Here is a 121,896-nt window from a genome sequence, read left to right on the forward strand (position 1 = left end):
AAATTCACTTCGGGAACCCCAAAATTCACTTCGGGAACCCCGGAAATCCACCGGGAGCCCCGAAATTCCCACCGGGAACCCCGAAATTCCCACCGGGAACCCCGAAATTTCCACCGGGAGCCCCGAAATTCCCACAGAGAATCCCCAAATTCCCACCGGGAGCTCCGAAATTCCCACCGGGAACCCCGGAAATCCACCGGGAACGCCGAAATTCACTTCGGGAACCCCGGAAATCCACCGGGAACCCCAAAATTCCCACCCGGGAACGCCAAAAATCCTTCCTGGGAATCCCAAAATTCCACCGAGAACCCCAAAAATCAAGCAGGGAACCCCAAAAATCCCGTCCGGGAGACCAGAAATTCCCACCAGGAACCCCAAAATTGCACCCGGAACTCCAAAATTCCCACAGGGAACCCCAAAATTCACCCCGGGAACCCCCGAATTCCAACCAGGATCCCAAATTTCCAACCGGGAATCCCAAAATTCCCCCCGGGAGCCCCAAAATTCCCACCAGGAACCCCAAAATTCCACCCAAGAATCCCAAAATTCCATCTGGGAACCCCAAAATTCCACCCAAGAATCCCAAAATTCCATCTGGGAACCCCAAAATTCCACCCAAGAACCCCAAAATTCCATCCAAGAGTCCCAAAATTCCATCCGGGAACCCCAAAATCCCCCCTGGAACCCCAAAATACCATCAGAGAACCCCAAAATTCAGCCTGGGAGCCTCAGAATTCCCTTCCAGAACCCCAAAATCCTCCCCGAGAACCCCAAAATCCTCCCCGAGAACCCCAAAATTCCACCCAAAACCCCCAAAATTCCACCCAAGAATCCCAAAATTCCATCCGGGAACCCCAAAGTTCTTAAATTTTCATGTCCCTTTGGGGTTTCCCTCAATTTTGGAGGTTTTCTTGCTTAAAATTCAGGAGGTTTTCCTCAAATTTAAGGGATTTTCCCCAAATCCAGAAGGATTTTCCCCAAATTCCCAGGATTTCTTCCCCAAATTTGGGAAGATTTTCCCCCACAAATTCGGGGATATTTTTTTCCCAAATTAATCGGGATTTTCCTCAAATTCAGGGAAGTTTCCCCCTAAATTCACATTTTTTTCCCCCTAAAATCCAAGAATTTTTGTACCCACAACTCTGGGAGTTTTATTCCCCCAAAATCCGAGCAGATTGGGACTCAAAAATCCAAATTTTATTCCTCAAAATCCAATTTTTGTCCCCCGAACTTAAGGAAATTTCTCCCCCACAAAATCCAGGATTTTTTCCCCAAAGTGAAGGAAAATTTTACTTCACAAGTTCTTTTTGTTTTCCCCCAAAATCTAAGGGATTTTCCCAATTTTCCCCCAGGTGATCGTGGAGAAGGCGCCCAAGGCCCGGATCGGGGACCTGGACAAGAAGAAATACCTGGTGCCCTCCGACCTCACAGGTGGGGCAGGAATTTTGGGGAATTTGGGGAATTTGGGGGAATTTGGGAATTTTTGGGGCTTTTTTTGGAAATTTTGGGGCTTTATTTTGGAATTTTTTTGGGGTTTTTTTCCCATTTTTTTCGATTTTTTGGGGCAATTTGGAGGTTTTTACGGGGAATTTTGGTGTTTTTTATGGGAATTTTGGGGTTTGGTTTGGGGAATTTTGGGGAATTTTTTGGGGTTTTTGTGTTTTCTTTTTTTTTGGTGGATTTTGGTGGTTTTTTTTTGGGAATTTGTTTTGAGTTTTTTGGGAATTTTTGGGAATTTTGGGGTCTTTTGAGGAATTTTTGGTGTTTCTTCTCAATTTTCTGGGTTTTTTGGGGTGATTTGGAGTGTTTTAGGTGGATTTTTGGGGGTTTTGGACAATTTTGGGAATTTTTGGAGGGATTTTTTTTTTTTAATTTTGGGGTTTTGGGGGATTTTGGGGTTTTTTGAGGAATTTTTTGGCTTTTTGGTTTTTTTGGAGCATTTTTGGGGTTTTTCCCAAATTTTCTCAGTTTTTTTGGGGTGATTTAGAGTTTTTCTGGTAGATTTTTGGGGGTTTTGGGGTGGAATTTGGTGGTTTTTTGGAGAATTTTTTTTTGCAGTTTTTCAATTGATTTTTGGGGCTTTGGGGTTGATTTTGGGGTTTTTAGGACTGAGTTTGGGGGCTTTTGGTAGATTTTGGGATTCTTGGGCAGATTTTGGGGTGTTTATGGTTGATTTTGGGGGTTTTTGGGTTGATTTGGAGGTTTTTAAGGCTGATTTTGGGCTTTTTATGGTTGATTTTGGGGTGTTTTTCGGCCGTTTTTGGGGTTTTCTCTGTTTTTTTTTATTAGTGAGCTGATTTTTCTATTTTATTTTTAATTTTCTCCCGGATTTTGGGGCGATTTTGGGTGTTTTTGGTGCTTTCAGTGTTTTTAATTCTATTTCCTGATCCGGAAGCGGATCCACCTGCGGGCCGAGGACGCTCGGCTCAGATTTTGGGTCGATTTTGGGTAGTTTTGGGTCGATTTTTCTGGTTTTTTTTTGTTTTTCTCCCTGATTTTGGGGCGATTTGGGGTGTTTTTGGTGCTTTCAGTGTTTTTAATTCTATTTCCTGATCTGGAAGCGGATCCACCTGCGGGCCGAGGACGCTCGGCTCAGATTTTGGGTCGATTTTGGGTGTTTTTGGGTCGATTTTTCTGGGGTTTTTTTTGTTTTTCTCCCTGATTTTGGGGTGATTTGGGTGTTTTTGGTGCTTTCAGTGGGGCAGTTCTATTTCCTGATCCGGAAGCGGATCCACCTGCGGGCCGAGGACGCGCTCTTCTTCTTCGTCAACAACGTCATCCCCCCCACCAGCGCCACCATGGGCCAGCTCTACCAGGTCCCAGAGCCCCGAAACCTCCCCGAACAACCCCAAAAACACCCCAAAACCTGCCCAAAACACCCCAAAAAATCCCCAAAACAGCCCCAAAAATATCTCCAAAACCTGCCCAAAACAGCCCCAAAACGGCCCCAAAAATATCCCCGAAACCTGCCCAAAACAGCCCCGAAACCTCCCCGAACAACCCCAAAAACACCCCAAAAAATCCCCAAAACGGCCCCAAAACCTGCCCAAAACAGCCCCAAAACGGCCCCAAAAATATCCCCAAAACCTGCCCAAAACAGCCCCAAAATATCCCCAAAACAGCCCCAAAAATATCTCCAAAACCTGCCCAAAATATCCCCAAAACAGCCCCAAAAATAGCCCCAAAACAGCCCCAAAAATATTCCCAAAACCTCCCCAAAAATATCCCCAAAACCTGCCCAAAACAACCCCAAAAATAACCCCTAAAAACCTCCCCAAAATATTCCCAAAACATCCCCAAAAACATCCCCAAAAACCTCCCCAAAATATCCCCAAAACCTCCCCAAAATATCCCCAAAACCTCCCCAAAAATCCTCATAACCTCCTCCAAACAGCCCCAAAAACAACTCCAAAAATATCCCCGAAACAGCCCCAAAATACCCCAAAAAATGCCCAAAACAGCCTCAAAAAAATCCCGAAAACCTGCCCCAAATATCCCCAAAACCTGCCCAAAACAGCCCCAAAAAATGCCCAAAACAACCCCAAAAATATCCCCAAAAACCTTCCCAAAAATCCCCAATATTTCCCCAAGAACCTCCCCCAAACGACCCCAAAATTCCCAAAAATTCCCCAAAAAGCCCAAAACTTCTCTGAAAACCTCCCAAAAATTATCCCCAAAAATTCCCTAAAACCTCCCCAAAATCTCCTCAAAACAGCCCCAGAATTTCGCCAAAAATCCCAAAATTATCCCCAAAAATCCCTGGATCACCCCAAAAAAACCTGGGAACACCCCCCCCAAAAAATGGGATAATGGGAACAAAAACTGGGGGGAAATTTGGGATTTAGGGGAGGAAATTTGGGATTTGGGGGAGGAAATTTGGGATTTGGGGGAAATTTGGGGGAGAAAATTTGAGAATGGGGCATTAAAAATCCCAGGAAAAAGCCCCAAAATCCGGGAAAACCCCAAATATTCCCAAATATTTTGAATTCCCGGTTTTTAACCCCTCAATTCCCGGTGTTTAACCCCTCAATTCCCGGTGTTTAACCCCTCAATTCCCGGTTTTTAACCCCTCAATTCCCGGTGTCTAACCCCTCAATTCCCGGTGTTTAACCCCTCAATTCCCGGTGTTTAACCCCTCAATTCCCGGGTTTTTAACCCCTCAATTCCCGATGTTTAACCCCTCAATTCCCGGGTGTCTAACCCCTGATTTCCCTGTGTTTAATCCCTCAATTCCCGGTGTTTAACCCCTCAATTCCCTGTTTTTAACCCCTCAATTCCCGGTGTCTAACCCCTCAATTCCCGGTGTCTAACCCCTGATTTCCCTGTTTTTAACCCCTCAATTCCCGGTGTTTAACCCCTCAATTCCCGGTGTTTAACCCCTCAATTCCCGGTTTTCCCCCCTCAGGAGCACCACGAGGAGGATTTCTTCCTTTACATCGCCTACAGCGACGAGAGCGTCTACGGGGCCTGAGCGCGCGGCCGGGGCTCTCCCGCCCTTCCCGCCTTTCCCGCCTTTTCCCGCTTTTTCCCCCTTTTTCCCCATTTTTTGCCCCTTCCCGGTTTCTTTTCCCGCCCCCTCCCCCCCAATAAAAGCGACGGAGCCGCCTCAGGGCCAGGACCGGAAGTGGGCGTGGCTTGAAGGGAGGCGGGGCTTGCATAATGAGCGCGCGCCAAATGCGGGCGCGGAGGGGGCGTGGTTTGCATAATGAGCGCGGGCGTGAGCTGCCAAATATGGGCGTGGGGGGCGGGGCTTGGATAATGAGGGTTTTGCGCATGCGGACAATGCAAAGTAAAAGCGGGGGGCGTGGTTTGCATAATGAGCTCCGCGCGCAAATGAAGAGTGTCGTGTGAGGCGAGGGGGCGTGGCTTGCATAATGAGCGCGCTGCGTGCGCGCATAGCTCAAAAAAATAAGGGCGGGGCGAGAGTGCGATTTGCATAATGAGCGCCGCGCGCATGCGTGGAGGTCAAACTAGGACCAAAAGGGGGCGTGGTTCGCATTTGGGAATTGAGGGAAATTTGGGAATGGGAAGGAAATTTGGGATTTGGGAGGAAATTTGGGATTTGGGGGGAAATTTGGGAATGGGGAGGAAATTTGGGATTGGGGGAAATATAGGATTTGGGGGGAAATTTGGGATTTGGGAGGCAATTTGGGATTTAGGGGGAATTTGGGAATGGGGAGGAAACGGGATTTGGGGGGAAATTTGGGATTTGGGGGGAAATTTGGAATGAGCCACGAGCAACGCGGAATAGCCCGGAGGGGGCGTGGTTTGTATAATTGGCACGTTGCGCATGCGTAGAACCCAAGGGGAGCGCGGCGCCCAAAGAGGGGCGTGGTTTGTATACAGCGTTAGGGTGTTGCGCATGCGTAGAACTCAAAGTGAGCGCGGCGTAAAGAGCGTTGCCCAAAGAGGGGCGTGGTTTGTATAACTAGCACGCTGCGCATGCGTAGAACTCAAAGTGAGCGCGGCGTAAAGAGCGTTGCCCAAAGAGGGGCGTGGTTTGTATAACTAGCACGCTGCGCATGCGTAGAACTCAAAGCGAGCGCGGCGCGGTGCCCGGAGAGGGGCGTGGCCCGGCGGAGGGGGCGGGTCCTGCGCGTGCGCGCGGCGGGCGGGGCGGGGCGCGGCGGGGGCGGGGCCCGGCGGGGGCGGCGCGGTCCGAGGCGGCACCGGAGGGAGCGGGAGCGGCACCGGGGGGGGCCCGGAACAACCGGGGAGGCCCGGCGGGGCCGCGGCCATGGCCGAGCCCGGAGGTACCGCGGCAGCGGCGCGGGGCAGCCCCGCAGCGGCGGCGCCGCGGCCGCCGCAGTGCCGGGAGCGGCGGGGTTGGGCTCCCGGTAATGGAAAGGGGGGGGGAGGGAGGGGGGGTACCGGGAGTGGCGGTGCCGGGATAAGGGAGAGCAGAGCGGCGGAACCGGGCGGGTCTGGAGACGGTACCGGGGGGAGCTGGAGGAGGAACCGGAGGGAGTTTGGAGCCGGTACCGGAGGGGGTTTCAAGAGGGAACCGGGGGGGTTTGGAGCCGGTACCGGGGGGAGCTGGAGGTGGAACCGGGGGGAGCTGGAGCCGGTACCGGGGGAGTTTGGAGCCGGTACCGGGGGGAGCTGGAGGTGGAACCGGAGGGAGTTTGGAGCCGCTACCGGAGGGGTTTGGAGCCGGTACCGGAGGGGCTTGGAGCCGGTACCGGAGGGGGTTTGAAGCGGGGACCGGGGGGGTTTCGAGTCGGTACCGGGAGGAGCTGGAGGAGGAACCGGAGGGAGTTTGGAGCCGGTACCGGGAGGGTTTGGAGCTCTCAGAGCGGCGGTACCGGGGGTAGATCGAGCTGCTACCGGAGAGAGTTTGGAGCCGGTACCGGGAAGAGCTGGAGGGGGAATTTGGGGGGGGTTTGGAGCCGGTACCGGCGGGAGCGGGAGGTGGAACCGGGGGGACTTTGGAGCCGGTACCGGCGGGAGCGGGAGGTGGAACCGGGGGGACTTTGGAGCCGGTACCGGCGGGAGCGGGAGGTGGAACCGGGGGGACTTTGGAGCTCGCAGAGCGGCGGTACCGGGAGGGTTTGGAGCCGGTACCGCGGGGAGATCAAGGCGGTACCGGAGCGGATTTAAAGCCGGTACCGGGGGGGTTTGGAGCCGGTACCGGGGGGGTTCGGACCGCTCCGAGTCCCGGTAGCGGCTCCAAACCGGGAGGGAGGGAGCGGCAGCAGCGGGAGCGCAGAACCGGGGGGGGAAGGGGGGGGCGGGGGGAGTTTGGAGCCGGTACCGGGGGGGATCGGAGCGTGCGGAGCCCCGGTGGCGCTGCCGGGGAGGCTCCGGTGCCGCTCCCGGTGCGATCCCCGCTCCCTTCCCGTTGCACAGAAGCGCTGGCGCCGCTGAAAAGCGAACCGCAGGTGAGGGGGGGCACCGGGAGGCACCGGGAGGGGTGGGGGGACGGGGAATCCCCCGCTGCTCAATCCTTTCGCCGCTGCCGGTGTAACCGGGAGGGGCCCCGGGGTTTTTTGGGGGGGTTTAACGGGAAAATCCCGGTGTTCACGGTGAGCCCTTCTCTCCCTCCCTGCTCGGTTCCCGGTACCGGCAGCCCCCGGAAAAGCGGCGGAGAACGATCGAGGACTTCAATAAGTTCTGCAGCTTCGTGCTGGCCTACGCCGGTTACATCCCGGCGGCCGCCGAGGTAACCGGGGAGGCACCGGGAGGGCACCGGGGGTTACCGGGAGCTACCGGGGAGGCACCGCGAGGGTCGGGGAAGCACCGGGAAAACCGCGGAGGCGCCGGGAGAGATCGCGGGGGTAACGGGAGGGCAGCCGAGCCTTGCGGGAGGTACCGGAGGGGCCACCGGGAGAACACCGGGAGTTGCCGCCGGGAGGTCCCGGAGGGGCACCGGGAGGTCGCGGGGAGGCACCGGGCGGGGCTTTAAAGAAGTGGGAGGTTTTTAAGAGGCGTCCCCGGTCCTTAATTCCCCCGCTCCCCCCCCCCGTTCCCTCTCCCGGTTCCCCCCGGCCCCGCCGCCGCCCCGGCAGCTCCCGGCGTGCCCCGCGCGGCCCCCGCGTGATTGACAGCGCGCTAAACCCCGCCCCTCCCTCGCTTTCCGCCAATCCCGTGGCGACCCGCCCTAAGCCACGCCCACAGCGGGAAATCCCTGGTGGCAAAGCCCCGCCCATTCGCGGAGGACCAATGGCGGCGCGATTTGCGTGGCCACGCCCCCTGCGTGCCGCGGGGATGATGGGAGGTGTAGGCGGTGCTTGGCGCGGGGACTACAGGTCCCGGCGTGCCTTGCGCGGCGACGCCATGTTGAGAGGGGGGTTGGTGGGGGGGATTTTGGGGGGGATTTTGGGGGTCCTGAGGTGGGTTTGGGGTGAATTTGAGGGTCCTAGGATGGATTTTGGGGTGAGTTTGGGAGCCCTGGTTTGGATCTTGGGGTGAGTTTGAGGTTCCCGAGTTTAATTTTGGGGTAAATTTGGGGGCCCTGAGTTGGATTTTGGGGATACCAGGTTGAATTTTGGGGTGAGTTTGGGATTCCCGGGTTGGATTTTGGGATCAGTTTGAGAGTTCTGAGTTGGATTTTGGGGTCAATTTGACATTCCTGGGTTGGATTTTGGGGTCAATTTGGGCGTTCTGAGATGGATTTTGGGGTGAGTTTAGGGGTTCTGAGATGGATTTTGGGGTCAATTTGACATTCCTGGGTTGGATTTTGGGGTGAATTGGAAGTTCCTGGGTTGGATTTGGGGTGGGTTTGAGATTCCTGAGTTGTATTTGGGTGAATTTGAGATTCCCAGGTTGGATTTTGGGGTCAGTTTGAGGTTCCCGGGTTGGATTTTGGGTGAATTGGAAGTTCCTGGGTTGGATTTTCGGGTGAGTTTGAGGTTCCCGGGTTGGATTTCGGGTGAATTGGAAGTTCCTGGGTTGGATTTTGGGGTCAGTTTGAGGTTCCCGGGTTGGATTTTGGGGTCAGTTTGACATTCCCGGGTTGGATTTGGGTGAATTTGAGATTCCCAGGTTGGATTTTGGGGTCAGTTTGAGGTTCCCGGGTTGGATTTCGGGTGAATTGGAAGTTCCTGGGTTGGATTTGGGGCGAGTTTGAGATTCCCAGGTTGGATTTCGGGTGAATTGGAAGTTCCTGGGTTGGATTTTGGGGTCAGTTTGAGGTTCCTGGGTTGGATTTTGGGGTCAGTTTGAGGTTCCTGGGTTGGATTTTGGGGTCAGTTTGAGGTTCCCAGGTTGGATTTTGGGGTCAGTTTGAGGTTCCTGGGTTGGATTTGGGTGAATTTGAGATTCCCAGGTTGGATTTTGGGGTCAGTTTGAGGTTCCCGGGTTGGATTTTGGGGTGAATTTGAGATTCCCGGGTTGGATTTGGGTGAATTTGAGATTCCCAGGTTGGATTTGGGGCGAGTTTGAGGTTCCCGGGCTGGATTTGGGGTGAATTTGGGGTCCCCCCTCATTTCCCTCCCCCAGGACCCCCCCTGGCCCTCGTCGGGCCCCAGCTCGCCGCGCCCGGCCGGGGGGGACGCGTGGGGCTCGGCGCCGGCCGCGCTGCGAACCATCGAGACCTTCGTGCGGAAAGCCAAATCCTCCAAAAAACGCGCCCTGGCCCCGCCGGAATCGGCCATTCTGGACAAAATGCGCCTCAAAGACTCCCTGTTCGACCTCCCCTCCCCCCAGAACAACCCGGGGGCGCCGACCCCCCAAAAACGCCGCGAGCGCCGCGGCCGCCGGGGGGGGGACGCGGCCGTCGGGGGCGGCTCCCGCCGGGAGAATTCGCGGATCCGGGTGAAAAAGAGCAAGAAGCGGCGCTGGAAAAAAGGGGAGAGGGGAGTTTTGGGGAGGGGGTCCCCCAGCGAGGAGACGGATTCCGAGGAGGAGCCGCCCTCCCCTCCCCCGCCGCCGCCCCCTCCCCCGCCCCTGCCCCCCGAGGGGGGGAAATTGGGGGTGCTGGGGGGGCCCGGGGGGGTGCTGGGGGTGGGCAAGGAAGGGGGGAGCACCGAGACCAGCAGGGACGGCGACGGCAGCGACAGCGACGCGCGCGTCATGGACGAGGACATCATGGTGGAGTCGGGTGAGTTCGGGGGGATTCGGGGGGTTTGGGGGGAGATTTGGGGGTTTTGGGGGAGATTTGGGGGTTTTGGGGGGAGATTTGGGGGTTTTGGGGGGATTTTGGGGGAATTTGGGGTCCCTCAGGGGGATGTGTGGGTCATGGATGAGGACATCGTGGTGGAGTCGGGTGAGTTTGGGGGGAATTCGGGGATTTTGGGGGAGATTTGTGGGTCTAAGGGGGTTTGGGGTCCCTGGAGGGGATGGGTGGGTGATGGACGAGGACATAGTGGAGGAGTCGGGTGAGTTCGGGGGAGATTTGAGGGTTTTGGGGGAGATTTGGGGGAAATTTGGGAGTTTCAGGGGAGATTTGGGGGTTTTGGGGGAGATTTGGGGGATTTTGGGGGAGATTTGGGGGAAATTTGGGAGTTTCAGGGGAGATTTGGGGGTTTTGGGGGAGATTTGGGGGATTTTGGGGGAGATTTGGGGGTCTCAGGGGGTATGGGGTCCCTGGAGGGGATGTTGTGGGTCACAGACGAGGACATCATGGTGGAGTCGGGTGAGCTCGGGGGGATTTGGGGGTTTTGGGGGAGATTTGGGGGTTTTGGGGCAGATTTGGGGGTTTTGGGGGGAGATTTGGGGGTTTTGGGGGGATTTTGGGGGAATTTGGGGTCCCTCAGGGGGATGTGTGGGTCATGGACAAGGACATCGTGGTGGAGTCGGGTGAGTTTGGGGGGATTCAGGGGAGATTTGGGGGTTTGGGGGGATTTGGGGGAATTTGGGGTTCCTCAGGGGGATGTGTGGGTCACAGACGAGGACATCATGGTGGAGTTGGGGAGATTCGGGGGGTTTTGGGGGAGATTTGGGGGTTTTGGGGGGAGATTTGGGGGTTTTGGGGGAGTTTTGGGGGAATTTGGGGTCCCTGGAGGGGATGTGTGGGTCATGGACGAGGACATCGTGGTGGAGTCGGGTGAGTTCGGGGGGATTCGGGGGGTTTGGGGGGAGATTTGGGGGTTTTGGGGGAGATTTGGGGGTTTTGGGGGAGATTTGGGGGTTTTGGGGGAATTTGGGGTCCCTCAGGGGGATGTGTGGGTCATGGACAAGGACATCGTGGTGCAGTCGGGTGAGTTTGGGGGAATTCGGGGGGTTTGGGGGGAGATTTGGGGGTTTGGGAGAGATTTCGGGGTTTTGGGGGAGATTTAGGGCTTTGGGAGAGATTTGGGGGAGATTTGGGGGTCTCAGGGGGGTTTGGAGTCCTTGGAGGGGATGTGTGGGTCATGGACGAGGACATCGTGGTGCAGTCGGGTGAGTTCAGGGGGAAATTCGGGGATTTTGGGGGAGATTTGGGGGTTTTGGGGAAATTTGGGGGTTTTGGGGAAGGTTTGGGGGTCCTGGAGGGGTTTTAAGGGGTGTCAGGGAGGTTTGGGGTCCCTGGAGGGGACACCCAGGTCATGGACGAGGACATCGTGGTGGAGTTGGGTGAATTTTGGGGGATTTGGGGGTTTTGGGATGAAGTTTGGGTGGTCCTGAAGGAATTTTGGGGGGATTTGGGATCCCTGGAGAGGTTTTTGGGTGAAGTTTGGGGATTTCAGTTGAAGTTTGGGTGGTCCTGAAGGAGTTTTTGGGGTTCTCAGGGGAGATTTGAGCAGTCCCGGATGATATTTGGGACGTAAATTTTGGGATTTGATTGATCCCAGAGCAACCTCACAGATCCCAGGTAGAATTTGGGACATAAATTCAGGATATTTCACCACCTCCTTAACATTTCACGAGTTTTTTTGTGGTTATCACAACCCAAATTCCTCCGTTTTTACTGAGGTTTTTCCGTGTTGTTTCAGACCAAGATTCCTTATGAATTTCTGCATTTTTTACCTTTTTTTGGGTTTTTTTTTCAATTTCTTAGGAATTTCTGCATTTTTTTACCTTTTTTGGGTTTTTTTTTTTCAATTCCTTATGAATTTCTGCATTTTTTACCCTTTTTGGGTTTTTTTTTTCCAATTCCTTATGAATTTCTGCATTTTTTTTCCCTTTTTTGGGGAGTTTTTTCAATTCCTTATGAATTTTGGCATTTTTTTACATTTTTTGTTTTTTTTTTTCTCTCTTCCTTATGAATTTCTGCATTTTTTACCTTTTTTTGTTTTTTCTTTCGATTCCTTATGAATTTCTGCATTTTTTACCTTTTTTTGTGGTTTTTTTTTCGATTCCTTGTGAATTTCTTCATTTTTTACCTTTTTTTGTGGGTTTTTTTTCCTCAATTCCTTATGAATTTCTTCATTTTTTACCTTTTTTTTGGTTTTTTTTTTGATTCCTTATGAATTTCTGCATTTTTTACCTTTTTTTGTGTTTTTTTTTTCGATTCCTTATTAATTTCTTCATTTTTTTACCTTTTTTTGTGTTTTTTTTTTTCAATTCCTTATGAATTTCTTACCTATTTTTTGTTTTTTTTTTTTTCAATTCCTTATGAATTTCTGCATTTTTTACCTTTTTTGGGGGTTTTTCAGGTGACGATTCCTGGGATTTGATCACCTGCTACTGCCAAAAGCCCTTCGCCGGCCGGCCCATGATCGAGTGCAGCCAGTGCGGCACCTGGATCCACCTGTCCTGCGCCAAGGTGAAGAAAAACAACGTCCCCGACGTCTTCTATTGCCAAAAATGCCGCGAGGGGCCCCGCCGGGCCGCCCCCGCCACCCCCCGCCCCACCGGGGACCCCTAAACCCCCCGAAAATTGGGATTTTGGGGCTCCCCGCCCTCGCTTCCGGCAGGATTTGGGGGGTGGAACGTGCTCAAAATCGGAAATTTTGGGGGTTGCGACCTTTCCCCCGCGCTTTGGGGGGGTTTGGAGGTTCCTCCCAAAAAAAACGAGAAGTTTGGGGGTGGTGCGGTTCCCGAATTTTGAAGTTTTTTTTGGGGGGGAAAGTCACCCTAGAATTGTGAGGTTTTGGGGTTTGGAAGGTTCCCGCAAAATTGAAGATTTTGGGGTTGTGGCTCTCCCCGGAATTGGGAGGTTTGGGGGGTTGGAAGGTGCCCAAAATCGGAGATTTTGGGGGTTGGAAGCTTGCCCCAAAAATGGGAGGTTTTGGGGTTGGAAGCGCTCATAAAATTGTGAGGTTCAGGGGGTTGGAAGGTGCCCAAAATTGGAGATTTTTTGGGTTGGAACCTCCTCCCCCCAACATTATGAGGGTTTGGGGTTTGTAAAACCCCTGAAATTGTGAAATTTTGGGTCCAGCTCCCTCAAAAATGAGGAGATTTTTGGGGGACTTTTACCTCCCCCCACCCCCAATAAGTTTTGGGGTTCCAGTTAAAATTTGGGTGTGGTTTTGGGGTCCCTCATCTGCAGGCCAGGAGGGTTTTGGGGTCCCATTTTGGGGTACAGGATTTGGGGGGCTCTTACCCCAGATCATGAGATTTTTTTTTTTTTTAATTTTTTTGGGTCCCTCACCCCCAAGATTGGGAAGGTTTGGGGGGGGGTTCCCCCACCCCAAATTAAGATTGGGGGAGCCCCCCCTTAGATAGGGGAGGTTTGGGGGGTCCCCTACCCCAAATTATGACATTTTGGGGTCCCCCACCCCCAAGAAGGAAGGGTTTGGGGGTCCTTCACCCCAGACAAAAAGATTTGGGGGACTCCCCCTAAAATAGGGGGATTTTGGGGTGTTCTTTGCCCCAAATCAGGAGCTTTTGGGGTGTCCCACTCCTTCAGAAAAAGAGGACTTGGGGGACCCGCACCCCAAACTAAGATTTGGGGAAAAACTCCCCGAAAATAGAAGGTTTTGGGGTCCGCTACCCCAAAAAGAAGAGAATTTTGGGGTTCCCTGCCCCATGTTATGAGGTTTTGGGGTCCCAGATAAAATTTGGGGGACCCCATTAAGTTCAAGAGGTTTTGGGGTTTTTTAATTCCCCCAAGGCACGAAGTTTGGGGGTCCTGTACCCCAATTCATGAGGTTTTGGGGTGTCTCAACCCCTGTGCAAGATTTTGGAAGGGGGGGGTCACACCCCTGAATTGGGGAGGGGGATTTGGGGGTCCCCTCACCCCCAAACTCTGAGGTTTTGGAAACAAGTTTTTTCATGTGTGTTATTTTTCTAAACGTTCCCTGCACCCCACTTTTTTGGGGGTGCCTCCCCCAAATTTTTGGGGGTGTTTAGAGCATCATTTTGCGGGGCGGGGGGCACCCCCAAAACAGGAAGGGTCAGTCCCAGTTTGGGGGGAGTTTAAGGGAGGGATTTGGGGGATTTCCCCCCCTAAACCTCCCCCAGTTGGAATTTGGGGGCCCCTCCCCACCTTTTATTCCCTTCCCCTCTTTGTTTGAAGGATAATATTTTGGATTTTGGGGGGCTGCAGCCCCTCCCGTTGTAAATAAACAGCGCCGTTGCTTCGTACCCGGGCGGGGTTCGTGTCTGTCTGTCCGTCTGCTGCACCCCAAAAACCCCAAAAGGAGCCCCAAAATGGGGAGGAAAATGGAGAATGTGAGGGGGAAAAGGGCGGGAAATGGGAGGGGGGAAAAAGGGCAGGAAACGTGAGGGGAAAATGGAAAATGTGAGGGGGAAAAGGGTGGGAAATGGGAGGGGGGAAAAAGGGCAGGAAACGTGAGGGGAAAGAGTGGAGATGTGGAGGATAAAAGGTGAGAAATGTGAGGGGAAAGAGTGGAGATGTGAAGGATAAAAGGTGAGAAATGTGAGGGGGGAAATGGTGGGAAATGTGAGGGGGAAATTGTGGGAAATGTGAGGGGGAAAAGGGCAGGAAACGTGAGGGGAAAAGAGTGGAGATGTGAAGGATAAAAGGTGAGAAATACGAGGGGGAAATGGGGGGAAATTGTGGGAAATGTGAGGGGAAAAGAGTGGAGATGTGAAGGATAAAAGGTGAGAAATGTGAGGGGGGAAATGGTGGGAAATGTGAGGGGGAAATTGTGGGAAATGTGAGGTGAAAAGAGTGGAGATGTGAAGGATAAAAGGTGAAAAATATGAGGGGGACGTGAGAGGAAAAAGGGTGGAAAATATGAGAGATTACAGGTAGGAAATGTGAGGGGGGAAAAGGGCAGGAAATGTGAGGGGGGAAAAAGGGTGGGAAACGTGAGGGGGAAATGGAGATGTAAAGGATAAAAGGTGAGAAATACGAGGGGGAAATTTAAGAGAAAAAAGGGTGGAAATCGTGAGAGATAAAAGGAAACATGAGGGGGAAAAGAGTGAGAAATGTGAGGGGGGAAAGGATGGGAAATGTGAGGGGGGAAAAGGGCGGGAAATGTGAAGGATAAAAGGTGAGAAATATGAGGGGAAAATTTAAGAGGAAAAAGAGTGGAAAACATGAGAAATAAAAGGAAACGTGAGGGGGAAAAGAGCAGGAAATGTGAGGGGGAAAAGGGCAGGAAACTGGGAGAGAGGATGAGAAACGCAAAGGATAAAAGGTGAGAAATATGAGGGGGAAATGGTGGGAAATGTGAGGGGGAAATGTGGAGACGTGAAGGATAAAAGGTGAGAAATATGAGGGGAAAAATTTAAGAGAAAAAAGTGTGGAAAACGTGAGAAATAACAGGAAACGTGAGGGGGAAAAGAGTGAGAAATGTGAGGGATAAGAGGAAACTTGAGGGAGAAAAAAGCAGGAAATGTGAGGGGAAAAGAGCAATGATGGGAACCATTATAGGGAAAAGTGCCTGAAATGTGAGGAGAAAAAGTGCAGGAAAAATTGTGAAATGTGGGGGGAATGGTGGGGAAAGTGAGGAGAAAAGTTAAGAGAAATGTGACAGGATTAAAGATGGCGAAAACATGAGGGGAAAAGGGTGGAGTCATTTTAATAAACCTGTGGTTTTATTTAAACTGAAGATTCTAAAAATCACCCATTAGGGTGTTTTTAAGTATTTCTAAGACTAAACTCAGAAAAAGCTAAAAAACCCCAGGTTTCTTTTCAGATTTACATTTCTAACCTAATTTGTTAATTTTGGAGTGTTTCGCCTTAAATTAAGTGTTACAAACGGTGAAAACACCAGACCTGTCTATAAATTCAAATCCTTAAAAAATCACCCATTAGTTTGGGGAGGGGATATCCGGTAAACATAAACCCCAAAACCAGCGAAAAAAAAAAACAACCAAACAACAAAAAAACTAGGATTCGCTTTAATTTTAATTCCTAGAAATATTAATTTAGGAGTTTCTAAAATAAAACGCTAAAAAATATATATAATTTACCTCAATTTAAGCCCCTTCGGTACCGCGCCCGAGCCTTTAAACCCCGCCCCGCAGGCCACGCCCACACCAGCCGTCACCATGGCAACGGCACGGCGCCTTTTATACCCTCGCCTCATTAGCATATGGAAATAGGCGGGTTCACTACGTTTCCCAGCGTGCCCCGCGCGCCGAGGCCACGCCCACGGCCGTGACCTTGTGTGAGGGGAGTGGGGGGGGCTCGGGGACACCCCCGGGTTTATCGCGACAGAGGCGACAGCGACAGCGACAGCGGCGACATGGCCGGGCTGGGGCTGGGAGCGGGGCTGCGGCTGCTGCGGCGGATCCCGCCCGGGTCAGGCTGTGGGGGAGAAACGCCAAAATTTGGGGGTTTTGGGGGGGGGTGGGGGGGGGGGGTCTTGGAAGGTTCTGGAAGTTGGGGGGTCCTGTGAGGGGGGGGGGGATGGGATTTTTTTGGGGGGTTTGGGGGTTTTGGGGGGGCCCGGAGTTGGGGTTTGGTGGAAATTCTGGGATTTTGGGGGGTTCTGGGATTTGGGGGGGTTTAGGGATTGGGGTTTGGGGGGTTTTGGGATTTGGGGGGGTTCTGGGGCTGGGATTTGGAAGGGTTTGGGGATTTGGGGGAAATTCTGGGATTTTGGGGGGTTCTGGGATTTGGGGGGGTTTAGGGATTGGGGTTTGGGGGATTCGGGATTTTGGGGGGTTCTGGGATTTGGGATTTTGGGGGGTTTTGGGATTTTGGGGAGTTCTGGGTTTGGGGTTTGGGGGGTTCTGGGATTTGGGGGGGTTCAGGGATTGGGGTTTGGAAGGGTTTGGGTATTTGGGGGGTTCAGGGATTGGGGTTTGGGAGATTCTTGGATTTTGGGGGGTTCTGGGATTTTGGGGGGTTCTGGGATTGGGATTTGGGGGGTTTTGGGATTTTGGGGAGTTCTGGGTTTGGGGTTTGGGGGGGTTCTGGGATTTGGGGGGGTTCAGGGATTGGGGTTTGGGGGATTCGGGATTTTGGGGGGGGGGTTCTGGGATTTTGGGGGATTCGGGATTTTGGGGAGTTCTGGGGTTGGGATTTGGAAGGGTTTGGGGATTTGGGGGAAATTCTGGGATTTTGGGGTTTCTGGGATTGGGATTTGGGGGGTTCTGGGATTTGGGGGGTTTCTGGGTTTGGGATTTGGGGGTTTGGGTATTTGGGGGGTTCAGGGATTGGGGTTTGGGGGATTCGGGATTTTGGGGGGTTCTGGGATTTTGGGGGGTTCAGGGATTGGGATTTGGGGGGTTCTGGGATTTTGGGGGGTCCCGGGATTGGGGTCTGGGAGATTCTTGGATTTTGGGGCTCCTGGGATTGGGATTTGGGGAAATTCTGGGATTTTGGGGGGTCCCGGGATTGGGGTTTGGGAGATTCTTGGATTTTGGGGCTCCTGGGATTGGGATTTGGGGAAGTTCTGGGTTTTTGGGGAGTTTGGGATTTTGTGGAGGTCAGGGGGGCTGGAATTTTTGGGACCTCTGGGAATTGGGGTTTTGGGGAGGGGGTTCTGGAAGTTTGGGAATCCCAGGATTTTTGGGATTCGGGGTGGGGGTCCCGGACTGAGGAATTTGGGGGATCTCGGAGCTTTTTGGGGGTTATGGGATTTTTTTGGTGGGGGGGGAAGATCCCAAATCTTGATTCTGGGGAATCCCCAGAATTTGGGGAGGAGTGGGGATGGGAATTTTTTTTTTGGGTTTTTTTGGGGAGCTCCTTTTTAAACACCCCCCATCCCTCAATTCACAGATTTGGGGGGTCCCGGCTGCAGAGCACGCAGGAGGCGCAGGTAGGGACCCCAAAAGCCCCCAAATCCTTCCCAAATCCTTCCCAAATCCCCAAAATCGGATCCCAAAACAATCGCAGGGCCCCGCCCCTCCCTCGCGCTCGTGACGTCAGAACTGGGGCAAAGGTCGGGCGGTGGAAACTGGGGGAAAGGTCAAGGGCAGGGATTTGGGGGGGATTTGGGGGGGCTTTGGGGATATTTGGGGGCATGCTGAGGGGATTTGGGGGGGGTTTGGAGGGTCCTGGAGGGGATTTTGGGGGTCCTAAAGGGGATTTGAGGCGTCCTGAGGGGGATTTGGGGCAATTTTGGGGTCCTGGAGGAGATTTTGGGGATATTTGGGGTCATCATGAGGGGATTTGGGGGAATTTTGGAGGTCCTGGAGGGGATTTTGGGGGTCCTGAGGGGGATTTGGGGGAATTTTGGGGTCCTGGAGGGGATTTAAGAGGTCCTGAAGGGGATTTGGGGAAATTTTGGGGATCCTGAGGGGGATTTGGGGGAATTTCTGGGGTCCTGGAAGGGATGTTTGGGTTATTTGGGGGTCCTGGAGGGAATTTTGGGGATCCTGGGGGCATTTTGGGGGCCCTGAAAGAGTCTGGGGTAGATTTGAGGGGTCCTGGGGGGATTTGGGAGCCCTGAGAAGATTTTGGGGATGATTTTTGGGGTTCTCTGATGATTTTTTGGGGTTCTCCCCCCTTTCTCCAGGCCGTGCTCCCCAAAACTGGGACCACCACGGCCACGGCAGCCCCCCCAAAAGCCCAGAAGAGCCTCGAGGTGAGTGGGGGGGTTTTAGAGAGATTTTGGGGGGAATTTGGGGGATTTTGGGGGGTCTTGGAGGGATTTTGGGGGGAATTCAGGGGATTTTGGGGGTCCTGGGAGGATTTTGGGGGGAATTCAGGGGATTTTGGGGGTCCTGAAGGGGTTTTGGGGGAAATTCAGGGAGTTTTTAATCTTTTGGGGGGTCCTGGAGGCATTCTGGGGGGATCCTGGGGAGATTTTTGGAGTCTTGGAGGAGATTTTGGGAGTTCTTGGAACAATTTGGGGGATTTTGGGTACCCAGAATTTTTGGGGGGGATTTTGGATGCCCAGAAGGATTTTTTGGGGGGATTTTGGGGTCCAGAAGGAATTTTTGGGGGATTTTGGAGTTCAGGATAATTTTTTGGGGGAGATTTTGGGGTTCAGGAGAATTTTTGGGGGGATTTGGGGTTCAGAATAATTTGGGGGGGGGGATTTTGGGTGCCCAGGAGAATTTTTGAGGGTTCAGAATAATTTTTTGGGGGATTTTGGAGTTCAAGATAATTTTTTGGGGGAGATTTTGGGGTTCACGAGAATTTTTGGGGGGTCCTGGTGGGATTTGGGGTTTTTGGGGTGCCCCTAAATTTCTTTTTCCCCCCAGGAATCAAAATCCTTCGCCGTGGGGATGTTTTTGGGGCGCCTCAACGCCGAGCAGGTGTTCCCCTACCCCTCAGGTGAGGGCCCCCAAAATTTGGGGGATTTGGGGGGAATTTTGGGGAAAAATTGAGGGAATGTTGAGGAAATTTTGGGGGAATTTTGGGATAATTTTGGGATCATTTTGGGATAACTTTAGGATAACTTTGGGATAATTTTGGGATTACTTCCAGACAATGTAGGGATAATTTTGGGAGATTTTTGGGATAATTTCAGGACAATTGTGGGACAATTTTCAGATAATTTCAGGATAATTTCAGGACAGTTACAGAAGAATTTCAGGATAATTTTGGGATCATTTTGGGATAACTTTAAGATAACTTTGGGATAATTTTGGGATAATTTCAGGACAATTTTGGGGTAATTTTGGGATAATTTCTGGATAACTTTTTGATGATTTCAGGATAATTTCAGGCCAATTTCAGAAGAATTTCAGGACAATTTTGGGGTAATGGTGGGAGATTTTTGGGATAATTTCAGGACAATTTTGGGATAATTTCAGGATACCTTTGGGATGATTTCAGGATAATTTCAGGACAATTTCAGGATAATTTCATGATAATTTTGGGATAGTTTTTCCCCAAAATCCCCTCTTTCCTCCCCAGTCCTGACCGAGGAACAAGAACAAACCCTGCGGGAGCTCGTGGGTCCCCTCAGCCGCTTTTTTGAGGTAAAAACCCCAAATTTCCCCCATCCCCACCCTCCCCCCTTCCAGGGAAACCCTCTGGAATTCTGGGAATTCTGCCCAAAATTCCCAAAAATTCCCAAAATTCCCCAAAATTCCCAAAATTCCGGGCAGGAGGTGAACAACCCCTTCAAGAACGACGCCCTGGAGAAGGTGGAGGACGAGACCATGAAAGGGTTAAAGGAGCTGGGCGCCTTCGGCCTCCAGGTGCCCCTGGAATTTGGGGGGCTGGGGCTCAACAACACCCAGGTGAGACCCCCCCCAAATTTGGGGAACCCCAAAATCCCCTCCCAGTAACTCCCAGTAACTCCCAGTAACTCCCAGTAACTCCAAAATCCCCCAAATCTCCTCAAATCCACCCCAAATCTCCTGAAATTCACCCCAAATCTCCTCAAATCCACCCCAAATTCCCCCAGGACCCCCCAAAATTTCCTCGGGACCCCCTAAATCCCCTCCCAGTCACTCCCAATAACTCCCAGTACCCCCCAAACCTCCCAAAATCTTCCCCAAATCCCCTCAAACCCCCCTGGGACCCCCCGATCTCCACCCCAGGGGCTTCCCAGTCCCTCCCAGTAACTCCCAGTGCCCCCAGTACCCTCCAAACTCCCCAAACCTCCCCGAAATCCCCTCAAATCCCCCTCAAACCGCCCTGGGACCCCCCGATCTCCACCCCAGGGGCTTCCCAGTCCCTCCCAGTGCTCCCAGTATCCCCAGTACCCCTCAAATCCCCCTGGGACCCCCCGGGACCCCCCGATCTCCACCCCAGGGGGCTCCCAGTCCCTCCCAGTGCTCCCAGTACCCCTCAAACCCCCCCAAATCCCCCTCAAACCCCCTGGGACCCCCCGCTCTCCACCCCAGGGGGCTCCCAGTCCCTCCCAGTAACTCCCAGTGTCCCCAGTACCCCTCAAACCCCCCTGGGACCCCCCGGGACCCCCCGATCTCCACCCCAGGCGGTTCCCAGTCCCTCCCAGTGCTCCCAGTACCCCTCAAATCCCCCAAATCCCCCTCAAACCCCCCTGGGACCCCCCGATCTCCACCCCAGGGGCTTCCCAGTCCCTCCCAGTAATTCCCAGTACCCTTCAAACCCCCCCAGATCCCCTTCAAACCCCCCTGGGACCCCCCAGTCTCCACCCCAGGCGGTTCCCAGTCCCTCCCAGTAACTCCCAGTACCCCTCAAATCCCCCCAAATCCCCCTCAAACCCCCCGGGACCCCCCGATCTCCACCCCAGGGGGCTCCCAGTCCCTCCCAGTAACTCCCAGTGTCCCCAGTACCCCTCAAACCCCCCGGGACCCCCCAAACTCCACCCCAGGGGGCTCCCAGTCCCTCCCAGTAACTCCCAGTTCCCCCAGTACCCTCCAAACTCCCCAAACCTCCCCGAAATCCCCTCAAATCCCCCTGGGACCCCCCTGGGACCCCCCAGTCTCCACCCCAGGGGGCTCCCAGTCCCTCCCAGTGCTCCCAGTACCCTTCAAACCCCCCCAGATCCCCTTCAAACCCCCCTGGGACCCCCTGATCTCCACCCCAGGGGGTCCCAGTCCCTCCCAGTAACTCCCAGTGCCCCCAGTACGCGCGGCTGGTGCAGATCGTGGGGCAGCACGACCTGGGCGTGGGCATCACGCTGGGCGCCCACCAGTCCATCGGCTTCAAGGGGCTGCTGCTCTACGGGACCCCCCCCCAGAAGGAGAAATACCTGCCCCGGCTGGCCACGGGTGAGGCATCCCAGAATAGTCCTGGGCTTCAGCAGACAGCGCAAAACTCACACAGATGTTCCTAAAAATTACACACAGATAGTCCCAAAAATTACCCACAGATAGTCCCAAAACTCACACAGATATTCCCAAAAATTACCCACAGATAGTCCCAAAATTCACACAGATATTCCCAAAAATTACCCACAGATAGTCCCAAAACTCACACAGATATTCCAAAATATTACCCACAGATAGTCCCAAAAATTACCCACAGATAGTCCCAAAATTCACCCCAGTTAGTCCCAAAAATTACACACAGATAGTCCCAAAAATTACCCACAGATAGTCCCAAAAATTACCCACAGATATTCTCAAAAATTACCCACAGATATTCCCAAAATTCACGCAGATGTTCCCAAAAATTACCCACAGATAGTCCCAAAAATTACCCACAGATATTCCCAAAATTCACGCAGATGTTCCCAAAAATTACCCACAGATAGTCCCAAAACTCACACAGATATTCCCAAAAATTACCCACAGATAGTCCCAAAACTCACCCCAGTTAGTCCCAAAAATTCCCCCCAGATAGTCCCAAAACTCACACAGATATTCCAAAATATTACCCACAGATAGTCCCAAAAATTACCCACAGATAGTCCCAAAATTCACACAGATGTTCCCAAAAATTACCCACAGATATTCCCAAAAATTCCCCCCAGATAGTCCCAAAACTCACACAGATATTCCCAAAAATTACCCACAGATATTCCCAAAAATTCCCCCGAGATATTCCCAAAACTCACACAGATATTCCCAAAAATTTCCCCGAGATAGTCCCAAAATTCACCCCAGTTAGTAACAAAAATTCCCCCCAGATAGTCCCAAAACTCACGCAGATATTCCCAAAAATTATCCACAGATATTCCCAAAACTCACACAGATATTCCCAAAAATTACCCACAGATATTCCCAAAAATTATCCACAGATATTCCCAAAACTCACACAGATATTCCCAAAAATTACCCACAGATATTCCCAAAAATTACCCACAGATAGTCCCAAAAATTACCCACAGATATTCCCAAAACTCACGCAGATATTCCCAAAAATTATCCACAGATATTCCCAAAACTCACACAGATATTCCCAAAATTACCCACAGATATTCCCAAAAATTACCCACAAATATTCCCAAAAATTCCCCACAGATATTCCCAAAACTCACACAGATATTCTCAAAAATTACACACAGATATTCCCAAAATTCCCCCCAGATATTCCCAAAAATTCACACAGATGTTCTCAAAAACTCCCCCCAGATATTCACAAAATTCACACAGATATTCCCAAAATTCACCCAAATATTCCCAGGAATTCATTAAAATATTCCCAAAATTCACCCCAAATATTCCAAAATATTTGGTGGCATTTTCTCATTTTTGGGACTTTCTGGGTGGAATTTTCCCATTTTTGGCACTTTCTGTGTGGAATTTTCTCACTTTTGGGTGGAATTTCCCCATTTTTGGCACTTTCTGGGTGAAATGTCGAATTTCCTCATTTTTGGGTGGAATTTTCCCATTTTTGCCACTTTCTGGGTGGAATTTTCTCATTTTTGGGTGGAATTTTCCCATTTTTGCCACTTTCTGGGTGGAATTTCCTCATTTTTGGGTGGAATTTTCCCATTTTTGGCACTTTCTGTGTGGAATTTCCTCATTTTTGGGTGGAATTTCCCCATTTTTGGCACTTTCTGGGTGGAATGTCGAATTTCCTCATTTTTGGGTGGAATTTTCCCATTTTTGGCACTTTCTGGGTGGAATTTTCTCATTTTTGGGTGGAATTTTCCCATTTTTGGCACTTTCTGTGTGGAATTTCCTCATTTTTGGGTGGAATTTTCCCATTTTTGCCACTTTCTGTGTGGAATTTCCTCATTTTTGGGTGGAATTCTCCCATTTTTGCCACTTTCTGGGTGGAATTTCCTCATTTTTGGGTGGAATTCTCCCATTTTTGCCACTTTCTGGGCGGCATTTCCCCATTTTTACGTGGAATATTTGCATTTTCGGCTGTAATTTCCTCATTTTTGCCTCTTTTTGAACGCAGTTTTCGCTGATTTTCCGACCCCGTTCTGCCTCCGCCCCTTCCCGAATCCCCCCAATCCCCCGGAATTCCCGAAATTCCCGTTTTTAGGGGAGTGGATGGCGGCGTTCTGCCTGACGGAGCCGGGCAGCGGCTCGGACGCCGCCTCCATCCGCACCCGCGCCACCCCCAGCCCCTGCGGCTCCTTCTGGACCCTGGACGGGGAGAAAATCTGGATCAGGTCAGGAATTTCGGGATTTCCTCCCCCAAAGTTTTACCCATTTTCCCCAAATTTCCCAATTTCCCCCCCAAAATTCCCGTTTCCCCCCAAATCCCCATTTTTCCGCCCAGAATCCCCGCTTTTCCCCCAAAAATCCCCGTTTTTATCCCCCAAAATTCCCAATTTTTTCCTGGATTTTCCCCAAAATTTCCAAATTTCCCCACAATTTCCAAATTTCCCCCCAAAATTCCCAATTCTCCCCTCAAATCCACATTTTTTTTCCTAAATACCCTTTTTTTTCCAAAATTCCAATTTCCCCCCAAGATTCCCATTTTCCCTCCACAAATCCCCTTTTTTCCCCAAATTTCCCATTTTCCCCCCAAAATTCCCAATTCTCCCCGCAAAATCCACAATTTTCCCCCCAAATTTCCATTTTGTCCTCCAAAATCCCCGATTTTCCCCCAAAATCCTATTTTTCCCCTAATTCCCCAAATTTTCCCCAAATCTCCCATTTTTGCTCCCTAATTTCCCAATTTTCCCCCCAAGATTCCCATTTTCCCCCCAAAATTCCCGTTTTTATCCCCCAAAATTCCCATTGTTTTCCAAAATTTACCCCACAATTTCCAAATTTCCCCCCAAAATTCCCAATTGTCCCTCCAAATCCCCATTTTTTCCCAAATTTCCCATTTCCCCCCAAAATTCCCATTTTCCCCCCACAAATCCCCTTTTATTTCCAAATTCCCCAAATTTTCCCCCAAAATTCCCATTTCCTCCTCCAAATCCCCTTTTTTCCCCATGTTTCCCATTTTCCCCCACAAAATTCCCAGTTTTTCCCCAAAAAATCCCAGTTTTCCCTGCCAAATCCCTGTTTTTTTCCCAAAATTCCCATTTTCCCCCCAAAATCCCCAATTTTCCCCCCAAATTTCCATTTTTTCCTCCAAAATCCCCGTTTTTTCCCCTAAAATCCCCTTTTTCCCCTAATTCCCCAAATTTCCCGTTTTTGCTCCCTAATTTCCCATTTCCCCCCCAAAATTCCCATTTTCCCCCCAAATCCCTGTTTTTTTTCCCCCAAAATCCCCATTTTTATCCCCCAAAATTCCCAACTTTTTACCAAAATTTCCCCCAAAATTTCCAAATTTCCCCCAAAATTCCCAATTCTCCCCCCAAATCCCCATTTTCCCCCAAATTTCCCCCCAAAATCCCCATTTTCCCCCCCAAATCCCCATTTTTCCCCCCTGAAATTCCCCTTTTTCATCACCCAACCCCCCCATTTCCCCCCAAAATCTCCATTTTTTCCCCCCCAAACTCCCGATTTCTCCCCCAGAATTTTCCCACCCCCCCAGATTTCCCAAAAAGGCCCAAATTTAGCCCAAAATGTGTTTTTTGGCCGCAGCAACGGGGGCCTGGCCGAGCTGTTCACGGTGTTTGCGCAGACGCCGGTGAGGGACGAGCGGAGCGGGGAGAGCCGGGACAGGATCACCGCCTTCCTGGTGGAGAGGGGCTTCGGCGGCGTCACCCAGTCAGGAATCCGGGAATTCCGGGAAATTTGGGAAAATTGGGAAAATTGGGAACATTTGGGGAATGTTTGGGGCGGGTCTGGGGGCGTTTAAAGGCGTTTTTGGGGGATTTTAGGGGGTTTCGGGGGGATTTTCGGGATGTTTTTTTGAATTTTAGGGGAATTTTGGGAATTTTTGGGAATTTTTTGGGAATTTTAGGAGAGGAATTTTGGGAATTCTGGGAATTTTGGGAAATTTGGGGAATTTTAGGGGGGTTAGGGGAGGAATTTTGGGGAATTTTAGGGGGTTTTGGGGGATTTTTTTTTGAGTTTTAGGGGGAGTTTGGAAGTTTTGCCTTCCTCGTGGAGAGGGGCTTCGGCGGCGTCACCCAGTCAGGAATCCGGGAATTCCGGGAAATTTGGGAATTTTGGGAATGTTTGGGGGCATTTAAGAGGAATTTTAGGGGTTTTGGGGCGAAAAATTGGGGATTTTAGGGGGTTTTAGGGGCAATATTTGGATTATTTTTGATTTTTAGCGGAAGTTTTGGGAATTTTAGGAGAGGAATTTTGGGAATTCTGGGAATTTTGGGAAATTTTGGGGAATTTTAGGGGGTTTAGGGGAGGAATTTTGGGGAATTTTAGGGGGGTTTGGGGGATTTTTTTTTTTTGAGTTTTAAGGGGAGTTTGGGAGTTTTGCCTTCCTCGTCGAGAGGGGCTTCGGCGGCGTCACCCAGTCAGGAATTCGGGAATTCCGGGAATTCCGGGAAATTCGGGAATTTGGGGGAAATTTGGGGAATGTCTGGGGCGGGTTTGGGGGCGTTTGGGGGCGTTTAAAGGCAATTTTAGGGGGTTTTGGGGGGATTTTCGGGATGTTTTTTTGAATTTTAGGGGAATTTTGGGAATTTTTTTGGGAATTTTAGGAGAGGAATTTTGGGGAATTTTGGGGAATTTTAGGGGTTTTAGGGGAGGAATTTTGGGGAATTTTAGGGGGGTTTGGGGGATTTTTTTTTTGAGTTTAAGGGGAGTTTGGGAGTTTTGCCTTCCTCGTTGAGAGGGGCTTCGGCGGCGTCACCCAGTCAGGAATTTGGGAATTCCAGGAATTCCGGGAAATTTGGGAAATTTGGGAACATTTGGGGAATGTTTGGGGGCATTTAAGAGGAATTTTAGGGGTTTTGGGGCGAAAAATTGGGGATTTTAGGGGGTTTTAGGGGCAATATTTGAATTATTTTTGATTTTTAGCGGAAGTTTTGGGAATTTTAGGAGAGGAATTTTGGGAATTCTGGGAGTTTTGGGAAATTTTGGGGAATTTTAGGGGGTTTAGGGGAGGAATTTTGGGGAATTTTAGGGGGGTTTGGGGGATTTTTTTTTTTGAGTTTTAGGGGGAGTTTGGGAGTTTTGCCTTCCTGGTGGAGAGGGGCTTCGGCGGCGTCACCCAGTCAGGAATCCGGGAATTCCGGGAATTCCGGGAAATTTGGGAATTTGGGGGAAATTTGGGGAATGTTTGGGGGGGTTTGGGGGCGTTTAAAGGCAATTTTAGGGGATTTTAGGGGGTTTCGGGGGGATTTTCGGGATGTTTTTTTGAATTTTAGGGGAATTTTGGGAATTTTTGGGAATTTTTTGGGAATTTTAGGAGAGGAATTTTGGGAATTCTGGGAATTTTGGGAAATTTGGGGAATTTTAGGGGGTTTTGGGGGATTTTTTTTTTGAGTTTTAGGGGGAGTTTGGGAGTTTTGCCTTCCTCGTGGAGAGGGGCTTCGGCGGCGTCACCCAGTCAGGAATCCGGGAATTCCGGGAAATTTGGGAAAATTGGGAATGTTTGGGGGCATTTAAGAGGAATTTTAGGGGTTTTGGGGCGAAAAATTGGGGATTTTAGGGGGTTTTAGGGGCAATATTTGGATTATTTTTGATTTTTAGCGGAATTTTTGGGAATTTTAGGAGAGGAATTTTGGGAATTCTGGGAATTTTGGGAAATTTTGGGGAATTTTAGGGGGTTTAGGGGAGGAATTTTGGGGAATTTTAGGTGGGTTTTGGGGGATTTTTTTTTTTGAGTTTTAGGGGGAGTTTGGGAGTTTTGCCTTCCTCGTGGAGAGGGGCTTCGGCGGCGTCACCCAGTCAGGAATCCGGGAATTCCGGGAATTCCGGGAAATTCGGGAATTTGGGGGAAATTTGGGGAATGTTTGGGGGGGTTTTGGGGGCGTTTAAAGGCATTTTTAGGGGGTTTCGGGGGGATTTTCGGGATGTTTTTTGGAATTTTAGGGGAATTTTGGGAATTTTTGGGAATTTTAGGAGAGGAATTTTGGGAAATTTTGGGGAATTTTAGGGGTTTTAGGGGAGGAATTTTGGGGAATTTTAGGTGGGTTTTGGGGGATTTTTTTTTTGAGTTTTAAGGGGAGTTTGGGAGTTTTGCCTTCCTCGTGGAGAGGGGCTTCGGCGGCGTCACCCAGTCAGGAATCCGGGAATTCCGGGAAATTTGGGAATTCCGGGAAAATCGGGAACATTTGGGGAATGTCTGGGGGGGGTTTGGGGGCGTTTAAAGGCATTTTTAGGGGATTTTAGGGGGTTTCGGGGGGATTTTCGGGATGTTTTTTTGAATTTTAGGGGAATTTTGGGAATTTTTGGGAATTTTAGGAGAGGAATTTTGGGAAATTTTGGGGAATTTTAGGGGTTTTAGGGGAGGAATTTTGGGGAATTTTAGGGGGTTTGGGGGATTATTTTTTTTGAGTTTTAAGGGGAGTTTGGGAGTTTTGCCTTCCTCGTCGAGAGGGGCTTCGGCGGCGTCACCCAGTCAGGAATTTGGGAATTCTGGGAATTTCAGGAAATTCGGGAAAATTTGGGGAATGTTTGGGGGAGTTTGGGGGCGTTTAAAGGCATTTTTAGGGGGTTTCGGGGGGATTTTTGGGATGTTTATTGGATTTTAGGGGAATTTTTGGAAATTTTTCACCTGTTTTTCCCCATTTTTTTTGCATTAATTCCCATTTACCCATTTTTCCCCACAATTTTCCCCATTTTTCCCTGTTTTTTCCCTGTTTCCCCCCCCTTTTTTTTCCCCATTTTTCACCATTTTTCCCCCGTTTTTTGCCCGTTTCCCCCATTTTTTTTGCAATTATTATTAATTTTCCCATTTTCCCCCCCATTTTTCCCCTCATTTTTCCCCCTCATTTCCCCCTATTCTCCCCATTTTTCCCCATTTTTTCCCTTTTTTCCCCGTTTTTCCCCATTTTTTTTCACTATATCTCATTTTCTCCCACTTTTTCCTCTCATTTTCCCCCACAATCTTCCCCGTTTTTTCCCCACAATTTCCCCCATTTTTCACCCGTTTTTTCCCCATTTTTCCCCGTTTTTCCCCGTTTTTTACCCCGTTTTTCCCCATTTTTTTTGCACTATATCCCATTTTCTCCCATTTTTTCCTCTCATTTTCTCCCATTTCCCCCTTTTTTCCCCCTCATTTCCCCCATTCCCCCTATTTTTCCCCCATTTTTTGCCCGTTTCCCCCATTTTTTTGCAATTATTATTAATTTTCCCATTTTCCCCCCCATTTTTCCCCTCATTTTTCCCCCCATTTTTTCCCCCGTTTTTTCCCCGTTTTGCCCCCGTTTTTCCCCATTTTTTTTTGCACTATATCCCATTTTCTCCCATTTTTTCCTCTCATTTTCCCCCACAATTTCCCCTGTTTTTTCCCCACGATTTCCCCCATTTTTCACCCATTTTCCCCCATTTTTCCCCATTTTTCCCCCGTTTCACCCCATTTTTTTTGCAACTATAATTAATTTTCCCATTTTCCCCATTTTCCCCCCCATTTTCCCCCTCATTTCCCCCTATTCCCCCCATTTTTTCCCCCATTTTTTCCCCGTTTTTCCCCGTTTTCCCCCATTTTTCACCCGTTTTTCCCCATTTTTCCCCGTTTCTCCCCATTTTTTTTGCAACTATCATTAATTTTCCCATTTTCCCCATTTTCCCCCCCATTTTCCCCCTCATTTTTCCCCCATTTTTCCCCCTATTCTCCCCATTTTTTCCCCCATTTTTTCCCCGTTTTCCCCCGTTTTCCCCCGTTTTTCCCCGTTTTCCCCCATTTTTCACCTGTTTTTCCCCATTTTTCCCCCGTTTCTCCCCATTTTTTTTGCAACTATCATTAATTTTCACATTTTCCCCATTTTTCCCCCCATTTTCCCCCTATTCCCCCCATTTTTTCCCCCATTTTTCCCCCGTTTCTCCCCATTTTTCCCCCGTTTCTCCCCATTTTTTTTGCAACTACCATTAATTTTCCCATTTTCGCCGTTTTTCACCCCGATTTCCAGCGGCCCCAGCGAGAAGAAGCTGGGCATCCGCGCCTCCAACACGACGTCGCTGCACTTCGACGCCGTTCGCGTCCCGGCGCAGAACGTCCTGGGCGGCCTCGGCGGCGGCTTCAAGGTGGCCATGAACATCCTCAACAACGGCCGCTTCGGCATGGCCGCCGCCATGGCGGGCACCATGAGGGGGCTGCTGCAGGCCGCGGTGAGATTCCCAAAAATTCCCGAAATTCGGGATCCGTGGAATGGCCAAATCCAAAAAAAGCCCCGCGAAAATCGGAGGGAAAATGACGAAACGGCAAAAAAAACCCTCCTTCTGCTGCAAATCTGGGTTAGAATGAGCCAAAATGAGCCCAAATCCAACTGGGATTACAGATTCCCAAAAATTCCCAAAGTTTGGGATTCATGGAACGCCCAAATCCAAAAAAAACCCCGCGAAAATCGGAGAAAAAATGACGAAACGGCAAAAAAAACCCTCATTCCCCTGCAAATCTGGGTTAGAGTGAGCTAAAATGAACCTAAATCCAACTGGGATTTGAGATTCCCGAAAATTCCAAAGTTTGGGATTCAGGGAATTCCAATATCCCCAAAAAATCCTGAGAGAATGGCAAAAAACCCCGAGAAAATTGGAGAAAATCACCAAAATCCCCAAATTCCATCATGGCCGCCGCCATGGCGGGCACCATGAGGGGGCTGCTGCAGGCCGCGGTGAGATTCCCGAAAATTCCCAAAGTTTGGGATTCATGGAATGGCCAAATCCAAAAAAAACCCTGCGAAAATCGGAGGGAAAATGAGAAAATGGCAAAAAAACGTGAAATTTCTCACCAAATCTGGGTTAGAGTGAGCCAAAATGAGCCCAAATCCAACTGGGATTACAGATTCCCAAAAATTCCCAAAGTTTGGGATTCATGGAATGGCGAAATCCAAAAAAAACCCCGCGAAAATCGGAGAAAAAATGACGAAACGGCAAAAAAAAACCCTCATTCTGCTGCAAATCTGGGTTAGAGTGAGCCAAAATGAGCCCAAATCCAACTGGGATTTGAGATTCCCAAAATTCCAAAGTTTGGGATTCGTGGAATGGCCAAATCAAAAAAAAACCCCGCGAAAATCGGAGGGAAAACGAGAAAACGGCAAAAAAAACCCAACTTCACCAAAGAATCTGGGCTAAAATGAGCCAAAATGAGCCCAAATCCAACTGGGATTTGAGATTCCCCAAAATTCCCAAAGTTTGGGATTCATGGAATGGCGAAATCCCCAAAAAATCCTGAGAGAATGGCAAAAAACCCCGAGAAAATTGGAGAAAAAATGATGAAACAGGAAAAAACCCAATTTTTTCACCTAATCTGAGATAAATGAGCCCAAATTTTACTGGGATTTGAGATTCCCAAAATTCCCAAAGTTTGGGATTCATGGAATTCCGAAATCCCCAAAAAATCCCAAAAAAAAAAACCCCTCAGAATCTCCCAATATTCCATAAGAAATCCCCCAAAATTCCCTAAGAAATCCTCCAAGCTTCCCCAGATTTCCCCAAAATTCCTAAAAATAAAAAAATCCCCCAAATCCCTCCCACAATTCCCAAATTCTCCCCAAATTCCCTAAAAAATCTCCCCAAAATTCCCTTTAAAAATCCCCAAAATTCCCTATAAAAATTCCCTCAAAATCCCCAAATTTCCCTAAAAAATCCCTAAAAAAACCCCCAAAATTCCCTAAAAAAATCCCCAAAATTCCCTAAAAAATCCCTAAAAAACCCCCAAAATTTCCTAAAACAAATCCCCAGAACTCCCTAAATTAATGCCCAAAATTCCCTAAAATTTCCTAAAAAAAATCCATAAATCCCCAAAAAAATCCCCCAAAAAATCCCTCAAATCCCAACAAAATTCCCCCAAAAATTCCCAAAAATCCCCCCAAAATCCCCAAAAAAATCCCCAAAATCCCCCCAAAAAATCCCCAGAATCCCCCCCCAACTCCTCCCTTTCCCTCCCCTGTGGATTTTTGGGGAGTTTTGGGAATTTTTTGGGAATTTTGGGAATTTTGGGGCTTTTCCAGGTCTCCCACGCCTCCACGCGGAGCCAATTTGGGGCCAAAATCCACAATTTTGGGGCCATCCAGGAGAAGCTGGCCCGGATGGCGCTGCTGCACTACGTCACCGAGGTGGGAAATTCGGGAATTCCCAAAATTCCCAAAATTCCGGGAATTCTGGGAAGGAGCCCGAGAAATCTGGGGGGGGGGTGGGAGGGATTTTGGGGGAATTTTGGGGAGATTTGGGGGAATTTTGGGGGGATTTTGAGGGGAATTTGGGGAAATTCCCGAATTTTGGGGAATTTTGGGAATTTCAGGAATTTTGGGAAGGATCCTGAAAAAAATTCAGGGCTTTGGGAGGAATTTGGGAAGATTTCGGGGAATTTTTGGGGGGGATCTGGGGAGGATTTTGGGGAGGTTTGGGGGAAAATTCCCAAAATTTGGGGGATTTTGGGATGATTTTGGGGGATTTTGAGGGGAATTTGGGGAAATTCCTGAATTTTGGGGAATTTTGGAAATTTCAGGAATTTTGAAAAGGATCCTGAAAAAAAATCAGGAGTTTGGGAGGTTTTTTTGGGGGAATTTGGGAAGATTTTGGGGGATTTTGTGGAATTTGAGGGGAACTTGGGAATTTTGGGGAGGTTTGGGGGCAAATTCCCAAAATTTGGGGAATTCTGGGATGATTTTGTGGAATTTGGGGAAATTCCCAAAATTTGTGGAATTTTGGGGTGATTTTGAGGGGAATTTTGGGGGGATTTGGGAGGGATTTTGGGGAATTTTTGGGAAGACTTTGGGGAAATTTGGGAAGATTTTGGGTGATTTGGGGAAATTCCCAAAATTTGGGATTTTTGGGAAGGATCCAAAAAAACCTTGGGGGGGGTTGAGAGGAATTTTTGGGCCAAATTTGGGAAGATTTTGGAGGAATTTGGGGAGGTTTTTTTCTGGGGAATTTGGGGAAATTCCCAAAATGTTTTGGGAACGTCCCAAATTTTTTGGGAACGTCCCAAATTCCCAATTTTTTTCCCCCAAATCCAGCAGGGTTTGGAGATGGAGACGATTCTGGGCTGGATTTGGGTGGAATTTGGGAGATTTTTTAATGGAAAAACCCCGGAATTCCAACGGGAACTTCCCCCATTTTTTTGGGAGCGTCCCAAATATTTTGGGAACGTCCCAAATTCCCAAATTTTTCCCCCAAATCCTGACGGATGGAGATGATTCTGGGCTGGATTTGGGTGGAATTTGGGTCCATTTTGATCAAATTTTGGGGATTTTTTAATGGAAAACCCCCAGAATTCCAACGGGAACTTCCCCAATTTTTTTGGGAACGTCCCAAATTTTTTGGGAACGTCCCAAATTCCCAAATTTTTTTTTTCCCCCAAATCCAGCTGGATTTGGGTGGAATTTTGGGGATTTTTTTAATGGAAAAATCCCGGAATTCCAACGGGAACTTCCCCAATTTTTTTGGGAGCGTCACAGATTTTTTGGGAACATCCCAAATTTTTTGGGAACGTCCCAAATTCCCGTTTTTTTCCCCCAAATCCTGACGGATGGAGACGATTCTGGGCTGAATTTCGGTGGAATTTGGGTCCATTTTGATCAAATTTTGGCGATTTTTTAATGGAAAAACCCCGGAATTCCAACGGGAACTTCCCCCATTTTTTGGGAGCATCCCCAATTTTTTGGGAATGTCCCAAATTCCCGTTTTTTTCCCCCAAATCCAGTCCATGGCCTTCATGATCAGCGCCAACATGGACCGAGGCGACCCCGACTTCCAGATCGAGGCGGCCATCAGCAAAATCTTCGGCTCCGTGAGGAATTCGGGGAATTCCCAAATTTTGGGGAATTTTGGGGGGATTTGGGGAGTTTGGGAGGGATTTTCCCAAATTTTGGGGAGTTTGGGGGGGGATTTTTAGGAGGTATTTTGGGATCTTCCCAAATTTGGGGGGAATTTTAGGATTTTCCCAAATTTTGGGGGAGATTGGGAAGGATTTTTGGGAGGAATTTTGGGAACTTCCCAAATTTTGGGGGAGTTTGGGATGGATTTTTATGGACTTCGGGGGAAAACTTGGGATTTTCCCAAATTTTGGGGGGATTTTTTGGGAATTTTGGGCTTTTCCAGGGTGGATTTTCTCCAAAATCCCAAATTTCCCCCAGATTCCCGAATTTCTCCCCAAATTCCTGATTTTCTCCCCAAAATTCCCAAATTTCTCCCCAAAATTCCTGATTTTACCCCCAGATTCCCAAATTTTCCCTAAAACTCCCAATTTTCCCCCCAAATCTCCAGATTTCTCCCCAAAATTCCCAAATTTCTCCCCAAAATTCCCAATTCCCAAATTTTCCCCCAAATCCCCCTGTTTTTCCTAAAATTCCCAAAATTCCCCCAAATTCCCCGATTTCTCCCCAGAATTCCCAAATTTCTCCCTGAAATTCCTGCATTTCTCCCCAAAATTCCCATATATTTCCCAAATTCCCGGATTTCTCCCCAAAAATTCCCCAATTTCTCCCCCATATTCCCGAATTTTCCCCAAAATTCCCCGATTTCTCCCCAAAATTCCCACATTTCCCCCAAATTCCCGGATTTTTCCCGAAATTCCCAGATTTCTCCCCAAAATTCCCAAATTTTCTCACAAAATTCCCGAATTTTCCCCCAAATCCCCAGATTTTCCCTGAAATTCCCAAATTTCTCCCCAAAATTCCCCCCACAAATCCCAGATTTCTCCCCAGAATTCCCGATTTTTCCCCCAAAATTCTGATTTTTTTTCCCCAAATTCCCAGATTTCTCCCCAAAATTCTTGAATTTCTCCCCGAAATTCCCGAATTTCCCCCCAAATTCCCGCATTTCCCCCAAATTCCTGGATTTTTCCCGAAATTCCCGAATTTCTCCCCCAAATCCCCAAATTTCTCCCCCAAATCCCCAAATTTCTCCCCAAAATTCCCACATTTCCCCCAAATTCCCGAATTTCTCCCCAAATTCCCGAATTTCCCCCCAAATTCCCACATTTCTCCCCGAAATTCCCGCATTTCTCCCCAAATTCCCGAATTTCCCCCCAAATTCCTGGATTTTTCCCCAAATTCCCTAATTTCTCCCCAAATTCCCGGATTTTTCCCGAAATTCCCAGATTTCTCCCCCAAATCCCCGAATTTCCCCCCAAAATTCCCGAATTTCCCCCCAAATTCCCACATTTCCCCCCAAATTCCCAGATTTTTCCCGAAATTCCCGAATTTCCCCCCAAATTCCCACATTTCTCCCCCAAATTCCCACATTTCCCCCCAAAATTCCCGAATTTCCCCCCAAATTCCCGGATTTTTCCCGAAATTCCCGGATTTCTCCCCGAATCCCAGGAGGCCGCCTGGGCCGTGGCCGACGAGTGCATCCAGATCATGGGGGGGATGGGCTTCATGCAGGTGAGATTTGGGGCCAAATCCCAAAATTTTGGGGTTTTTTGGGATTTTGGGAATTCTGGAATTTGGGGCTCGGGAATTGTCGGAATTTCGGGGGAAATTCCCGGGATTTTGGGGGTTTTTTCCCTGATTTTTGGGGTTTTTCCCCCCTTTTTTCCCCCATTTGGGTGGTTTTTTTCCCCCCCAATTTTTGGGGCCAAATCCCAAAATTTTGGGGCTTTTTTGGGATTTTGTGGATTCTGGAATTTGGGGCTCGGGAATTGTCGGAATTTCGGGGAAATTTCCCGGGATTTTGGGGTTTTTTTCCTGATTTTTGGGGGTTTTTTGCCCATTTTTTGGGGTTTTTTTTGGGATTTTTGATGATTGTGTTGGGAATGTTTGGAACGTTTTGGGAATTTTGGGAATTTTGGGATTTCTGTGGGAACAATTTGGGAATTTTGGGACTTTTATGGGAATATTTTGGGAATATTTTGGGAACATTTCAGGAATTTGGGGATTTTTATGGGAATTTTGGGAATATTTTGGGAACATTTTGGGAATTTTGGGATTTGGGGGATTTTTATGGGAGAATTTTGGGAACATTTTGGGAACATTTTGGGAATGTTGGGAATGTTGGGAATTTTTGATGATTTCGGTGGGAATTTTGGGGATTTTTTTCCGGGAATGTTGGGAACTTGGGGATTTCTGTGGGAATATTTTGGGAATTTTGGGGATTTTTGGGATTTCTGTGGGACTATTTTGGGAATTTTGGAATTTTTGGGGATTTCTGTGGGACTGTTTTGGGAATTTTTGGGGATTTTTATGGGAATATTTTGGGAATTTTGGGAATTTTTATGGGAGTGTTTTGGGAATTTTGGAATTTTTGGGGATTTTTATGGGAATATTTTGGGAATTTTGGGATTTTTGGGATTTTTATGGGAATATTTGGGGAATTTGGGGATTTCTGGGGATTTTTATGGGAATATTTTGGGAATTTTGGGGAATTTTGGGGATTTTTATGGGAATATTTTGGGAATTTTGGAATTTTTGGGGATTTTTATGAGAATATTTTGGGAATTTTTGGGGATTTTTATGGGAATATTTTGGGAATTTTGGAATTTTTGGGGATTTTTATGGGAATATTTTGGGAATTTTGGAATTTTTGGGGATTTTTATGGGAATATTTTGGGAATTTTGGGATTTTTGGGACTTTTATGGGAATATTTTGGGACTTTTATGGGAATATTTTGGGAATTTTGGAATTTTGGGGATTTTTATTGGTATATTTGGGGAATTTTGGGAATTTTTGGGATTTTTATGGGAACATTTTGGGAATTTTGGAATTTTGGGGATTTTTATGGGAATATTTTTATGGGAATATTTTGGGAAATTGGGGGATTTTTATGGGAATATTTTTATGGGAGTATTTTGGGAATGTTGGAATGTTGGGATTTTGGGAATGTTGGAATGTTGGAATGTTGGAATGTTGGGATTTTGGGAATGTTGGAATTTTGGGAATGTTGGAATGTTGGAATGTTGGGATTTTGGGAATGTTGGGAATGTTGGGATTTTGGGAATGTTGGAATGTTGGGAATTTTGGGAATGTTGGGAATGTTGGGATTTTGGGAATGTTGGAATTTTGGGAATGTTGGGATTTTGGGAATGTTGGGAATTTTGGGAATGTTGGGAATGTTGGGAATGTTGGGATTTTGGGAATGTTGGAATGTTGGGAATTTTGGGAATGTTGGGAATGTTGGGATTTTGGGAATGTTGGGATTTTGGGAATTTTGGGAATGTTGGAATGTTGGGAATGTTGGGAATTTTGGGAATCCGGGCCGCAGGAGCAGGGCGTGGAGCGCGTCCTGCGGGATTTGAGGATTTTCCGCATCTTCGAGGGAACCAACGACATCCTGCGGCTCTTCGTGGCCCTGCAGGGCTTCCAGGTACTGGGTTATACTGGTTTATACTGGTTTGGACTGGTTTGGACTGGTTTATACTGGTTTGGACTAGTTTGGACTGGTTTGGGCTGGTTTGGAGGAATTTATACTGGTTTATACTGGTTTGGACTGGGTTATACTGGTTTGGACTGGGTTATACTGGTCCATACTGGTCCGTACTGGTTTATACTGGGAGGGGTTCCAGGACATCCTGCGGCTCTTCGTGGCCCTGCAGGGCTTCCAGGTACTGGTTTGGACTGGTTTGGACTGGTTTATACTGGTTTGGACTGGGTTATACTGGTTTATACTGGTTTGGACTGGTTTGGACTGGTTTGGACCGGTTTGGAGGAATTTATACTGGTTTATACTGGTTTATACTGGTTTATACTGGGAGGGGTTCCAGGACATCCTGCGGCTCTTCATGGCCCTGCAGGGCTTCCAGGTACTGGTTTATACTGGTTTATACTGGGTTATACTGGTTTGGACTGGTTTATACTGGTTTGGACTGGTTTGGACTGGTTTGGACCGGTTTGGAGGAATTTATACTGGTTTATACTGGGAGGGGTTCCAGGACATCCTGCGGCTCTTTGTGGCCCTGCAGGGCTTCCAGGTACTGGTTTGGACTGGTTTATACTGGTCTGGACCGGTTTGGACTGGTCTGGACTTGTTTGAACCAGTTTAGAGTGGTTTATACTGGTTTGGACTGGTTTATACTGGTCCATACTGGTCCATACTAGTCCGTACTGGTCTGTACTGGTTTATACTGGTCCGTACTGGTCCGTACTGGTTTATACCGGTCGGTCCATACTGGTCCATACTGGTCCGTACTGTTTTATACTGGTCCATACTGGTCCATACTGGTCCATACTGGTCCGTACCGGTCCATACTGGTCCGTACCGGTCCATACCGGTCCATACTGGTCCGTACTGGTCCATACCGGTCCGTACCGGTCCATACTGGTCCATACCGGTCCGTACTGGTCCATACTGGTCCGTACTGGTCCATACCGGTCCGTACCGGTCCATACTGGTCCATACCGGTCCGTACTGGTCCATACTGGTCCGTACTGGTCCGTACTGGTCCATACCGGTCCGTACTGGTCCGTACTGGTCTGTACTGGTTTATACTGGTTTATACTGGTCCGTACTGGTCCGTACTGGTCCGTACCGGTCCATACTGGTCCATACTGGTCCGTACTGGTCCGTACCGGTCCATACTGGTCCGTACTGGTCCATACTGGTCCGTACTGGTCCATACCGGTCCATACTGGTCCATACTGGTCCATACCGGTCCATACTGGTCCGTACTGGTCCGTACTGGTCCGTACTGGTCCATACCGGTCCATACTGGTCCGTACTGGTCCGTACTGGTCCGTACTGGTCCGTACTGGTCCATACTGGTCCGTACTGGTCCGTACTGGTCCGTACCGGTTTATACTGGTCCGTACTGGTCCATACTGGTCCATACCGGTCCATACTGGTCCGTACTGGTCCGTACTGGTCCATACCGGTCCATACTGGTCCGTACTGGTCCGTACTGGTCCGTACTGGTCCATACCGGTCCATACTGGTCCGTACTGGTCCGTACTGGTCCATACTGGTCCGTACTGGTCCGTACTGGTCCATACTGGTCCATACCGGTCCGCAGGGCCTGGGGGCGCAGCTCCGGGGGGTGCAGGCGGCGCTCAGGGACCCCCTGGGCAACGTCGGGGTCCTGACCGGGGAGGTGACGCGGCGGCTGCGCAGGTACCCGAAAACACCCCAAATCCACCCAAAAACTGCCAAAAACTGCCCAAAACTGACCCAAAACTGCCCAAAACACCCCAAATTCACCCAAAAACTGCCAAAAACTGCCCAAAACACCCCAAATTCACCCGAAACTGCCAAAAACTGCCCAAAACTGCCCAAAACTGCCCAAAACACCCCAAATTCACCCAAAACTGCCAAAAACTGCCCAAAACTGACCCAAAACTGCCCAAAACACCCCAAATTCACCCAAAACTGACCCAAAAACTGCCCAAAACACCCCAAATTCACCCAAAACTGACCCAAAAACTGCCCAAAACTGCCCAAAACTGCCAAAACCACCCCAAATTCACCCAAAACCTGACCCAAAACTGCCAAAAACACCCAAAAACTGCCAAAAACAGCCAAAACCACCCCAAATTCACCCAAAACCTGACCCAAAACTGCCAAAAACACCCAAAAACTGCCAAAAACAGCCAAAAACGGCCAAAAACACCCCAAAACTGCCAAAATCCTGCCAAAAACACCCCAAATTCACCCAAAACCTGACCCAAAAACTGCCAAAAACAGCCAAAAACACCCCAAATTCACCCAAAAACTGACCCAAAACTGCCAAAAACACCCAAAAACTGCCAAAAACAGCCAAAAACACCCCAAATTCACCCAAAAACTGACCCAAAACTGCCAAAATCACCCAGAAACTGCCCAAAACAGCAAAAAACTGCCAAAAACACCCAAAAACTGCCAAAATCCTGCCAAAAACACCCCAAATTCACCCAAAACCTGACCCAAAACAGCCAAAATCACCCAGAAACTGCCCAAAAACAGCCAAAAACTGCCAAAAACACCCAAAAACTGCCAAAATCCTGCCAAAAACACCCCAAATTCACCCCAAAACTGACCCAAAAACTGCCCAAAACTGCCAAAATCACCCCAAAACTGGCAAAAACAGCAAAAAACAGCCCAAAACAGCCCAAAACTGCCCCAAACCAGACAAAAATACCCAAAATCACCCCAAAACTGACCCAAAACTGCCCAAAACACCCCAAAACTGCCAAAAATACCCAAAATACCCAAAATCACAAAAAAACTGCCAAAAAAATAGCCAAAATCACCCAAAAACTGCCCAAAATCACCCAAAATCTGCCCCAAAACACCCCAAAACTGCCAAAACACCCAAAATCTGCCCCAAAACACCCAAAAACTGCCAAAAACACCCTAAAACACCCCAAATTCACCCAAAACCACCCAAAATCTGCCCCAAAACTGCCCCAAATCACCCAAAATCCACCCAAAACGAGCCAAAACCACCCAAAAAGTGCCCAAAACCACCCAAAATTCACCTGAAATCACCCAAAACCACCCAAAACCAGCCCAAAATCACCCAAAACCACCCAAAAAATCACCCAAAATCACCAAACATCACCCAAAACAACCCAAAATCACCCAAAATCAACCAAAACCAGCCCAAATAATCCAAAATAATCCTTTTCCCCCCCCCAAAATCCCAATTTTGGCTGTTTTTTTCCCCAAAATCCCACTTTTTCCCCCCAAAATCCCAATTTTGGCAGTTTTTTCCCCCCAAAAATCCGGATTTTTCTCCCCAAAATCCCAATTTTTTCTCCCCAAAATCCTGATTTTGGCTGTTTTTTTCCCCCCAAAATCCTGATTTTTCTCCCCAAAATCCTGATTTTTCTCCCCAAATCCCAATTTTGGCAGTTTTTCTCCCCAAAATCCCGATTTTGGCTGTTTTTTCCCCCCAAAATCCTGATTTTTCTCCCCAAAATCCCAATTTTTTCCCCCAAAATCCCGATTTTTCCCCCCAAAATCCCGATTTTTCTCCCCAAAATCCCAATTTTTTCCCCCAAAATCCCGATTTTTCTCCCCAAAATCCCGATTTTTCTCCCCATAATCCCGATTTTTCTCCCCAAAATCCCGATTTGGGCCGTTTTTGCCCCAAAATCCTCTTTCTGTTGCAGGAAGGCCGGGCTGGGCTCGGGGCTCTCGCTGCAGCCCCTGGTGCACCCTGAGCTCCAGGACGGCGCCCAGCAGGTGAGTGCCGACCCAAAATCCCCCAAATTCACCCCAAAACTCACCCAAAATCAACCCAAAACTCACCCCAAAACCCACAAAATTCATCCCCAAAATCGCCCCAAATCCACCCCAAAATTCACCCCAAAACCCACAAAATTCATCCCAAAAACCGCCCAAAATTCACCCCAAAATCAACCCAAAATTCACCCCCAAATTCACCCCAAAATCACCCAAAATCCACCCCAAAAATCACCCAAAATCAACCCAAAAATCACCCAAAACTCACCCCAAAATTCACCCCCAAAACCCACAAAATTCATCCCAAAAATCGCCCCAAATCCACCCCAAAAATCAACCCAAAATCCACCCCCAAATTCAGCCCAAAATCCCCCAAATTCACCCCAAAATCAATCCAAAAACCCCAAAATTCATCCCAAAATTCATCCCAAAAATCGCCCCAAAATTCACTTCCAAAATCAATCCAAAAACCCCAAAATTCACCCAAAATCTGCCCCAAATTCACCCCAAAATTCACTTCCAAAACCCACAAAATTCACCCCAAAAATCGCCCCAAAATTCACCCCAAAATCAATCCAAAAACCCCAAAATTCACCCAAAATCCACCCCAAAATCACCCCAAAATTCACCCCAAAATTCACCCCAAAATCCACCCAAAAAACTCGCCCCAAAAATCACCCAAAATCCACCCCAAAAATCACCCCAAAAACCCCAAAATCCACCTCAAAATCACCCAAAATTCACCGCAAAAATCGCCCCAAAATTCATCCCAAAATTCACCTCAAAATCAACCTAAAATCACCAAATTCACCCCAAAATTCACAAAATTCACCCCAAAAATCACTCCAAAAACCCCAAAATTCACCCCAAAATTCACCCCAAATCCACCCAAAAATCACCCAAAAATCTCACAAAAATCCCCAAATCCACCTCAAAACCCCCAAAACTGGAGTCCTGAATTTTGGGTGAATTTTGGTTCAGTTTGGGCTGAATTTGGGTGAATTTTGGCTGATTTTTTTCCAAATTTTGGCCAAATTTTGGCTGAATTTTTTTTCCAAATTTTTGGCTGAATTTTGGCCAAATTCTGCCTGAATTTTTTCCAAATTTTGGCTGAATTTTTTTCGAATTTTGGCTGAATTTTGGGTGGAGTTTTTGCTAAATTTGGGCTGAATTTGGACTCAATTTTGGCTGAATTTTGGGCTGAATTTTGGCGGTTTTGGGCCAAATTTTTGCTGAATTTTGGGCTGCATTTTGGCCGAATTTAGGCCAAATTTGGGCTGAATTTGGGCTGAATTTGGGCTCAATTTTGGCCGAATTTTGGCCGAATTTGGGCGGAATTTTGGCTGAATTTTGGGCTGAATTTGGGCTGATTTTGGGCTGAATTTTGGGCTGAATTTGGGCTGAATTTTGGCTGAATTTTGGCCGAATTTGGGCCGAATTTGGGCTGAATTTGGGCCGAATTTGGGCTCAATTTTGGCCGAATTTTGGCCGAATTTTGGCCGAATTTTGGCTGAATTTTGGGCTGAATTTGGGCTGATTTTGGGCTGAATTTTGGGCTGAATTTGGGCTGAATTTTGGGCTGAATTTTGGCCGAATTTGGGCCGAATTTGGGCTGAATTTGGGCCGAATTTGGGCTCAATTTTGGCCGAATTTTGGCCGAATTTTGGCCGAATTTTGGCTGAATTTTGGGCTGAATTTGGGCTGATTTTGGGCTGAATTTTGGGCTGAATTTTGGCTGAATTTTGGGCCGAATTTTGGCCGAATTTGGGCTGAATTTTGGGCCGAATTTTGGCCGAATTTGGGCGGAATTTTGGCCGAATTTTGGCCGAATTTTGGCCGAATTTGGGCTGAATTTTGGGCCGAATTTGGGCTGAATTTGGGCTGAATTTTGGCCGAATTTTGGCCGAATTTGGGCCGATTTTGGGCTGAATTTGGGCGTTTTTGGCTCTCCCCAGACCCAGCAGTGCCTGGAGCTCTTCGCCGCCACGGCCGAGGCGCTGCTGCTCAAGCACGGCAAGAGGATCGTGGGTGAGGTTTTGGGGCAAATCCCCCAAATTTTGGGCAAATCCCAAAATTCGGGACCCGGGAGGGGCCGGGGGACCCCAAAAATCCACAATTTTGGGGCATTTTGGGGGATTTAAATGGAATTTTTTTGGGTTTTCCCCCCCATTTTTGAGGCGTTTTCAATCAATTTTTGGGGGTCCCCAGATCCCCAAATTTGGGGCGGGGGAGGAGGAACCAAAAATCCGAAATTTTGGGGAATTTTGGGGAATTTTGGGGAATTTTGGGGAATTTTGGGAATTCAGGGCTGAACTCGACCCAAATTTTCCCATGTTTAGTCAAAATTTGAGAGTTTTGCCCCAAATTTGAGATTTTTTGGGGCGGTCCTGGGAGTTTTTTGGGGTCCCAAGGTCAATTTTTGGGGTCCTGGGTGGAATTTTGGGCAAATTTTGGGGCATTTTAGTGAAATTTTTGGGAATTTTGGGACTCCCAAAGTTGAATTTTTACCCAAATTTTCTCATTTTTGGGGTTTTTTACCCCAAATTTTGGGGGATTTTGGGGCTCTTGGGGGTTTTCAGGGTTGCTGAGTTCAATTTTGGGGGTCCTGGGGTGGATTTTGATTCAAATTTGGGGCTTTTTGGGCAAAATTTGGCCACATTCAGGCAAAAAAAATGTGGATTTTTAGCTGAATTTTTTCCGTTTTTTTCCCATTTTTGGGGTTTTTCACCCCAAATTTTGGGGGATTTTGGGGCTCCCGGGGATTTTCGGGGTCGCCGAGTTCGGTTTTGGGGGTCCCGGGGTGGATTTTTGGGGTGCTGACCCCCCAAATCCCCCCCGAAGAGGAGCAGTTCTCCCTGAAGCGCGTGGCCGACGCCGCCATCGACGTCTACGCCATGGCCGTGGTGCTGTCGCGGTAACGCCGGATTTCGGGAATTTCGGGGAAATTTGGGAATTTTGGGGAATTTTTGGGAATTTTGGGGCATTTATGGGAAATTTGAGGGAGTTTGGGGGGATTTGGGGGGGATTTTTCGGGAGTTTTGGGGGCATTTTTGGGAATTTGGGGGAGTTTTGGGGGGGATTTTTTGGGAATTTTTTGGGAATTTTGGGAGGGGTTTTGGAATTTTGGGGATTTTAGGGATATTTTGGGGGGATTTTTGGGGAATTTTTAGGAGTTTTGGAGGATTTTAGGGGGATTTTTGGGGATTTTGGGGGAATTTTTGGGAATTCTGGGTGGGTTTTGGGAAGTCTCGGTGGATTTTGGGGGAATTTTTTTGAATTTTAGGGAATTTTGGGTGGGTTTGGGATTTTTTTGGGGATTTTTTTGGGAATCCTGGGTGGGTTTTGGGGATTTTAGGGGGATTTTTTGGGGGATTTTTGGGGAATTTTGGGGTATTTTTGGGAATTTGGGGGTATTTTTGGGGAATTCTGGGTGGCTTTTGTGAATTCTTGTGGGTTTTGGGGAATTTTGGGGCATCATGGGGCATTTTTGGGAATTTTGGGGCATTTTTTTTGGGGAATTTGGGAGGAATTTTTGGGAATTCTGGGTGAGTTTTGGGAATTTTTTGGGGATTTTTTTGGGAATTCTGGGTGGGTTTGGGGATTTTGGGCGTGTTTGAAGATATTTTGGGATTTTTGGGAATTTCCTCTGGATCGGAGAGAGAAATTCGGGCGAATTTTGGAGAATTTTGGGAATTTTGGAGGGCGGGGGGAATTCCAGCTCTACATTGAATTTCGGGGTGAATTTTTTTGCGTTTTCAGCCGAATTTCGGCCAAATTTCAGCCGAATTTCGGTGGATTTTGGCCAAATTTTTTTTCTCTGTTTTCCCGGGGGGGTTTCTGGGACCCCTCCCCAAATTTTGGGGTCTCCCCCTCCCCCCCCAGGGCCTCGAGGGCGCTGAATTCGGGGCTCCCCACGGCCCAGCACGAGCGGCTGCTGGCGCTGAGCTGGTGCCAGGAGGTAAGGCCGGGAAATTCGGGAATTCCGGGGAAATTCGGAATTCCGGGGAAATTCGGGAATTCCGGGGAAATTCGGGAATTCCCGGGGGGATTTTGGGGGGGGATTTTGGGATTTTGGGGGGATTTTTTGGGGAAATTTGAACATTTCCGGGAAATTTTTGGGGGAATTTAATGGGAATTTTTGGGGGAATTTAATGGGAATTTTGGGGGATTTTTCGGGATAATTTTGGGGTTGTTCTGGGGCTGATTTGGGGTTGGTTTTGGGGGTGATTTTTGGGTGATTCCCAGCTGATTTTGGAGTGATTTTGGGGTGATTTTGGGTTGGTTTTGGGGTTATTTGGGGGATAATTTTTGGCTGATTCGGGGCTGATTTTGGGCTGATTTTTGGGGTTGATTTTGAGCTGATTTGGGGGTAATTTTGGGCTGATTTTGGGCTAGTTTGGGGATAATTTGGGGCTTATTTTGGGATAATTTTGGGCTGATTTTGGGATAATTTTGGGCTGATTTTGGGATAATTTGAGGCTGGTTTTGGGCTGATTTTGGGCTGATTTGGGGCTGATTTTGGGATAATTTTGGGCTGATTTTGGGATAATTTGGGGGCTAATTTTGGGATAATTTGGGGGGTGATTTTGGGATAATTTTGGGATAATTTGGGGGCTGATTTTGGGATAATTATGGGCTGATTTTAGGATAATTTTGGGCTGATTTGGGGATAATTTTGGGCCGATTTTGGGATAATTTGGGGGCTGATTTTGGGATAATTTTGGGCTGATTTGGGGATAATTTTGGGCCGATTTGGGGCTAATTTTGGGATAATTTTGGGCCGATTTGGGGCTGATTTTAGGATAATTTTGGGCTGATTCTGGGATAATTTTGGGCCGATTTTGGGATAATTTGGGGCTGATTTGGGGCTGATTTTGGGATAATTTGGGGCTGATTTGGGGCTGATTTTGGGATAATTTGGGGCTGATTTTGGGATAATTTTGGGATAATTTGGGGGCTGATTTTGGGATAATTTTGGGCCGATTTTGGGATAATTTGGGGCTGATTTTGGGATAATTTGGGGCTGATTCGGGGCTGATTTGGGGCTGATTCGGGGCTGATTTGGGGCTGATTTTGGGATAATTTGGGGCTGATTTGGACTCCTCAGGCCCACGAGCGCGTCCTGGCCGCGCTGCGGCCGCTCCCGAGCCGAAGCTTCCGGAACTTTCGGGACCTGGCGGCGGCTGTGGTGGAGAGCGAGGGGGTGGTGGTGCCCACCCCGCTGGGCTTCTGAGAGCAAAAAACACCCAAAAACACCCAAAAACACCCAAAAAACCACCCTAAAACCACCCTAAAATAAACCTGGGCTTCTGACGGCCTAAAACACCCAAAAACACCCCAAAAACACCCAAAAACACCCCAAAATACCCCAAAAAACACCCTAAAACACCCCTGGGCTTCTGACGGCCAAAACCACCCAAAAACACCCCAAAAACACCCAAAAACACCCCAAAATACCCCAAAAACACCCCAAAATACCCCAAAAAACACCCTAAAATAAGCCTAAAACACCCCTGGGCTTTTGAGAGACAAAAATACCCAAAAACACCCCAAAATACCCAAAAAATACCCAAAAAACAACCCAAAATACCCCCAAAACCACCCTAAAATAACGCTGGGCTTGTGACGGCCAAAAACACCCGAAAATACCCAAAACCACCCAAAAATACCCCAAAAATACCCCAAAAAGCACCCAAAAATATCCCAAAATACCCCAAAAAGCACTTTAAAACACCTCTAAAATAACGCTGGGCTTCTGAGAGACAAAATCATCCAAAAAAACACCCAAAAATACCCCAAAAACCACCCAAAAATACCCCAAAAATACCCCAAAAACCACACAAAAATACCCCAAAAAATACCCCAAAAAACCACCCAAAAATACCCCAAAAATATCCCAAAAACCACCCAAAAATATCCCAAAAACCACCCAAAAATACCCCCAAAAATACCCCAAAAATACCCCAAAAATACCCCAAAAATACCCCAAAAACCACCCAAAAATACCCCAAAACCCACCCAAAAATACCCCAAAATACCCCAAAAAACCACCCAAAAATTCTCCAAAAATACCCCAAAAATACCCCAAAAATACCCCAAAAATACCCCAAAAACCACCCAAAAATACCCAAATCCACCCTAAAACACCCCTGAGAAACAAAAATATCCCAAAAATACCCAAAAATACTAAAAAAAATCCCCAAAATTTGGAGGAAATTTTCCTTCAATTTTCAAGGAATTTTCCTTAATTTTTGAGGGAATTTTCTTTAACTTTTGAAGGAATTTTCAGGGAATTTTCCTTCAATTTTTATGGAATTTTCCTGAATTTTTGAGGGAATTTTTCTCCACTTTTGAAGGAATTTTCCATCAGTTTTGACGGAATTTTCCTGACATTTTCAGGGATTTTTTTCCTCAATTTTGTGGAAATTTTCCTTAATTTTTGAAGGAATTTTCCTTCAATTTTGATGGAATTTGCCTTCATTTTTTCAGGGAACTTTTCACCACTTTTGAAGAAATTTTCCCAAAATTTTGACTGAATTTTCCTGCAATTTTCAGGGAATTTTCCTTAACTTTTGATGGAATTTTCCTTCAATTTTTATGGAATTTTCCTGAATTTTCAGGGAATTTTCCTTAACTTTTGATGGAATTTTTCTTCAATTTTTCAGAGAATTTTCCATCACTTTTCAGGGAATTTTTCATCAATTTTTATGGAATTTTCCTTCATTTTTCAGGGAATTTTCCTTAACTTTTGATGGAATTTTTCTTCAATTTTTCAGGGAATTTTCCATCAATTTTCAGGGAATTTTCCTGTAATTTTCAGGGAATTTTCCATCAATTTTTATGGAATTTTCCTGAAATTTTCAGGGAATTTTGGAGGCTTTTCCCTCCGTTTTTTGTGCCTTTCTCGCTCATTTCGCCGCTCCCAAATCCGGGATTTTCCGCCTCATTTTGGGCCGATTTTCCCGATTTTCCCCCGTTCCATTTTCCCCAAATTTGGGCAAAATTCCCCCAAAAAAATCCCCCAATTTTGTGCCTTAAGGAATAAAAATCCTTTCCCTGCTCCGTTTTCTCCCGGGTTTTTTTTTGGAAAACTCCAAATCCCAGAATCCCCCGGGCCTGGGGGGGTCACGTGGGGGTCGCCCCCCCCGAAAATCCCCCAAATCCCCCAAAATCCGCCCAAAATCCCCCAAAATCCCCAAATCCGGGATTAACCCCGGCATGGCGCTGCCGCCCGGGGGTGAGAGCCGGGGGGGTCGGGGGGTCCCGGGGGGTTTTGGGGGGTCCCGGGGCTGAAAATTGGGGTCCTGGGGGGTCCCGCTGGAAATTTGGGGGGGTCCCGGTGAAATTTGGGGAATTTTTGGGGGTTTTTGGGGCGATTTTGGGGGGTCCGGCCCCATTCCCGCAGCTCTGGGGGGGTTTTTGGGGGGGTCCCGGGGGATTTTTGGGGAGTCGCGGGGGGTTTTTGGGGGGTCCCAATTGGGGTGGGGGGGTCCTGGGGGCTCCCTCTGAAATTTTGGGGGGTCCTGAGGAAATTTGGGGGATTTTTGGGGGGTTTTGGGGCGATTTTGGGGGGTCCAGACCCATTCCAGCTGCTCTGGGGGGGTTTTGGGGGGGTCCTGAGCCTTTTTTGGGGGAATTTTGGGGGGTCCCAATTGGGGTGGGGGGGGTCCCGCTGGAAATTTGGGGGGTCCCGAGGAAATTTGGGGAATTTTTGGGGGTTTTTGGGGCGATTTTGGGGGGTCCAGACCCATTCCAGCTGCTCTGGGGGGGTTTTGGGGGGGGTTCCTGAGCCATTTTTGGGGGTCCCGGGTGGTTTTGGGGTGTCCTAATTGGGGTGGGGGGTCCTGGAGGGTCCCGCTGGAAATTTGGGGGGTCCCGCTGGAAATTTGGGGAAATTTTGGGGGGGTTTGGGGCGATTTTGGGGGGTCCAGACCCATTCCCGCAGCTCCGGGGAGGGTTTTGGGGGGGTCCTGAGCCTTTTTTGGGGGGTTTTGGGGGGTCCCAATTGGGGTGGGGGGTCCTGGAGGGTCCCGGTGAAATTTGGGGAAATTTTGGGGGGTTTTGGGGGGATTTTGGGGGGTCCAGACCCATTCCAGCTGCTCTGGGGGGGTTTTTGGGGGGGTCCCGGGGGATTTTTGGGGGAATTTTGGGGGTCCCGGGGGTTCCCAATTGGGGTGGGGGGTCCTGGGGGGTCCCGGTGAAATTTGGGGAAATTTTGGGGGGTTTGGGGGCGATTTTGGGGGGTCCAGACACATTCCCGCAGCTCTGGGGGGGTTTTGGGGGGGTTCCTGAGCCATTTTTGGGGGTCCCGGGTGGTTTTGGGGTGTCCTGATTGGGGTGGGGGGTCCTGGGGGGTCCCTCGGGAAATTTGGGGGGTCCCGGTGAAATTTGGGGAATTTTTGGGGGGTTTTGGGGGGATTTTGGGGGGGTCCGGCCCCATTCCCGCAACTCCGGGGGGGTTTTTGGGGGTTCGCGGGGGGTTTTGGGGGGTCCCAATTGGGGTGGGGGGTCCTGGAGGGTCCCGCTGGAAATTTGGGGGGTCCTGAGGAAATTTGGGGAAATTTTGGGGGGATTTTGGGGGGTCCAGACCCATTCCGGCAGCTCTGGGGGGGTTTTGGGGGGGGGTCCCGAGCCTTTTTTGGGGGTTCCCGGGCGATTTTTGGAGGGTCCCAATTGGGGTGGGGGGTCCTGGGGGGTCCCGCTGGAAATTTGGGGGGTCCCGGTGAAATTTGGGGAATTTTTGGGGGGTTTTGGGGGATCCGGCCCCATTCCGGCAGCTCTGGGGGGGTTTTGGGGGGGTCCCGGGGGATTTTTGGGGGTCCCGGGTGATTTTGGGGGGGTCCCAATTGGGGTGGGGGGTCCTGGAGGGTCCCGGTGAAATTTGGGGGATTTTTGGGGGGTTTTGGGGCGATTTTGGGGGTCCAGACCCATTCCCGCAGCTCTGGGGGGGTTTTTGGGGGGGTCCCGGGGGATTTTTGGGGGAATTTTGGGGGTCCCGGGGGGTCCCAATTGGGGTGGGGGGTCCTGGGGGGTCCCTCGGGAAATTTGGGGGATCCCGGTGAAATTTGGGGAATTTTTGGGGGTTTTGGGGCGATTTTGGGGCGATTTTGGGGCGATTTTGGGGGGGTCCGGCCCCATTCCCGCAGCTCTGGGGGGCTTTTGGGGGGGGTCCCGAGCCTTTTTTGGGGGGTCCCGGGCGATTTTTGGGGGGTCCCGGGGGTGAAAATTGGGGTGGGGGGTCCCGCTGGAAAATTTGGGGGGGTCCCGGTGAAATTTGGGGAAATTTTGGGGGGTTTTGGGGCGATTTTGGGGGGTCCAGACCCATTCCAGCTGCTCTGGGGGGGTTTTTGGGGGGGTCCCGGGGGATTTTTGGGGGAATTTTGGGGGTCCCGGGGGGTCCCAATTGGGGTGGGGGGTCCTGGGGGGTCCCTCGGGAAATTTGGGGGTCCCGCTGGAAATTTGGGGAAATTTTGGGGGATTTTGGGGGGGTCCGGACCCATTCCGGCAGCTCTGGGGGGGTTTTTGGGGGGTCCCGGGTGATTTTGGGGAGGTCCCAATTGGGGTGGGGGGTCCTGGAGGGTCCCGGGGAAATTTGGGGAATTTTTGGGGGGTTTTGGGGGGATTTTGGGGGGGTCCGGCCCCATTCCCGCAGCTCCGGGGGGGTTTTGGGGGGGCTCCCGAACCTTTTTTGGGGGAATTTTGGGGGTCCCGGGGGCTCCCAATTGGGGTGGGGGGTCCTGGAGCGTCCCGCTGGAAATTTGGGGGGTCCCGGTGAAATTTGGGGGATTTTGGGGCGATTTTGGGGCGATTTTGGGGGGGTCCGGCCCCATTCCCGCAGCTCTGGGGGGGTTTTGGGGGGGTCCCGAGCCTTTTTTGGGGGAATTTTGGGGGTCCCGGGGGGTCCCAATTGGGGTGGGGGGTCCAGGGGGGTCCCGCTGTTAATTTTGGGGGGCCTCGGTGAAATTTGGGGGATTTTGGGGGGGCTGGGCCCCATTCTGGGGGATTTTGGGGGGCAGAAATTGGGGGCGGGGGGTCCTGGGGGGCCCTTCTGCAATTTTTGGGGCGGTTTGGGTGGAATTTGGGGGTCCCTGACCCATTTTGGGGGGTCCCTGATGGGATTTTGGGGTCCCCTCCCCAATTTTGGGGTGCAGGGGTGGGATTTTGGGGGTCCCATCCCCAGTTTCGAGGTCCCTGTCCCAAATTTCGGGGTCCCCTCCCCAATTTCGGGGTCCCAACCCCAAATTTCGGGTTCCCAGATCTGAATTTGGGGGTCCCCTCCCCAATTTCGGGGTCCCTGACCCAATTTCGGGGTCCCTGACCCAAATTTTGGGTCCTATCTCCATTTTTGGGGTTCCAAACCCAAATGTGGGGGTCCCAAATCCCCAATTTTGGGTCCCCTCCCCATTTTTGGGGTCCCTGTCCCAAATTTCGGGTTCCCCTCCTCATTTTCGGGGTCACATCCCCAATTTCGGGGTTCCTGACCCGAATTTGGGTGTCCCTGTCCCCAATTTCGGGGTCCCCTCCCCAATTTCGGGGTCCCATTCCCAATTTTGGGGTCCCATTCCCAATTTTGGGGGTCCCATCCCAATTTTGGGGTCCCATTCCAAATTTTGGGGTCCCATCCCCAATTTCGGGGTCCCCTCCCCAATTTCGGGGTCCCAAACCCGAATTTGGGGGTCCCCTCCCCAATTTTGGGGTCCCTGTCCCAAATTTCGGGGTCCCATCCCCAATTTCGGGGTCCCTGACCCGAATTTGGGGGTCCCAGATCCCCAATTTGGGGGTTCCATCCCCATTTTTGGGGTCCCAAACCCGAATTTGGGGTTCCCCTCCCCAATTTCGGGGTCCCTGTCCCAAATTTCGGGGTCCATCCCAATTTGGGGTTCCCCTCCCCAATTTTGGGGTTCCCATCCCCAATTTGGGGTTCCCCTCCCCAATTTGGGGGTCCCATCCCAATTTTGGGGTCCCAAATCCCAATTTCGGGGTTCTCATTCCCAATTTGGGGTCCCAAATCCCAATTTTGGGGGTCCCATTCCCAATTTGGGGTTCCCCTCCCCAATTTCGGGGTCCCATCCCAATTTTGGGGTCCCATTCCCAATTTCGGGGTCCCAAATCCCAATTTGGGGGTCCCAAATCCCAATTTGGGGTTCCCCTCCCCAATTTGGGGTCCCAAATCCCAATTTGGGGGTCCCCTCCCCAATTTCGGGGTCCCAAATCCCAATTTCGGGGTCCCAAATCCCAATTTCGGGGTCCCATCCCCAATTTCGGGGTCCCAAATCCCAATTTCGGGGGTCCCATTCCCAATTTTGGGGTTCCCAAATCCCAATTTCGGGGTCCCCTCCCCAATTTCGGGGTCCCATCCCCAATTTCGGGGGTCCCATTCCCAATTTTGGGGTTCCCAAATCCCAATTTTGGGGTCCCATCCCCAATTTGGGGTCCCAAATCCCAATTTCGGGGTCCCAAATCCCAATTTCGGGGTCCCCTCCCCAATTTCGGGGTCCCAAATCCCAATTTCGGGGTCCCCTCCCCAATTTCGGGGTCCCAAATCCCAATTTCGGGGTCCCCTCCCCAATTTCGGGGTCCCAAATCCCAATTTTGGGGTTCCCCTCCCCAATTTCGGGGTCCCAAATCCCAATTTCGGGGTTCCCATCCCAATTTTGGGGTTCCCATCCCAATTTTGGGGTCCCAAATCCCAATTTCGGGGTCCCAAATCCCAATTTTGGGGTTCCCATCCCAATTTCGGGGTCCCATTCCCAATTTCGGGGTCCCATTCCCAATTTCGGGGTCCCATTCCCAATTTCGGGGTCCCATTCCCAATTTGGGGTCCCAAATCCCAATTTGGGGGTCCCAAATCCCAATTTTGGGGTCCCAAATCCCAATTTCGGGGTCCCAAATCCCAATTTTGGGGTCCCAAATCCCATTTTCGGGGTCCCAAATCCCAATTTTGGGGTTCCCCTCCCCAATTTCGGGGTCCCCTCCCCAATTTCGGGGTCCCAAATCCCAATTTTGGGTTCCCAAATCCCAATTTCGGGGTCCCCTCCCCATTTTTGGGGTCCCATTCCCGATTTTGGGGCGCAGGCGCTCGGCGGCTCCTGGACGAGTTTCTGGGGGTCCCCCCCCGGCTCCGGGCCCGGCAGCTCCTGGGGGTCCTGCAGAGCCGCCTGTTCCAGGCCCTGCTGGGTGCGGAATTTGGGAATTCCGGGAAAATTCGGGAATTCCGGGGAAATTCGGGAATTCTGGGGAGAATTTGGGGGGGATTTGGGGGGAAAATTTGGAATTTGGGGGGCATTTGGAGGGAAAATATGGATTTTTGGGGGGTTTTTAGGGGATTTTGGGGAGAAATTCTGGAATTTTGGGGGAAATTTGGGAGATTTTGGGGGATTTTTGGGGATTTTTGGGTCATCTGGGGGGTTTAGGGGGGATTTTGAGGGGAAATTTGGGAATTTTAGGGGTTTTTTAGGGGATTTTGGAGGAAAATTTGGGGATTTTGGGGAGAAATTCTGGAATTCTGGGGGAAATTTGGGAATTCTAGGAAAAATTTGGGAATTTTGGGGTAAATTTGGGAGATTTTTGGTGAATTTTGGGGATTTTTTGGGGGATTTTGGGGGGTCCTGGGAGGTTTTGAGGGTCCTGCTGAGCCGCCTGTTCCAGGCCCTGCTGGGTGCGGAATTTGGGAATTTCGGGGGAAATTTGGGAATTTTGGGGAGAATTTTGGGGGGATTTGGGGGAAAAATTTGGAATTTTGGGGGGTTTTTAGGGGATTCTGGGGAGAAATTCCAGAATTTTAGGGGAAATTTGGGGAATTTTGGGGAATTTTGGGAAAAATTTGGCAATTTTGGGGGAGTTTGGGGAAAATTCGGGAATTTTGGGGGAGTTTGAATGGGATTTTGGGGGGTTTAGGGGGGATTTTGGGGGCAAAATCTGGAATTTTGGGGGGATTTAGGGGATTTTGGGGAGAGATTTGGGAATTTGGAGGAAATTTGGGAATTTTAGGTGAAACTTGAGAGATTTTTGGGGAATTTTGAGGAATTCAGGGGAAAGTTTGGGAATTTTGGGGGAATTTGAGTGGGATTTTGGGGGGAAATTTGAGGATTTTGGGGAGAAATTCCAAAATTCTGGGGAGAAATTGAAGAAATTTGGTGGAAATTTGGGAAATCTGGGGGAAATTTGGGAGATTTTGGGGAATTTTGGGGGATTTGGGGGAATTTTGGGTGAACTTGGGGGGATTTGGGGGATTTTGGGTGATTTGAGGCGATTTTGGGGATTTTTGGGGGATTTGGGGGATATTTTGGGGGGAATTTGGGTAATTTGGGGGAATTTTTTTGGGATATTTTGGGGAATTTTGGGAATTTTTGGGGATATTTTGGGGAATTTTGGGAATTTTTGGGCTCTCACCCCGTTTTTCCCCCCCAGACATCCAGGAGAGCTACGAGAGCTCCGTGAGCGGCCCCGAGCCCCGGCCCCGGGTAACCCAAAAATCCCCAAAATCCCCCAAATTCCCCCCAAATTTTCCCCTAAAAAAATCCCCACAAACCCCCACAAAATTCCCACCAAAAAAAATCCCCCAAATTTCCTCAAAATCTCCCCAAAAAACCCCAAAATCTCCCCCCGAATAAACCAAATCCTCACAAAAAAAACCAACCCGAAATCCCCTCAAAAATCCCAAAATCGCAACCAAAAAAACCCCCAAAATTCCCCAAAATAACCCAAAATTTCACCAAACCCCAAAATTCCCCCAAAATCTCCGCGTAAAAACCCCAAATACCCCCAGAAAAACCAACATTTCCACCAAAAAAACCCCAAATTACTCCAAAATCTCCACAAAAAATACAAAATCCCAAAATCGCCACAAAACCCCCCCAAAATTCCCCAAAATAACTCAAAATCCCCCAAAATCCACCCCAAATTCCCCCAAATAACCCCAAAATTTCCCAAAAACCCAAAATCTCCACAAAAAACCTCCAAAATTTCACCAAAAAACTCCAAAATTTCCCCAAAAATCCCAAAATCGCCGCCAAAAAAACCCCAAATTCCCCAAAATAACCCAAAATTTCCCAAAAAACCCCAAATCCTCACAAAACCTCCCAAAATTCACTCCAAAATCTCCCAAATTGCCCCAAAATCCCCGAAATCCCCCCAACCCCTCCCCCCCTTCCGCCCCTCCCCCCGCCGCTGCCGCTCCCCCAAAAATCCCAAAAGTTTCTCCCCAAAATCCCCAAATTTCCCCCGAAATTCCCAAAATTTCCCCTCAAATCCTCCTAAAATCCCCAATTTTCCCCCTAATCTCCCAAACCCCAAATTCTCACCCCAAAATTCCCAATTTTCCCCCTCGAATCCTCCCTGAAATCCCAAAATCACGAATTTTCCCCCAAAATTGCCCAAATTTCCCTCGAAAATTCCCAATTTCCCCCTAAATCTCCAAAATTCCCAAATTTCCCCCAGAAATTCCCAAATTTCCCCCCAAAATTCCCGATTTTCCCCCTAAATCTCCAAAATTCCCATTTTCCCCCCAAATTCCCCCCAAAATCCCCATTTTTTCCCCAAACCCCCCAAATTTCCCCCCAAAATCCCCAAATTCCCCTCAAATCCCCAAAATCCCGAATTTTACCCCCCAAAATCCCCATTTTTCCCCTCAAATCCCCCCTAAAAATCCCGATTTTCCCCCAAAATTCCCAAGTTCCCCCCCTAAACCCCAAAATTCCCAAATTTCCCCCCAAACCCCGAAAATTCCCGATTTTCCCCCAAAATTCCCAATTTTTCCACCCCAAATCCCCCCAAACCCCCAAATTTGCCCAAACCCCCCAAATTCCCGAATTTCCCCCCCAAAATCCCCCCAAATTCCCAAATTTCCCCCAGAAATTCCCGATTTCAACCCCCCAAAATTCCCCAAATTTCCCCCCAAAATTCCCCAAATTTCCCCCCAAAATTCCCCAAATTTCCCCCCAAAATTCCCCAAATTTCCCCCGAAAATCCCCAAATTTCCCCCTCCAAAACCCCCAAAATCCCCAAATTTCCCCAAAACCCCAAAATTCCCCAATTTCCCCTCAAAAAATCCCCAAATTTCCCCCTCCAAATTCCCGACTTTTCTGCCCCCAAAATTCCGCCCAAAATTCCCGAATTTCCCCCCCGAGCCTTCATCCCTCCCTCCTCCTCCTCCTCGCGCTGCTCCTCCTCTTCCTCCCCCCGGCGGCTCCTTCATCTTCATCTTCATCTTCATCTTCATCATCTTCATCATCTTCATCTTCATCTTCATCATCTTCATCTTCATCATCTTCATCTTCATCTTCGTCATCTTCATCCTCATCCTCATCTTCATCATCATCTTCATCATCCTCATCATCTTCATCTTCATCTTCATCTTCATCATCTTCATCATCTTCATCCTCATCCTCATCTTCATCTTCATCCTCATCTTCATCTTCATCATCCTCATCTTCATCATCTTCATCTTCATCTTCATCATCTTCATCATCTTCATCATCTTCATCTTCATCTTCATCTTCATCTTCCTCCTCCTCTTCCTCCTTCTTCATCCCCTCGGCTCCTTCATCTTCCTCCTCCTCCTCTTCCTCCTCCCGGGCCTTCCTCCCGCTCCTCCTCCTCCTCCCGGCCCCTCCTCCCGAGCCTTCCTCCTCCTCCCGCTCCTCCTCCTCCTCCTCCCGCTCTTCCTCCCTTCCCGCTGCCGCATCTTCCTCCTCCTCCTCTTCCTCCTCCTCCTCCTCCCCCCAGATCTTCATCCCCTCCATCCTCCTCCTCCTCCTCCTCCTCTCCATCCTCCCCCCCCCGAGCCTTCATCCCTCCATCCTCATCCTCCTCCTCCTCCCGAGCCTTCATCCCTCCATCCTCATCCTCCTCCTCCCGAGCCTTCATCCCTTCATCCTCATCCTCCTCCTCCCGAGCCTTCATCCCTTCATCCCCTCCATCCTCATCCTCCTCCTCCTCCATCCTGGTCCTTCATCCCCCCTCCTCCTCCTCCTCTTCTTCCCGAGCCTTCATCCCTTCATCCTCTCCATCCTCTTCCTCCTCCTCCTCCCGAGCCTTCATCCCCCCCCCCCTTTTCTTCATCCTCCTCCTCTTCCTCCTCCGGGGCCTTCATCCTCCTCATCCTCCTCCTCCTCCTCATCCTCCCCCCCTTTTCTTCATCCTCCTCCCCCTCCCGAGCCTTCCTCCTCCTCCTCCTCCTCCGGAGCCTTCATCCCCTCATCCTCCCCATCCTCCTCCTCCTCCTCCTCCTCCGGGGCCTTCATCCCTTCATCCTCCTCATCCTCCCCCTCTTTTCTCCCTCCTCCTCCTCTTCCTCTTCCTCCCGAGCCTTCATCCCTTCATCCCCCCCCCCCCTCCTCCTCCTCCTCCTCCTCCGGGGCCTTCATCCTCCTCCTCCTCCTCCCCCTCCCTCCCGAGCCTTCATCCCTTCATCCTCCTCCTCCTCCTCCCCTCCCTCCGGAGCCTTCATCCCTTCATCCTCTCCACCCTCCTCCTCCTCCCCCCCATTTTTTCCTCCCTCCTCCTCCTCCTCTTCCTCCTCTTCCTCCGGAGCCTTCATCCTCCCCATCCCCCCCCCCTCCTCCTCCTCCTCCCCCTCCCGAGCCTTCCTCCCCTCCTCCTCCTCCTCCTCCTCCTCCTCGCGCGGCCCCCCCGGCCCATGAGCGGCCGCCATGGATTGTTTGTGCATCGTCACCACCAAGGTACCCCAAAACCGCGCGGATTCCCCCCAAAACCGCCGCCGTTTGTTGGGGGGGGGTCTCGGCAGGATTCGGGCCGATTTTGGGGGGATTTGGGGTTTTTTGGGGGGCTCCTGGGGGTGGGGGGGATTCGGGGTGACTCGAGGGGGGGATTTGGGGGCTCCGAAGGGGTTTTTGGGGGGGCTCGAGGGGTTTTGGGGTGTTTTTGGGGGGGTCTGGGGGGGATTTGGGGGGTCCTGAGGGGATTTGGGGGAGATCTGGGGGTCTCGAGAGGATTTGGGGGGATTTGGGGCTCCTGGTGGGGGGGGGGGATTTTTGGGAGATTTGGGGGGGGGCCTCGAGGGGATTTTGGGGTTTTTTGGGGGCTCCGAGGGGATTTTGGGGGCATTTGAGGGGGTCTCGAGGGGTTTGGGGATTTTTTGGGGGGGTCTCGAGGGAATTTGGGGGCGTTTGGGGGGGTCTGGGGGGGGTCTCGAGGGGATTTTGGGGGTCTCGATGTGGCTGGGGGCAGAATTTGGGGCTCCAAGAGGATTTTTGGGGTCCTGGGGGGATTTTGGGGGAATTTGGGGGTCCCAAGGAGATCTTGGGGGGTCTCGAGGGGATCTGGGGGTCCTGGGGAGGTTTTGGGGGTCCTGGGGGATTTTGGGGGGTCCTGGAGGGGATTTTGGGGGGTCTGGAGGGAATTTGGGGGGTCCTGGGGAGGTTTTGGGGATCCCGAGAGGATTTTGGGGGGATCTGGAGAGATTTTGGGGGGTTCCGATGGATTTGGGGGGATTTTGGGTCTCCGGGGTTGATTTGGGGGGTCCTGGGGGGCTCCGGGTGAGATTTGGGGGATTTGGGGAATTTTGGGGCATTTTTTGGGGTTCCTGTGGTGGTTTTGGGGCAGATTTTGGGGGTTTGGGGGAGAATTTGGGGGGTTTTCCGACCCCTGCTGGATTTTGGGGTTCCCGGGGGGGATTTGGGGGTTTTTTGGGGGTTTTTGGGGGTGGGGGAGGGGCGGTGTCCCCCCAAATCTCGGGGGTGTCACCACGTGGCGGCCGCGGCGTTTCCCATGGCAACGGCGGGGGAGGGGCGGCGCACGTGGGGGCGGGGGGGGGGCCCCAAAATCCCGCCCGGAACCCCCAAAATCCGCCCAAAAAATCCCAAAATCCGCCCAAAACCCCCAAAATCTGCCCAAAAACCCCCAAAATCCGACCAAAATACCCCAAATCCCACCTGAAATCCCAAATCCCGCCCGGAACCCCCCAAAATCCGCCCAAAATACCCCAAAATCCGCCCAAAATACCCCAAATCCCACCCGGAACCCCCCAAAATCCACCCCAAAAACCCCAAAATCTGCCCAAAAAACCCCAAATCCCGCCTGAAATCCCAAATCCCACCCGGAACCCCCAAAAATCCACCCCAAACCCCCCAAAATCTCCTGGAATTCACCCTGAAACCCCAAATCCCTCCCGAAATCCCAAATCTCGCCTGGAATCCCCAAAATACACCCAAAAAACCCCAAAATTCGCCCAAAATACCCCAAATCCCTTCCAGAACCCCAAAATCCCGCCCGGAATCCCCCAAAAGCCGCCCCAAAACCCCCAAAATCTGCCCAAAAACCACCAAAATCTCCTGGAATTCACCCTGAAACCCCAAATCCCTCTCAAAATCCCAAATCCCGCCTGGAATCCCCAAAATACACCCAAAAAACCCCAAAATCTGCCAACCCCCCCCCAAAATCCTCCCCCAAAACCCCAAAATCTCCTGGAATTCACCCTGAAACCCCAAATCCCTCTCGAAATCCCAAATCCCGCCTGGAATCCCCAAAATCTGCCCAAAACCCCCCAAAATCTGCCCCCAAAAAAACCCCAAAATCTCCGAAAATTCACCCTGAAACCCCAATCCCGCCCAAAATCCCAAATCCCACCCGAAACCCCCAAAATCTCCTAAAATTCGCCCTGAAACCCCAAAATCTCCCAAACCTGGCCCCGAAATCCCAAAATCTGCCCTGAAACCCCAAAAATCCGCCCAAAAAACCCCAAAATCTCCTGGAACTCACCCTGAAACCCCAAATGCCGCTCGGAACCCCCAAAATCCGCCCAAAAATCCACCCTAAAACCCCCAAAATTCCCCCAAACTGGCCCTAAAACCCCAAATCTGCCCTAAAACACCCAAAAATGCCCCAAAACCAACCCAACATCCCAAAATGCCCCAAAATCGGCCCCAAAACCCCCAAAATCCACCCTAAAAAATCCCCAAATCCCCCAAAACCGCCCTGAACCCCCAAAATGGCCCCAAATTGACCCTGCGAACCCCAAAATGCCCCAAATTCGGACCCAAATCCCCCAAAATCGGCCCCAAAATGCCAAAATCCCCCAAAATTGGCCCTAAAATCTTCAAAACCCCCAAAATCGGCACAAAACCCCCAAAATCTCCCAAAATCAGCCCTAAAAACCCCAAAATCTCCCAAAATCAGCCCTAAAAACCACAAAATTTGCTTTCAAAAGCCCAAAATCGGCCCTAAAACCCCCAAAATTGACCCTAAAACACCAAATTGGCCCTAAAAATCCCAAAATGAGCTTTAAAAACTCCAAAATTTGCCCTAAAACCTCAAAATTTGCCCTAAAATCCCCAAAATTGCACTAAAACCCCCCAAATCCCCCAAATCGATCCCAAATCCCCAAAATTTGGCCCTAAATGGCACCAAGAGCCCCAAAATCCCCAAAATTGGTCCCAAAATCTGCAGAAATTCTCCTAAAATCTGCAGGAATTGGGAAAAATTCACCCAAAACACCCAAAATTCAGCTGAAATCCCCGAAATTCACCTGAATTTCCCAAAAATTCGCGTTAAATCCCCCCAAAATTCACCTGAACCTCCCAAAATTCACCCGAATTCTCCCAAAATTCACCTGAATTTCCTAAAATTCACCTTAAACTCTTAAAATTCACCTAAAATCCCCCAAATTCTCCTGAATCTCCCCAAAATTCACCTTAAACCCCCAAAATTCACCAGAATTCCCAAAAATTCACCTTAAATCCCCCAAAATTCACCTTGAACCCCAAAATTTCACCTTAAATCCCAAAAAATTCACCTCAAACCCCAAAAATTCACCTGAAAGCCCCAAAATTCACCCAAAATTCACCTGAACCTCCCAAAATTCACCCGAATCCCCAAAATTTCACCTGAAATCCCCAAAATTCTCCCAAGATTCTCCTGAATCTCCCCAAAATTCACCTTAAATCCCCCAAAATTCACCTGAATTTCCCAAAAATTCACCTTAAACCGCCCCAAAATTCGCATTAAATCCCAAAATTCACCTTTAATCCCCAAAATCCCTCCAGGATTGGCCCGGACATCCCAAAATCCGCCGGAATTCTCCAAAATCCACCCAAACCTCCCAAAAATCCTCCCAAAATTCCCCCGAAATCCCCCAAAAATTCCCCCCCCCCCAATTCCTTCTTCCATCCCTGAGTTCCCCTCAGGAATCCCCAAATTCCCCAAAATTCCCCAAAATCCCCCAAAATTCCCCAGAATTCCCCCCAAAATCCCACAAAATTCCCCATAATCTCTCCAAAATCCTCCAAAATCCCCCAAAATCCCCAAAAATTCTCCTGAAATCCCCCAAAAATCCCTCAAATTCCCCCATAATTCCCCCGAAATTCCCAAAAATTTCCCAAAAATTCCCCAAAACCCCTCAAAATTCCACCAAAGATTCCCCCCAAATCCCCCCAAAATCCCCCCAAACCCCCAAAATTCCCCCAAAATCCCCCCAAAATCCCCAAATCCCCCAAAATTCCCCCAAAATCCCCCAAACCCCCCAAATTCCCCCAAAATTCCCCCAAAATCCCCCAAAATTCCCCCAAAATCCCCCAAAATCTCCCCAAAATCCCCCCAAATCCCCAAATCCCCCAAAATTCCCCCAAAATCCCCCAAAATTCCCCCAAAATCCCCCAAAATTCCCCCAAAATCCCCCAAAATCCCCCCAAACCCCCCAAAATTCCCCCAAAATCCCCCAAAATCCCCCCAAAATTCCCCCAAAATCCCCCAAAATTCCCCCAAAATCCCCCAAAATCCCCCCAAACCCCCCAAAATTCCCCCAAAATCCCCCCAAACCCCCCAAAATTCCCCCAAAATCCCCCAAAATCCCCCAAATTCCCCCAAAATCCCCCAAAATTCCCACGCCGTTGCCCCGGCGACCGAGCCCCGCCCCCTCCCCCCGCGCTGTTCCCAGGCCGCGCCCCCTCCCCCCGCGTTGCCATGGCAACGCCTTCCCGCGCTCGTTGCCATGGCGGCGGCGCGCCAAAAGCGGCGGCCCCGCCCACTCGGCCCCGCCCACGTGACCGCCGGGCGGCGCGCGTCGCCGTGGAGACGGCGAGGGGGCGTGGCCTGAGCGAAGGGGGCGTGGCCTGAGCGAGGGGGCGTGGCCTGAGCCAGGGGGGCGGGTCCGGGGGCTCAGAGGGGTCACACGAGGACAGGTATGGGGGGGGGGTTTGGGGGTCCTGGGGGTCTTTTTTGAGGCAATTCTCGCTGGTTTTGGGGGTCCCGAGGCTCCTTTTGGGGGTCCTGGGCGCCGTTTTGGGGCAATTCTCGCTGGTTTTGGGGGTCCTGGGGATCGTTTTGGGGGTCCTGGGGGTCGTTTTGGGGTCCTGGGCGCCGTTTTGGGGCAATGCTCGCTGGTTTTGGGGGTCCCGAGTCCCTTCTCGGGGGTCCTGGGCGCCGTTTTGGGGCAATTCTCGGTGGTTTTGGGGATCCTGGGGGTCGTTTTGGGGGTCCTGAGTCTCATTTTGGGGATCCTGGGGGTCGTTTTGGGGCAATTCTCGCTGGTTTTGGGGGTCCTGAGGCTCCTTTTGGGGGTCCTGGGGTTCGTTTTGGGGTCCTGGGCGCCGTTTTGGGGCAATGCTCGCTGGTTTTGGGGGTCCTGAGTCTCATTTTGGGGATCCTGGGGGGGTCCTGGGCGCCGTTTTGGGGCAATTCTCGCTGGTTTTGGGGGTCCTGAGTCCCCTCTCGGGGGTCTTCTTGGGGGTCCTGGGCACCGTTTTGGGGCAATTCTCGCTGGTTTTGGGGGTCCCGAGTCCCCTCTCGGGGGTCTTCTTGGGGGTCCTGGGCGTCGTTTTGGGGCAATTCTCGCTGGTTTTGGGGGTCCTGGGGATCGTTTTGGGGGTCCTGGGTGCAGTTTTGGGGCAATTCTCGGTGGTTTTGGGGGTCCTGAGTCTCATTTTCGGGGTCCTGGGCGCCGTTTTGGGGCAATTCTCGCTGGTTCTGGGGGTCCCGAGGCTCCTTTTGGGGGTCCTGGGGTGGTCCTGGGGGGTCCTGGGGGTCGTTTTGGGGTCCTGGTGCTGCTCTCGATGGTTTTGGGGGGTCCCGGGGGTCTCTCTGACCCCTCTTGATGATTTTTGGGGGGTCCCTGAGGGTTTCTCTTGGCCCCTCTCGATGGTTTTGGGGAGTCCCGGGGGTCTCTCGGACCCCTCTCGATGATTTTTGGGGTCCCTCCCGATGGTTTTCGGGGGTCTCGGGGGTCTCTTGATGACCGTGTGGGTCCCTGGGGGTCTCTCGGACCCCTCTCTGTGATTTTTGGGGGGTCCTGGGGGTCATTTGGGGGTCCTGGTGCTCCTCCCGATGGTTTTGGGGGTCCTGGGGGTCTCTCTGTGATTTTTGGGGTCTCTCTGACCCCTCTCTGTGATTTTTTTGGGGGTCCTGGGGGTCGTTTCGGGGTCCTGGTGCTGCTCTCGATGGTTTTGGGGGTCCCGGGTGTCTCTCTGTGATTTTTGGGGGTCCTGGGGGTCTCTCTGTGATTTTTGGGGGTCCCGGGGGTCTCTCTGTGATTTTTGGGGTCTCTCTGACCCCTCTCTGTGATTTTTTGGGGGTCCTGGGAGTCGTTTCGGGGTTCTGGTGCTGCTCTCGATGGTTTTGGGGGTCCCGGGGATATTTGGGGGGTCCCGGGGATATTTGGGGGGTCCCGGATCGTTCCCAGCCCCCCCCGATCCCCCCCCGAGCCCCTCCCCCCCCGTTATCCCCTCCCCCCCGTTAATCCCCGCTAATCCCGGATCCTCCGGGGGGGGTCCCGGTACAACCGGGGGGGTGTCCCGGGGTTATTTTGGGGGGTCCCGGGGATATTTGGGGGTCCCGGGGGGGGTCCCGGGTGTATTTTGGGGGTCCCGGATCATTCTCGGACCCCCCCCAGCCCCCCCCCCCCGTTATCCCCTCCCCCCCGTTAATCCCCGCTAATCCCGGATCCTCCGGGGGGGGTCCCGGTGCCCGGGGGGGGTCCCGGGGGTCCCGGGGGGGCCGATGGCGGGAGCGGCCCCGGCCCCGTTGGGTTCGGGGGTCCCGGGGGGGGTCCCGGGCTGCGGGGGGGGGTCCCGGGGGGGTCCCGGCTGTTTCTCGCCGCTGCTGTGCCAGTGCCGCCTGGTCTGGAGGGACCGGAGCCTCTCGCTGGCCTTCGGCTGCAAGGTGGGACGGACTGGGGGGACTGGGACGGACTGGGACGGACTGGGGGGGACTGGGACGGACTGGGACGGACTGGGACAGACTGGGAGGGACTGGGAGGGGGAAAAATGGGGAAAAACGGAGAAAAAATGGCAAAAAAAGGGTTAAAAACGGAGAAAAAACGGGGGAAATGGGGATTTGGGGTTACTGGTTTGTACTGGTTTGTACTGGAAGGGACTGGAGGGGGACTGGGATGAACTGGGAAGGGGCACTGGGAGCACTGGGAGTGGCTCGGGAGGGACTGGGATGAACTGGGAAGGGGAACTGGGAGCATTGGGATGAACTGGGATGAACTGGGATGAACTGGGAAGGGGCACTGGGAGCACTGGGAGCGGCTCGGGAGGGACCGGAGCCTCTCGCTGGCCTTTGGCTGCAAGGTGGGACGGACTGGGGGGACTGGGACAGACTGGGACGGACTGGGACGGACTGGGACGGACTGGGACGGACTGGGGGGGACTGGGAGGGGCAAAAACCGGGAAAAACTGGGAAAAACGCAGAAAAAATGGCAAAAAAAGGGTTAAAAATGGAGAAAAAACGGGGGAAATGGGGATTTGGGGTTACTGGTTTGTACTGGTTTGTACTGGGAGGGACTAGGGGCACTGGGATGGACTGGGACGGACTGGGACGGACTGGGACGGACTGGGAGGGGCAAAAACCGGGAAAAATGCAGAAAAAATGGCCAAAAAAGGGTTAAAAATTGAGAAAAAATGGAGAAATGGGGATTTGGGGTTACTGGTCTGTACTGGGAGGGACTGGGAGGGACTGGGATGAACTGGGAAGGGGCACTGGGAGCACTGGGATGAACTGGGAGGGACTGGGACGGACTGGGACAGACTGGGACGGACTGGGGGGGACTGGAGGGGACTGGTGGGGGGGAAATGGGGAAAAATTGAGAAAAAATGGCAAAAAAGGGTTAAAAATGGAGAAAAAATGGGGAAATGGGGATTTGGGGTTACTGGTTTGTACTGGTTTGTACTGGGAGGGACTGGAGGGGGACTGGGAGCGCTGGGAACAGCACTGGACCATACTGGGAGCACTGGGACCCCCCCAGTTCCATACTGGGAGCACTGGGACCCCCCAGTTCCAGATGGGGACCCCCCAGTTCCATACTGGGACCCCCCAGTTCCATACTGGGACCCCCCAGTTCCATACTGGGAGCACTGGGATCCCCCAGTTCCATACTGGGAGCACTGGGACCCCCCAGTTCCATACTGGGACCCCCCAGTTCCATACTGGGACCTCCCAGTTCCATACTGGGAGCACTGGGATCCCCCAGTTCCATACTGGGAGCACTGGGACCCCCCAGTTCCATACTGGGACCCCCCCAGTTCCATACTGGGAGCACTGGGACCCCCCAGTTCCATACTGGGAGCACTGGGACCCCCCAGTTCCATACTGGGACCCCCCAGTTCTATACTGGGACCCCTCAGTTCCATACTGGGAGCACTGGGACCCCCCAGTTCCATACTGGGACCCCCCAGTTCCATACTGGGAGCACTGGGACCCCCCAGTTCCATACTGGGAGCACTGGGATCCCCCAGTTCCATACTGGGACCCTCCAGTTCCATACTGGGAGCACCGGGACCCCCCAGTTCTATACTGGGACCCCCCAGTTCCATACTGGGACCCCCCAGTTCCATACTGGGAGCACTGGGACCCCCCAGTTCCATACTGGGACCCTCCAGTTCCATACTGGGAGCACCGGGACCCCCCAGTTCTATACTGGGACCCTCCAGTTCCATACTGGGAGCACTGGGACTCCCCAGTTCCATACTGGGAGCACTGGGATCCCCCAGTTCCATACTGGGACCCTCCAGTTCCATACTGGGACCCCCCAGTTCCATACTGGGAGCACTGGGACCCCCCAGTTCCATACTGGGACCCCCCAGTTCCATACTGGGAGCACTGGGACCCCCCAGTTCTATACTGGGACCCCCCAGTTCCATACTGGGACCCCCCAGTTCCATACTGGGAGCACTGGGACTCCCCAGTTCTATACTGGGACTCCCCAGTTCCATACTGGGACCCCCCAGTTCTATACTGGGACTCACCAGTTCCATACTGGGAGCACCGGGACCCTCCCAGTTTAATCCTGTCCAATCCCCAAATCCCAAACTGGGATGGACTGGGATCAACTGGGCGTGGCCGTCGCGCCGCCCTCATTTGCATAAACAATAAAAATTTACATAAACGTGCCTATTTCTCACACCGCTTGGCATAAATCTGCATAAATTTGCATACATTGCAGAAATACCGGTACCAAGATGAGGACAGCCCCCCCCTGGAGCAGAGCCCCGCCCACCTGCCCAGCCAGGTAAGCCCCGCCCACCCGGGAGGCCACGCCCCTTTTGGAGCAAATTACCATATATGGAGAGACCACGCCCCTTTTAGAGGCCCGCCCCTTTTTGGGACCAAAATTACCATATGTGGAGAGGCCACACCCACTTTAGAGGCCACACCCCTTTTTGGACAGGTAATGCCCAAATATGGTCAGGCCACGCCCCCTTTTGGGGCCAAAATTACCATATTTGGACAGGCCACACCCACTTTAGAGGCCACACCCCTTTTTGGACAGGTAATGCCCAAATATGGACAGGCCACGCCCCTTTTTGGGACCAAAATTACCATATGTGGAGAGGCCACACCCACTTTAGAGGCCACACCCCTTTTTGGACAGGTAATGCCCAAATATGGTCAGGCCACGCCCCCTTTTGGGGCCAAAATTACCATATTTGGACAGGCCACACCCACTTTAGAGGCCACACCCCTTTTTGGACAGGTAATGCCCAAATATGGACAGGCCACGCCCCCTTTTTTGAGGACAGGTAATGCCCAAATATGGTCAGGCCACGCCCCCTTTTTGGGGGACAGGTAATGCCCAAATATGGTCAGGCCACGCCCCTTTTTGGGGCAAAATTTACCATATTTGGACAGGCCACACCCACTTTAGAGGCCACGCCCCCTTTTTTGGGGACAGGTAATGCCCAAATATGGACAGGCCACGCCCCCTTTTTTGAGGACAGGTAATGCCAAAATATGGTCAGGCCACGCCCCCTTTTTGGGGGACAGGTAATGCCCAAATATGGTCAGGCCACGCCCCTTTTTGGCAAATTACCATATATGGAGAAGCCACGCCCCCTTATAGAGGCCACGCCTTTTTTAAAACTGGCAACGTCCAAATTTTGTCAGGCCACGCCCCTTTTAGAGGCCACGCCCCTTTGAGAGCCATGTGATGTCCAAATATGGTCAGGCCACACCCCTTTTATAGAGACCACGCCCCCTTGGGGACAGGTAATGCCCATATAAGGACAGGCCACACCCCCTTTAGAGGCCACGCCCCTTTTTAGACTGACACCGTTAAAAATTGGTCAGACCACGCCCCCTTTTAGAGACCACGCCCCTTTTTGGACAGGTGACACCCAATTATGGTCAGGCCACGCCCCCTTTAGAGACCACGCCCGGTTTTGGACAGGTAATGTCCAAATATGGTCAGGCCACGCCCCCTTTTAGAGGCCACGCCCATTTTAGAGAAGGGCCGTGCCAGAATATCGTCAGACCACGCCCACTTTTAGAAAGCCACGCCCATTTTTGGACAGGTAACCCCCCCAATATGGCCAGGCCACGCCCCCTTTTCAGAAGCCACGCCCTTTTTTGGACTGGCAACACCCAAATATGGGCAGGCCACGCCCCTTTTTAAAAGCCACGCCCCCTTTCAGCCGGCCAATGCCCATATAAGGCAATTTGGGGTGGCCACGCCCCTTTTTGGGCTCAGGATGCCCATATAAGGGCAGGCCACGCCCCCTTTTGGAGGACACGCCCATTTCCGGGCTCACGGTGTGCTAATTTGGGAGGCCACGCCCCTTTTGGGGAGGCCACGCCCCTTTTGGGGAGGCCACGCCCCTTTTGGGGAGGCCACGCCCACATGGGCAACTGTGATGGCATCATGGGTTGTGATGATGTCACAGCACTGTGGATGACATCATCGATGACATCACAGGAGGCGGGGCCAGGGATTTTGGGGTGGGGGAGGGGATTTGGGGGCGGAGCTTGGGGGAAATTTGGGAATTTTCAGGGATTTTGGGGGGGAATTCGCGAAAGATTTGGGAATTTTGGGGAAAAATTTGGGGATTTCTGGGGGAAATTTGGGGAACTTTGGGGGAAAATTGGGGAAAATTGGGGAATATTTGGAAATTTTGGGGAAAGTTTGGGAGTTTTTGGGGGAAAAGTGGAGAATATTTTGAGATTTTTGGGGGAAAATTTGGGGAGTTTTGGGGAAATTGTAAAAAATTGGGAACTTGGAGGGAATATTGGGGAAATTTGGGAATTTTGGAGGATTTTGGGGAAAAAATTTGGAAATTTGAGGGATTTTGGGGGAATTTTAGGGAAATTTGGGAACATTTGGGGAATATTTGGGAATTTTGCGGGAAATTTGGGGCTTCTGGAGGAGTTTTGGGGCAAAATTGGGAATTTTGGAGGATTTTTATAGAAATTTGGAAAATTTGGGGATTTTGGGGGGAAAATTTGGAGAATGTTTGGGAATTTTGTGGAAAAATTGGGGACTTTTGGGGAAGATGCGGAAAATTGGGAGGAAATTGTGAAATATTTGGGAATTTGGAGGGATTTTTAGGGAAATTTGGGAATTTTGGAGAAATTTGGGGAAAATTCGGGAGTCCTGGAGTAGTTTTGGGCAAAACTTGGAGAATATTTTGGAATTTGGGGGAAAATTTGGGGAGTTTTGCGGAAAATTGGGGGAAAATTGAGGAATTTGTGGAAAATTTGGGAATTTTGGGAGATTTTTGAGGGAAAATTGGGAATTTTGGGAAAAATTTAGGAAGTTTGGGGGAAATTTGGGAATTTTGGGGAGAAAATTTGGGCTAATTTGGAAATTTTGCTCATTTTTGTGGGAAATTTGGAGTTTTGGTCTGGAGTTTTGGGGATTTTGGGTTCTTTTGGAGGGGTTGGGGTGGATTGGGGAATTTGGGGAATGTTTTGGGAATTTTTTTGGGAATTTGGGGATATTTTGGGGGGGTTTGGGGGTCTCTGACCTCCCCTCCCCCCCCCAGGCCAATTCTCCCCCCGTCATCGTCAACACCGACACCCTGGAGGCCCCGGCCTATGTGAGCCCCAAAAACCCCCAAAATCTCCCCAAAAATCCCGCCTGGAATCGCCCAAAATCCACCCCGGATCCCTCGGGAATCAGCCCCAAAATTCCCTCCAAAATCGGCCCAAAATTCCATCAAATTCCTCCAAAAATCGCCCCAAAATTCTGCCAAAATCGTCCCAGAATTCCATCAAAATCCCTCCAAAAATCACCCCAAAACTCCCCCCAAAATCACCCCAAAATTCCATCAAATTCCTCCAAAAATCTCCCCAAAATTCCCCCCAAATTCACCCAAAAATTCCTTCAAATTCAGCCCAAATCCACCCCAAAATTCCCCCAAAAATTCCATTAAAATTCCCTCCGAAATCATCCCAAAATTCTGTCGAATTTAGACCAAATCCAGCCCAAAATTCCCCCCAAATTCCATCAAAATCCCCCTTAAAATCACCCCAAAATTCCGTCAAATTTAGACTAAATCCAGCCAAAAATTCCCCCAAAATCCCCCCAAAATTCCATTAAAATTCCCTCCCAAATTCCATCAAATTTTACCCAAATCCACCCCAAAATTCCCTCCAAAATTCCTTCCAAATCCTCCCAAAATTCCCACAAAAACCCCCCAAAAATCCCCCAAATTCCCTCCAAATCCACGCCCAAAATCCTCCCCAAATCCCCCCAAATTTCCCCCAAAATCCCACTCAAATTCACCCCAAAATCCCCCAAATTTTCTCTCAAAATCCCCAAAAATTCCCTTTTTTTTTGGCAGGTGAACGGCACCGAGGGGGAGATGGAATACGAGGAGATCACGCTGGAGAGGGTGAGATCCAAAAATCCCAAAAATGCCCCAAAATCCCCCAAAATTACCCCAAAATCTGCCAAAATCCATCTGGGAAACCCCAAAATCGGAGTCAGGAGCCCCAAAACCCCCTGGGAACCCCAAAATTGCCCAAAATCAGCCCCAAATCCACCTGGGAACCCCAAAAATTGCCCAAAATCCACTTGGGGGCCCCAAAATCACCCAAAATCAGGCCAAAATTCAAATGGGAACCCCCAAAAAATCCCCAAATCCTCCCCAAACCCCAAATTCTCCTTTTATGTTTTATTTTTGACTTTTTTTTGGTGGGATTTTTGTGGGTTTTGGGGGGAATTTGGGCTTTAAATTTTGGGGAATTTTGGGGGGACTTTTTTGGGTTTTTTTGGGCTCACGGGACCCCAAAATCCATCTGGGAACCCCCCAAAAAACCTCCCAAAATTCCCTTTTTTTGTTGTTTTTATAGGGATTTTTATGGTTTTTTTTGGTTTTTTTTTTTAATTTTTTGGAGGTTTGGCTATTCTGGGGGTTCTGGGGGTGGATTTTGGGGTTTTTTGGGGGGGTTTTGGGTCTAACAGGACCCCAAATTCCTGCAGGGAAACTCGGGTTTGGGGTTCAGCATCGCGGGGGGCACCGACAACCCCCACGTGGGGGACGACCCCGGGATCTTCATCACCAAAATCATCCCCGGGGGCGCCGCGGCCCAGGACGGGCGGCTCAGGTGAGAAATCCCAAAATCACCCCAAATTCACCCAAAAATCGGCTTCAGGACACCCAAAAACCCCCAAAACCACCCCCAAAAATCCCAAAAACACCCCAAAAAACCCCAAAATTCACCCCAAAATCATCCCCGGGGGCGCCACCACCCAGGATGGGCGGCTCAGGTGAGAAATCCCGAAATCACCCCAAATTCACCCAAAAATCGGCTTCAGGACCCCCAAAACCCCTCAAAACCACCTCAAAAATCCCAAAAACCACCCCAAGAAACCCAAAATCCACCCCAAAACCCCAAAATTCACCCCAAAATCATCCCTGGGGGTACCACAGCTCAGGACGGGCGGCTCAGGTGAGAAATCCCAAAAACTCCCAAAATTACCCAAAATCACCCCAAAATCACCCAAAACAACCCTAAACCAACCCCAAAATCATCCAAAATTACCCCAAAATTACTCAGAATTACCCCGAATCATCCAAAATTCACCCAAAATCACCTCAGGGACCCCAGGAATCGCTTCAGGACCCTCAAAAACCCCAAAAACCACCCCAGGAACCCCCAAAACCCCCAAAATTCACCCGGAATCCACCCAAAATTCAGCTCAGGACCCCCAAAAATCCACTCAGGACTTCCTAAACTCTCCAAAATTTTGGATTTTTTCCCAAAATGCCCTGAATTTGCCCCAAACCAGGGTCAACAACAGCATCGTGTTCGTGAACGAGGCCGACGTGCGGGAGGTGCCCCAAAACTGCCCCAAATCCCCCCAAAAACCTCCCCTAGAACCGCCCCATACCAGCCTGAAACCCCCCAAAATGCCAAAAAAATCCCCCAAAATTCCAGAATTTTTCCCAAAATCCCCTGAATTTGCCCCAAACCAGGGTCAGTGACAGCATCCTGTTGGTGAACGAGGCTGATGTGCAGGAGGTGCCCCCAAAAACCGTCCTGGAACCACCCCAAAACCTCCCCTAGAACCACCCCTAAATCACCCTGAAACCCCCCAAAATCCTCCAAAAAATCCCCCAAAATTTTGGATTTTTTCCCAAAATCCCCTGAATTTGTCCCAAACCAGAGTCGGTGACAGCATCCTGTTGGTGAGTGAGGCTGACGTGCGGGAGGTGCCCCAAAACCATCCTGGAACCACCCCAAACCTCCCCTAGAACCACCCCGGAACGGCTCCAAACCTCCTAAAATCCCCCAAAAAATGCCCAAAACTTGCGGATTTTTTCCCAAAATCCCCTGAATTTGCCCCAAACCAGAGTCAACGACAGCATCCTGTTTGTGAACGAGGCCAACGTGCGGGAGGTGCCCCAAAACTGCCCCAAATCCCCCCAAAACCTCCCCTAGAACCGCCCCGAAACAGCTCCAAACCTCCTAAAATCCCCCCAAAAATGCCCAAAACTTGCGGATTTTTTCCCAAAATCCCCTGAATTTGCCCCAAACCAGAGTCAACGACAGCATCCTGTTTGTGAACGAGGCCGATGTCCGGGAGGTGCCGCACTCGGCGGCCGTGGAGGCGCTGAAGGAGGCCGGGGCCGTGGTTCGGCTCTACGTGATGAGGAGGAAGGTCCCGGCCGAGAGGGTGGTGGAGGTCAAGCTCATCAAAGGGCCCAAAGGTACCCCGAAAACCCCAAAATCGCCCCAAAATTCCCAAAATCCCAAAAATCCGGATCGAAATCCCCCAAATCTGGTGCAAAATCCCCCGAAATCCAGCTCAAAATCTACGAAATCCAACCCAAAAATGAACCTGGGGAACCCCAAAATCCACCTGGGAACACCAAAATTCCTGAAATCCCCCAAATCCACCCCAAAATCTCCAAAATCCAGCCCCAAATCCCCCAAATCCACCCCAAAATCCCCAAAATCCAGCCCAAATCCCCCAAATCCAGCCCAAAATCCCCCAAATCCAGCCCAAAATGCCCCTGGGGGAGGAGGAAGAGGAGGAGGAGGAGGAAGGTCCCGGCCGAGAGGGTGGTGGAGGTCAAGCTCATCAAAGGGCCCAAAGGTACCCCAAAAACCCAAAAATCACCCCAAAATTCCCAAAATCCCAAAATCCGGATCGAAATCCCCCGAATCCGGATCGAAATCCCCAAAATCCAGCCCAAAATCCAGGTGAAAATCCAACCCAAAATCCCCGAAATCCGGCCCAAAATTCATCCTGGGAACCTCAAAATCCACCTGAGGATCCCCAAAATCGACCCAAAATCCACCTGGGAACCCCAAAATCCACCTGGGAACCCCAAAATTCCTGAAATCCCCCAAATCCACCCCAAAATCTCTGAAATCCAGCCCAGAATCCATCCAGGAACCCCAAAATCCCCAAAATCCACCCCAAGAACCCCGAAATCCACCTGGGAACCCCAAAATTGTCCTCAAGACCCAGATTTCTCCCAAATCCACCCCAGGACCCCAAAATTACCGAAATCTCCCAAAAAATCCACCTCGGGAACCCCAAAATCCACCTCGGGGACCCCAAAATTCCCTAAATCCCCCAAAATCCACCTCGGGGATCCCAAAATTTCTCCAAAATTCCCAAACTCCACCTCGGGGACCCCAAAATCCACCCCAGGACCTCAAAATCCACCTTGGGGACCCCAAAATTTCCCAAATTCAGCCCAAAATTCATCCCAGGAGCCCAAAATTCTCCCAAAATTCACCTCGGGGACCCCAAAATCCCCGAAATTCACCTCGGAGACCCCAAAATTGCCCAAATTCAGCCCAAAATCCCCCCAGGAGCCCCAAATTTGGGGACATTTGGGGGCATTTTGGGAGCTCCCAGGGGGACAAGGGGGAGGGGACAAAGGGGGGGACACAGGGAGGTGACAATGAGAAGGTGACACGGGTGACAATGACACAGGTGACAATGGGAGGTGACAATGAGAAGGTGACACAGGTGACACAGGTGACAATGACACAGGTGACAATGGGAGGTGACACAGGTGGCACAGGTGACAATGGCAGGTGACAATGAGAAGGTGACACGGGTGACAATGACACAGGTGACAATGAGAAGGTGACACAGGTGGCACAGGTGACAATGACACAGGTGACAATGGGAGGTGACACAGGTGGCACAGGTGACAATGGCAGGTGACAATGAGAAGGTGACACAGGTGACAATGAAAAGGTGACACAGGTGACAATGGGAGGTGACAATGAGAAGGTGACACAGGTGACAATGACACAGGTGACACAGGTGACAAAGGTGACAATGAGAAGGTGACACAGGTGACAATGGGAGGTGACACAGGTGGCAATGACACAGGTGGCACAGGTGACAATGAGAAGGTGACACAGGTGACAATGGGAGGTGACAATGAGAGGTGACACAGGTGACAACGGCAGGTGACACAGGTGACAGTAGGAGGTGACAATGGGTGGTGACAATGAGAGGTGACACAGGTGAAAATGGCAGGTGACACAGGTGACAAAGGTGACAATGAGAAGGTGACACAGGTGACAATGGGAGGTGACAATGAGAGGTGACAGGTGACAACGGCAGGTGACACAGGTGACAGTAGGAGGTGACAATGGGTGGTGACAATGGGAGGTGACACAGGTGACAATGGGGGAAGGTGACAATGAAAAGGTGACAATGGGAGATGAGACCGGTGACAAAGGTGACAATGAAAAGGTGACAGTGGCAGGTGACAATGGGAGGTGACACAGGGAGGTGACACAGGTGACAATGGCACAGGTGACAATGGGAGGTGACAATGAAAAGGTGACACAGGTGACAATGGCACAGGTGACAATGGGAGGTGACACGGGGAGGTGACACAGGTGACAATGGCACAGGTGACAATGGGAGGTGACAATGAAAAGGTGACACAGGTGACAATGGCACAGGTGACAATGGGAGGTGACACGGGGAGGTGACACAGGTGACAATGGCACAGGTGACAATGGGAGGTGACAATGAGAAGGTGACATGGGTGACAATGGCAGGTGACAGGACCCATGGGGGAGGTGACAAAGGGGAAGTGACAACAACATGGGGGTGACGACGGTGACGGAGGTGACACCACGGAGGGGTGACAGTGGTGGGGAGGTGACAAGAGGGGTGACAATGAAAGGTGACAATGGGGAGGTGACAAAAGGGAGGTGACAAAGGTGACAACGGTGATGGAGGTGACAGAGGTGACACCATGGAGGGGTGACAGTGGGGGGGAGGTGACAGTCAGGGGGTGACAATGAAAGGTGACAATGGGAGGTGACAAAAGGGAGAGGTGACAAAGGGGAGGTGACAAAGGGGAGGTGACAATGGGGAGGTGACAATGGGGAGGTGACAAATGTGACAACCGTGATGGAGGTGACAGAGGTGACACCATGGAGGGGTGACAGTGGTGGGGAGGTGACAATTGGGGGGTGACGATGAAAGGTGACAATGGGGAGGTGACAAAAGGGAGGTGACAAAGGGGAGGTGACAATGGGAGGTGACAAGGAAGGAACAACAACAAAAAGGAGTTGACAAAGGTGACAGCGGTGACGGAGGTGACAGCGGGGGGGGGAGGTGACAATCGGGGTGACAATGAAAGGTGACAATGGGAGGTGACAAAAGGGAGAGGTGACAAAGGGAGGTGACAATGGGAGGTGACAAAAGGGAGAGGTGACAAAGGGAGGTGACAAAGGGAGGTGACAAAAAGGAGGTGACAAGGAAGGAACAACAAAAAGGAGGTGACAAAGGTGACAGCGGTGACGGAGGTGACAGCGGGGGGTGACAGCGGGGGGGAGGTGACACCGGTGTCCCCCCGCTGGGCAGGTCTGGGGTTCAGCATCGCGGGGGGCGTGGGCAACCAGCACATCCCGGGGGACAACAGCATCTACGTCACCAAGGTCATCGAGGGGGGGGCGGCGCACAAGGACGGGCGGCTGCAGGTCGGGGACAAGATCCTGGCCGTGAGTTGGGGACACCGGGGACACCGGGGACACCGGGGGGGATGGGGACATCGGGGACACCGGGGGGACACCGGGGACATTGGGGGGATGGGGACATCGGGGGAATGGGGACACTGGGGACACCGGGGGGGTGGGGACATCGGGGGGGTGGGGACATTGGGGACACCGGGGACACCAGGGGGCATGGGGACATCAGGGACACCGGGGGGATGGGGACACCGGGGGGATGGGGACATCGGGGGGATGGGGACATCGGGGGGATGGGGACATCGGGGGTGTTATAAATGAGGATGGGGACATCGGGGACATTGGAGGGGTTGGGGACACTGGGGATACTTGGGGGGGCTGGGGACATCAGGGACATTGGGGTACACTGGGGAGGGTGGGGACATCGGGGACACTTGGGGGTGTTGGGGACATTGGGGACATCAGGGACACTGGGGACACCGGGGGTGTTTGGGACATTGGGGACACTGGGGGTTAAAGGGCAACTGGGGCCATTGGGGACATCAGGGGGATTGGGGACATTGGGGAGGTTGGGGACATCGGGGACATTGGGGACATTGAGGCAATTTTGGGGCACTGGGGACATTCAGGGACTTTGGGGAGTTTTTGGGATATTTGGGACATTGGGGACATCGGGGCATTGGGGACATTTGGGGACATTGGGGGGATTTTGGGGATGTCGAGGACATTGGGGGGCGGGTGGCCAAGGTGGGGCGGTGGCATTGCTGTCCCCATGTCCCCTCCCTGTGTCTGCGTGTCCCCAAATCCTCTGGTCCCAATGTCCCCAATGTCCCAATGCCCCCCAGTGTCCCCAATGTCCCCAATGTCCCCAAAATGTCCCCATGTTCCTGCTGTCCCCAGTGTCCCCAATCCCCTCAATGTCCCTGATGTCCCCAATACCCCAAAATCTCCCCAATGTCCCCAGTGTCCCCAAACCCTCCAAATGTCCCCAGTGTCCCCAACGTCTCCGATGTCCCCAGGTGAACGTCAGCCTGGAGGACGTCATGAACAATGTCCCCAATCCTCCCAATGTCCCCAACGTCCCCAATGTCCCCAGTGTCCCCAATCCCCTCAATGTCCCCAATGTCCCCAATACCCCAAAATCTCCCCAATGTCCCCAGTGTCCTCAATGTCCCCAACGTCCCCAACGTCCCCGATGTCCCCAGGTGAACAACGTCAGCCTGGAGGACGTCATGCACGAGGACGCGGTGGCGGCGCTGAAGAACACCTACGACGTGGTGTACCTGCGCGTGGCCAAGGCCACCGTGCCCGGCCTCGGGGACAGCTACGGGCCACCCGACGTCACCGGCTGTGAGCGCCGCGCCGGGGACACCGGGGACACCGGGGACATCATGGGGGTTGGGACATTGGGGACATTGAGAGGGAGATTGGGGCGACTGGGGACATTGGGGGGATTTGGGACATTGGGGACATTGGGGACATTGGGGGGATTGGGGACATTGGGGACACTGGGGATACCGGGGGGTTGGGGACATTTGGGGGATTGGGGACATTTGGGGACATTGGAGGGGTTGGGGACACCAGGGGGATTGGGGACACTGGGGACATTAAGGGGATAGAGGACATTGAGGGGGACTGGAGGGGTTGGGGACACTGGGGACATTGAGGGGATTGGGGACATTGGGGACATTGGGGACACTGGGGGGATTTGGGGACATTGGGGACTTTGGGGACACTGGGGACATTGAGGGGATTGGGGACATCAGAGATTTGAGGACATTTGGGACATTGAGGACACTGGGGACATTGTGGACATCGGGGATTTGGGGACACTGGGGGGATCTGGGGACATTGGAGCCATTGTGGACACTGGGGACTCTGGGGACTTTGGGGACTTTGGGGACTTTGGGGACATTGGGAACATTGAGGACACTGGGGACATTGGGGACACTGGGGGGATTTGGGGACATTGGGGACATTGGGAACTTTGGGGACATTGGGGACACTGGGGGGATTTGGGGACATTGTGGGAGGGACATCAGTGGTGGGACTCCCCCCCCCGTCTTCGTGTCCCTGTCCTTGTCCCCAGTGTCCCCAAATGTCCCTTTGCGTCCCTTTATCCCCGAATGTCCTAAACTTCCTCAGTGTCCCCAAATGTCCCCAACTGTCCCCAACTGTCCCCAACTGTCCCCAGTTGTCCCCAATTGTCCCCAGCTCCCCTGGACTCGGAGCTGCCCCTCCCCATCCTCGGTGTCCCCGATGTCCCTTGGTGTCCCCGATGTCACAAATGTCCTCGATTCCTCTGATACCTCCCCGTGTCCCTGCTGTCCCCAACTGTCTCCTGATGTCCCCAACTGTCCCCAACTGTCCCCAACTGTCCCCAGCCTACTCGGCCCACCTGGACTCGGAGCTGCCCCCCCAGAGCTTCCTGGGCCCCGAGTTCCCCCCGGCGCTGACCCCGACGTCCCCGCGGCGCTTCTCGCCCGGCCCCAAGGAGCTGCTGCCCGACGACGACGTCCCCAGGTCTGTCCCCAGTGTCACCAAGGGTCACCAAGGGTCACCAAGGGTCACTGATGTCCCCAAGAGTCACTCAGGGTCACTGATGTCCCCAAGGGTCACTCAGAGTCCCCAAGGGTCACTCAGGGGTGTCCCCAAGTGTCACCAAGGGTCCCCAAGGGTCACTGATGTCCCCAAGGGTCACTCAGAGTCCCCAAGGGTCACTCAGGGGTGTCCCCAAGTGTCACCAAGGGTCCCCAAGGGTCACTGATGTCCCCAAGGGTCACTCAGGGGTGTCCCCAAGTGTCACCAAGGGTCCCCAAGGGTCACCAAGGGTCCCCAAGGGTCACTGATGTCCCCAGGGGTCACTCAGGGGTGTCCCCAAGGCCCTTCTCGCCCAGCCCCAAGGAGCTGGTGCCCGACGATGACGTCACCAGGTCTGTCCCCAGGGCTGTCCCCAAATGTCCCCCCCAGGTGTCCCCAGTGTCCCCAAATGTCCCCAGTGTCCCCAAATGTCCCCAGGGCTGTCCCCAAATGTCCCCAGGTGTACCCAGGGCTGTCCCCAGTGTCCCCAAACTGGCCCCACCCCACCCAGGGGCTCCCCAAGGTGAACAAGATCAGCCTGGAGGACGTCGTCCGTGATGTCCCCAACGTCCCCAGTGTCCCCAATCCCCCAAATCCCCAAATGTCCCCAACCTCCTCAATGTCCCCAATGTCCCCAACTCTCCCAGTACTCCCAAATCCTCCCTTTGTCCCCAATGTCCCCAATGTCCCCAACCTCCTCAATGTCCCCAGTGTCCACAATCCCCCAAATTCCCCAGTGTCCCCAACCCCCCCCAATGTCCCCAATGTCACCAACCCCCCCCCAGTGTCCCCAACATCCCCAGTGTCCCCGCTGTCCCCAACCCCCTTCAACGTCCCCGCTGTCCCTGCTGTCCCCAGGGACCCGCGGCGCAATGTGATCCCTCACGGCTCCAATGTCCCCAATGTCCCCAACGTCCCCAATCCCCCCAATGTCCCCATGTCCCCAATGTCCCCAATCCCCCCAATGTCCCCAATGTCCCCAACGTCCCCAATCCCCCCAATGTCCCCAATGTCCCCAATGTCCCCAATGTCCCCAATGTCCCCAATGTCCCCCAATGTTCCCAATGTCCCCAATCCCCCCAATGTCCCCAATGTCCCCAACGTCCCCAATCCCCCAAATGTCCCCAATCCCCCCAGTGTCCCCAACGTCCCCAATCCCCCCAGTGTCCCCAACGTCCCCGCTGTCCCCAACGTCCCCAACGTCCCCGCTGTCCCCGCTGTCCCCAGGGACCCGCGGCGCATCGTGATCCCGCGCGGCTCCACCGGGCTGGGCTTCAACATCGTGGGGGGGGAGGACGGCGAGGGGATCTTCATCTCCTTCATCCTCGCCGGCGGCCCGGCCGACCTCAGCGGGGAGCTGCGCAAGGGTGACCAGATCCTCTCGGTGGGTGACACTGGGGACACCCGGGGACACCTGGGGACACCTGGGGACACCCGGGGACACTTGGGGACACCCGGGGACACCGGCCGGGGCGGTGGAACGAGGCACTTTGGGGATTTTTTGGGGTTCTTTTTGGATTTTTGGTCATCACCATCATCATCCTCACCATTCAAACTTGTCCTGGGTCACCCCCAGAGTGTCACTGGGGTGTCACACCCTCCTGGTGGCACTTGGGGACACTTGGGGGCACTTGGGGACACCAGCCGGGGTGGTGGAACGAGGCACTTTGGGGTTTTTTTTGGGGTTTTTTTGGGATTTTTGGTCATCAGCATCATCATCCTCATCATGGGAAAGGGTCCCAGGCCACCCCCAGAGTGTCCCTGGGGTGTCACAACCCCCTGGTGGCACTTGGGGACACCTGGGGACACCTGGGGACACCGGCTGGGTTGGTGGAATGGGGCGCTTTGGGGTTTTTTTGGGGGTTTTTGGGGGTTTTTTTTGGGTTTTTGGTCGCCACCATCATCATCCTCATCATGGGAAGGGGTCTCAGATCATCTCTGGTGTCCCCTGAGTGTCCCCAGATGTCCCCCAGATGTCCCCAAATGTCATTTTTCCCCCACTTTCCCCCCCAATTTTCCCCCAATTTCCCCCCATTTCCCCATCCCCTCGCTGTCCCTGAGTGCCACCCCCGTGTCCCCAAGTGCCACTGCATGTCCCCGAGTGCCACCGCATGTCCCCAAATGTCCTTTTTTCCCCAATTTCCCCTCAATTTTCCCCCATTTTCCCCCATTTCCCCATCCCATCGTTGTCCCCGAGTGCCACCCCCATGTCCCCCAATATCCCCAAATGTTCTTTTTTCCCCAATTTCCCCAATTTCCGCTCAATTTTTCCCCATTTTTCCCCCATTTCCACATCCCATCATTGTCCCCAAATGCCACCCCTGTGTCCCCAAGTGCCACCCCTGTGTCCCCAAGTGCCACCCTGTGTCCCCAAATGTCATTTTCCCCCAATTTCTCCCCATTTTTCCCCATTTTTCCCCCATTTCCTCATCCCATTGTTGTCCCCGAGTGCCACCGCATGTCCCCAAGTGCCACCGCATGTCCCCAAGTGCCACCGCGTGTCCCCAAGTGCCACCGCGTGTCCCCAGCTGTCCCCAAATGTCCTTTTTCCCCCAATTTCCCCCCCATTTCCCCCCATTTCCCCATCCCATCGTTGTCCCTGAGTGCCACCGCGTGTCCCCGAGTGCCACCACATGTCCCCAAATGTCCTTTTTTCCCCAATTTCCCCCCAATTTCCCCCCAATTTCCCCCCAATTTCCCCCCAATTTCCCCCCCAATTTCCCCCATTTCCCCATCCCATCATTGTCCCCAAGTGCCACCGCGTGTCCCCAGCTGTCCCCAGCTGTCCCCGAGTGCCACTGCGTGTCCCCGAGTGCCACCGCGTGTCCCCAGATGTCCCCAAATGTCCTTTTTTCCCCAATTTCCCCCCAATTTCCCCCATTTTCCCCCATTTCCCCATCCCATCGTTGTCCCCGAGTGCCACCGCGTGTCCCCGAGTGCCACCGCTGTCCCCAGCTGTCCCCAGCTGTCCCCGAGTGCCACCGCTGTCCCCGCAGGTGAACGGCGTGGATCTGCGCGGGGCCACCCACGAGCAGGCGGCGCTGGCGCTGAAGAACGCCGGCCAGTCGGTGACGATCGTGGCGCAGTACCGGCCCGAAGGTGACAGCTGTCCTCGATGTCCCCAAGTGTCCCCGAGGGTCTCCAAGGGTCACCAAGGGTCCTCCAGTGTCCCCGAATGTCCCCAAGGGTCACCAAAGTGTCCCTGATGTCCCCAAGGGTCACCAAAGTGTCCCCAAAGGGTCACCAAGGGTCCTCAAATGTCCCCAAGGGTCACCAAAGTGTCCCCGAGGGTCACCAAGGGTCCTCAAATGTCCCCAAGGGTCACCGAGGGTCACCAAGGGTCCTCAAATGTCCCCAAGGGTCACCAAAGTGTCCCCGAGGGTCACCAAGGGTCCTCCAGTGTCCCCGAATGTCCCTAAGGGTCACCAAAGTGTCCCCAAGGGTCACCAAGGGTCCCCAAGGGTCCCCAAGGGTCCTCAAATGTCCCCAAGGGTCACCGAGGGTCACCAAATGTCCCCGAGGGTCCCCAAGTGTCCCCAAGGGTCACCGAGGGTCACCAAGGGTCCTCCAGTGTCCCTGAATGTCCCCAAGGGTCACCAAAGTGTCCCTGATGTCCCCAAGGGTCCCCAGATGTTCCCAAATGTCCCCAAGGGTCCTCAAGGGTCACCAAGGGTCACCAAGGGTCACCAAAGTGTCCCCAAGGGTCACCAAGGGTCCTCAAATGTCCCCAAGGGTCACCGAGGGTCACCAAAGTGTCCCCAAAGGTCCCCAAGAGTCACCAAGGGTCCCCAAGGGTCCTCAAATGTCCCCAGGGGTCCCTGAGTGTCCCCGAGTGTCCCCAAATGTCCTTCAATGTCCTGGATCCCCCAAACATGCCGAAATTCGGGATTTTCCCAAAATCCCGGGAATTCACCCCAAATTCCCATCTCAGAGTACGGCCGCTTCGAGGCCAAGATCCCCCAAATATCCCAAAAAATCTCCAAAAAATCTCCAAAAATTCCCAAAAATCCCAAATCCCCTCCATGTCCTGAGTCCCCCAAACACCCCAAAATTCGGGATTTTCCCAAAATCCCGGGAATTCACCCCAAATTCCCTTTCAGAGTACGGCCGCTTCGAGGCCAAGATCCCCCAAATATCCCTGAAATAGCCCAAAAATCCCCAAATATCCCAAACTCCCCCAAATCCCCCAAACCCCTCCTTCATCCCAAACATGCCAAAATTCGGGATTTTCCCAAAATCCCCGGAATTCACCCCAAAATCCCTTTCAGAGTACGGCCGCTTCGAGGCCAAGATCCCCCAAATATCCCAAAAAATCTCCAAAAAATTCCCAAAAATTCCCAAAAAATCCCAAATCCCCTCCATGTCCTGAATCCCCCAATGACCCCAGACACCCCAAAATTCGGGATTTTCCCAAAATCCCGGGAATTCACCCCAAATTCCCTTTCAGAGTACGGCCGCTTCGAGGCCAAGATCCCCCAAATATCCCAAAAAATCTCCAAAAAATCTCCAAAAATTCCCAAAAATCCCAAATCCCCTCCATGTCCTGAGTCCCCCAATGACCCCAAACACCCCAAAATTCGGGATTTTCCCAAAATCCCCGGAATTCACCCCAAAATCCCTTTCAGAGTACGGCCGCTTCGAGGCCAAGATCCCCCAAATATCCCAAAATATTCATAAAAAAACCCCCAAAAATCCCCAAAAATCCCCAAATATCCCAAATCCCCTCCATGTCCTGAGTCCCCCAAACACCCCAAAATTCGGGATTTTCCCAAAATCCCGGGAATTCACCCCAAAATCCCTTTCAGAGTACGGCCGCTTCGAGGCCAAGATCCCCCAAATATCCCAAAAAATCTCCAAAAAATTCCCAAAAATTCCCAAAAAATCCCAAATCCCCTCGATGTCCTGAGTCCCCCAATGACCCCAGACACCCCAAAATTCGGGATTTTCCCAAAATCCCGGGAATTCACCCCAAAATCCCTTTCAGAGTACGGCCGCTTCGAGGCCAAGATCCCCCAAATATCCCAAAAAATCTCCAAAAAATCTCCAAAAATTCCCAAAAATCCCAAATCCCCTCCATGTCCTGAATCCCCCAAACACCCCAAAATTCGGGATTTTCCCAAAATCCCGGGAATTCACCCCAAATTCCCTTTCAGAGTACGGCCGCTTCGAGGCCAAGATCCCCCAAATATCCCTGAAATAGCCCAAAAAACCCCAAACTCCTCCAAATCCCCTCCATGTCCTGAGTCCCCCAATGACCCCAGACACCCCAAAATTCGGGATTTTCCCAAAATCCCGGGAATTCACCCCAAATTCCCTTTCAGAGTACGGCCGCTTCGAGGCCAAGATCCACGACCTGCGGGAGCAGCTCCTGAGCAGCAGCCTCGGCTCCGGCAGCGCCTCCCTGCGCAGCGACCCCAAGCGCGGCTTCTACGTCCGGTGGGGACACTGGGGACACTGGGGACATTTGGGGACACTGGGGACATTTGGGGACATTTGGGGACATTTGGGGGATTTCGAATTTTGGGGGTTTTTGGGTTTTTTTGGGGTTTTTTTCTGAATTTTTGCGATTTTTTGGTGAATTTTTGTGATTTTTTATCGATTTTTTGGCCGTTTTTTCCATGATTTTTTCCTGTGATTTTTCACAATTGGGAGATTCGGGATCTTGGGGACATTTGGGGACATTTGGGGGATTTCGAATTTTGGGGGTTTTGGGGTTTTTTTTTGGGTTTTTTTTTGTGAATTTTTGCGATTTTTTTTCTGGATTTTTGTGATTTTTTAATGAATTTTTGGCCATTTTTTCCATGATTTTTTGGAGAGATTTTCCAGAATTGGGAGATTCAGGATCTTGGGGACATTTGGGGACATCTGGGGACATTTGGGGATTTGGGGACATTTGGGGACATCTGGGGACATTTGGGGATTTGGGGACATTTGGGGACATTTGGGGATTTGGGGACATTTGGGGACATTTGGGGACATTTGGAAGAGTTCTGCAATATTTGAGATATTGAAGGACACTGGGCTAAACTGGTTTGTACTGGTTCATACTGGGATGAACTGGGATGAACTAGGATGACCCCGGGGAGGTGACAGAGGTGACAGAGGTGACACCGAGGTGACAATGCCACCAGGGCCCTGTTTGACTGTGACAAGGCCAAGGACGTGGGGATGGGAATGGGGACACTGGGATGAACTGGGATGAACTGGGATGAACTGGGACGAACTGGGATGAACTGGGATGACCCCGGGGAGGTGACAGAGGTGACACCGAGGTGACAATGCCACCAGGGCCCTGTTTGACTACGACAAGGCCAAGGACGTGGGGATGGGAATGGGGACAATGAGGGACACCAGGAGCTCTGGGCTGTACTGGGATGAACTGGGACAAACTGGGATGAACTGGGCTGAACTGGGACAAACTGGGATGACCCCAGGGAGGTGACAGAGGTGACACCGGTGACACCGAGGTGACAATGCCACCAGGGCCCTGTTTGACTACGACAAGGCCAAGGACGTGGGGTTCCTGAGCCAGGCGCTGAGCTTCCGCTTCGGGGACGTGCTGCACGTGCTGGACGCCTCCGACGAGGAGTGGTGGCAGGCCCGGCTGGTGCTGCCCCCCCAGCAGCCCCCCGACATCGGCTTCGTGCCCAGCAAGCGCCGGTGAGACGCTGCTCCCTACTGGTTTGGACTGGTTTATACTGGGAGCCACTGGTTTGGACTGGGAGCGAGCCTGGGGGCACTGGGAGCGAGTCCTGTTGTGTTATAATGGGTTCTAATGGCACTGGGATGGACTGGGAGGGACTGGGAGGGACTGGGAGGGCACTGGTTTGTACTGGGATGGAGTTTAGGAGCACTGGGAGTCACTGGTTTATACTGGTTTGTACTGGTTTGTACTGGTTTGTACTGGTTTGCACTGGGAGTCCCTGGGAGCCAGTCCCGTGGTGCTCTGCTGGCACTGGTTTATACTGGGAGTCACTGGTTTGTACTGGTTTGTACTGGGAGCAAGTCCAGGGGCACTGGGAGCCAGGATCGGGGAGTTCCAATGGGGTTCAATGGCACTGGTTTGTACTGGTTTGTACTGGTTTGTACTGGGAACCAACACTGGGGGGTTCCAATGGGGTTCAGTGGCACTGGTTTGTACTGGTTTGTACTGGTTTGTACTGGTTTGTACTGGTTTGTACTGGGAGGGCACTGGAGCCTTACTGGTGTCACTGGGATTAACTGGGAGCCACTGGGAAGGAACTGGAGCCTTACTGGTCCGTACTGGTCCGTACTGGTTTATACTGGTCCGTACTGGTTTATACTGGTCCATACTGGTCCGTACTGGTCCATACTGGTTTATACTGGTCCATACTGGTTTATACTGGTCCATACTGGTCCATACTGGTCCATACTGGTTTATACTGGTCCATACTGGTTTATACTGGTCTATACTGGTTTATACTGGTCCATACTGGTTTATACTGGTCCGTACTGGTTGCAGGGTGGAGCGCCGGGAGTGGACGCGGCTCAAGGCCAAAGATCGGGGGCCGGGGGCTCAAGGTGGGGCCCGAAAATCCCCAAAATTCCCCAAAAAATTCCCAAAATGTTCCCAAAAAGATCCCAAAAATCCCCCCCCAAAAAATCCCCAAAAATTCCCAACATTCCCCCCCAGAATTCCCAAAATTTTCCCCCAAAAAATCCCCAAATTCCCAAAAAAAAACCCCCAAAAATTCCCCCCAAAAATTCCCAACATTCCCCCCCAAGAATTCCCAAAATTTTCCCCAAAAAATCCCCAAATCACCCGCAAAAATTCCCAAAATACCCCCCTGAAATCCCCCAAATCCCCCCAAAAAATCCCAAAATTCCCACCAAAAAATTCCCAAAATTCCCACAAAAATTCCCAAAATTCCCCCCAAATCCCCCAAATTCACCCAAAAATCCCAAAATTTCCCCCCAAAAATTCCCAAAATTCTCCCCAAAATTCTCCCCAAAAATCCCCCCAAAAATTCCCCCCCACAAAAAAATCCCAAAAAATTCTCCAAAAAATTCCCAAAAAAATCTGCAAAAATTCCCCAAAAATCCCCTCCCAAAATCCCCTCAAACTTCCCAAAAAATCTCCAAAAATAAAAAAAAAAAATATTCCCAAAAATTCTCCAAAAAAATCCCAAAATTCCCTCCAAAAGCCCCTCCAAAATCCCCCCAGGTAATCCCAAAGATCCCCTCAAAAATTGCCATAAAATCCTAAAAAAACCCCAAAAATCCCCAAAAAATTCCCAAAAATCCCCAAAAACTCCCCCAAAACTCCAAATATCCCAAAAAAATCCCCAAAATGTCCCAAAATTTCCCAAACCCCCGAAATCCGCGGCTCTCCGCAGGGCGCGAGGACGCCGTGCTGAGCTACGAGACGGTGACGCAGATGGAAGGTGAATTTTGGGCTGAAATCCCGGGATTTTGGGGTTCCCCCTTGGGGGCAGCTGCCCCAGCCCCGGAATCTGGGGAATTTGGGGGAAATTTGGGGAATTTTGGGGGGAATTTGGGGAATTTTGGGGAAATTTGGGGAATTTTGGGGGGAATTTGGGGAATTTTGGGGGAATTTTGTGGGGAATTTGGGGAATTTTGGGGGGAATTTGGGGAATTTTGGGGGGAATTTGGGGAATTTTGGGGGAAATTTGGGGAATTTTGGTGGGAATTTGGGGAATTGTGGGGGGAATTTGGGGAATTTTGGGGGGAATTTTGGGGAAAATTTTGGGGGGAATTTTGGGGGGAATTTGGGGATTTGGGGAATTTTGGGGGGAATTTGGGGAATTTTGGGGGGAATTTTGGGGGGAATTTGGGGAATTTTGGGGGGAATTTGGGGGGAATTTTGGGGGGAATTTGGGGATTTGGGGAATTTTGGGGGGAATTGTGGGGGGAATTTGGGGAATTTTGGGGGGAATTTGGGGGGGAATTTGGGGAATTGTGGGGGAATTTGGGGAATTTTGGGGAATTTTGGGGGAATTTTGGGGGGAATTTGGGGAATTTTGGAGGGAATTTTGGGGAAAATTTTGGGGAAAATTTTGGGGGGAATTTGGGGAATTTTGTGGGGAATTTGGGGAATTTTTGGGGGAATTTTGGGGGGAATTTGGGGGGAATTTGGGGAATTTTGGGGGGAATTTTGTGGGGAATTTTGGGGGGAATTTTGGGGGAAATTTTGGGGGGAATTTGGGGAATTTTGGGGGGAATTTTGGGGGGAATTTGGGGAATTTTGGGGGGAATTTGGGGAATTTTGGGGGGAATTGTGGGGGGAATTTGGGGAATTTTGGTGGAATTTGGGGAATTTTGGTGGAATTTGGGGAATTTTGTGGAATTTGGGGAATTTTGCCGTCCCCAGTTCACTACGCGCGGCCGATCATCATCCTGGGCCCCACCAAGGATCGCGTCAACGACGACCTCCTGTCGGAATTCCCGGAAAAATTCGGATCCTGCGTGCCCCGTGAGTCACCTGGGCACACCTGGGCACACCTGGGCACACCTGGGCACACCTGGGCACACCTGGGGGCACCTGAGATACACCTGGGCACAGCTGGGCACAGCTGGGGGCACCTGGGCACACCTGGGGGCACCTGAGATACACCTGGGGGCATCAGGAACACACCTGTGCACACCTGGGATACACCTGGGCACACCTGGGCCCCGATTATCCCAAATTTATCCCACACTTATCCCACATTTTGGGGTTTTTACCTGCCCCAGGTGTGTCTCACCTGTCTCAGGTGTGTCTCACCTGTCTCACCTGCAGACACGACGCGGCCCAAGCGCCAGTACGAGGTGGATTGGCACACCTGGGCACACCTGGGGCACACCTGGGCACACCTGGGCACACCTGGGCCCTGATTATCCCACACTTATCCCACATTTTGGGGTTTTTACCTGCCCCAGGTGTGTCTCACCTGTCCCAGGTGTGTCTCACCTGTCTCACCTGCAGACACGACGCGGCCCAAGCGCGAGTACGAGGTGGATTGGCACACCTGGGCACACCTGGGCACACCTGGGCACACCTGGGGCACATTTATCCCACATTTATCCCACATTTCGGGGTTTTTACCTGTCTCAGGTGTGTCTCACCTGTCTCACCTGCAGACACGACGCGGCCCAAGCGCGAGTACGAGGTGGACGGGCGCGATTATCACTTCGTGGCCTCGCGGGAGCGGATGGAGAAGGACATCCAGGGCCACAAGTTCATCGAGGCGGGGCAGTACAACAGCCACCTGTACGGCACCAGCGTCCAATCCGTGCGCGAGGTGGCCGAGCAGGTGAGCGCACCTGGGCACACCTGGGTGCACCTGGGATACACCTGGGATACACCTGGGCACACCTGGGCACACCTGGGATAGACCTGGGTACACCTGGGATACACCTGGGCACACCTGGGCACACCTGGGCACACCTGGGTACACCTGGGGCGGGGCAGTACAACAGCCACCTGTACGGCACCAGCGTCCAATCTGTGCGCGAGGTGGCCGAGCAGGTGAGCGCACCTGGGCACACCTGGGCACACCTGGGTGCACCTGGGCACACCTGGGATACACCTGGGCACACCTGGGCACACCTGGGTACTGCTGGGATACAGCTGGGATACAGCTGGGTACAGCTGGGTACAGCTGGGTACTGCTGGGATACACCTGGGCACACCTGGGCACACACCTGGGTGCACCTGGGATACACCTGGGCACACCTGGGCACACCTGGGCGCACCTGGGATACACCTGGGATACACCTGGGATACACCTGGGCACACCTAGGCACACCTGGGCACACCTGGGTACACCTGGGTATTACTGGGATACACCTGGGCACACCTGGGTACTGCTGGGATACACCTGGGCACACCTGGGTACACCTGGGATACACCTGGGTACACCTGGGCACACCTGGGCACACCTGGGCACACCTGGGTACACCTGGGTATTACTGGGATACACCTGGGCACACACCTGGGTATGGCTGGGATACACCTGGGATACACTTGGGCACACCTGGGCACACCTGGGCACACCTGGGATACACCTGGGCACACCTGGGCACACCTGGGCACACCTGGGCACACCTGGGTACACCTGGGTATTACTGGGATACACCTGGGCACACACCTGGGTACTGCTGGGATACACCTGGGCACACCTGGGCACACCTGGGCACACCTGGGCACACCTGGGATACACCTGGGCACACCTGGGTACACCTGGGTACACCTGGGGCACACCTGGGCACACCTGGGCACACACCTGGGGCACACCTGGTCTCACCCGTGCCACCCGCAGGGCAAGCACTGCATCCTGGACGTGTCTGGGGGGGAATGTGGGTACCTGTGACACAGCTGGGGCACACCTGGGCACACCTGGGGCACACCTGGGCACACCTGGGGCACACCTGGTCTCACCTGTGCCACCCGCAGGGCAAGCACTGCATCCTGGACGTGTCGGCCAACGCCGTGCGGCGGCTCCAGGCGGCGCAGCTGCACCCGATCGCCATCTTCATCCGGCCCAAATCCCTGCAGAACGTGCTGTGAGTCACCTGGGCACACCTGGGCACACCTGGGCACACCTGGGCACACCTGGGCAGTGATTTTGGGGGATTTTGGGGGGATTTGGGGCACCCGATCGCCATCTTCATCCGGCCCAAATCCCTGCAGAACGTGCTGTGAGTCACCTGGCACACCTGGGCACACCTGGGCACACCTGGGCACACCTGGGCACACCTGGGCAGTGATTTTGGGGGATTTTGGGGGGTTTTGGGGCACCCGATCGCCATCTTCATCCGGCCCAAATCCCTGCAGAACGTGCTGTGAGTCACCTGGCACACCTGGGCACACCTGGGGGCACCTGGGCGCACCTGGGCAGTGATTTTGGGGGATTTTGGGGGGATTTGGGGCACTCGATCGCCATCTTCATCCGGCCCAAATCCCTGCAGAACGTGCTGTGAGTCACCTGGGCACACCTGGGGGCACCTGGGCACACCTGGGCACACACCTGGGCACACCTGGGATACACCTGGGCACACCTGGGATACACCTGGGCACATCTGGGCACACCTGGGCAGTGATTTTGGGGGATTTTGGGGGGGTTATGGGGCGCAGCTGCACTCGATCGCCATCTTCATCCGGCCCAAATCCCTGCAGAACGTGCTGTGAGTCACCTGGGCACACCTGGGCACACCTGGGGGCACCTGGGCACACCTGGGCACACCTGGGCAGTGATTTTGGGGGATTTTGGGGGGATTTGGGGCACCCGATCGCCATCTTCATCCGGCCCAAATCCCTGCAGAACGTGCTGTGAGTCACCTGGCACACCTGGGCACACCTGGGCACACACCTGGGCACACCTGGGCACACCTGGGCAGTGATTTTGGGGGGTATTTGAGGGGTTTTAGGGGCGTGGCTCGGGCACAGAGAAGGGGAAACTGAGGCAGGAGGGGGCGTGGCCACCTGTTGCACGAGCGTGTCTGATTTGCATAATGGGTGTGGCCTCCAACCCAGCAGGTGGGGCGGTGTGATTGGCAGGTGAGGTGGGCGTGGCCAGGTGAATGGGCGTGGCCTCTCGTGAATGACGTTGTGCTGTGGGCGGGGCTCGTGGGCGTGTCCCGGCCGGTCCAGGTGTGCCCAGGTGTGGTGGGTGTGTCAGTGGGCGTGTCCAGGTGTGGTGGGTGTGTCAGTGGGCGTGTCCAGGTGTGCCGGGTGTGTCAGTGGGCGTGTCCAGGTGATGTGGGTGTGTCAGTGGGCGTGTCCAGGTGTGCCAGGCGTGTCAGTGGGCGTGTCCAGGTGTGCTCGGTGTGTCAGTGGGCGTGTTCAGGTGTGCTCGGTGTGTCAGTGGGTGTGTCCAGGTGTGCTGCATGTGTCAATGGGCGTGTCCAGGTGTGCCGGGTGTGTCAGTGGGTGTGTTCAGGTGTGCCGGGTGTGTCAGTGGGTGTGTCCAGGTGTGGTGGGTGTGTCAGTGGGCGTGTCCAGGTGTGCTGGGCGTGTCAGTGGGCGTGTCCAGGTGTGCCAGGCGTGTCAGTGGGTGTGTCCAGGTGTGCCAGGCGTGTCAGTGGGCGTGTCCAGGTGTGGTGGGTGTGTCAGTGGGCGTGTCCAGGTGTGCCGGGTGTGTCAGTGGGCGTGTCCAGGTGTGGTGGGTGTGTCAGTGGGTGTGTCCAGGTGTGCTGCGTGTGTCAGTGGGCGTGTCCAGGTGTGCCGGGTGTGTCAGTGGGTGTGTCCAGGTGTGCTGCGTGTGTCAGTGGGCGTGTCCAGGTGTGCCGGGTGTGTCAGTGGGTGTGTCCAGGTGTGCTGGGTGTGTCAGTGGGCGTGTCCAGGTGTGCCAGGCGTGTCAGTGGGCGTGTCCAGGTGAGGTGGGTGTGTCAGTGGGTGTGTCCAGGTGAGGTGGGTGTGTCAGTGGGCGTGTCCAGTTGAGGTGGGTGTGTCAGTGGGTGTGTCCAGGTGAGGTGGGTGTGTCAGTGGGTGTGTCCAGGTGAGGTGGGTGTGTCAGTGGGCGTGTCCAGGTGTGCTGGGTGTGTCAGTGGGTGTGTCCAGGTGTGGTGGGTGTGTCAGTGGGTGTGTCCAGGTGTGGCGGTTGTGTCAGTGGGCGTGTCCAGGTGTGCTGGGTGTGTCAGTGGGCGTGTCCAGGTGAGGTGGGCGTGTCCAGGTGAGGTGGGCGTGGCCAGGTGAATGGGCGTGGCCAGGTGAATGGGCGTGGCCTCTTGTGAATGACGTTGTGGTGTGGGCGGGGCTCGTGGGCGTGTCCCGGCCGGTCCAGGTGAGGTGGGTGTGTCAGTGGGCGTGTCCAGGTGCGGTGGGCGTGTCCAGGTGAGGTGGGCGTGGCCTGGACGTGGGCGTGTCCAGGTGAGGTGGGCGTGGCCTGGACGTGGGCGTGTCCCCGCAGGGAGATCTCCAAGCGCGTGAGCGAGGAGCAGGCGCGGAAAGCGTTCGACAGAGCCACCAAGCTGGAGCAGGAGTTCACCGAGTGCTTCTCGGGTGAGGCCGCCGGGCACCGCCGGGCACACCTGGGCACACCTGGGCACACCTGGGTATGGCTGGGATACACCTGGGATACACCTGGGCACACCTGGGCACACCTGGGCACACCTGGGGTACACCCGGGCACAGCTGGGGGACACCTGGGTATACCTGGGCACACCTGGGCACACCTGGGTATGGCTGGGATACACCTGGGCTCAGCTGGGCACAGCTGGGCACACCTGGGTATGGCTGGGATACACCTGGGTACACCTGGGCACTGCTGGGGACACCTGGGGTACACCTGGGCACAGCTGGGGGACACCTGGGTATACCTGGGCACACCTGGGCACAGCTGGGTACACCTGGGGACACCTGGGGTACACCTGGGCACAGCTGGGGGACACCTGGGTATACCTGGGCACAGCTGGGTACAGCTGGGGACACCTGGGTAGAACTGGGCACAGCTGGGTTACACCTGGGCACAGCTGGGGCACACCTGGGTTACACCCGGGCACACCTGGGTACACCTGGGAATCCCCAAAACCCAGCCCGGGAGAACCAAAGAAACCCCAAAAACGCCTCCAGAATTCCAGAAATTCCCCGAAAATCCCTTTTTATTCCCACCTGGAAAGGTCCCTACCCACCCCAAACCCCCCCAGAGCTGCCCAAAATCTCCCCAAATCCCCAAAATCCCCCCAAAATCCCCATTTTATTGATCTCCACCTACCCAAACCCCCCAAAAATCCCTGAAATTTCCCTAAATCCACCAAAACTTCCCTGAAATTCCCCTAAATCCCCCCAAAATCCCCATTTCATCGATCTCCACCCACCCCAAAACCCCGAAATTCCCCGAAATTCGCCTAAACCTCCCCAAAATCCCCATTTCATTGATCTCCACCCACCCCAAACCCCCCGAAATTCCCCTAAATCCCCCCAAAATCCCCATTTCATTGATCTCCACCCACCCCAAACCCCCAAAATTCCCCGAAATTCCCCAAAATCCCCATTTCATCCATCTCCACCCACCGCAGACCCCCCGAAACTCCCCGAAACTTCCCAAAATCCCCCGAAATTCCCCAAAATCCCCCTAAAATCCCCGAAATCCCCCCAAAATCCCCGTTTCATCAACCTCCACCCACCCCAAACCCCTCGAAATTCCCCTAAATCCCCCCAAAATTCCCCAAAATCCCCATTTCATTGATCTCCACCCACCCCAAACTCCCAAAATTCCCCTAAACCTCCCCAAAATCCCCATTTCATCCATCTCCACCCACCGCAGACCCTCCAAAACTCCCCGAAATCCCCCGAAATCCCCCCAAAATCCCCATTTCATCGATCTCCACCCACCCAAGTCCCCCTGAAATTCCCCCAAATTCCCCAAAATCCCCCCAAAATGCCCCGAAATCCCTTTCTCCCGGCGCAGCCATGGTGGAGGGCGACAGCTTCGAGGAGATTTACCACAAAGTGAAGCGCGTCATCGAGGACCTCTCAGGACCGTTCATCTGGGTCCCGGCCCGCGAGCGGCTCTAGGGCCGGGGGGACCCCAAAAACCCCCCGAGCCCCCCAAAATCCACTGGAAAAACCCGCCCGGATCCCCGCCGGCAACTCCCAGCGCGGTGGGGGAGGGGTTTGGTGGCTTTTTTTGTTTGTTTTTTATTTATTTATTTTTTTTTTTTGGGACCTCTCCGGTGGTTTTTGGGGGGGGAAGCGCCCCCCGAAATTTGGACTCTTTGGGGTTTTTTTGTACATATTTAAGCTCTATATTTGTAACGCCCCGAGGGGCCCCGAATCGGCCCCTCCCGGCCCCGAAAATTGGGGGGAGGGGAGGGGGGGGTTTGGGGAGGGGGGGGAGGGGTTTGGGGTTCCTCCCCCCCCCCCCCCCAGCTCCCCCCCCTCCCCCCTCCCTCGGCGTGGGAAAAGAGGGGAGGGGGGGGAGGGGAGATGAGAGTATTTTGCATAGAAATTATGGAATTGTGGGAATAAAGCGATGGAGACGCCGGAGGTTCGGGATTGGGGGGGGATGGGAGGGGAATTTGGGCGGGGGGGAGGAGCGGGAGTCGAAATTTTGGGAGATTTAAATTTTTTTAGGGAATTTTTGGGATTGGAAGGGGTCGTTGCGGGGTTAAATGGGGAGTTTGGGGTCTCAGGGGGATTTGGGGGGGTCATGGGTGGGATTTTGGGGGTGCGGGTGGACGGAGATCCCCGCAGAGTTGGAATTTGGGGAGATTTTGGGGGGTTTTGGGGTCGAAAAGAGGCGTGGGAACGGGCACGGGAGCGGCAGCCAATCAGAAGCGAGAGCGCTCAGTGGAGGCGTGGCCAAGGCGGTTTGTGAATGGCGGGTGGGTTTTATGAATGGAGGGCGGGGTTTATGAATGGAGGGCGGGGTTTATGAGTGGAGGGCGGGGTTTATGAATGGAGGGCGGGGTTTATGAATGGAGGGCGGGGTTTATAAATGTAGGGCGGGGTTTATGAATGGAGGGCGGGGTTTATGAGTGGAGGGCGGGGTTTATGAATGGAGGGCGGGGTTTATGAGTGGAGGGCGGGGTTTATGAATGGAGGGCGGGGTTTATGAATGGAGGGCGGGGTTTATGAATGGAGGGCGGGGTTTATGAATGGAGGGCGGGGTTTGTGAATGGAGGGCGGGGTTTGTGAATGGAGGGCGGGGTTTATGAATGGAGGGCGGGGTTTTCCCACCCCATCGCCACCTCCGCGCCCCTCCCCCGCCCTAATTATTGCTAATTACCGATTATAATTAATTAATTACCGACCAAGAAAAGGGGGGGAGACTCCCCTGGAATGGGGGGACCCCAAATTTATTTGAGGGCAGAGGGCGGGGCGCTCTGGCCACGCCCATTTCCCATTTTGGGGGGGGCAGCCCCTCCCCCACCTTGGTCCGAAGGATTTTTTGGGGGTCCCGGGGGGGAATTTTGGGGTCCCTGAGGTTTTGGGGGAATCCCGGGAAGGTTTTTAGGGGCTCCCATAAAAATTTGGGATCAACCCAGGTGAGATTTTGAGGGTCCCCAGAGCATGGGAATTGCCCCAAAATCCTCTTTTCATCCTAAAAAAAAAAAAAAAAATCCCAATTTTGGGGTGATTTTGGGCCACAACAACCCCCAAAAATTTTGGGGTGAATTTGGGGGGGTCCCAGGAAGGTTTCGGGGATCCCATCACACTTTGCTGCCATTCCAGGTGAGATTTTGGGGTTCCCAGAGCCTCCGCATCACCCCGAAATCTCACCTGGAAAACCCAAAAAAAATCCCAATTTCGGGGGGATTTTTTTTGATTTTTATTTTTTGGGGTGCCGGAGATTTTGGGGTCACTCCTTTTTGGGGTGGGGGTCCCGGGAGCCCCCCAAAAGCAGCACCTGGGCCAGCAGGACCCCGTTGCAGGCGGCCGAGGCGGCGAAGGTGGAGGCCAAAAGGAGATCCCCCGTCTCCTGCAGGGGAAATTTGGGGGAAATTCGGGCGATTTTGGGGCTTTGGGAAGAATTTTGGGGGTCCTGGGGAGAGATTCGGGGGTTTGGAAAGAATTTTGGGGGTCCTGGGGAGGGATTTGGAGGATTTGAGGGGGTTTTAGGAGAAATTTTGGAAATTTTAAAGGATTTTCGGGGCAATTTCAGGATTTTGGGAGAATTTTGGGGATTTAGGGGGAATTTGGGGGTTTTAAATGGAATTTAGGAGGAATTTTAGGGGGGAATTTTGGGGGGGAATCGAAGTTTTGGGGAGAGTTAAAAGGTTCTGAGAGGATTGGGGGATTTTTTGGGGAAATTTGGGGAAATTTGAGGAAATTTGGGGGATCCTGGGAAGGTTTAAATGGAATTTTGGGGGTTTGAGGGGAATTTTGAGGGACTTTGGAGAGAATTTGGGAATTTTGGGGAGTCCTGGGGGAAATCTGGGGGGTCCTGTGGGGGATTTGGGATTTTAGGAGAATTTGAGGGGGAATTTGGGGAATTTAAAGGAATTTTGGGGGATCCTGGGGGGGTTTAAAATCCAGGATTTTTGGGATTTGGGTTTTTTTGGGGATTTGGGTTTTTTTGGGATTTGGGAATTTTTTGGGATTTCGGAAATTTTTGGGGAGGGGTCTCACCGTGAGTGGGGTGAATTTTGGGGGGGCCCTGAGTGAATTTGGGGTGAATTTGGGTAAAAATTTGGGATTTTGGTGTTCTGGGTGGGTTTTAGAGCCAGGATTTTTTTTTTTTTGGGATTTGGGAATTTTTTTTGGGATTTGGGAAATTTTTTGGGATTGGGGAATTTTTGTGGAGGGGTCTCACCATGGTGGGGGTGAATTTGGGGTGGTTTTGAGTAAGAATTTGGGGGTTTTTGGGTTCTGGGTGGGTTTTAAGAGCCGGGATTTTTTGGGATTTGGGGTTTTTTTGGGATTTGGGGTTTTTTTGGGATTTGGGGGTTTTTGGGGAGGGGTCTCACCGTGAGGGAGGTGAAGATTCGGGCCAGGGCCCCCCCAAAAAGGAGCCCCGTGGAGACCCCCGAGAGCTGCCCCGTGTGGCCCTGCCGGGCGTTGGTGACGATCTGGATCAGCTGGGGGAAGGAATTTTGGGGGAATTTTGGGGGATTTTGGGGAGTTCCCAAAAATTTGGGAACCCCAAAATCCTCCCTGACCAATCAAGGAGCTCGAAAGATTCCAAAAAATGGAGAAAAAGCCACGAATTGGCCCAAAATAATCCCGAAATTCCAGTGGAATTCAGTGGGGTTTGCATAAAATTCATCCCAAAAAAAACACCCCAAAAACTCCCCAGGACACCCCAAAATCCCTTCAGGACCCCCCAAAATTCCCCAGGAACCCCCAAATTGTCCCAAAATCATCCCCAGACCTCCCAAATTTCACTCAGGATTCCCCAAAACTCCACAGGGTCCCAAAATCCCTTTTAGGATGCCCCTAAATTCCCTTTAAATGCCCCCAAACCCCCCCAGAATCCCCCAAAAATCCCTTTAACCTCCCCAAACCCCTCCAGAACCCCCAAATCCTTCCCCTAACCCCCCAAATTCCTTTTATCCTCCTCAAAATCCCTTTTATCCCCCCCAAATCCCTTTTATCCTCCTCAAAATCCTTTTTAAACCCCCAAAAATCCCTTTTAAACCCCCCAAAATCCCTTTTATCCCCCCCAAATCCCTTTTATCCTCCTCAAAATCCTTTTTAAACCCCCAAAAATCCCTTTTAAACCCCCCAAAATCCCTTTTATCCCCCCAAAATCCCTTTTATCCTCCTCAAAATCCCTTTTAAACCCCCCAAAATCCCTTTTATCCTCCCCCAAATCCCTTTTATCCCCCCCAAAATCCCTTTTAAACACCCCAAAATCCCTTTTATCCCCCCCAAATCTCTTTTATCCTCCCCAAAATCCCTTTTAAACCCCCTAAAATCCCTTTTATCCTCCTCAAAATCCCTTTTATCCCCCCAAAATCCCTTTTATCCCCCCAAAATCCCTTTTAAACCCCCCAAAATCCCTTTTATTCTCCCCCAAAATCCCTTTTATTCTCCCCAAACCTCTCCAGAACCCCGAAATCCTCCCGAAATCCCCCAACTTTTCCCCAAAATCCCTTTTTTTCCCCCCAAAACCCCCACCCTGCTGAGGATGATGATGGGCAGGTTCAGGGCCTGCAGGGCGGTGACGAAGCTCAGCGGGGTCAGCGGAGACACCAAAAGCCCCAAAAACGCCCCAAAAACGGCCACCAGCGCCAGCCCTGGGGGGGAGGGGACAAAAAGGGGGTCAGGGGTCCCCAAAAAACCCCAAAATCCCCAAATCCCCCCCAAAATCCCCCCCAAAATGCCCCACAAACCTCGGCCGGTGCGGCCCCCGAAGTGCAGGATGAGGAAGAGGAGGGTGAGGGTCTGCAGGAGGAGGAAGAGCGACTCCCCCCAAGCGCTGCCGGGATTTTGGGGGGGTCACCAGGGGGTCAGGACCCCCCAAAAACGGGGGTGGGAGGTCCCAAAATCCCCCAGGAGGTCGAAATTGGGGAAAAATCCCGTGAGAAATGGTGGGAAAATGGCTCCAAATGCACCCAGAACGCCCCAAAAGTGCCTCAAATGCCCCCAAATCTCCCCCCAAATCCACAAAATTCACCCAAAACTCCCCAAATTCCCCAAAACTCCCCCAAATCTCTCAAAAATCCACCCAAAACTCCCCAAAATCCCCCTCAAATACCCCCATATCCACAAAACCCACCCAAATCCCCCCCAAATTCCCCAAAATCCCCCCAGATCCCCCAAAATCCCCCAGATCCCCAAAATCCCCCCAAATCCACAAAATCCACCCAAAACTCCCCAAAATCCCCCTCAAATCCCCCCAAATCCACAAAATCCACCCAAAACTCCCCAAAATCCCTCCCAGATCCCCCAAAATCCTCCTCAAATCCCCTCCGGGTCCCCCCAAATCTCCGTCAAAGCCACAAAATCCTACCCAAAACCCCCCCAAATTCCCGAAAATGCCCCCCAAATCCACCCAAATCCCCTCAAATCCAGCCCATCCCTCCCCCAAATCCCTCCCAAACTTGCCAGAACCCCCCAGAACCCCCAAAATCCCCAAAACCTGCCCCAAATCCCCAAAACCTGCCCCAAATCTCCCCAAATCCACCTCAACCCTCCCCCAAATCCCCCCCAAATCCCCTCAAATCTCCCCAAACCCCCCCCCAAATCCCTGAAACCCACCCCAAATCCACCCCCAAATCCCTCCCAAACTGGCCAGAACCCCCCAAATCATCCCCAAAATCCCCAAAACCACCCCAAATCCACCTCAACCCTCCCCCAAATCCCCTCAAACCCCCTCAAATCCCCCAAATCCCCTCAAACCCCCTCAAATCCCCCAAAACCACCCCAAGCCCCCCCCCAAAAACACCAAATTCCCTCCAAATTCCCCCCAAATCCCTCCCAAACTCCCCAAATCCCCCCGAGGTGCCCCGAAATGGCCCCAAACCTGAAGGGGAAGCTCCTGGCGCAGCCGTAGCCCACGGAGCCCCCCAGGGCCAGCAGCTCCAGCAGCACCGAGGGGAGGCTGAGCCCCCCCCCGCTGCGGGACCCCCACACCTTCAGCAGCTGGGGCACCTTCACTGCGGGAAACGGGGTTAAAATCCCCAAAAAACCCAAAAAAACCCCAAAAATCCACCCCAAAACAGCCAAAAACCGCATTAAAATAGCCAAAAACTGCATTAAAATAGCCAAAAACCACATTAAAATAGCCAAAAAACACCCCAAAATGTCCCCCTAGGGACCCCCACACCTTCAGCAGCTGGGGCACCTTCACTGCGGGAAAAGTGGTTAAAATCCCCAAAAAACCAAAAAAAAACCAAAAATCCACTCCAAAATAGCCAAAAACCGCATTAAAATAGCCAAAAACTGCATTAAAATATCAAAAAAACACCCCAAAATGTCCCCGCTGCGGGACCCCCACACCTTCAGCAGCTAGGGAACCTTCACTGGGGGAAACGGGGTTAAAATCCCAAAAAAACAAAATAACCCCCAAAAATCCACCCCAAAATAGCCAAAAACCGCATTAAAATAGCCAAAAAACTGCATTAAAATATCCTAAAATGTCCCCCCAGGGACCCCCACACCTTCAGCAGCTGGGGAACCTTCACTGGGGGAAATGGGGTCAAAATCCAAAAAAAACCCAAAAAACCAAAAAAAATCCACCCCAGAATAGCCAAAACCTGCATTAAAATAGCCAAAAACCGCATTAAAATAGCCAAAAACTGTCCAAAAATGTCCCCCCAGGGACCCCCAAACCTTCAGCAGCTGGGGAACCTTCACTGGGGGGAAACGGGGTTAAAATAAAATAAAATAAAATAAAATAAAATAAAACAAACCCAAAAATCCACCCCAAAATACTCAAAAAATCCACCCCAAAATAGCCAAAAACTGCATTAAAATATACCAAAATTGCTTTAAAATACCCCAAAATTGTCCCTAAATGCCTCCCCAGGGACCCCCAAACCTTCAGCAGCTGCAGGATTTTCATTTAGGGTGGAAAAAGAGGTCAGGGTTCCCCAAAAAAATCCCCCCAAACTTATCCTAAAATAATTTGGGATCCCAAAATCTCCTCAGATCCCCCCAAAATCTCACCCAGGACGGATCCCGCCACGATCCCGTAACCCAGAACTTTGCTCAGGAGGATTTTCAAGCACGGAACTGCAGGGAAAGGAGAAAGTTGAGCTGAAGTGACCCCAAAATTCCTAAAAATTCCTCAAAATCCCCCAAAATTTCCTCAAAATTCCTCAAAATTTGGAACATCCCTCCCCCAAAACAAAGATGGCGGCGGCATCGCCTCACAGCCAAAGCAAAGATGGCGGCGCTGCTCTTCCCGCGCCCAAAACAAAGATGGCGGCGCCGAGCATAACTCCCGCCCAAAACCAAAATGGCGGCCGCCCCCACAACCCTTAAAGACGCCCCAAAATCCCGCTCAAGACCCCGAAAAGCCCCAGGAGCGCCCCCCGCGGCCCCGCGGCACCATGGAGGAGCTGGAAGCGCAGGAAGAATTGATCGAAGCAGTGCTCGGGCAGCAGGAACGGCACGAGCCAAGGCCGGAGCGGCTCCATGGCGGCTCCCACGCTGAGGGGAAAACGGCGGGAAACGCCCCGCGCACGCCGTGATTGGCTGAGACGCCAGAAAGTCCCGCCTCCCTACGCCCGCTCCGTAATTCTATTGGTTAGAATAGAGAAGTTCGCTCCAATCAAAACTGCACCCAGCTGCGATTAGTCAATGGCTTATTGCGCAACGCGATTGGCTGAGTGGGCGTACAGCTCCGCCTCCCGCCGGCGAGGCGAGCTGTGATTGGTCAGATTTTTATTAATACGATTAAAGATTTAAATCCCCCCTCATCCCTCAGAAATCCCCCAGATTCACCCAAATTTTTGGGTCCGGAGCTCTCTGAACCCCCAAAATCCCTCCTAAATCCTCCCACTAAAGCTTTACATTTAGCTGACGAACACAATTTTGCGGGATCTCGAGTGTTTCGGCTTTGGGGGATTCCAGAGGGTTTCAGGCCCAGATTTTGAGGGACTTTGACAGATCTGGGTGGGTCCAAGTCCAGATCTCGGGGGTTTGGGGGGGATCACTGTCCCGATTTTTGGACTTTAAAACCCTCTCCTGGGGTCTCAGACGGAGATTTTGGGGTCTCAGAGTGATTCTGGGGGGCTCAACCCCTCCGGGACGAAATTTTGGGGATCCAACCCCCAAATTTTTGGGCGTCCGGGACATTCAAAATGAACCTTTCCTCCTTTTTACCTCTGCGCATGCGCACTGACGTCTCAGCAGGCTCCATACATGGCAAAAACCTCCGTACTGCTTTGCCCCTATTGCGCATGCGCCCTGCACTTATGGGCGCCGCCATGTTTACGGCACTTTCGTCCCTATTGCGCACGCGCAAACCCTCATGGACGCCGCCATGCGCGCCGGCGTTGCCGTACGCATTCACCGGACCGCGCCCGGAAGCGCCGAACGGGCCCGGACCGGAGCCGGGACCCCCCCCCGGTAACCCCGGACCAGGCCCGGGATCTCCCGGGACCCCCCCGGTAACCCCGGACCAGGCCCGGGATCTCCCGGGACCCCCCCGGTAACCCCGGACCAGGCCCGGGATCTCCCGGGACCCCCCCGGTAACCCCGGACCGGAGCCGGGACCCCCACCCCCTTCCCGGGACCCGCCCCCAGGAACCCCTCGGGACCCCCCCGGTAACCGAGGATCCCCCCGGGGACCCCCCGTTAATTCCCGGGATTTAAAGCCTTTTATCCCCCCCAAAAATTCCCGAAAATTCCCGGGATTTCACCCCCAAAATCCCCCCCAATATTCTCCGGATTTCACCTCAAAATTCCCGAGATTTCACCCCAAAATTCCCCCAATATTCCCTGGATTTCACCCCAAAATTCCCGAGATTCCACCCCAAAATCCCCCCAATATTCCCTGGATTTAACCCCAAAATTCCCGGAATTCCATCGGGATTTAACCCCAAAATTCCCCCAATATTCCTTTGATTTAATCCCAAAATCCCCCCAATATTCCCTGGATTTAACCCCAAAATTGCCGGAATTCCCTCGGGATTTAACCCGAAAATTCCCCCAATATTCCCTGGATTTAACCCCAAAATTCCGGGAGTTCCCTTGGGATTTACATCCCATTTTCCATCCAAAATTCCCGAAAATTCCTGCAATTTTCCTGGGATTTAATCCTCATTATCACCCGAAAATCCCCAAATTTCTCTCGGGATTTAACCCCCAAATCCCGCCGATATTCCTGGAATTCCACCGGGATTTAATCCCCCAAAATTCCCAGGATTCCCTCTAGATTTAACCCCCCCAGTCCCCCCAAATTCCCAAAAATTCCCAACATTTCCTCGGGATTTAAGGCCCAAAATTCCTGGGATTTAATCCCTCCGAAATTCCCCAAAAATTCACAAATATTCCCAAAATTCTGCCGGGATTTAACCCTGAAAATTCCCAAAAATCTACCAGGATTTAATCCCCAAAATTCCCAGATTTCCCCCCCTTATTTTCTCCCAAATTCCTTTGGGGTTTAACCCAAATTTTTCTCAATATTCCCAGAATTTCCTTGGGAATTTACCCTTTAATTCCCTCAGGATTTAACCCGTCCTGAGGGAATTAAATTTTAATTTCTGCCCTGTATTTTCCCCTCATTTCTCCCAGTTTTTTCCCCATTTCCCCCCCAGATTTCCAAAATTCCTTCAGGATTTAACCTCTCAATTCCCAGATATTTTCCCTGTATTTCCCCTCCTGTTTTCCCGTTTTTTCCCAATTTTTTCTCTATTTCCACCCCAATTTTTTCCCCATTTCCATCCTATTTTCCCCAATTTCCCCCAGTTTTTCCTCATTTTTTTCCCATTTCCCTGCCTAATTTACCCAAATTTTCCTCTATTTCCCCCAGTTTTTCCCCATTTTCCATTCTTTTTTCCCCATTTCCCTCCTATTTTCCCCAATTTTTTTCCTCAATTTTCCCCAGTTTTTCCTCATTTTTTCCTCATTTTCCCTCCTAATTTACCCAAAATTTCCCCAATTTTCCCCATTTCCCCCCTATTTTTTTCCCTGTTTCCTCTCCTATTTTCCCCAATTTTTTCTGCAATTTTCCCCACTTTTTCCTAATTTTTTCCCCACTTCCCCTCCTAATTTACCCAAATTTTCCCCAGGTTTTCCCCATTTTCCCCCCAGTTTTTCCCCATTTCCCTCCTAATTTCCCCAATTTTTCCTCATTTCCCCCCCAATTTTTTCCCCATTTCCTCTCCATTTTCCTCTCAGTTTTTTCCCCCAACTTTCCCCATTTTTTCTCCATTTTCTCCCTTTTTTTCCCCATTTCCCCTCATATTTCCCCCAATTTTTTCCCCATTTTCCCTCAATTTTCCCCCCATTTTTTCCCCATTTTCCCCCCATTTTTTCCACATTTTCCCCCCAATTTTTCCCCAATTTTTCCCCAATTTCCCCCCATTTTTCCCCCCAATTTTCCCCCCGGCTCCATGGAATCCCAGTGTGATTACTCCATGTACTTCCCGGCCGTTCCCTTCCCGCCGCGGGAGTCGCTGGCGGGAGAATCCTCGGGATACCGGGCGCTGCCGCGCCGCAACCACCTGTACCTGGGCGAGACCGTGCGCTTCCTGCTGGTGCTGCGCCGCAACGCCGGCAACGCCGACCGGAACGCCGGGAATGCCGAGAGAAACACCGGCAACGCCGACCGGAACGCTGGGAATGCCGAGAGAAACGCCGGGAACGCCGACCGGAACACCGGGAATGCCGAGAGAAACACCGGCAACGCCGACCGGAACGCCGGGAACACCGGGAATGCCGAGAGAAACACCGGGAACGCTGACCGGAACGCTGAGAGAAACACTGAGAGAAACACCGGGAACGTCGACAGGAACACTGGGAACGTCGACAGGAACACCGGGAACGTCGACAGGAGCACTGAGAGAAACACCGGGAACGCCGACAGGAGCACCGGGAATGTTGACAGAAACACCGGGAACGTCGACCGGAACACCAGGAACATCGACAGGAACACCGGGAATGTCGACAGGAGCACTGAGAGAAAAACCGGGAATGCCGAGAGGAGCGCTGAGAGAAGCATGGGGAACGTCGACAGAAACACCGGGAATGTTGACAGAAACACCGGGAACACCGAGAGAAACACCGGGAATGCTGAGAGAAGCACCGGGAACGCCGACAGGAGCACCGGGAACGCCGAGAGAGCTCCCGGGAACGCTGAGAGAATTCCTGCCAATCCTGAGAGAATTCCCGCCAATTCAGGCGAAATTCCCGCCAATCCCGACGGAATTCCCGCCAAACCTGAGAGAACGCCCGCCCACTCCGGCACAGACTCCGCCCACTCCAGCGCAGACCACGCCCAGTCCAGAACAAACCCCGCCCACTCTGCCTCAAACCACGCCCACTCCGGCATAAACCCCGCCCACTCCAGCGCAGACCACGCCCATTTCAACACAGACCCCGCCCATTTCAGCGCAGACTCCGCCCACTCGGGCTCAAGCCACGCCCATTTCAGCACAGACCCCGCCCACGGCTCGCCCTGGGCGCAGCTGGCGGCGTCGCTGTCGGCGCTGGCCACGGTGACGAGCGGGGACAGCCGGGCGCGGGACGACGACGACGACGACGACGGCAGCGCCGGGAATTTCGGGAGCGGCGCCGAGGAGCCCCGGGAGCCGCCGCTCTTCCGGGAGTGCCGCGCGCTGCTGACGCACGCCCGGGGCCCCCCGGGCGGCGCCGGGGCCGGGGTGAGCGCGGAAAACCGGGAATTTCGGGACACGGGGGCGGCGAGCTGCCGCTTCTCCTGGGGTTTTCCATTTTTCCCAATTTTTCCCAATTTTTTCCCATTTTTTCCCAGCTCCCCGTGGACGATCCCATCATCTCCCAGGACGAGGTCATTTTCCCGCTCACCGTGGCCCTGGACCGGCTCCCGCCCGGCACCGCCAAGGCCAAGGTGGGGACATCTGGGGACATTGGTGACATCTGGGGACACTTTGGGGACACCTTGGGGACATTTGGGGACACTTTGGGGACATCTGGGGACACTTTGGGGACATTTGGGGACACCTTGGGGACATTTGGGGACACTTTGGGGACATCTGGGGACACTTTGGGGACATTTGGGGACACCTTGGGGACATTTGGGGACACTTTGGGGACATCTGGGGACACTTTGGGGACATTTGGGGACACCTTGGGGACACTTTGGGGACATCTGGGGACACTTTGGGGACATTTAGGGACACCTTGGGGACACCTTGGGGACATCTGGGGACACTTTGGGGACATTGGGGACATCGGGAATGGATGGGGAAGGACTTTGGGGTCACTCTGGGGACACTGGGGACGTCAGCAATGGGATGGGGAGGGAATTTGGGGACACTTTGGGGACACATTGGGGACACTGGGAATGGATGGGCAGGGACCCTGGGGACACCGTGGGGTCATTTGGGACACTGAGACACCTTGGGGACACTTTGGGGACATTGGGGACAACTGGGGACACCGGGAATGGATGGGGAGGGACCTTGGGGACATTTGGGGGTGATTTGGGGACACTTTGGGACACTTTGGGGATAATTTGGGGACACTTTGGGGACATTGGGGACAACTGGGGACACCGGGAATGGATGGGGAGGGAATCTGGGGACACTCTGGGGACATTGGGAATGGATGGGGAGGGACCTTGGGGACACTGGGGACACTGGGATGGGCTGGGATGGGGAGGGGACAGCGCGGTGACCTTGGGGACGCTTTGGTGACCCCGTGGTGTCCCCTTGGTGTCCCCAGATCGTGGTGACCGTGTGGCAGCGGGACACGGAGCCCCCGGAGCTGCAGGAGGGGACAGGGCCAGGGCCAGGGCCAGGCCAGGTGACAATGACAGGGACAGGGACAGGGACAGGGACAGGGCCAGGGGGGTACCTGAGGCTGCTCCAGGGCCGCGCCCCCGGCCAGGTGTTCCGGCAGCAGCACGGGGCCTTCAAGGCACAAGGTGAGGTCCCCAGATGTCCCCAAAGTGTCACCTGCCCTCCCTGAGTGTCCCCAAGTGTCCCCAAGTGCCCCAAACCCCCACCAAAGATTGTCCCCAACCCCGCCTTGGGGACACTTCTGGTGCCACCAAGGCAGGACAAGGTCTCTTGGCTCAGCCTGGTGGCCCTGCCTGGCTGTCCCCAAGTGTCCCCAAGGCCCTCCCAGTGTCCCCAAGGCCACCCTGGTGTCCCCAAGTGCCCCAAAGCCACCCCAAACCTCTCAGTGACCCCCAAGGATTGTCCCCAACCCTGACTTGGGGACACTTCTGGTGCCACCAAGGCGGGACGAGGTCCCTTGGCTCAGCCTGGTGGCCCTTGATGGATGTCCCCTGGTGTCCCCTGGTGTCCCCAAGTGTCCCCTGGTGTCCCCACAGTGTCCACGCTGCTGACGGTGCTGCCACCCCCCCGTGTCCGCTGCCGCCAGGTGACCGTGTCCGGCAAGTACCTGACCGTGCTCAAAGGTGACAGCTGGGGACATCTGGGGACATCTGGGGGGGTTGGGGACATTTGGGGGAGGTTGGGGACATTTGGGGACATTGGCGGGTTGGGGACTTTGGGGGGGTTGGGGACAAAGGGAGGGGAGAGGGTGGGGGGGAGAAAAGGTGGGAGGGTCACCCCCGATGTCCCCAGTGTCCCCTGATGTCCCCAGTGTCCCCAATCCCCTGGATGTCCCCAATGTCCTCTGGATGTCCCTGATGTCCCCAGTGTCCCCTGATGTCCTGGATGTCCCTGATGTCCCCATGTCCTCAATCCCCCAATGTCCCCAGTGTCCCCAATCCCCCAGTGTCCCCAATGTCCCCAATGCCCTGGATGTCCCCAACGTCCCCAATGTCCTTGATGTCCCCAATGTCCCCAATGTCCCCAATGCCCTGGATGTCCCCAGTGTCCCCAATGTCCCCAATGCCCTGGATGTCCCCAATGTCCCCAATGCCCTGGATGTCCCCAACGTCCCCAATGTCCTTGATGTCCCCAATGTCCCCAACGTCCCCAATGTCCCCAGTGCTGAACGGCTCGTCCCAGGAGGAGCTGTCCCTGTGGGACGTGCAGGTGCTGCCCAATTTCAACGCCAGTTACCTGCCCGTGATGCCCGACGGCTCCGTGCTGCTCGTGGACGACGTCTGGTGAGCACCTGGGGACACCTGGGGACAGCAGGGGACATCTGGGGATACCGGGGGACACCTGGGAGACAGCTTCGGGACACCTGGGGACACCTGGGGACACCTGAGAACATCTGGGGATACCGGGGGACACCTGGGAGACAGCTTGGGGACACCTGGGGACATCTGAGAACATCTGGGGATACCGGGGGACACCTGGGGACACCTGGGGACATCTGAGAACATCTGGGGATACCGGGGGACACCTGGGGACACCTGGGGACATCTGAGAACATCTGGGGATACCGGGGGACACCTGGGAGACAGCTTGGGGACACCTGGGAACATCTGAGAACATCTGGGGATACCGGGGGACACCTGGGAGACAGCCTGGGGACACCTGGGGACACCTGGGGACACCTGAGAACATCTGCGGATACCGGGGGACACCTGGGAGACAGCTTGGGGACACCTGGGAACATCTGGGGATACCGGGGGACACCTGGGAGACAGCTTGGGGACACCTGGGGACATCTGAGAACATCTGGGGATACCGGGGGACACCTGAGAGACAGCTTGGGGACACCTGGGGGCAGCTGGGGACATCTGGGGGCACCTGGGGACACCTGGGAGCACCACAGGAACATCTTAGGACAGCTGGAGACACCTTGGGGACACCTGGGAGCACCACAGGAACATCTTAGGACAGCTGGAGACACCTTGGGGACAATGTGGGGGTACCTGGGGCACCATAGGGACATCTGGGGACACCCTGGGGACAGCAGGGGACACCTGGGGGACACTTTGGGGATGGGAGGAGACCTTGAGGACACCATGAGGACTTTGGGGACAGTTTAGGGCCCCTGGGGACACCATGAGGACCTTGGGGACAATGTGGAGACCTTGGGGACACCAAGAAGACATTGGGGACATGTGCAGACCTTGAGGACATCATGAGGACCTTGGGGACATTGTGGAGACCTTGGGGACACCATGAGGACCTTGGGGACACCAAGAGGACATCGGGGACACCATGAGAACGTTGGGGACATTGTGGGAATTCTGGGGGCATCATGAGGACTTTGGGGACACCATGAGGACCTTGGGGACAATGTGGGGACCTTGGGGACACCAAGAGGACATTGGGGACAATGTGGGGACCTTGAGGACAATGTGAGGACCTTGGGGACACCAAGAAGACCACGAGAACCTTGGGAACGGGAGAGAACTTTGGGGACAACGTGAGGACCTTGGGGATGTGACCCGTCCCCTGATTGTCCCCACTGTCCCCTGATTGTCCCCACCGTCCCCTCGCAGCCACCACTCCGGGGAGGTCCCCGTCGGGGCGTTCTGCCGTGTCCCCGGGTGCCACTCGGGGTGGCCGTGTCCCCTCAGCGCCCTGGAGGAGCAGAACTTCCTGTTCCAGCTGCAGGCGCCCGAGCGGCCGCCCCGCGACGCCAAGGAGGTGAGGGGACCCCACGGTGGCCTTGGGGACCCCGCGGTGGCCTTGGGGACATCGTGGTGGCCTTGGGGATGTCCATCAAAGGCCACCAGGCTGGGCCAAAGGGGTTTGTTCCACCTTGGTGGCACCAAAAGTGTCCCCAAGTTGAATGTGGGGACAGTTCTTGGGGGTATCTGGGGGGTTGGGGACATCGTGGTGGCCTTGGGGACACCATGGTGGCCTTGGGGACGTCCAGTGAGGGTCACCAGGCTGGGTCAGGAAGCTTTGTCCCACCTTGGTGGCACCAAAAGTGTCCCCAAGTTGGGGTTTGGGGACAGTTCTTGGGAGTATCTAGGGGGTTGGAGACATCTGGGTGGCTTTGGGGACACCACGGTGGCCTTGGGGACATCCAGTGAGGGTCACCAGGCTGGGCCAAGGGGGTTTGTCCCACCTTGGTGGCACCAGAAGTGTCCCCAGGTTGGGGTTTGGGGACAGTTCTTGGGGGTATCTGGGGGTTGGGGACATCGTGGTGGCCTTGGGGACACCACGGTGGCCTTGGGGACATCCAGTGAGGGTCACCAGGCTGGGCCAAGGGGGTTTGTCCCACCTTGGTGGCACCAAAAGTGTCCCCAAGTTGAGTCTGGGGACAGTTCTTGGGGGTATCTGGGGGTTGGGGGACATCTGGGTGGCCTTGGGGACACTTGGGGACATCCATCAAGAGCCACCAGACTGGGCCAAGGGGCTTGGTCCCACCAGAAGTGTCCCCAAGTTGGGGTTGGGGACAATCCTCGGGGATCCCTGAGGGGATTTGGGGTGGCTTTGGGACACTTGGGGACATTTGGAGTGGCCTTGGGGACAACAATCAAGGGCCACCAACCCCATCCAAGCCCCCCGAGATGCCACCACCCCCCCACTGACCGTGATGTCCCCAGGCTTGGTGACAATCCCCGTTGTCCCCATTGGCCTTGGGGATGCTGGGGACACGGAGGCCACCACGGTGACACCGCGGTGACACCGATGTCCCCAAGCAGGGCCTGGAGGTGCCGCTGGTGGCCGTGGTCCGGTGGTCGACACCGAAGCTGCCGTTCACCAGCAGCATCGTCACCCACTACCGGTGAGTGCCACCCGCCGTCACCTCCGTGTCCCCAAGGCCACCAGAACCCCCTGTGGTGCCACCACCTCGTTGTCACCGCGTTGTCACCTCTTTGTCCCCATGTTCCTCCGTCCTCAGAACGTTCCGGGGCTCCTTCTGGACTTTCCCACGATGCCACCTCCATGTTCCCAATGTCCCCATGATGTCCCCAAGCCCTCCAGACCCTCCTGACTTCTTCTACGTGTGCCACCACCTCCTGTCCCCTCATTGTCCCAGTGCCACCATATCCTTATATCCCTTTGGGACTTCTCTGGGGTTGTCACATGATGCCACCGCCATGTCCCCAATGTCCCCATGATGTCCCCAAGCTCTCCAGACCCTCCTGGCTGCCCCTTCACATGCCACCACCTCCTGTCCCCTCATTGTCCCAGTGCCACCACATCCCCGGAGCTCTCTGGGGCTCCTTCAGCGGTGTCCCCGTGATGCCACCACCATGTCACCAGTGTCCCCAATGTCCCCAAGCTCTCCAGGCCCTCCTGGCTTCTTCTACGTGTGCCACCAGCTCCTGTCCCCTCATCGTCCCAGTGCCACCACATCCCCGGAGCTCTCTGGGGCTCCTTCAGAGGCGTCCCCACGATGCCACCTCCATGTCCCCAATGTCCCCATGATGTCCCCAAGCCCTCCAGACCTTCCTCATTGCCCAGGGCCACCTTTGAATGTGCCACCACCTCCTGTCCCCTCATTGTCCCAGTGCCACCACATCCCCGGAGCTCTCTGGGGCTCCTTCAGCGGCGTCCCCACGATGCCACCTCCATGTCCCCAATGTCCCCATGATGTCCCCAAGCCCTCCAGACCCTCCTGGCTTCTCCTACATGTGCCACCACCTCCTGTCCCCTCATTGTCCCAGTTCCACCAGATCCCCGGAGCTCTCTGGGGCTCCTTCAGCGGTGTCCCCGTGATGCCACCCCAATGTCCCCAATGTCCCCAAGCTCTCCAGACCCTCCTGGCTGCCCCTTCACGTGCCACCACCTCCTGTCCCCTCATTGTCCCAGTGCCACCACATCCCCGGAGCTCTCTGGGGCTCCTTCAGCGGCGTCCCCGTGATGCCACCGCCATGTCCCCGATGTCCCCATGATGTCCCCAGGCTGCCGAGCATCCGGCTGGAGCGGCCGCGCTTCGTGATGACGGCCACCTGCGAGTCCCCCGTGGTGGCCCTGCAGCGCTTCACCGTCACCTACACCCTGCTCAACGACCTGCAGGACTTCCTGGCCGTCCGGCTGGTCTGGACACCCGAGGCCACCGCCGGTGGGGACACTTGGGGACATTTGGGGACATTTGGGGGATTGGGGACACTTGGGGACACTGGAGGGATTGGGGACATTGGGGACCTGCAGGACTTCCTGGCCCTCTGGCTGGTCTGGACACCTGAAGCCACCACCAGTGGGGACACTGGGGACACTTGGGGACATCTGGGGACATTGGGGACATCGAGGGGACATTGGGGACATCGAGGGGACTGGGGACACTGGGGGGATTTGGGACATTGGGGGGGATTTGGGACATTTGGGGACACTTGGGGACTTCCTGGCCGTCCGGCTGGTCTGGACACCCGAGGCCACCGCCGGTGGGGACACTGGGGACATCTGGGGACATTTGGGGGATTGGGGACACTTTGGGACATTTGGGGACATTGGGGACATTGGGGACACTGAGGACATCGAGGGGATCCCCCAAGAAAAACCTAAAAAATCCCCAAAAAATCTCCCAAAAAACCCAAAAAATGCCCCAAAAATAAAAAAAAAGTCCAAAAAAACCCACCAGAAAAATCCCCCCAAAAATCCCCAAAAAACCCCCCAAGAATCCAAAAAAAACCCCAAAATCCACCAAAAAATCCCCCCAGAAAGCCCAAATAACCACCAGAAAAATGCCCCAAAATAGTAAAAAATTCCCAAAAATCTGCAAAAAAAACCCCAAAAAATCCCTCAAAAAAATCCATTAAAATTCCCCCCCAAAATGACCAAAAAAACTCCCAAAAAACCCCAAAGAAATCCCCAAAAAAATCCATTAAAAAACCCCCAAAAACCCCTAAAAAACACTGAAAAAATTGAAAAAAAATTCCAAAAAATCCCCAAAATAAATCCCCAAAAAAAATTCCCAAAAAACCCCCAAAATCCCCCCAAAAAATTCCCAAAATTCCCTTTTCTGGCCGCAGGGAAGTCGCGGGGCGCGCTGGACTCGGTGGTTTGCCACACGCCGCTGACCAACCTGGGCTACTCGCGCAAGGGCAGCGCCCGCACCTTCCGCGTGGCCTTCCAGGCGCTGCGGGCCGGCCTCTTCGAGGTCAGTGCCACCTGTGCCACCTGTGCCACCCTCGGTGTCACCTGTGCCACCCTCGGTGCCACCTCAGTGCCACCTGTGCCACCCCTGTCCCCGTTATCCCCCTCCTTACCCCGCTCCCAGTGTTCCCAGTATCCCCAGTATCCCCGTTCCAGGCGCTGCGGGCCGGCCTCTTCGAGGTCAGTGCCACCTGTGCCACCTGTGCCACCTGTGCCACCCTCGGTGTCACCTGTGCCACCCCTGGTGTCACCTGTGCCACCCCAGTGCTACCTGTGCCACCCCTGTCCCTGTTATCCCCCTCGTTACCCCACTCCCAGTGTTCCCAGTATCCCCAGTATCCCCGTTCCAGGCGCTGCGGGCCGGCCTCTTCGAGGTCAGTGCCACCTGTGCCACCTGTGCCACCCTCGGTGTCACCTCAGTGTCACCTGTGCCACCCCTGTCCCCGTTATCCCCCTCCTTACCCCGCTCCCAGTGTTCCCAGTATCCCCAGTATCCCCGTTCCAGGCGCTGCGGGCCGGCCTCTTCGAGGTCAGTGCCACCTGTGCCACCTGTGCCACCTGTGCCACCCTCGGTGTCACCTGTGCCACCCCAGTGCCACCCCTGTCCCCGTTATCCCCCTCGTTACCCCGTTCCCAGTATCCCCAGTATCCCCGTTCCAGTCCATTTCTGGTCACCAGTGCCACCCCAGTGCCACCCGTGCCCATCCCAGTCCCTCCCAGTGGCTCCCAGTACATCCCAGTGCTCTCCCAGTCCCCCCCAGTACTCCCAAATCCCCTCCCAAAACTCCCTCCCAGTGCCCCAAATCCCCTCCCAGTCCCTCCCAGTATCCCCAGAACTTCCTCCCAGTCACTCCCAGTTTCCTCCCAGTCCCTCCCAGTGCCCCAAAGCTCCCTCCCAGTGCCCCCAAACCCTCTCCCAGTGGCTCCCAGTCCCCCCCAGTGCCTCCCAGTATCTCCAGAATTCCCTCCCAGTCACTCCCAGTTCCCCCCCAGTCCCCCCCAGTTCCCTCCCAGTGGCTCCCAGTTCCCTCCCAGTGCCCTCCCAGTGCCTCCAGTGCCCCAAATCCCCCCCAGAACTCCCTCCCAGTGCCCCCAAATCCCCTCCAAGTCCCTCCCAGTGCACCCCAGTCCCTCCCAGTGCCCTCCCAGTGCCCCCAAACCCCTTTCCAGTCCCTCCCAGCTGCTCCCAGTTCCTCCCTTTGCCCCCAAACCCCCTCCCAGTTCCTCCCAGTGCCTCCCAGTGCCCCCAAACCCCCTCCCAGTCCCTCCCAGTTCCCTCCCAGTGCCCCCAAACCCCCTCCCAGTCCCTCCCAGTCCCTCCCAGTGCCCCCAAACCCCCTCCCAGTTTCTCCCAGTGCCCCCAAACCCCCTCCCAGTCCCTCCCAGTGCCTCCCAGTGCCCCCAAACCCCCTCCCAGTCCCTCCCAGTTCCCTCCCAGTGCCCCCAAACCCCCTCCCAGTCCCTCCCAGTTCCCTCCCAGTGCCCCCAAACCCCCTCCCAGTTCCCTCCCAGTGCCCCCAAACCCCCTCCCAGTCCCTCCCAGTTCCCTCCCAGTGCCCCCAAACCCCCGCCCAGTGCCTCCCAGTACCCCCAAACCCCCTCCCAGTCCCTCCCAGTGCCCCCAGACCCCCTCCCAGTCCCTCCCAGTGCCCCCAAACCCCCTCCCAGTCCCTCCCAGTGCCCCCCAGTGCCCCCAAACCCCCTCCCAGTCCCTCCCAGTGCCCCCAAACCCCCTCCCAGTCCCTCCCAGTCCCTCCCAGTGCCCCCAAACCCCCTCCCAGTCCCTCTCAGTCCCTCCCAGTGCCCCCCAGTGCCCCCAAACCCCCTCCCAGTCCCTCCCAGTGCCCCCCAGTGGCTCCCAGTGACGCGCTGTGCGCAGCTGTCGCAGCACATGCGGCTGAAGCTGCAGTTCACGGCCAGCGTGGGCGGCGCGGCGGGCGAGGCGCGGCCGCTGTCCCGCAAGGGCAGCCCCGGCTCCCCGGCCGTGCGCGAGCTCGTGGCCGGCCTGGGCCGCTCCCAGTCCTTCTCCCACCAGCAGCCCGCCCGCAGCCACCTCATGAGGTACTGGGAGCACTGGGAGGCACTGGGAGGGACTGGGAGCAGCTGGGAGGGGCTGGGAGGGGGTTTTGGGGCACTGGGAGGGAACTGGGAGGGAACTGGGAGGGAACTGGGAGCAGCTGGGAGGGACTGGGAGGGACTGGGGGTGGATTGGGAGGGAACTGGGAGGGACTGGGAGGGAACTGGGAGCAGCTGGGAGGGACTGGGAGGGACTGGAAGGGACTGGGAAGGAACTGGGATGGACTGGGAGGGAACTGGGAGGGACTGGGAGGGACTGGGAGGGAACTGGGAGGGACTGGGAGGGACTGGGAGGGACTGGGGGTTGATTGGGAGGGAACTGGGAGGGACTGGGAGGGAACTGGGAGGGACTGGGAGGGACTGGGAGGGACTGGGAGGGAACTGGGAGGGACTGGGAGGGAACTGGGAGCAGCTGGGAGGGACTGGGAGGGACTGGAAGGGACTGGGAAGGAACTGGGATGGACTGGGAGGGAACTGGGAGGGACTGGGAGGGACTGGGAGGGACTGGGGGTGGATTGGGAGGGAACTGGGAGGAACTGGGAGGGACTGGGAGGGAACTGGGAGGGAACTGGGAGGGGGTTTGGGGGCACTGGGAAGAACTGGGAGGGACTGGGAGGGACTGGGGGTGGATTGGGAGGGAACTGGGAGGGATTGGGAGGGAACTGGGAGGGATTGGGAGGGGGTTTGGGGGCACTGGGAGGAACTGGGAGGGGGGTTTTGGGCAACTGGGAGGGAACTGGGATGTGACAAAGGGACCCTGGGGAGGTGCCACCACTACCTTGGGTGACACGGGGACACAGTGGGTGATCTGAGGGTGACGCAGGGACACTGTGGGTGACACAGGTGACAGAGGTGACACTGCTGTCCCCAGGTCGGGCAGTGTCATGGAGCGCCGGGCCATCACCCTGGGGTGACACTGTGGGTGACACGGGGACACTGTGGGTGACACTGAGGTGACACAGGTGACAGAGGTGACACTGCTGTCCCCAGGTCGGGCAGCGTCATGGAGCGCCGGGCCATCACCCCGAGGTGACACTGTGGGTGACACGGGGACACTGTGGGTGATCTGAGGGTGACACAGGGACACTCTGGGTGACACAGGGACACTGTGGGTGACACGGGGACACTGTGGGTGACACTGAGGTGACACAGGGACACTGTGGGTGACACTGAGGTGACACAGGTGACACTGCTGTCCCCAGGTCGGGCAGTGTCATGGAGCGCCGGGCCATCACCCCGGGGTGACACTGTGGGTGACACGGGGACACTGTGGGTGACACTGAGGTGACACAGGTGACACTGAGGTGACACAGGTGACACTGCTGTCCCCAGGTCGGGCAGTGTCATGGAGCGCCGGGCCATCACGCCGCCCGTGGGCTCCCCCGTGGGACGTCCCCTGTACCTGCCCGCGGGTGACAAAGCCGTGCTGGCCCTGGACAAGATCGCCAAGAGGGAGTGCAAGGTGCTGGTGGTGCCACCCCTGCAGTGACAGCAGGGACACAAGGGGACAATGGGGACAATGGGGACACGGGGACAATGGGGACACGGGGACAATGGGGACAATGGGGACACGGGGAGTGCAAGGTGCTGGTGGTGCCACCCCTGCAGTGACAGCAGGGACACAAGGGGACAATGGGGACAGGGGGACAATGGGGACACGGGGACAATGGGGACACGGGGACAATGGGGACACGGGGACAGTGGGGACAATGGGGACACGGGGACAATGGGGACACGGGGACAATGGGGACACGGGGAGTGCAAGGTGCTGGTGGTGCCACCCCTGCAGTGACAGCAGGGACACAAGGGGACAATGGGGACACAGGGACAATGGGGACAATGGGGACACGGGGAGTGCAAGGTGCTGGTGGTGCCACCCCTGCAGTGACAGCGACGGGGACAGCTGGGGACAGGGAGGGACAGCTTGGGGACACCACTGGGACGGCACTGGGACACTGCGGACAGCTTGGGGACAATGGGGACACTGCTGGGGTGGCACAGACGACACTGGGGACAGCTTGGGGACAGTGGGGACACCGCTGGGGTGGCACAGACGACACTGGGGACAGCTTGGGGACAATGGGGACACTGCTGGGATGGCACAGATGACACTGGGGACAGCTTGGGGACAATGGGGACACTGCTGGGGTGACACTGGGGATGGTGGTGGCACAATGGGGACATCGCAGAGTGGCAGGGACGGCTTGGGGACAGCGGGGACAATGGGGACAGGGCCACCCCCGGTGTCCCCAGAGCCTCAAGGCCACCTCCAGGGCCTTGGGGACAGGGACCAGGGGAACAGGGCCACCCCCAGTGCCACCTCCAGGGCCTTGGGGACACTGGGGACAGGGACCAGGGGAACAGGGCCACCCCCAGTGCCACCTCCAGGGCCTTGGGGACACTGGGGACAGGGACCAGGGGGACAGGGCCACCCCCAGTGCCACCTCCAGGGCCTTGGGGACACTGGGGACAGGGACCAGGGGGACAGGGACACCCCCAGTGCCACCTCCAGGGCCTTGGGGACACTGGGGACAGGGACCAGGGGGACAGGGACACCCCCAGTGCCACCTCCAGGGCCTTGGGGACACTGGGAACAGGGACCAGGGGAACAGGGCCACCCCAGAGCCTTGGGGACACCTTGGGGACACGGCCTGGAGCCGTGCCCACGTTCGGGGTCGGGATTTTGGGGACATTTGGGGACATCGGGGAAGTGTCCCCGAGCCAAAGTGGGACTGGGGGGGGTGGGGGGCCTGCAGTGCCACCCCCGGGTTGGGGACATTGGGGACAAGGGTGGCACCTCTGTCCCTGTTATTTATTGCCAATAAAGAGACCTGGATGTCACCTGCTGGTGTCACCTGGATGTCCCCAGGGGTGGCCTGGATGTCACCTGGTGCCACCTGGATGTCCCCAGGAGGGTTTGGATGTCATCTGGTGCCACCTGGATGTCCCAAGGGTGTCCTGGATGTCACCTGGTGCCACGTGGATGTCCCCAAGAGTGGCCTGGATGTCACCTGGTGCCACCTGATGTCCCCAGGAAGGTCTGGATGTCCCCAGGGGTGGCCTGGATGTCACCTGGTGCCACCTGGATGTCCCCAGGAGGGTTTGGATGTCATCTGGTGCCACCTGGATGTCCCAAGGGTGGCCTGGATGTCTCCTGGTGCCACCCGATGTCCCCAGGGGTGGCCTGGATGTCCCCAGGGGTGGCCTGGATGTCCCAAGGGTGGCTTGGATGTCACCTGGTGCCACCCAATGTCCCCAGGAAGGTCTGGATGTCCCAAGGGTGGCCTGGATGTCACCTGGTGCCACCCGATGTCCCCAGGAAGGTCTGGATGTCCCAAGGGTGGCTTGGATGTCACCTGGTGCCACCCGATGTCCCCAAGGAGGTCACAAAGCGCCGCAGCCACCCTCGGACGTCGTTTATTGTCCCCACGGGGGGGATCTGGGGACACTTTGGGGACAGCAGAAGGCGGCCGGGGGCGGTGCCGCCGCCTCTGGGGACACTGTGGGGACACTTTGGGGACATCTTTCACACGGCCACCGGCTCCTGGACGTGGTGCTGGCGCTTGACCACGAAGAGTTTCTGTCCCGAGACGGTGACGAGGAGGGAGTGCTCGCCAAACACCACTGGGGACACGGGGACAGTGGGGACAGGGCCACCCCAGGGTCACCCCCGGGTCCCCAGGGTGCTCGCCAAACACCACTGGGGACACGGGGACAGTGGGGACAGTGGGGACAGGGCCACCCCCGGGCCACCCCCGGGTCCCCAGGGTGCTCGCCAAACACCACTGGGGACACGGGGACAGTGGGGACAGGGCCACCCCCAGGTCCCCAGGGTGCTCGCCAAACACCACTGGGGACAGGGGGACAGTGGGGACAGGGCCACCCCCGGGTCCCCAGGGCCACCCCTGCTGTCCCCAGGGTGCTCACCAAACACCACTGGGGACAGGGGGACAGTGGGGACAGGGCCACCCTCGGGTCCCCAGGGCCACCCCAGGGTGCTCACCAAACACCACTGGGGACACGGGGACAGTGGGGACAGGGCCACCCCCGGGTCCCCAGGGCCACCCCTGCTGTCCCCAGGGTGCTCACCAAACACCACTGGGGACACGGGGACAGTGGGGACAGGGCCACCCCCAGGGCCACCCCCGGGCCACCCCTGGGTCCCCAGGGCCACCTCCGTGTCCCCAGGGCCACCCCCGTGTCCCCAGGGCCACCCCAGGGTGCTCGCCAAACACCACTGGGGACAGGGGGACAGTGGGGACAGGGTCACCCCCGGGTCCCCAGGGCCACCCCTGCTGTCCCCAGGGCCACCCCCGGGTCCCCAGGGCCACCCCTGCTGTCCCCAGGGTGCTCACCAAACACCACTGGGGACAGTGGGGACAGGGCCACCCCCAGGGCCACCCCCGTGTCCCCAGGGCCACCCCCCATGGGGACATTTGGGGACCCGGGGGCCATTTGGGAGCATTTAGGGGCTGTTCTGGGGCCGTTTTGAGCCCCTTGAGGCCATGCTGGGGTCATTTAGGGACACTTGGGGTCATTTTGGGACACTTGGGGTCATTTAGGGACACTTGGGGTCATTTTGGGGCCGTTTGGGCCATTTTGGGGCCGTTTTGGATATTTTGGGGCCATTTCATGTCCCTTTTGGATATTTCGGGGCCGTTTTGTGTCAGTTTTGGATATTTTGGGGCAGTTTTGTGTCCGTTTTGGATATTTTGTCCCCCTTTTGGGTATTTCGGGGCCATTCCCTGCCTGTTTTGGATATTTTGTCCCCCTTTTGGGTATTTCGGGGCCATTCCCTGCCTGTTTTGGATATTTTGTCCCCGTTTTGGATATTTCGGGGCCGTTTTGTGCCCGTCTTGGATATTTTGTCCCCGTTTTGGATATTTTGTCCCCGTTTTGGATATTTTGTGCCCGTTTTGGATATTTTGGGGCCGTTTTGGATATTTTGGGGCGGTTTCGTGCCCGTTTTGGATATTTTGTGCCCGTTTTGGGTATTTTGGGGCCGTTCCGTGCCCGTTTTGGATATTTTGGGGCCGTTGCGTGCCCGTTTTGGATATTTTGTCCCCGTTTTGGATATTCTGGGGCCCTTCCGTGCCCGTTTTGAGTATTTTGGGGCCGTTTCGTGCCCGTTTTGGGTATTTCGGGTCGGTTTCGTGCCCGTTTTGGATATTTCGGGGCCATTTTGTGCCCGTTTTGGATATTTTGTCCCCGTTTTGGATATTTTGTCCCCGTTTTGGATATTTCGGGGCCGTTCCGTGCCCGTTTTGGATATTTCGGGGCCGTTCCGTGCCCGTTTTGGGTATTTCGGGGCGGTTCCGTGCCTCTTTTCGTGCCAGCTCACCCGAGAGGCGGCGGAAGGGCGGCTCGTGGCCGCGGGGCAGCCGCAGCCCCAGCGCCGTGGCCACCAGGCCCTGCAGGACGGTGGCCGTGTGCTCGTCGTTCTCCAGGTCCCCCGAGGACTGCCGAAGGAAGAATTCCGCATTTGGGGAACCCCGAAAGCTTTTTGGGAGTTCTCAGGGGGAACAAAAAAAATCCCCCCCAAAAAAACCCCCAAAAAGCGGCACCGAAATGCAGCAAAATCACCCCAAAAAATGACTTGAGGACCCCCACAAAATTCCTGGGGATCCCCCCCAAAATTTCTTTTGGGAGTTCTCGCTCAAAGATCCCAAAAAAACTGGGGGACCCAGGAGGAGAAAACTCCCCAAAAATGCCCCAAAAAACCACCCCAAAAATGACCTGAGAACCACCCCCCCAAAAATTTCCCAAATTCTTGGGAATCCCCCCAAAACTTCTTGGGAATTCTCACTCCAAGATCCCCCCCCCAAAAAATTGAAGCCTCCCAGAGGGAAACAAAAATCCCCAAAAAATAACCCAAAACCCACCTGGGAACCCCCGGTTTGAAGGGACCCCTCCCCAAATTGAGGAACCCCCAAAAAAGCTTCACACCCCCCCCCCCCCCGAACTTCCCCCCCCTCCCCCAGATTTTGGCACCCTCAAATTCGAGGACCCCCCCCCCAGATTTTGCCTCCCCCCTCCCCCAACTTTTAGGGACCCCCTCCCCAGTTTTTGGGACCTCCCAGTTCCGTACCTCCCCCCATTTTTGGGACCCCAATTTTGGGACCCCTCCCCCCATTTTTTAGGGATCCCTTTCCCCAATTTTGAGACCCATTTTAGGGACCCCTCCCCCCATTTTTAGGGACACCCCCCAATTTTGGGACTCCTTCCGCCATTTTTAGGGACGACCCCCCCTCAATTTTGGGACCCCTCCCTCATTTTTAGGCCCCTCTCCCCCCATTTTTAGGGACCCCTCCCCAATTTTTGGGACCCCAATTTTAGGTCCCCCTCCCCCCATTTTTTAGGTCCCCCTCCCCAATTTCGGGACCCCAATTTTAGGTTCCCCTCCCCCCAATTTTGGGACCCCTCCCCAATTTCGGGACCCCCCGTTCCAGCCCCTCACGGCCAGCACGGCGCCGTCGCTGATCACGAGGAACCCGGCCTGGGCCGGAACCCGCTCCAGGCCCTGCGCCAGCGCCGCCTGCGGGCCGCAGACAGCGCTGTAAACCAGTATGGACCAGTACGGACCAGTATAAACCAGTACGGACCAGTATACACCGGTGTAAACCAGTACGGACCAGTATAAACTAGTGTAAACCAGTACGGACCAGTATACACCGGTGTAAACCAGTACGGACCGGTATAAACTAGTGTAAACCAGTACGGACCAGTATACACCGGTATAAACCAGTACGGACCGGTATAAACTAGTGTAAACCAGTACGGACCGGTATAAACTAGTGTAAACCAGTACGGACCAGTACACACCGGTATAAACCAGTACGGACCAGTATACACTGGTGTAAACCAGTACGGACCAGTATACACCGGTATAAACCAGTACGGACCAGTATAAACTAGTGTAAACCAGTACGGACCAGTATACACCGGTATAAACCAGTACGGACCGGTATAAACTAGTGTAAACCAGTACGGACCAGTATACACTGGTGTAAACCAGTACGGACCAGTATAAACTGGTGTAAACCAGTACGGACCAGTATACACCGGTGTAAACCAGTACGGACCGGTATAAACCGGTGTAAACCAGTACGGACCAGTATAAACCAGTACGGACCAGTATACACCGGTGTAAACCAGTATGGACCGGTATAAACTAGTGTAAACCAGTACGGACCAGTATACACCGGTATAAACCAGTACGGACCGGTATAAACTAGTGTAAACCAGTACGGACCGGTATAAACCAGTATAAACTAGTGTAAGTACGGACCAGTACACACCAGTATGGACCCGTATAAACCGGTACGGACAGCGTTAACCAGTATGGACCAGTACGGATCAGTGCAGCCCAGTATAAACCAGTACAGGCTGCTGTCATCCCAGTTCCCCCCCAGTCCATCCCAGTCCCTCCCAGTTTATCCCAGTCCCTCCCAGTTCCCTCCCAGTTCCCCCCCAGTTCCCCCCCAGTCCATCCCAGTCCCTCCCAGTTTATCCCAGTCCCTCCCAGTTCCCTCCCAGTCCCCCCCAGTCCCTCCCAGTTCCATCCCAGTCCCTCCCAGTATATCCCAGTCTGTTCCCAGTCCCCCCCAGTCCCCCCCAGTCCCTCCCAGTCCCATCCCAGTCCATCCCAATCCATCCCAGTCTGTTCCCAGTCCCCCCCAGTCCCTCCCAGTCCATCCCAGTCCATCCCAGTCCATCCCAGTCTCTCCCAGTCTCTCCCAGTTCCCCATCCCAGTTCTCACCATGGCGACGCTCCCGCTTTCCCTTCCGATCACGTGACCCGCCCTCAGTACCCGCCCCGATCCCTCATTGGTTTAGCGCTTCTCTCGTCGCCGACCCATCCACCAATCGGAGCCGGCTGCAGGATCACGTGGGCAGAGAGGCGTGGTGAACTCGCTGGTCCGGCGCACCGGAAGTGACGTCAGTTACCCAGCGCGCGGCTCTGTAGTTTCCCCCACGGAACCGGAAGTTGCGCTCGCCCCGCGCATCTCGGTGGGTCCTCCCGCGCCGGAAGTGACGTCAGTCCCCCAGCGCGCGCTCCATCGTCCCTCGCTCCTCCAGCCCCGCCCCCGCGCCCCCCAAGAAATGGGGAAATTGGGGCAAAACGGCCCAAAAAAGCTTCAAAAAAAGGGGAA

The 121,896-nt window shown here is 53.4% G+C and overlaps 7 protein-coding genes across 9 annotated transcripts in view; 5 read left to right on the forward strand and 2 right to left on the reverse strand.

The window, feature by feature from the left end:
• The window catches only part of GABARAP (GABA type A receptor-associated protein), a 5,060-nt gene extending 442 nt beyond the window's left edge, over positions 1 to 4,618 (forward strand). Inside the window, exons 2-4 of the mRNA XM_021551100.3 lie at positions 1,353 to 1,431; positions 2,698 to 2,816; positions 4,406 to 4,618. Coding sequence (XP_021406775.1) covers positions 1,353 to 1,431; positions 2,698 to 2,816; positions 4,406 to 4,471 — 264 coding nt within the window. The 3' untranslated portion in view covers positions 4,472 to 4,618. The remainder of the gene's footprint in view (positions 1 to 1,352; positions 1,432 to 2,697; positions 2,817 to 4,405) is intronic.
• Positions 4,619 to 5,674: 1,056 nt separating this feature from the next.
• Positions 5,675 to 12,229, forward strand: PHF23 (PHD finger protein 23). Its single transcript, XM_077789459.1, has 6 exons — positions 5,675 to 5,753; positions 6,850 to 6,881; positions 7,070 to 7,162; positions 8,941 to 9,381; positions 9,454 to 9,541; positions 12,018 to 12,229. Exons 1-6 carry the CDS (start codon positions 5,738 to 5,740, stop codon positions 12,227 to 12,229), a joined length of 882 nt encoding a protein of 293 aa, XP_077645585.1. The 5' UTR covers positions 5,675 to 5,737.
• Positions 12,230 to 15,840: 3,611 nt separating this feature from the next.
• ACADVL (acyl-CoA dehydrogenase very long chain) lies at positions 15,841 to 47,582 on the forward strand. Of its 2 annotated transcripts, XM_077789515.1 has the most exons (20): positions 15,841 to 16,021; positions 17,447 to 17,486; positions 18,186 to 18,254; positions 18,877 to 18,949; positions 19,535 to 19,599; positions 19,729 to 19,863; positions 21,180 to 21,324; positions 23,495 to 23,624; positions 24,997 to 25,122; positions 29,394 to 29,592; positions 31,434 to 31,538; positions 33,128 to 33,214; positions 34,749 to 34,811; positions 36,629 to 36,730; positions 38,373 to 38,470; positions 40,450 to 40,522; positions 42,478 to 42,550; positions 43,364 to 43,436; positions 44,405 to 44,480; positions 45,630 to 47,582. In XM_077789515.1, the coding sequence occupies exons 1-20, from the start codon at positions 15,966 to 15,968 to the stop codon at positions 45,753 to 45,755; spliced, it is 1,914 nt and encodes a 637-aa protein (XP_077645641.1). In that variant the 5' UTR covers positions 15,841 to 15,965; the 3' UTR covers positions 45,756 to 47,582. The 2 variants fall into 2 exon arrangements, with proteins under 2 accessions (XP_077645641.1, XP_077645642.1); XM_077789516.1 differs by lacking the exons at positions 38,373 to 38,470; positions 40,450 to 40,522.
• Positions 47,583 to 56,088: 8,506 nt separating this feature from the next.
• On the forward strand, positions 56,089 to 93,541 carry DLG4 (discs large MAGUK scaffold protein 4). The gene is made up of 20 exons (XM_077789514.1): positions 56,089 to 57,204; positions 65,919 to 65,984; positions 68,734 to 68,787; positions 69,535 to 69,585; positions 70,176 to 70,300; positions 71,738 to 71,907; positions 75,054 to 75,190; positions 76,363 to 76,507; positions 77,542 to 77,680; positions 78,965 to 79,121; positions 80,734 to 80,836; positions 83,059 to 83,173; positions 84,221 to 84,397; positions 85,221 to 85,279; positions 86,095 to 86,142; positions 87,090 to 87,191; positions 87,839 to 88,011; positions 89,154 to 89,263; positions 91,609 to 91,700; positions 93,109 to 93,541. Exons 1-20 carry the CDS (start codon positions 57,175 to 57,177, stop codon positions 93,213 to 93,215), a joined length of 2,160 nt encoding a protein of 719 aa, XP_077645640.1. The 5' UTR covers positions 56,089 to 57,174; the 3' UTR covers positions 93,216 to 93,541.
• A 916-nt stretch (positions 93,542 to 94,457) lies between these two features.
• On the reverse strand, positions 94,458 to 100,243 carry MPDU1 (mannose-P-dolichol utilization defect 1). Its single transcript, XM_077789523.1, has 7 exons — positions 100,141 to 100,243; positions 99,756 to 99,821; positions 98,611 to 98,743; positions 97,478 to 97,563; positions 97,263 to 97,381; positions 96,110 to 96,220; positions 94,458 to 95,121 (listed from the first exon to the last, which is right to left on the reverse strand). The coding sequence occupies exons 1-7, from the start codon at positions 100,226 to 100,228 to the stop codon at positions 95,002 to 95,004; spliced, it is 723 nt and encodes a 240-aa protein (XP_077645649.1). The 5' UTR covers positions 100,229 to 100,243; the 3' UTR covers positions 94,458 to 95,001.
• Positions 100,244 to 101,334: 1,091 nt separating this feature from the next.
• On the forward strand, positions 101,335 to 115,392 carry LOC110481214 (trafficking protein particle complex subunit 14-like). Its single transcript, XM_077789526.1, has 12 exons — positions 101,335 to 104,419; positions 104,530 to 104,625; positions 105,462 to 105,507; positions 105,580 to 105,663; positions 106,075 to 106,161; positions 106,701 to 106,821; positions 108,115 to 108,262; positions 109,270 to 109,352; positions 110,476 to 110,636; positions 111,544 to 111,671; positions 113,547 to 113,728; positions 115,076 to 115,392. Exons 1-12 carry the CDS (start codon positions 103,151 to 103,153, stop codon positions 115,230 to 115,232), a joined length of 2,562 nt encoding a protein of 853 aa, XP_077645652.1. The 5' UTR covers positions 101,335 to 103,150; the 3' UTR covers positions 115,233 to 115,392.
• Positions 115,393 to 117,144: 1,752 nt separating this feature from the next.
• LAMTOR4 (late endosomal/lysosomal adaptor, MAPK and MTOR activator 4) lies at positions 117,145 to 121,581 on the reverse strand. 2 transcript variants are annotated; one of them, XM_077789510.1, is made up of 4 exons: positions 121,504 to 121,581; positions 120,201 to 120,278; positions 119,085 to 119,202; positions 117,145 to 117,367 (listed from the first exon to the last, which is right to left on the reverse strand). In XM_077789510.1, exons 1-4 carry the CDS (start codon positions 121,504 to 121,506, stop codon positions 117,270 to 117,272), a joined length of 297 nt encoding a protein of 98 aa, XP_077645636.1. In that variant the 5' UTR covers positions 121,507 to 121,581; the 3' UTR covers positions 117,145 to 117,269. The 2 variants fall into 2 exon arrangements, with proteins under 2 accessions (XP_077645636.1, XP_077645637.1); XM_077789511.1 differs by lacking the exon at positions 120,201 to 120,278 and having other exon boundaries at positions 121,504 to 121,522.
• Between the last annotated feature and the right edge of the window lie 315 nt (positions 121,582 to 121,896).

This window comes from Lonchura striata, chromosome 34, assembly GCF_046129695.1.
Source record: "Lonchura striata isolate bLonStr1 chromosome 34, bLonStr1.mat, whole genome shotgun sequence".
Taxonomy (NCBI): Eukaryota; Metazoa; Chordata; class Aves; order Passeriformes; family Estrildidae; genus Lonchura; species Lonchura striata.

Excerpts from the sequence above, each read along its gene's own strand:
- ACADVL (XM_077789515.1), top strand. The coding sequence starts at position 15,966 with ATGGCCGGGCTGGGGCTGGGAGCGGGGCTGCGGCTGCTGCGGCGGATC. Across the intron at positions 31,539-33,127 it reads TGCTGCACTACGTCACCGAG|TCCATGGCCTTCATGATCAG; the intron begins GTGGGAAATTCG and ends CCCCAAATCCAG. Across the intron at positions 33,215-34,748 it reads TCAGCAAAATCTTCGGCTCC|GAGGCCGCCTGGGCCGTGGC; the intron begins GTGAGGAATTCG and ends CCCGAATCCCAG.
- LAMTOR4 (XM_077789510.1), bottom strand. Across the intron at positions 119,203-120,200 it reads GCGACGGCGCCGTGCTGGCC|TCCTCGGGGGACCTGGAGAA; the intron begins GTGAGGGGCTGG and ends TTCCTTCGGCAG. Across the intron at positions 117,368-119,084 it reads GCCCTTCCGCCGCCTCTCGG|TGGTGTTTGGCGAGCACTCC; the intron begins GTGAGCTGGCAC and ends CCGTGTCCCCAG.
- LOC110481214 (XM_077789526.1), top strand. The coding sequence starts at position 103,151 with ATGGAATCCCAGTGTGATTACTCCATGTACTTCCCGGCCGTTCCCTTC. Across the intron at positions 105,664-106,074 it reads CGGGGCCTTCAAGGCACAAG|TGTCCACGCTGCTGACGGTG; the intron begins GTGAGGTCCCCA and ends GTGTCCCCACAG. Across the intron at positions 106,162-106,700 it reads GTACCTGACCGTGCTCAAAG|TGCTGAACGGCTCGTCCCAG; the intron begins GTGACAGCTGGG and ends CAATGTCCCCAG.
- DLG4 (XM_077789514.1), top strand. The coding sequence starts at position 57,175 with ATGGATTGTTTGTGCATCGTCACCACCAAG. Across the intron at positions 71,908-75,053 it reads GCTCATCAAAGGGCCCAAAG|GTCTGGGGTTCAGCATCGCG; the intron begins GTACCCCGAAAA and ends CCCGCTGGGCAG. Across the intron at positions 86,143-87,089 it reads GACGGTGACGCAGATGGAAG|TTCACTACGCGCGGCCGATC; the intron begins GTGAATTTTGGG and ends TGCCGTCCCCAG.
- MPDU1 (XM_077789523.1), bottom strand. The coding sequence starts at position 100,228 with ATGGAGCCGCTCCGGCCTTGGCTCGTGCCGTTCCTGCTGCCCGAGCAC. Across the intron at positions 97,382-97,477 it reads CGGGGGCCGCACCGGCCGAG|GGCTGGCGCTGGTGGCCGTT; the intron begins GTTTGTGGGGCA and ends CCTCCCCCCCAG. Across the intron at positions 96,221-97,262 it reads CCATCATCATCCTCAGCAGG|CTGATCCAGATCGTCACCAA; the intron begins GTGGGGGTTTTG and ends TCCTTCCCCCAG.
- PHF23 (XM_077789459.1), top strand. Across the intron at positions 7,163-8,940 it reads ACATCCCGGCGGCCGCCGAG|GACCCCCCCTGGCCCTCGTC; the intron begins GTAACCGGGGAG and ends TCCCTCCCCCAG. Across the intron at positions 9,382-9,453 it reads CCCCGCCGCCGCCCCCTCCC|GAAGGGGGGAGCACCGAGAC; the intron begins CCGCCCCTGCCC and ends GGGGTGGGCAAG.